Source organism: Denticeps clupeoides, chromosome 19, assembly GCF_900700375.1.
Source record: "Denticeps clupeoides chromosome 19, fDenClu1.1, whole genome shotgun sequence".
NCBI lineage: Eukaryota > Metazoa > Chordata > Actinopteri > Clupeiformes > Denticipitidae > Denticeps > Denticeps clupeoides.
Genome location: NC_041725.1, coordinates 16,818,014 through 16,927,186, shown reverse-complemented (window position 1 = coordinate 16,927,186; position 109,173 = coordinate 16,818,014). Strand labels below are relative to the sequence as shown.

Here is a 109,173-nt window from a genome sequence, read left to right as displayed (position 1 = left end):
ACGAAGGGTCCTTAAACCTGAACCAGTTCTCTGTTCCTGGATACCCACCATAGACACCATGCAGGGGGCAGCTGCTAACTCAGGAGGTAATAATGAGAAGGCATGGCAGACATGAATCATTAATCATGCCTCCCACTGCATCGTCCATCCAGTGAAGTTATGGTGAGAATGGAAAGATGGAGTAGCCATGCAGAATATGGACATCATGTCCGGACACTTTGGCTGTGTTGACGTCTAAAAGACCTGTGTTTAAGATGTTCTGTGCTGTTCCGGCTGATCAGATGTTCTGTGTGCCCCCCCCCCCCTCTCTCTCTCTCTCTCTTTCTCTCTCTCTGTATTCAGGGGCTGTAATGCGAGACCCGGGACCAAATATAGTCCCACACAGTGAACGCGCCGAGTCCTGGACAGATGGAACCGCGGGCCACTCCAGAGGCGCTTCTCAAGTAGACACTGACAAGCTAAGGGTTCTCAGCCTCGCTGTCCGAGCAGGAAAGTTAAAGAAAAAAAAAAAAAACAGCAACCCATCCTTTTCACTCCTCTTGTGAACGCAACATAGGAAAAGCTGGAACCGTTACACAGGCTCAGAACACTTCAGAAAGAAATCGTGAAGGTAAGGGAGATCGTCATTCCAGCACTTTTGCACTTTTGTTTTATAACTTTAATAAATAACGCATTTAAGAATGGTTCATCTTTAAACCGATTTTAATTGCCTGCATACAAAGTGATTTTCAGTAAAAGTCTTAAATTGATGGTCTAAGGAATTAACTCGCATATCTGGCCGTTAAGAGTCTGTTTGTAGAAGCTTTCCTTTTGTACTAATGCTCAGTTATGGTTGCGGAGATTTTGCTTTACTTGGTAAAATATTGTCAGTATAAAGAGGTAAAGAGGTGCAATTACTACTGAGTCTGGGTGGAAGCTAGCTGCTGTGAAATGAAGCCCCTAGGGATTAAAAATAACAACAGCTGGTCTTCAGGACTCCATGACAGTGAATGTCGCTGTCACACACACACACACACACACACACACACACACTTGCATTCAATCATACACTTACACGTACACAAATGCATCCATGCATGTGTACGCAGACACCGGCCTAATTTATGCACTTTTTAATGACTAACAGTGGACCAATTCAGACACAAGCAATGCACCTTCACCTGATCCATGTTTTCAGAGGTGTGACGGAGGGGAAAGGCCACAGCTATGTTTAAGACGCAGAGTGCCATGCTAGTGTTTCACTCATGCATGGTATGTCCAGCCTGTGCTATCGCTTAATGTAGGTGATCGTGTTTTGTTTATTATGTCCCTTTACATAGGATTACTCAGGGACTTAAATTCTGAAAACAGTGTTAAAGAATACAGAATAGCCGCAAACGTATTACTGTATGCAGATTAAAAACAGAATTATTGATAAATCTGGTTATTATTGATAAACAATGTGTTGTTGTTTATCAATAAACTTCTAGACCGAGCTATAGCAACAATGCCAGACATGATGCTTTATTATATGGTGGATTGAAAATGGCTTGAGACAACGACGTGCCAGCTGCTTATGAAGTGTGCTGTTGTTTATTTATTCATTTATTTATTTTATATATATATTTCAATGAAGTTGGTAAATAATAAATTGAATACTCAAAAAAAATATGGGTTATGATTCCTCATGATACACTGCAGAAATGTGAGTGTTTGATCCGGGTCTTTGTTACCCCTGCGTCAGAAAACATCAGAACGTGGTGGAAAAGGTCACTTGTTTTGGAAATTTAATAAAAACACTTCAGCCCAATTGAATAGTATTTCAATGAATGTGTAATGAATATATCATATGAAGGTCTCGCTTTTTGAATGCATTTATGATTTAAAAAAAAAAAACTTTTCCATGACATTCTGTCAACTACACACTTTGTACATTTCTACAGTGTGTGTGTGTGTGTGTCTTGCAGGATGCAGGACGGGAGCTGGAATGAAGCCCTGCCCCTCTCTGCGCTGCTGAAGGACGTTGCAGCTCTGGAGGGTGATGGAGGCGTGTACTCTGAAGCCTCCTCTGATGCTGAGCTCTTCCTGGACTCCCTGGCGGAGATGGGGGGCGGCGACTGCGACTTTCCCGAGCTCTCGGCCTTCCTCAGCCAGGATGAAATCAGCCGCAGTCTGGACCTGGCCCGAGAGGCCATGAGCGATGCTGGTGAGCCCTCCACCCCAGCGTCTCCACCAAGCCTCCAGGAGCAGGCGCTCCACAATACAGAGACCAAAGGGCCCTGTGAGACCGATTCTCCACCCAAACCACCGAGCAGCCAACTCAGCTGGCCCACCCACCCTGCTACAACATCTACAGCCTCACCGGAGAACTTCATCTGCCACAAGTCCATCCCACCTGTGTACAAACAGGACCGACCGCGGCTGGTCCACACCGGACTGGAGCTGAGTGACCGCGCCGCCTCCGCCACTGAGTTCTGCAGCCGAGCCGCCACCTTCATCGAGGAGCTCTCCTCCATCTTCAGGGGATCCAACCGACCGGAACGGCAAGGTGACAACAACTCCTCCTCCTCACCCGACAGCGGCTACCTGTCCCCCAAAAGCCACCGGTCGGCACCGCCCGATGGGTCCTTCCCCCCGGCCCAGCGGGAGGCGCTGCAGACGGCTCAGACCTGCCCGGCAGCTGAACCCATGGAGCCGACTGCCGATGGGCACCAGGACGCCGTGGTTAATGGCAACGGCCCCATGGCCCCGCCCCGCTTCACACAGAAGCTGAAGAGTCAGGAAGTGGCAGAGGGGAGTCCCATTCGCCTGGAGTGCAGGGTGGCAGGGAAACCCCAACCTCTGGTCAGGTGAGAGAACTTCTGACCGCAGCGTTCCAGTCCAACCTGCTTCCACGTCCCAGTCCGCTGAATGAAGTTTGCTTATTGTGTCATGTTATGTTTGATTGTGTGAATTGGGTGGAAAAGTGGGTGCCAGTCTTCTCTCCTTCAAGCTCTCAAACACGCTCTATTTCTAGTGCTGCTGTCGCAAGGCACTGAGACTCTGGCTGGTCCGCTGCCAGTTACGTTCCATGAAGGAAGCAGCCGCCAAGATGGCTCCCGACTGACACCCGGAGAAGTAAACGACATTTCCACATGTCACCTGGCATCAGTCGAAGTCAACAATGTGTGGGTGTGGAATCGGATTAGGGGGTCGGGGTCAGATGCGATCACGTCTGGGACTGGGGCCAGTCAGGTGACACACTCAGACATTGTTGACTTCTTCTGTGAGCCAGGTGACATATGGAAATGTTGTATATATAAAGCAGGAAAAGGGATAAAGTGAAGTTATTCTCATTGTGAATCAGAGCACAGCACACGGTGCGCACAGTGAAATGTGTCCATCACCCTTGGTGAGCAGTGGGCAGCCATGACAGGCGCCCGGGGAGCAGTGTGTGGGGACGGTGCTCAGTGGCACCTCAGTGGCTGTCAACTGTTGAGTACCGTTGAACACCGCGACTGAGTGAGCTGTTGGTTGGGGGTAGGTGGTGATAACAGGGGTGTCCAGCTGATTGCAAAACTAAAAATAAACTGTTCAGGCCTTTGCGGCGCATGCTATAAGGTGTTGTTTTTTCTATGTGAATGTTCGAATTAAGTTTTATTCACATGTGGGTGGTGCACAACAGAGACGCAGGGTTACTGTATGTACATTATAGAGGACATGAGGAGTCCCGTCCCCTACACATTTGAGAATGAGGATGAATTTTTTTTTGATGATAAGGGAACCCAGACAAGTTCACTCTTTAGCCATGAAAGGAGAAGATCCCCGGCCGAGGGATGCCGGACTGCAGGTGATTGCATAAGGCTGTGTGTTGAGAGGCTGCAGGGTGGGCGTCTTGGGAAGGAGGTCCTGTTACTTAGCCTGCTCTTCCTCCTCTGTATAAATAGAGATCCGGCAGGTCGGAGCCAGGCTCAGGAATGCCAAGCGTTCCCATGACTTGGCGTTTTCCACCCCACTGTGGTGCCCTCACACCTTTCCGAAGGAATGTATGGGTCTACCGCCGAAATATAGAGAGACTTTTTTTTTTTTACTCTGGTACGGATGGTCATTGTTCACGAGAAAGGGGCGAGTTGTAAATTCAAATGCCTCCATAATACATAAACGCTTGCCTGATTCTCTTTTATTTTTTCCAATTTCCTTGGCTGTAGCTCATTGACTGTACAGTAGATGGCAGCGTTTACCAAATTGACAGAAACGAAGTGGGGGCCTGTAGAAATTCCGCCGTATCCCTCTCGTACGGCCCCCCGCCTGCTCTAACATTGTCTCAACAAGCCACACTGACATGCACATAGCTTGGAAATGACATCATATGTGTGTTTGAGCCTCTTGTGTATCTTCGGCCATTAGGCCCTATCATCTGCCCGGGCGGGGCGGGATGATGTCCATAAGGGCTGTATAGATTAATGTGTCGTGTGCATGGGTGTGGTCCAGCATGTACAGTGTGTGTACGAATGTGTGTCTGTGTGTTTTCTTCTCAATGCTTAACCCTCAGTCTCTCCAGGGGGGGACTGTCCCTGTAACAACTGATTGTAAGTCGCTCTGGGTAAGGGCGTCTGGTAAATGCCATAAATGTAAATCTAACTGAAGGTCGCAGGTTTGAATCCACCAGCCGCCAAGGTGCCACTAAGTTCCCCTTGATCAAGGTACCGGTCATTGCCACCCGCGTGTCTGTACGGGTGAAGGTTTTATATTCCACGTTGGTTAGAGAAGGTGCTTCTTGCTCATACATCGTCTATGAATGAAACTAGAGGGCTGATAAGAAGCAGTCAGCATTAGTGTGCATTCAGAGCGAAGCATTCTTAAGGTGACTGATATCCCCCATTACATGGCGGCACAGAAATTCCTCTTTTTCAGCTGCGTGTCTAATCTCCTGCTGTGCTCTGTAACTCTGGAATTATGTCCACAAATGGCCCATAATGGTAGAGTGAGAGGCTCGGCCCAGGCGTATTACAAATCTTACTTACGTCTCGCTGGCTGTCAGCAAGTGGAGGATATCTTATCAGCCAAGATACCACCGAAATGTCCCCGTAGTGTGTGTGTGTGTGTGTGTGTGTGTGTGTGTGGGTGTAATGGTGTCTTTCAGCGATAATACTTTTAGCACTTTACCCATTCCGGCTTCTCCCCATAATTTCCAGGTCTCTGTTATGCATTTAGACTTAACGAGCGAGTGTGTGTGTGTATTTCAAGTCACTTTTAAGTGCTTTGTTTGCTTGATATATGAATGTGGTGTGTGTATCGATGCACTGGTATGCGTTTGCATGTCTGACTCCCTCTTTAACGGTTTGTCTCCATCTTAACGCTCATTTCCCTTGGGCAGGCCCTTTGATGAGGCTGCCAGGAAAGGCTCCCCTCCGTCTCACTTCCAAAAATGCCCTTCACAGTTGTTCTCTCTAACACTGCGTGTGTGTGTGTGTGTGTGTGTGTGTGTGTCAACATTTCACACGCTCACAAAGTGAGTTGACAGTATTGCATATGGGTGTGGATCTATGATTCAGATTTCAGCATTGTTTTATTCTCTCCTGTGATATCAAATGACTAAATTCACAACCATACCCATATAATGACCATACGGGTTGGGCAAGAACTAAATATCCATTCCAGAAAGTAAACCGGTTCAGTTCTCTGGACCGTCTGGGCTTGTGAGGCTCTAAAATGAAAATGTGAGTGCATGTAATGTACAAAGTATTTAGACAGTGGAGTGTGTTGGTGGTGTGATGTACAGGGTTTAAATTTAGCACGGCGAGTCACTCCGCCGCAGCTCTGGGTCCATCGCTGTCCGACGCTGATAAGACACGTGCATGTTCTCTGTCTGTCTTCCTGTCTTCCTGTCTCTCTGCTGAATAAAGGTTGACTCTGTTGTTTGAATACCTGAGGAAAGAAACGAGGAGAGTCGCCTCTGAAATGGAAAAAGACGGCGCGCTGCCTCGCATTCCTCCATCCGGTCGACCACAACAGAACCCGTCAAACAAACAAAGCCATGAGACAGAGCGAGAGAGAGAGAGAGAGAGAGATATTAAACAAACTCAGGCAGGCCAGGAAAATGTAGGATGATGAGGCCCGCGTCTCCAGACTGGAATCATCACATTCATGCAAACCTCTCACGGTAGATCTCTGCACAATCACGACTTTCTAAAAGGTAAAAGGATGATTTTATTTGTTCACCGCTGTAATGACTGTGTTTTCAGTCACTGTTGGCGCAATAAGATGGTGTCATAGCTGTAATTATGGCCGTTATGGAGACAAATGTGGGTTGAATGTTGAAATCAGATTATTCTCTTACGATGACCCTTGTGATAAAGATACAGCCACAATAAGATCATTTACATGCACATAGAATAGGTTGGAATGGAATAGAATACAACAAGATGTACAGTTAGATTAAAAGCAATTCCTTTAAAAATAATACAATAAAAATACAAAATACAATAAGACGTCAGAAATGGCATAAATTAGAAAATGACAGGGATATATACATATGGGAAGAATAAATAAATGGTTTTATATATGGTGTAAGTGGGTTGTACATTATTTCACATTGGATTATTGCACATTGTTACAAACATGATCATATTTGCAACAATGTTACGGTTACCAGAGCCGGTGTAGCAGTGTGTGTGCTTGCATGTGAGCCGCAGCCGGCCAGAAAACTCACACCTCAGACAGGAAAACTCACACCCTCTTCCCAGCAGCCCTGGAAGGTGGGTGAGGGACAGGGTGAAGAGGTTTAGACGGAGGGTGGGATCCAGCGGGCGCTTTTCATCACGGTCACACTGACGTGAGCTACACGTGTCTGAATGGGGGTTTTACCGATGAAGATGCTGGTGTGTGTATGTGTGCGTTTTGTCGGTAATATGGTCATGCTGCAGTATACCTCATTTGTGGCATTGGGACCATGTGAAAGCTGGACATCCAGAATTCAGGTGTGTGTGTATGCCACCGGTTTTAGTGACTCCTCCCAGCCAGTTCTTCTTTTTTCTGAACACGAAGGCACAAAACCAGTTTAAAAAAAAATCCATATTACTCCTTCACCATAAACATCCCAGATCATGTATACATCATCACAACACAACACAAACACAGACTACACTGACATAGGCATGATAACTACTGTGTCTCAAACACACACACACACACACACACACACACATACATATATATATATATATATGAATATGTGTGTGTTTATGTGTATATATATATATATATATATATGAGAATATGTGTGTGTGTGTGTATATATATATATTTACACACACATATTTATTGACTCGCAGTGAGTGCGTCAGCAGCAGGGTGGTGTTAAAGTGCCACAGCTGTCAGAGTGTCTCTCTCACGTCTGTTTGACCTGTTTGTCTTACACACACACGCACGCACGCATGCACGCACACACGCAGCGTGAGATCTGTGTATCTCTATGTGAAATATCCCAAAATGCCGTTCGTGGTCGTCGGAGTCACAGTGCAGGTGTCCTGCTGACGGGGTCTGACGGGGCGTGTCCCGAACCTTTTGATGTGCTGCTTTCTCCAAGCACAGTCCGCTCCTCCGACATCACACACGAGGGATTTTTGTGTGTGTACGCATGTATGACATCCCGTGGGGATGTTTTATGAAACCCTCTGTTCAACTCTTCTTCCTGGACCCCACGTGTGAGTGACGGTCTCACTAAACAGAGGATCTTTGTAACTGCAGCCTGCCTTTCGGTAAATGATTTACGGACGGGGCCGTCGAGAGAATTAGGGAACCAGATGATGCTGTTAGAAGACTGGCGGTGTGATGTGGTTGCCCGCATTGTGCGTTCGTGAAGCGCAGGCCTCTGTTGGGACAGCACGGCCTGCAGTGAACATGTGTAGATGAGTGGAAATGATCTAGTTCTGTGTGTGTGACAGCGAGAGAGAGAGAGAGAGAGATAGAGGGGTGAGAGTAGGAGAATGAACGAGGCAGAAGTTAAATATATTCACTAATGTATCCGCAGACTGCGGCGACCGCAGCGGCCCGCTCGCTTCACATGTGAAATATGAAGAACGAGCTGTGACGGGTCATCTGAGTGCAGTTCAGTAAAAATGTGAGCCGTCACGCCTGTTCCAGAAACTCTGTCTTCCTCTGGTCAGGACCGCTGGACGCGGAACACACGCGTTCCCACCCTCCCGCTTCACCCCCTCGCCCTCAAGCGCTTTTAAAAATCCAGCATTCAGTTTACATTCAGGGAAATGAGGGGTTTGTTTTGTTTTTGTTTGGTTTGGTTTCTTTGGGGACGTGGAGAGGTTGTCATAGCAACCAGCATGTGACCCGCTGCTGAACTTTGCTCCGCTACGTACGGTGATTCTCAGCTGAGTGCTCCTGTTGTTTGCGCCACTATCTTGATAACTGTCATGGTTCCTCAGTATGATCGTGTGTGTGTGTGTGTGTGTGTGTGTGTGTGTGTGTGTGTCAGGGTTTCATTGCAAGATTCCACAGAGCTTCTCAGGCCTGGTGTGGTCAGTCAGGATGTAGCTGGGAGGGAGGAAGGATGTGGTCACTCCACTAAGTCCGCCCTGCATTTAGGATGGGATGCCGAACCCCGAAGGCCTGCAGTCGTCTTCTTCTACACGAACCGTTCATCCTTTGTCTGGTGTTGACAATATTCATATTCTGCATTTATCCTCCCGTGGCATGATGAGGCGTCAGGAGAGAGAGAGAGAGAGAGAGAGAGAGAGTTCTGCTGCCCACGCCTGGTGGAATGTTATAGAAAGTTCTGCGGAATGTGACCCCAGCTGGCGCCCTGGCTCTACGTGGCCTGCTCGCGTCCACCGTGCCGTGGAAGATGTTGCAGATGCCGGTCCTGCACCAGCCTGTTTTCGGCGTTGCCGGCAGGGCGCGCGGGTAGATAATCCCCTTCCGTAATCCGTGCTGTTTAAACCCAACAAACCCAAACAACTTGCGCTGGAGAGCCTGCATTAACCAGGTAGCACGTCCTGTTCAGCGGAATAACCACTAATTAGAAAACCGTACGAGGCTTTTTGCACCAAGAATGTGGAAAGCGCCATAAAGGCTGGAAGCGATTAAATATGCAGAACAGTTCTGCTGTCGGCACAGTGGGAGTTTGGACCGTAAAAGAGTTATGGAGTGGAAAAATCAGAAACAATTCTGTTTGTCCAAACCCAAACGAGCAGGAGACGTTTTATCTAGAGAAGCGACTCTACTGCTTTAGAGTCAATAAAGTCATCAGAAGAGCGATTAGGTGCCGAGTACAAAGATCAGGACCTGGATACTCACCTCCAGCCATGGGGCCGCGGAGGGCTGACCTCAGCCCGGCGCAGGTCACCTCAGACGGGTGACGCCCGGATCAGCTGGCCGGTTAATTCTACAGACGGGTCTCTGAGGGGCGGGGCTTATTTACAGACACTGAAAACCCTCGAATGATTTCCGGCATGTATGAAGGTTCTAGAACAGACCGTGATGTAACTAAGGAACAAATATGGAACAGGTGACGTTATGCCAGCAGGTTGGAGTCCAGTAAACCCTGCGCTGTCCCCCCGCACTCGTTCTCTCTGGAGGCCCCGCCCACTCTCGGTCCTCCTCATGTGTCTCAGTGTCTCATGCTGTGCCACAGTTGGAGTGTGTGGGTTTGTGGGTGTTCATACAGAGCACCTAGTGACTGTCAGACAGACTGTGTGTGTGTGTGTGTGTGTGTGTGAGAGAGAGAGCGAGATTCAGAGTGTATTCGTCTACAGAAATTAAACAGAACAACCTTTCCGGTAAGTAGGCCTGAACTCTGACCTGTGCTCCTCCGCTGACAGGTACTTTTGGGGTCTTTGAAAAAATGTTGTATGATTTTACTTTAAAAGACCCCGTTATTTATTTTAATCCCCCCAGATATCTAGACAATCCTATTAGATCCTATTAAAGGGGTTTAGCTGTTGGGCGGTGGTTCTGTTTACGGCTGTGGTGGGTCTCTGTGTGTGTGTAAATCCAGACTTTTGTCCCTGCATTTCAGCATTATTGACTAAGATCATTTTTTTTTCATCTGGTGTATTTAGAGGATTTTGAATAAAGAAGTGAAAACTAATCAGTGATCTTGATTTGGAGAAAATGTGCTTATATGTGATTCTGTATGCCGGAATGTTGAGTGAGAACCCTGCACACACACACACACACACACATACACAGAGTAAGAGTGTCTCTTGATTTGTCACGGTTATTGTACCCGCTGGGTGCCGGCGTGCGGAACCCGCGCTTTTCAGTAAATCTCAGCCTCTCAGGGCCTCCGCCCTTTTAAACACACGCGCTCGTACAGTAAACATCTTCGCCATGAGCTTGAAGCTAACAATAGTCGCCAATTATCTGCAGCCAGTCTGGAGATGCCAGATGAGCCTGGTTTTGTTGTCAGCGCTGAAGACAGCTGGGCTGTGTCCTGTCATCAACACAAGGTCTGTGTGTGTGTCAGTGTGTGTGTGTGTTGTCAAGCGTAATAGCAGGTGTTTGCTATCGTATAAATCATATCATGATCAGAAGCACGTCACTTGGTGGAATGGCCCGTAGGGTCCTCAGTTGATGTTCTTGATGTGTTGAGTCATCTTCTCAGAATGACCATGTCTGTCCTGGACAGAGTAGGAAGTAAGGTGTGTGTGTGGGTGGTAGTGGCCTAGTGGGTAAGAAGAAAGTCATTGTGATACATAGCACAGCACACAGTGACACAATGAAATGTTTTTAACCATCACCCTTGGTGAGCAGTGGGCGGCCATGACAGGCGCCCGGGGAGCAGTGTGTGGGGACGGTGCTTTGCTCAGTGGCACCTTGGAGGATCAGGATTCGAACTGGCAACTGGCTAGGCCACCACTGCCAGTAAGACACGCCTATGAGCCAGAAGACCCAGGTTCAAACCCCGCTTACTACCATCATGTCCCTGAGCAAGACACTGAAACCTGAGTGTCTCCAGGGGGACTGTCCCTGTAACTACTGATTGTAAGGGTCTCTGGATAAGGGCGTCTGGTAAATGCTGTAAATGTGTGTGTGTGAAGTGACCTCCCACTTCTGTGACCTCCCATATTACTGTCTGTCTGTTTTGGACGATGTAGTGATGAGTGAAGAGTGATGTGTGTGTGTGTGTGTGTGTGTGTACCTCCTCCATTCAGCAGCCGTATATCTGCCTGACTGCTTGATGAGTGTGTGTGGAAGTATTTTAGGTTCTGCCCCGCCCTTCTCGGGACTGCGGCGGCTGTGTTTGAGTATGGACGGCACGTGTAATTATAATAAATACAGAACGCTGTTCTTTCATTTCCATTCTATCTGGCAACTCTGCTGCGCAAAGGCCTGCGGTCAGGAGGTCAAATGGCCTAAAGCAGAGGAGATCTGTGTGTGTGTGTGTGTGTGTGTGTGTGTGTGCGTGTTTGCACAGTGTGCGTGAGCTCTGCTTCTCTTCACCTCGCCTGCCTTGTTGTTATTTACTGCTGCTGATGGAAAGTTTGGTCGAGCGAGTCTCCATTTCCCCACAGAGACAGATCTGCTTCATTATGGGCTCCTGACCACAAGAACCGGAGAGGAACCGATCCAAACACACAAACACACACACGACATGCCATGATACACAACAAGACACGCAAACTCCGGCATCCCAAAGCATAGAGTTGACTTTCGCAGATCTTACCTGGTCCTTCCTGCGTGTGGAATGCAGCGTGGCGTCTGAGCCACGTCGGAACAACATCAGCAATATGGGGAGCTTCATCAAGCATCACTGGAATCTGTGGTTAATCCAGCAGGAACTTCCCATGCATGTTCATATCGTCCTATATAGTCAACAGAGCATAACTGGCAGATTCCCTGAGTGGGATTTTAATAAAGCTGCATCGTTATAAAAAGGGCTTGAGTATGAACCCTGCAGCCATGGGTTTTGGTGCAGCGCTTTCTGTATACTTAAATGCTAAAAATGTCCATGGAACATGGACCCGGGTTGTCTGGTTGCGTCTGGTGGAGCTCGGTGTTCCAGTTGGCGGGTAAGACGGGAACATTGCTGCATGTTTTAATTTGCTTAATTATGTCTAATGGTCACTCATTATGGGGTGATTGGAGCAGCGCTGGTTTATGGTGGAACGGCTGTGAGTGACACGCGTTTCCATGGCGATGGTCCAGCATCTGTGGTCCAATAAAGCCTTTTTTTTTTTTTTAAACGTACCGAATTACACTCTTACTTTCAGCCTGTGTGTGTGTTAACATATGGGTCTGATTGTGGGACTCTGGTGTTTATCTGGGATGTGAGTAATGTGCAGCGGACTCACATTTCCCCATCGTTCATGTAAATGAATATAAATGGGCGAAGGAATTCTGACTGGCACCAGAAACGTTCACCGCCTCGACACCATTTATCACACACACACACACACACACACACACACACACACACACACACACACACACACACAACCCATATGTAAGGGGGGCGCTTATCGTGTTGTTATTAATGTGACGAGGCCAGGATCCAGGCTGGAGGACCTGTGAGGTGTCTGGACTCCTGAAGGGCCACTTTATAAAATGGTTTGGGCCCTGCATGTGGTCGGGGATGATGATGAGGATCATTACTTGGTTTCAGGAATGGATGTGGCGTAGCAAATGCAGACCCATTGAAAACACACTCCCTCCACTGTTATTTAACCGCACACACACACACACACACACACACACACACACACACACACACACACACCGAGCACGGTTTGGAGTCAGCTGAATCAGGGTGAGGGATGCGTCTGATACGGTATCCTGCCAGAGATGAAGATAAAGGATGGAGTTCACTTACTGTCCTGAACCTGAACCTCATGAATAACACAGAACAATACTGTGTGTTTTGTCTGGGAATGTTGTATACCTGCCAGACAAGTGTGTGCGCTCTTCGTGTGTAACGTTCTGCAGGTTTTCTGAGCGGAAGGAGATCAGTTGACGATGATGAGACGCTGAACCCTGCAATAAAGCTTCTTTAAGGGTTAAGAACATGTCTGAATTCAATCAGGTCCTTCATTACTCTCACTGTCCGCCATCCGAACCTCACCGCCTGTTTCAATTACACATTAAAGCATGTGAGGATATCAAAACCATACGAGTGTGTGAACGATCAGGGTGTAAATGATGAGCAGTCAGGTCCATAAATATTGGGACAATCTTTTTTTTGTCTGTGATGATGTACAGCTGAAATGAACACGGTGCACTTTAACTGCATACGTTCAGCTTTAGACTGAGCTAAACGGCCTAGGAATTACAAAATGTGCCTCTGACTTTTTAAGGGACCATAAGTCCATAAGACAGTTGTCTGTTCAGCTGTTCCATGGCCTGGTGTGTGCTATTCCCTCATTTACAAGAAGCAGATTAAAGGTCTATAGTTCAAGTCTGATATTTGCATTTGGAATCTGTCGCTGTCAACGTTCAATTTGAGATCCAAAGAGATCAGTGAAGCACTGAAAAATAAAAGGTGTGGCCAAATCAACTGTCTAGAACATTCTTTAAAAGGTCAACACCAAAAGACCTGGAAGACCATGGACAGCAATTGTGGTGGATGACCAGTTGTCCAGATCAAGAACACTCTCCAACAATCAAGAGAAGACATCATCAGAATAAATACAGTTGGGGTCACCACAAGATGGTAGTATCCTAGTGGGTAACACACTCGCCTATGAACCAGAAGACCCGGGTTCAAATCCCACTTACTACCATTGTGTCCCTGAACAAGACACTTAACCCTAAGTTGCTCCAGGGAGACTGTCCCTGTAATACTGATTGTAAGTCGCTCTGGATAAGGGCGTCTGATAAATGCTGTAAATGTAAATGTAAGATGGAAACCAGGAAGGCCAGAAAAGGCCAGAAATATTCCTTACAAGTGGGAAATTTACACAGCACTGCAGAAAGTGGACAGTAAAAAACAACAGTATAATATAAAAAGTCATATTTACGTATGTGTATATACAGTACAGGGCAAACGTTTTGACACACCTTCTCATTCAATGTGTTTTCCTTATTTTCATGACCATTTACGTTGGTAGATTCTCACTGAAGGCATCAAAACTATGAATGAACACATGTGGAGTTATGTACTTAACAAAAAGTGGAGACCTGACCTCCACAGTCACCGGACCTGAACCCAGTCCAGATGGTTTGGGGTGAGCTAGACCAACAAGTGCTAAACACCTCTGGGAACTCCTTCAAGACTGTTGGAGAACCATCTCAGGTGACGACCTCTTGAAGCTCATCGAGAGAATGCCAAGAGTGTGCAAAGCAGGAATCAGAGCAAAGAAACTAGAATATAAAACATGTTTTCACTTATTTTTTGTGAAGTACATAACTCCACATGTGTTCATTCATAGTTGAGTTATGTTCTTAACAAAAAAATGTGTCTCTGTCCCACATCGTGTCCCACTTCTTTTCCCAGAGTGATGTGAAAAGAAGAGTATGGAGAAGGAAAGGAAAGATACCGCCTCATCAGTGAAGCATGTGACTGCTGACAGCAGGATGACTTCTCGAGTGTTTCAGGCAATATCAGAACTTGTTGGACAGTGACAATGACAATGACCAGAAGCATACTGTGAAGGCAACTAAAGAGGCTTTGGAATGTTATGCAATGACCTCTCAACCACCTGACCTGAATTCAGCCGAGCAGCATTTTACTTGCTGGAGACAAAACTGAATGGACAACGTCCCCAGACCAAGCAGGAAGTGAAGTTAGTTGCAGTAAAGGCCTGGCAGAGCTTTAGCAGGGATGTAACCCGGCAGCTGGTGATGTCTAGATGCTCCAGACTTCACGCTGTAATTGACTGCACATGATTTACAAGCCAGTATTTAAAAAGCGAAAGTTTGATTTAGGATTGTACATTAAAAAGTGCGAGGCACATAAACAAATTGTTGTAGGTCCTACACCGCTCAGCTGAAATTAAAGCTGCAAGCCTGCATTTCACGAATGACCATTCTCTCTCTCTCTCTCTCTCTCTCTATCACACATCAACATTGTATACATTTTTACAGTATGCATTACAAGTAGCTGTGTGTTGTTCTGCAAGGCTGGGTGGTGTGAAATAAACCAACAAATTCTGGGATTCTTGATAAAATTTGCCAAATGCTGAAACAGCTGCATGCTCAGACTACTTGCTGAATGCAGTGTGTGTGTGTGTGTGTGTGTGTGTGTGTGTGTGTTTGTTTGTGGGGACCAAATGTGAACCCAGTGCACTTAAAAACCATAAATTATATCGTGCCCCAGGACTCTGTTGCCTCTTCTTACATTTGATGTCTGGATTACATAGATACATTTCGGTGTAAATTATTATGCATGTGACACGTGTTACATAAAAAAATTATATTTTCATATAATAATCAACTATATGGATTGTGTGTGTTTATTGTGATATTATTAGTTATTAGATGAAAATGTGTGTGTCGGTCTGACAGGTCTGGCTTCGTCGTGGCCAGACGTCTGCAGATGTGGGGGGGTTAAAGGGCCCGAGGACTGGGTGGGGGTGGCTTCTGTTTCCCGTAAAATCTACGTTCGCTTTAGCCTGGGGCCTGGTGGAGATCTAACAAGTATGTGTTCACGAAGCAGAAATGCCTGGTGGACACACTAGAAAAAAAAAATCCACACAAATTAAAATATAAGTGAACCTGAAAAATGTTAGAATGTCACGATAGGTTACAGACAGATCTGTGTATGTGCGTGTGTGTGTGTGTGTGTGTGTGTGCATGTACATTTAAAGCCTTACCCTCTGATTCCTTGACTTGTGCGTCTCACACACACATTAGTGCGGTGTCTCCCAGGTGTGTGTGTGTGTCTATGTGTCTGTGTGTGTGAGGCAGGTCTGGCTGAACTCCATGAGGTTTTGTACAGTCATAAATGTGTGAACTGAATTCCGCTGTGTCGTTAGCGTACTGTGCCAGACACTCTGACAAATGACTTTTCAGCTGTCACTCAAAACCGCAGAGAATTACAAACACACACACACACACGCACACACACACACACGTATGTGTATACAAAAGGGCACTAGAACAAACAAGCCAACGTGTGTATGACAGCATACATCGTCCATCATTTCCATCACACCCTCACTTGTCCCTTCGCCGTCAGTGTTTTGTGTCTCGCGTAAAGCTAATTTTTTCCACTTATCCTGCGTCTGTACTAATTTCCATCTTAAACAATTTTTCAGTTTCTACACTGTCCACTTTTGCCTTTAATAGATTTCTTACAGATGAGATTTAAGATTCTTTATTTGTCACATACATATTTAGACAGTGGTGGACTAGCGGTTAATCAGTTTGCGTATCGTCCCAACCGGTCCACAGATGATGCCATATCACATCTCCTCCACACAGCACTCACCCACCTGGACACTCGGAAGGGAAATTATATTAAAATGCTTTTCATTGACTACAGTTCAGCATTTAACACGATAATCCCTTCTATACTCACCACCAAGCTGGAGCACCTGGGACTCAGCTCATCTCTCTGTCAGTGGATCTCCAACATCCTAACCGGGAGACCACAGGCAGTAAGGATGGGTGGACATGTCTCAGCCTCCATCACCCTCAGCACTGGAGCCCCCCAGGGCTGTGTTTTGAGCCCCCTGCTGTACTCCCTGTACACATACGACTGTACAGCCACTACAAACTCCACCACCAACATCAAGTTTGCTGACGACACTGTCGTGGTGGGCCTGATCTCTGACAACGATGAGACGACCTACCTGGAGGAGGTTGGAAATCTGGTGAACTGGTGCCAGAGGAACAATCTCCACCTGAACATCAGCAAGACAAAGGAGTTAATAGTGGACTTCAGTACAAAGCAGGAGAGGACCTGCCAGACCCCTGTCAACAGGAGCCCAGTGGAGAGAGTGGACAGCTTCCGTTACCTCGGTGTTAACATCACGCAGGACCTGTCATGGTCCTGTCACATCAACACCGTGGTGAAAAAGGCCCGGCAGCGTCTCTACCACCTCAGACGCCTGAGAGACTTCAGACTGCCCTCCAAGGTGCTCAGGAACTTCTACTCCTGCTCCATAGAGAGCATCCTGACGGGAAATATCTCAACCTGGTTCGGGAACAGCACCATGAAGGACAGGCGAGCCCTGCAGAGGGTGCTTCGATCAGCCGAACGAATCATCCGTACCAAGCTCCCTGACCTTCAATCTATCTACAACAAATGGTGCTGCACCAGGGCCAGGAAGATAGTGAAGGACCTCACCCACCCCAACAACGGACTCTTCTCCCTGAAGTCCAACACAGAGAGAATGAGGAGGAGCTTCTTCCCGCAGGCTGTCCAAGCTCTCAACAACAGTACATAGAACTCCAGCACTTTCACCTCCAAACACTCCGGACTCTTTTGCACAAAATCACTTTGCACAAAATCCCTTTTTTTTTTATTATTATGGCTCTTTTTCTCTTTTCTTTAAACATTGTCTGTTACTCATTTGCACACCTTCACCCTACCAGTTACACATATTTTATGTTAAAGACATAAAAGTGTAATATTTGGTTATGTTTGCAATATTTGCATATTGGTTCATTGTTTACTTGCAACATTTGCAATACTGTGGTCTGTAGCAGTTGCAAAAAGCATTTCACTGCACATCATATCGTGTATGACTGTGTATGTGACAAATAAAATTTGAATTTGAATTTGAATTTGAAGGTTGCTGGTTCGAATCCCGACCCGCCAAGGTGCCACTGAGGTGCCACTGAGCAAAGCCCCGTCCCCACACACTGCTCCCTGGGCGCCTGTCATGGCTGCCCACTGCTCAACAAGGGTGATGGTTAAATGCAGAGGACACATTTCATTGTGTCACCGTGTGCTGTGCTGCTGTGTTTCACAATGACAATCACGTCACTTTCACAAATACAAGACACAGTGAAATGTATCCTGAACCGCTCTTTCTTTTTAAAGCTTTTTAAGAAAAATTTAATTGTATATTGTACTGTGCTGTACAATACTGTACTGAATACTGATTCAGTACAGTATTGTACAGCACAGTACAATATACAATTATATATTAGATTATATTAGATTATATACTGATATTTAGAAGTGCGTTGTGTAATGGTTGAGCAGAGTTAATATGGTGAAGTGTACTAGTATAAGGGTTTTAATGAAATATCTCTCTCTCGTTTGTGTTGTTCCCTCTGATCAATACAGATAAAGAACCAAGTAGCTCTGACTGAAATCACATTTCAAACAAAATATCGCTACTCGCTCTCTCCGGTGTGGTAACTGTACATTATTCGATTTTAAATATAATGGAAATGTACGGGCGCTTTAACACTTAGAGTTAATTCAGAGTAACATATGAGTAAACGTGCAGCACATGGTGGTTTTTACACAGCATCACCACCACTGTCGTCCCAACAAATGACAGAAGTTCTAGAGGCTCATGGTGGTCTAAGAGACTATAAGACTCTTATTGGCTGCCGTCTGCCATGAGAACACACAGGTTCTTGTTGACATGGTCTGAACCCATAAACACGCGAGCTTCATGGCTGCTTTTATGGCCTAATTACGGTTCAGGGATGATTGAGCTCACAGCTCATTCATGTGGTTGGCTGGTTGGTCTCCTTCAACGTGTTTGTTCTCTGAGAAGCCGCTGAAATGAACCCAGATCATCCGCTCTGTGACAACTCTATCGGTGGCAGACACTTATCCCTGAGTGTCCCCAGGAGGACTGTCCCTGCTTCTGGTTGTAAGGTGCTCTGGATAAGGGCGTCGGGTTAATGTAAATGTAAGCAGAGGAGGTGGAAGCTCCACACAAACCGGCTTTCATGTTTTGTAAATTCTTCTCTTATGCTGGCGATGGCACCGTGCAGTGAAGAATACGAATCTGGCGCTGGTTGCTACAGTCCTTCTCTGCTTGTGGTTGGCCAGGTGGTTCTGCGAGGGACGCGAGCTGCACCACTGTCCCGACATCCAGATCTGTCGCGATGACGACCTGCACACGCTGGTGATCGCCGAGGCGTTCGAGGACGACACCGGCCGCTACACCTGTGTGGCCTCCAACGCACTGGGGGCAGACAACACCTCAGCGGAGGTCTACATCGAGGGTGAGGGCCACAAGCAGAACCTTCAGCTGAGCGGCGTTGGCCGACCTGTCAGTCTCACAGTCAGATGATCTCTCTCTCTCCAGGAGCCTCCTCCTCAGACTCAGAAACAGAGGGATCTGTGTCCAGGTCGAGGTCAGGAGCCATGCCACAGTAAGTTCCCATCACCATGATGCCCTTTGACCTCTGCCATGTCTCACCATGAGCTGAGGTCAGGTGGTCCCCTGAGGCTGTAACTTCTGTTGATGGTCGTATCAATTACTGGCTTTAAGAATGTGGAGCTCTTTTACATTTTTAAAGAAGAGGAGGGTTATAAAGCCATAAAATACTGCATAATTACACAGTATTGCATAGTTTTTCTTAAAACCTGTAATTTAATCAATTATAAAGTATTTGGTAGAACAGCAGCACGATCAGAATGTAGAACTTTCTCACGTTCTGCTGGGAGACCATGGAGTTTATGTCCATTTTAATTTTGTTGAAATAGTTAAAAAAATATTTCATTGGAGGTCTCACAGATTTATACTGTACATAATGTCTGACGAGTGAAGTTTATAGTCATCTCATCATGTAGAAGTACACAGGGAGAAGAAATTGCAAAGCTTCGGGGATTCACAGTGTGTAATTTAGTGCAATTTAGTTTTTTAGTGCAATTTAAAACAACACACAACAGGACAACAACCCATAAGACAAACAAGACAGACAAGTAGCAGCAATATAATATAAAACAGATTAAAATATGATGATAATAATATAATAATAATATGATAATAATAATATACTATCACAGTGTGAGGTGGAAAAGGATGTAACAGATGGTTTTGTACAATGTCCTGAATTTAAAGTGAGAAGCATGAACCAACCAATCCACCCACTGAACATTTTTCATGCGGCAAATACACACGGTGTCCAGGTTCATCAAGTCACTTCTCACAGCCGTGACAGCTCCTCCTCAGGTGTGTCCAGTGACAGTTGGACGCTTTACAGTCATGTGATAATCTGAGAAAAATCTTCAGCAGCGTCTCTGTTGCTCATGTTCTGGTACGTACAGGATACAGACTAGACCAGATGATGTCACAGCAGCGCCGCCATGTTGCTCTGTCAGTGGAGTGACACGCAGCTGCAGTTCCTGGCTTTTGTCAGTTTACTGAAGAAATGACCCTGTGACAGCGTGGTACGTTTCCCTGAAATCGCTCACAGATGAGTGTGTGTGTGTGTGTGTGTGTGTGTGTGTGTGTGTGTGTGTGTGTGTTTGTGTGTGTCCAGAGTCCAGAAGAAAACAACTTCGGTTTCCCTGACAATCCGCACAGCTTCTCCCAGAAGTCCAGAGATGTTGCCTCACCGTTCAACGCTGGTCCAGCCCCTGTCCAGTGCACCACAGCGGGTACACAGTGGATCCACACACACACACTCACACACACACACACACACACACACACACACACACACACACACACACGCAAAGCACCACATCAGCTTTTTCTTATGCTCCACTCTTTCATTTCATGGTTGAATTTAAACCACCAGTTTTTTTTAATCCAAACTTCCCAGTATTTGTTCAGAAAGGGAATGTAAACCTGTACAAAACAATCATATTTATATTTTATTCGTATTTTATTCGTGTTTATTGTGGCTTTTTTCTGTTTTGGTTTATACATAAAACATTTGCCCAGTACAATATATAGGTGTAATGTTGTAATGTTTGAGATTTTTGAATGATCATAGTAGACCATTTGATTCATGCCAAAGCCTTTCCTTGTTTGGTTTTGGTTGTTTATTGGTTATAAATCACACACACACACACACACACACACACACACACACACTCACACAGCAGACAGAAATCGTGAGGAGTCGTCATGAAATGACAACAGCAGATGCCTCCGTGGGCTGGAGAGCTGGAGAGGACACTTTTAACTCCGCCCCCCTCTCTCTCCCTGCCAGGTTCAGAGTCCAGTCTCCTCCCTGTATTCCGGCGAGGGTCTTTTAGCCACGGCACCTGTCTTCACAAAGGTACGTTCAACACAGACACGCACACACTGCCATGCGACAGGCCGAGACATCTCTCTTGTGACTCAGGTGTCACGTCTGTCTCATCGCTGTCGTGTGTCAGTCAGTAAATCATCTCTCACCTTTTGAAAGGGCCCTTTCGTTCCCTCCGACCTCCACACTCAGCCTTTACTCGGCCCAGCGAGGGGATTTACTCCTCAAGAGCAAAGAGCTTTTTTTAAAACGCCGGAATGCACCCGCACACAGATTCACTCTTTCTCGGACCTCCACCCCCAGGCGCTGCAGGACGCTCAGGCATCAGAAGGGCAGGTGGTCGTGTTGGAGTGCCGGGTGCGGGCCAGCCCGCCTGTCCAGGTGCAGTGGTTCCGCCAGGGACAGGAGCTCCAGGACTCTCCTGACTTCCGGATCCTCCAGAAGAGTGAGGATCATCACACACCCAATCCACATCAACAACAACGACATTTCTTGCTTATATGGCCCAAAATCACATACAGTATGTCTGAGTGGGCCCTACAGTTGACACCCCCCACACTTGGCCCTTCTGCACACCAAAAAACTCTAGGAAGGAAGAAACGTTGGGAAGGAGGGATACAGAGAGGGACGTCCTTCCAGGGTAGAGTCAGCCTGCAAGTGGTGTCAGTGCAGGGTTTGTGATGGTTTGTCCAATAAGAGATAAAGGTCTACAGTTGTAGAGTTCTAAAGTGTAGTCCAGTGTCCTGGTGTAAAGACCAGCAGGGTTGTCTCGAGCACAAGAAGTAGAAGAGAAAGGCATGTCACGCTGAAACTGGATGCTCTTTGTCTCCTTTTTCTACAATCTATTCAAACTTCATGTAGGCCGAAATATTTTCAAGGTAAATCAGTCAGAAAACATCAACTGAGCTGAAGACATTAACCAGATGTCCAGTCCCCCTGGAGACACTCAGTGCCATGCTCAGGGACACAATGGTAGTAAGTGGGGTTTGTGGTCCTCTGGTCCGTAGGTGAGTTTGTTTCCTACTCAGAATTGAAATAGGTGTCTTTCTGAATTTCCCCGCAGAGCCGCGGTCCGCAGCTGAACCCGGTGAGTCCCTGCGCTCGTGCTGCAACATGTCAGGTGACGACACCGCACTCAGCCGCACGCCCCTCTGTAAACACCTGCAGCCCTACCGCGGGCGGAGACGATGTCGTCACCGTCCCCCGGGTGACTCCGCACCACGTCTAGTGTGAAAAGGGAATCCCTCTTTCACTGCCTCGCCCACACACACACACACAGAGAGAGGTGTGACACACTGGCGGTCGGTGTCTCCTGTCACAGACAGCCAGGTCCTGACGCTTTTTTCTTACCTGGCAATGACGATCATGTTCAACATGATTCTGGGACCGTCTGGAACGGGGATGAGGACTAAAGTGATTCGGGGCGTGGCAACAACACACCTATACTGTACAATTCATACTTATTATGTAAAAAAAAAAAAAAAAAAAAAAAAGGTCACATGAGCAGGAAAATGGTTGGATTAGAAGCTCCGGTGAAAAGTCACCGTTGTCTCGTTGTCTTCTCGCCACAGAGGAGATCTGCACTCTGGTCATTGCCGAGGCCTTCCCCGAGGACGGAGGCCTGTTCTGCTGCACCGCCACCAATCAGCACGGTTCTGTCAGCAGCGCGGCCGACCTCACCGTCACACCAGGTGACAAACCCGCCCGTTCGCCGAAGACGCGCAGCGATCAGCAAGCGGAAAAAAAAGAGAGGGATGAAAGAACCGGCTGCCGCAGAAGTAACATAATGAACAGGATGCCGGATGAGTGGTTTACTCCGCGTAAAAAAAGGGGGTTTACAGGCCGCACAGCCCATAAACAAACGGCGCGAAACGTCAGGCGTGCTCGGCACCGACCACGCGGACGGTCCACCAACCGTCACAGATGCGCATATCATTTACAGCATTTATCAGACGCCCTTATCCAGAGCGACTTACAGTCAGTAGTTACAGGGACAGTCCCCCTGGAGACACTCAGGGTCTTGCTCAGGGACACGATGGTAGTAAGTGGGATTTGAACCTGGGTCTTCTGGTTCATAGGCGAGTGTGTTACCCGCTAGGCTACTACCACCCCGGAGGAAGTGGTAGTAGCCTAGTCCACAGGAGGAAAACATCTCATCCACATGCAGTTCTACATATAAAACTGAAAGCTCTTGTCCAGCTCTGACGGAAAAACAAAAACGAAGTACTTTACACCAAACACACAGAAACAGTAAAATTAAATGTAAAATTTTGAATTTTTTTTTTTAATAAAATATGTAAAATATTGTTCGCCTGTTTGTTTTTAAGAAATGAAATAAGCCCACAGTTTAAATCAAACGATGCTCCTGTAAAATAGTTTTCGCTCTCACCCCTCGATATAGTGTGCATGCGGCATATAATAAAAATATGGCAGGTCATGGACAGCTTCTCTTTTTATTGTCCGTATCTTCTCTCAGTTGTTGAGGAGCCACCCACCAACGGCGTTGCCGACAGCGACGCCGCGTTCGACGACCAGCCATTCCCTCCTCCGCCCCCTCCAACCGAGATCAGCCTGCTGGAGGTCCCGCCCAAGACTCCGCCCAGCGCTGGGGGATTCCAGGTCAACGAGCTGGAGATTTGGCCCAGCTTGAGCGCGCTGCCACCTGTGCAAATGACCTCTGATGCCAGCCCTCAAACCAGAGCCAACGGAAGCTTCCAGAGCAGTTCAGCACCCACCTCACCCAAAGCCACAGCACCTGTGACTGAAGCCCCACTCCCACCACCCCCGTCTCCAGCCAAACAGGGGCCACTGCCTATCAAACCCAAACCCAAACTGTGAGTAGCCCAAACCGCAGCATCTCCTCCACACTGGCCAGTAATCACCAGGTGCACCAACGTCCATCGTCCATCGCGAAGCTCCTGCAGAAATTCTTCTTATCATCACCCAGCCGTTAGATTGTTCCACTCACAGTGCTGCAGTTCATTTTTAAACCAAGGAACGAGTTACGTGGAGTTAAGATCACTTTATCAATATTGTAAAAGCAACGCTGTGGAATAATGGTTCACACATGGAAAAAAACACCTTCTTAATCCTTATTAGCGACGATCTGCTGATCACTAGACCTTTGAAGAGAAACGGAACACCAGAATGCGTGTGTGTGTGTGTGTGTGTCTTGTAATGCAGTTTTCTGTTCTCATTATTTACCGGTCCTCTGAGATAACTGGGTCTTCTCTTCAGTCAGACGGATATCTCATGACCACGTCTCTGTATGAGAATGCCGTATGAGAATGCTCTGTATGAGAAGTCGTGTCGGAATGTTGCAATGGATGGCAATGTGTGCACTCTGAGTGTGTGTGAGTGTGTGAGTGTGTGTGGTCTTGTGCTTCTGCACCACTTTGGCTGTGTGTAAGATCGAGGCCGTAGATATGATGATGGCTTGTGTTTGGTTTGGGATCTGCGAGGTGATGGAGATCTTAGTTTATGTTGCCACTCGTGTGTGTGTGTGTGTGTGTGTGTGTGTCTGTGCTTCTTTGCTCGCCCTGATTCCTCACTGGTGGCTCCTCAAAGGAAAAGGTCTGACGTTCTCTGTGTGACTTCTGTGATTTCAGATCAGATGATATAGCAGAAGACACAGCAAATGAAAGGTAAAGCAGAAGAGAGAGAGAGAGAGAGAGAGAGAGAGAGTGTGTGTGTGTGTGTGTGTTGTCTTGTTTTTCCATTCAGAACTGCTGCCAGGAACCACCTGGGGATGGGGGTCCCTCACCAGACCCCTTCTCCACTAATTACACTGTAAAATTAGAGCAGCCGCTGTTACTCTGAGCGGCTGACCCTTCACCCTTGACCCCACCACCCGTGACTGGCCATCGCGTGCTTCGCTTTGTGCCTGCTGTGAGTCGTAAGTCTTGTCGGCGGCATCTCGTAGCTCGTGAAAGACGAACCTCATTGTGTGGCGGGTTTTTTTCATGTTGTTAAAAGCCCCCCTGGATTTGATGTGGGGGTCTCAGCGCAGCTCTAATTGAATTGGTGATGAAGCGGTAGGTCAGGGCGCCGGGGATGGGGCCTGAGGTGCCTCATTAAATGGGAGCCCTGGCGGCTCTTGACAGCGGAATAATGATGGTTTTTATGGCAGATTTCCAGGCGCTGTAAAGTTTGACAACGTTCCCGGCAGGACGCGGAAGAGAACCGCGGTCTGGCGAGGAACGTGCTGATTTAAACACCACTCCGTCTCCGCGTGTAAAGCATTGAGCGCTCGCTGTGCCCTGACCTCCGACCCAGAGGAATAAACCCTGAGTAATGTGCCTCATTCTTCGGTAAAGGCCAGAGGTCTGATGCTATCGGCCCGGCACGCTGTAACAATACCCAGCAGCGGGCTGTGCAGGATGTGACCGTGTGTGATTTGGCCGCGCCATCTGGTTCTGTGTCAATTCTGGGCCCTGAACGGAACAGGCTGGGACCCGGTGACCTTCTTACTGATGTAGGGTGGTATCAGCCTAGTGGGGTAACACGCTCGCCTATGAACCAGAAGACCCAGGTTCAAACCCCACTTACTACCATCGTGTCCCTGAGCAGGTCACTTAACCCTGAGTGTCTCCAGGGGGGGGACTGTCCCTGTAACTACTGATTTGTAAGTCGCTCTGGATAAGGCCGTCTGGTAAATGCTGTAAATGTAAATGTAAATGTAGAACCCTCACCCCTGTTCTGCCCCTTACGTGCGAGTGTGTGCGAGAGAGAGAGAGAGAGAGAGACGTATACAGAGCTGCACTGTAACTTATACTTCCAGTGAGTTATGGGGCCTTTTGCCCTTTCATTGTGTGTGTGTGTGTGTGTGTGTACCGTCCTCCAGATTTACAACACTGCCTCTTAGAACACACCAGAGTTTTACAGGAACACGTTCTACACCGCATGAGACCTTGTCACAGCGGACGGAGAACACCTGGTGTTTAGTACCACGACAAGAGCGCCGTGTGTTTAAATATATGAATATAAAGTTTCCGTCGCATCCAAATGATAAATATTTGCGAGTGAAGTCGAGAGTTTCGCGTCTGAAACCTCCGAAATGCAGCCTTTTCACATTTCCTGCGCTCTCAGCAGGTTCTCGGCACGGGTGATTATTGTGGCGCAACTTTTGATTGCAGGTTCTGGCCATCAAGTCTGTTTCTTTAGGCCGAGCGGCTTTTCCTAATTGAATCGACCTTTCGAAAGAGTCGTTTTGGGCTGGTGAAATGTGCTCTTCTCACACCACCGCGGCCCGGACTCTCCTGGGTGGGAAGACACCCACTTCAAACCCTAAAGAAAGTGAGTGTGTGGTTTTTATAAATAGAGTTGAAGCAACCTTGAGCAATGATGAGCGTGGGAGAACGGAGCAGGACGGGGAGAAGGTCGGTCACGTGAGGGTTCTGCAGAGTTTTTAATGTCTAACGTGGCATCGGGGTGGTGACATCCAGGGTGGTGACGCAGACTGGAACGGTGGAGGCCGCGTTCTGGAATGTTCCGCGCCCCGACGGGAAGTAGAAGGTGTTGGCCCCGCCAGAGCCACGCCACAGACGGGCGGGCGGGCAATTGACTTCCTGGGGTCAGAGGTGTGGGCAGAAATGCGGGGTGGTGACCTTGCCATGTTGCGCCGTCCACTCCACATGGAACATTTCCCTCTTGCACGAGCAAAACGTGCATTACGAAGATAAATCACTTATCATTCGTACGATGAGGGCATTGATTAGGGGTGGGACTCACTCGCGATAAGATAGAATATTGATTTGTTGTCCACGACAACGGTCATATCACAGTACTGTCGACTTTTTACGATTATTTATCAGCTTAGATTGTCATATCATTGCCGGTATCACCGTGATAGAGGGCGACGAATAACATATGCACAAATCAGCCACAAGATTAAAAGCACTTTCCACACTCTTCTCGCCAGATCTCAGTCCAATCAAGCGTCAGTAGAATGCGCCGGAAAAATAAGTCTGATCTACGGAGCTGCTACCGACTTCAGAGGACTAGTGGAGACCATCAGAGCAACGCTGGTGGCACAAGGGGGACCAACTCACTGCTCTTCAGTCAAATACTAAAGCATTGTTGTTTTAAAATGTGACCCTCAGGTCCAGGGCCTGTCGGTCAGCTGGTCCTTAGTCCGCGTGTTCTGATTGGCTAGCCAGCCTGTTCATGCATGAATGCGTTTTTGAACAGCCCCAAGTTCCGCGTCGCTCCGCGATCTTGTTGGCATTAGCCCGTGTGTGTGTGTGTGTGTGTGTGTGTGTGTGTGTGTGCCACTCTCGAGCTTTTTTCGCCCCGGCCGCATATCTGCGCCGTGACTCAGAGCCTGTGTGCCGCGGTGCGCCTGCGTTTATGAGGTGTAGCTTGTAAAGTCTCTAATGGCGGATTAACAGTCACTTTCTTGTTGAGGTGTTGCGTGTTTTTGTGAGGAGAGGCACATGCGGCGGTGCGGTAAACGGAGTTCACCGGGTCACCGCGAGCGCCAGCATTCACCAAGCCAAGAGGAACACTGAAATGCGTGGAAGCGTGAGGTGACCACGGAGGGCCGCTCTGACATTAAGGGCAGTCCTTAAAAGGAGATTTGGGGACGCAGGATTGGCCGTGCGATCGGTGCCGGGGCGCCGATTGGCTACATGGGCCTGGAGTGACCTGCGAGGAATGGAGCAAGATTCCAAATAAGGAAGAGTGAGCAGAACGCAGGCCCTCGGAGAACGAGTGTTCCTTCGGTTCCGAAGAGAGGAGGGCTTATGGGTTGACAGCATGGAAACTTACTGGTTTGACTGATCCTCTGTTTGAATGTTTGGGACCACATCTTCCCAGGAGAGACGCTCACGGTATTAGAAACAGAGAGGAATCCCCACTCCAAACACACACACACACACACACACACACACACACACACTCCTCGCTCTGGGAATGACATTGTTTCCTTATGAAGTCAAGCAGAGACCATCTGTCACGGAGGCGTCTGCCGTGATCTTACGAACAGCGAGTGACAAAGGGCCCCGAACCGAGCACCCGGGAGATCTGATCAAGGAGAGCGAGGACCTGGAGGCTCCACTAAAAATAACCACGAGACCCCCCGACGGAGACGGAGCTGCACACGTCAGCCCACAAAAACGAGAGACGAACACACGCACTCTTTTATTTACACAAGGCCGGCGCTCAGGGAGGCCGCGCGAATACGTGGGATTCTAGAGAGTTTCGGGGTTACTGGTATTCTATACAACATGGTGGTCTAGTTGAAGACGCAGCAACTCGATTCAACTTGATTTCACCTCATTGAAAATAGTATTGCAAGCACTATTTGGAAAAATCCACAAAATGGACCCTAGCCTTCAAACAACAGCTTTCCACTGTTAGGTTGTTTTCCATTGTCTGTGCTTAACTAGACCATTGACTACATTTTTACATTTTTAAACTTTTGTGTTTTCCCTGTCACTTCACTCTCCTTCCCATTGGTCTGATCCTTTCCATTTTTCACCCCGCTGACACTTTTTCAGTGGCGTCAGTTCAAGCTACTAGGGTGGTAGTAGCCTAGTGGGTAACACACTCGCCTATGAACCAGAAGACCCGGGTTCGAATCCCACTTACTACCATTGTGTCCCTGAGCAGGACACTTAACCCTAAGTTGCTCCAGGGGGACTGTCCCTGTAACTGCTGATTGTAAGTCGCTCTGGATAAGGGCGTCTGATAAGTGCTGTAAATATAAATGTAAATATAAGCACTTCATCAAGTTAGGCTACCGTCACATGCGTCGATTGCCTAACCGTAACCGTAGACCAGCGTACGTAATCCAAGGGAAGCTTGGTTATAGGTTTAGGTTATAGGTTCCAGCCCCGTGGAACTGCACATCTCGACAGGCGGCGCGATTCCACGGTGCCGTACGGACTTTTATTTTGAAGCGGAGCTCTCTGGACTTTTACTTTGAAAGGCGGCCCCTCAGACAGACTCCGTCTGACTCACGGAGAGAGAGAGACTCAGTCTGTCATCGTCTGGCGGTGCAGACTCATATATATGAGGGGCTACCGGCAAACTTCTGATCGCTCACACACTCACACACACACACACACACACACACACACACACACAGTCCGCGAGGGAAATACCCCGGCGCTGCAGGACTCACCAGGTGAGTTTACACAAACAAGAAAGAGATTGTTTTAATTAGCAGTTTATTACCATTTATTAATTGTCTGTATAGAAATAAGCAACAATACGTCCGCTGGTCGGATGGTGTAGGCTGTTTACTGTTCTCCTTTGTGTGTGTGTGTGTGTGTGTGTGTGTGTGTGTGTGCACATGCTGTTTAATCTCTAAAGCATATGTGCATTAAACAGGAAAGCAGAAGGGAGCTGCAGTTGAGTTACTGTGTGTGTGTGTGTGTGTGTTTATATGAGTGTATGGCTTTAGCAGGTTCATATGTTTCCCCAAATCTTTGAAATGCACAGATATTCAAGATGAATCGTCGCAACTGGTATTGTGTGTTTTTTGTTCTTTGATCTTGTGTAACGTCCTTCTTTATCGGGCCGAGTTGTGCGGTGGTCTAAAGAAGACCGTTCCCCGGCCCCCGGCTCCACTTGCCCCGTTCATCCCGGCCGATTTCGCCAGTTACCATTCCTCTCTCCCTGACAGCGGGCTCCTGGTGGAATGTGGCGGGGCGAGTGGACGGGGGGGGGGGGGGGGGGGGGGGGGGGGGTCTGTGTTGCATTTACAGCGGGAGAAAAGAAAACAGTCTGCTTCGGTTTTACGTGCCGTGTGTGCGGGTGCAGTGAAATGGAGAGGGGTTGCGGGGTCCGGCACGGAATAAAGAGTGAAAAGCGACCCCGGGGGCTTTAGAACAGTCGCCGCTCAGATGCAGGTCGGACGAGAAAGGCAACAGGGGAGGGCCGAGAGGGCCGAGCGTGAGATTTCTACTGGCATCTTCGTGGAAACTTGGCGGCCAGAACTCGGCTTGGGTGTCGGCCCGCCGCCTCGGAGCAGATCTGGGACGAGTCCGCTCTTCCGAGGGCCGGAGCAGGGGGCCGTTTTCGGCCTGAGGCGCACCTGAGGTACCTGCGGCACTCGCACACGGATTGTTTCGGGTGGCACTATGCGGCACTACATTACGGAAAAAACAGGTGGACCGGCAGCGCAGTTCCTTTCACGGCTCTAAAGTTACATCGCCAGCAGACGCCGGCAGCCATTGGCTGGTACGAGACCGCGTTTGTGGCGGTGTGTGCTGGGGTTTGACTCCTGTTTCAGTTCAGCTATACGGGACCACCCTTCTGCCGTCTCCATTTGGTAAAGTGCATGTGATCCTGGCACTCGATCGATCAGCGGAACCCTGATTCATAACCTGGAAACGGCGCGCTTTCCCGCTCGCCGCGCTGTTCGCTGTGGAACAAACGTTTACCCGAGACGTCCGGCGCGTTTGTTCGTCACCCCGAGTGTTTACCTCCGAGTCAGGTGGGTCGGCCATGGTGCAATGATGATGTCACCTGGGCGTGGTGGTCTTTGCTGCACCAGGTGCACTCGCCCTCCAGGTCATTAAGTGTGTGTGTGTGTGTGTGTGCTGTGGGTTTACTAGCTACTCACACACACACACACACACACAAGGAAGCTGTTTTGTTGATACTGTTTACTGAAGGTCACAGTAATTACGGCCTATTTACGCTCAACCATTTCCTGTCCTTCTGCACTCGCTTCCTGTCCTCGGTCGGAGGAGTCACTTTAAACGGCGGCAGGAAGTGGTGAGATGAAAACGGCGAGGCCGCCACCGTCCCGGCAGGCGCGCGGTTAATAATTAGCGTCCTGGTGGTTAACGACGCGGCTGATTAGAGGCCGCTGTGGCGCGGATGGGAACCTCCATGGGACACTTCTGGTTTATTCCGTACTGGAAGACCGTGCATGAGGTTTTGTAGGGTACGGTGGAGGGGACGGGGTTTTTCTGTTTTCCGGAATTGTGCCGTCGCGATCCAGCTGGCTCAGCACACGACGGAACAACACTGGGTCGTTGGCATGGCGACGGCGGGCCCGCAGTCCCCCAACGCGGCCCCAGCGCGCCGCAGGCCCAGGACGTATGAAGGGGAGAATGAGAGTCTTTGTGACCGAAGCGCTTTGGTTGGACGGTGACCCGTAAACTCGCCGCATCGGCCGTTAACGTCCGTCAGAACGACACGTGGCATTTGATGAACTTTGCCGTGATATGTAACAGCGCGGCGCTGGACGGGACGGTCGGGCGATGATGTCACGGCCTGAGGGGAAGCGGGGAGCGTTTCGGGGTATTTTTAGGGAACGGGGAACCGTGTGATGTTATAATGGGATTTTCGCGGAGGCCTGGAAATCGTTAGAGCGGTTATTAGGAAAGGTCGGGTTTTTTTGGACGGGCCCTAGCTGTAAACGCATAGCTGAGAGGCGCAGGGTGCATGGCCAGAAAAGGAAAGGAAATGCTGCGGCAGGCCGAGTAGCTTTCTGCGGGAAAGCGAGGGCGCTTATCGGAGAGATTTCCCATCAGCCGGAGCGTTCGGGCCTTATCAGGGGGAGAGCCTGCCTTCGTCCTTTCAAAAACCGCTCAGCATCTGGGAACAATTATAGCTGGACCGAGCGAGAGTGGAGTCCCCAGGTTCTTTCCTTCAGGGTTCTTCAGGGTTCCTGATGAGGAACCTGGAGCTTCGTACATGTGGCCCATCAGACTGGCTCCATCTGCTGTAAAATGACAAAGCTCTTGGATTTGATTGAACCAAGCTTGCGAGCAGGATTGTGAACTTTAGAACATTTGCAGCTTCATTCTGTTCTTTGAAAAGACAACCCTGGAATTTTATTGGCCCCGCCTTAAAAGCCTGAAGTTCCTCAGTGGTATTTATGGGCACCGTGTTCCTAACCTTTCTGCAGACCAGACGGAGGGGGAGGGAGGACGGAGGATATAATTTTGTGTTCCAGAAGATTGGAACGCTCGCTTGATAGGTCCAACTGTAGCTTCCTCGGCTCCTCCCCTTCTCCCACACGCCCGTCTTCTACATGCGACGCGGTGCAGTTTCTGACCCCTAGGGCTCTGTGGACCCAGTTTCCTGACGGGGGAACCCGGCCTTCGGTTAAAGGTCAAGGTGGTCAGAGGGAGGCTCGGGGCTCGTGTCATTTTTACCGTCCCCTGTGGATCCTGGGTCTCTCGTCCCCTTCCTCGAGGGATCTGCTGAGGTGTTTTTCTTACGCGCCATGTTGACACATCCTAATGTCGCACCTGATAGGACATCCATCCATCCTCCGCCAACTCTGCCCCTGGGCTGGACAGGCCATCCATCATGCCGAGTGGCAGGAGCGAAGGTCACTAATGTCCGCGCCACGCCCTCTCGTCTTCCCACATCGACACGCTGTGACCCCGTTATCTCGGGGTAGAGAGGACGGCGGGGTATGTTCGCTCTGTGCTGATTGTAGACTTGAGGCGACGGCTGTTTGTGGTTTCGGCTCCCATCGTGACTCGGCAACTTTCTGATGTCTGTCCGTAATTAGAAAGAGACGGACAGTTTGGAGACGTTCTTGAAGGTAGTAAAACCCGCAGACATAATTCATGGTGTTCTGTCTTCTCGTCTCTCGCACAGAAACGCAGAGCAACTGAAGCAGCTCCAGGATCACATTCTGCTGGAGCAGCTAGAAGCGGCCAATTGGCAGCAGACGCATCAGGAAGCGCCGTCCCCGTCCCCTCCTCTTCCTCCTCCTCCCTCCTTCCAGGAGCTGGAGGTCAGCACCATGCAGACCAGCACGTTCAACTACGCCCGTCCCAAGCAGTTCATCGCTGCCCAGAGCCCGTCAAGTAGCGGCCCGGTGGGCGGGTACGTCACCCAGTCGTCCAACTCGTCAGGGTCCAGCCTCCCTTCGCCACTGTCCCCGCCCACCGGGCACAAGCCCTTCAGCCGCATTAACCTGCCCCCCTTCCCACAGCCGCCCCTGACTAAGGGCGGCAGCGTGGAGTCGCCCAGCTCTCCATCCTTCCCTCCACCTCCGCCACCCTTCCTCAGCAGCAGCAGCAATGTCTCCTCCCCCTCCACACCGCAGGACTTCCCGCCGCCGCCCCCTCCGCCACCTCCGCCCATCTCCTCCTGCTCCGACACCTCCTCCCCGTTCTCCTCCACCCCCCAGTCACCTGCCAACTACCTGGCGTCGGTGCTGCCAACCACGCCCTCGACCCCGCCCGTGAACGCCCTGGGCCTGCCTAAAGGCAACGGGACTGTGTGAGTACCCAGAATCCTCTCTGCTTCCGTGCCAGTCATGAACGTAGTCAAATGGACAAAATACAGAGCCAGAACGGCCAATTTTCGGCTAAATTATTTAACACGGTTTCAAAAACGCTGACTGTATTTTAGTTAAAATAAGGTCTGATTGTGGTTCGAAGGGAGTCGTTATTGGAAATTACTGAAAGATTACCGGTCGCCATGGAAACGCAGCATTCTAAAATTCCAGAGCGATAAGTGCGGAATGTCAGTGGTCCAGCTTCAGATAAGCGAGGAGAGAACTCCTGTGTACCCGCCGTGTGTAAGTGTGTGTTGCGCCGCCCTGTCTCCCGTCTCCAGCGGCTTCTCGCGGAAGTCGGGCCGGACTCCGCGCATCGCGTCCGACTCCGAGATCCAGGGCTCCAAGGACGCCGTCATCCAGGATCTGGAGAGGAAGCTCCGCTTCAAAGACGAGCGCCTCAGCAATGGACAGCAGGTGTGTGTGTGTGTGTGTGTGTGTGTGTGTGTTTGCAGCCCACACGAGAGATGTTCATTAACGTCATTTAACACTGATTAACAATGACCTACACCCAGCTCACTTCCCCTGTAAACACACATTCAAGCATTTAAGAAGGCGAGTGTGTGTGAGTGTGTGTGTGTGTGTGTGTGTGTGTGTGTGTACTAAAGTCCAGCACTAACCTGCACTGACCAGTAAACCTGCTTTCAGAGGTTAACGTATGAGGAGAAGATGGCCCGCAGGCTGCTGGGGGCCGACAACGCGGCCACTGTGTTTAATGTACAGGAGCAGCAGGAGGAGAACGTCACACAGGTACACACACACACACACGCACACACACACACACACATGCAGGAACAGCTCTGATTGGCTGCCTGTGTAGCCCTGCATGGCTGCGCCTGCCCAGCCTCTGTTGACGATGAGTTGAGGCAGTTGTGCCGTGTTGTCATGGTTACGCACGTTTCCTTGGAAGAGCGCGATGTGTCACGTGAGCATGGGATGTGACGTCATCACCACGTCCCTGTTGTCTTGTCTCCTCGCAGGAAAGCGTCTCGGCTGAGTCAGAGTCTGTCCCTCAAAAGGTTATTCTGTTTCTTTTCCTCTCCACTTCTCTGTGTGGCCCCTCCTCACACCCGGGTAACGCCCCCCTTGACCCCACCCCCCTCGCGAGGGCGAATGGACAGCCGCCGCCATCGCCGGAGACCCGCATGCAGGCGATTAACACAGAAATCACATGACCGTCACTCGCTGGATACAGCTGCTGACGGGTGGACTCAGGCCACTCCCGGCCACTCCCGGCCACTCCCTGAATCCTGACGCCACCTGTCAATCATCTGTGTCCGTGCGCTGATTGGTGGTTTGCTCACGTGTTAACCGGTTGCTTTATGGTGTCTGTGGTTACGCGGATCTGTCCTGAACAGTGGGACGATCAGCTGCATCGTAAACCTGATTACAGATCAGTGGCCACGTGTGGAGTGTGTGTGTGTGTGTGTGTGTGTGTGTCTGTGCTCGAGCTGTGCTTGCAGATGTTGCAAACCTTGTAATTACGCGTGTGATGTGTCATCTGCACACTCGCTGGTGTCCAGATGTTCCTCCTGTCTGTGTGGAGGAGATTGAGGAAGCCGAAGTCTGACGTCTCCATTTATTTGGCAATCAAATTTGGTTCGGTTTAAGCAAATATTTCGTCTCAGATGTCCATGTCCCAGATGTCCATGTCCCAGAAGCCCCCGCTGACACCCCTTCCCCACTGCCGTCCTGCAGGAGTACAAGGTGTCGAGCTTCGAGCAGCGGCTGATCAGCGAGATCGAGTTCCGCCTGGAGCGCTCGCCGGTGGAGGAGTCGGACGACGACGTCCAGCACGACGAGGACGGGCCCGGCGAGGGCGTCACCCCCTTCTTTGACCACAAGCTCAAACACTACAAAGTGTTCGAGGGCATGCCGGTCACCTTCACCTGCAAGGTCATCGGTGACCCCCAGCCGAAGGTGAGGCTCGTCTCGTGATGAACATTAAAGTCAATCGCTCAGGTTCTTCATCAAGAGGTCGTGTATGTGTGTGTGTGCAGTGTGTGTGTGTGTGTGTGTGTGTGTGTGTGGAGTGTGTACACCACGGGGAGCGCTCAGCCTTACATGGAAATTGTTTCTTGCACCAAACACAGCTGTGATTTATGAGCAAGTGTAACCAGTGTTGGTTGGTGTATTACACAACTTTTACACACTGTCACTGGTTCTGTGTGTGTGTGTGTGTGTGTGTGTGTGTGTATTTAGATCTACTGGTTTAAAGATGGGAAACAGATCTCCAAGCGCAGTGAACACTACCGCATCGGCCGTGAGTCGGACGGCACCTGCACACTGCACACCGCCTCCGCCTCCCTGGATGACGATGGGAACTACACCATCATGGCCGGCAACCCAGCAGTAAGACACACACACACACACACACACACACACACACAGAACGACAGAATTGCAAAGTCCATCCAGATCTTTAGGAATCTGCCCGTTGATTGGCTCGTTGGTTCACTCCCTCTCTCCCAGGGAAGAGTGAGCTGCACCGGCCGGATGATGATCCAGGCGGTGAATCAGAGGGGGCGGAGCCAGAGGGCGATGCCCGGGCACATCCGGAGGTGAGAGTTCTGCTCAGTTCTATTCCACCTTCGGGCTCCTGTTGCTCTGTGCGTGGAGTCCCCTGTGACCTGAAGTGACCGCAGTGTGAGCGAGCGGACGGGTGGGTGTGGTCTTTTGGCCATCATCCCCGTCACAGGTCACAGCGGGAGTGGGTGTGACTTAATGATTTTCTGAGGGTTTTTCACAGCCTGTTCCAGCAGCAGCTCGTGCAAACACACACACTCATACCTTATATCTTCAGACCCAGGTCTCGGTCCAGAGACAGCGGCGATGAGAACGAGAACATCCAGGAGCGCCACTTCCGACCTCATTTCCTCCAGGCACCTGGTGACCTGATCGTGCAGGAGGGCAAACTCTGCCGCATGGACTGCAAGGTGAAGCATTAGTGTGTGTTTTGTGCATTCCTGTTGATGTGAGGCACATCAGCGAGGAACTGCAGATCCGAGAGTCTTCATTTCCTTCTGCTCGTTTGGTTCATTTTCCCATGTACCCTCAAACCCAACTTTCTGCAGGCCCTCCTCATGCCTGCAGGAGTGGGATATTAAAAACCTCCGATCAAAAATGAATCTGGAGTCTCCATCGACAAGACAGGCCCTAATGCCAGATATTTATAGAGCTTCCAGAATCTTCCTTAACTCACCCTGACAAAAAATACAACACCCACACAGACCTGCTCACCTGAGCGAGGGCACGGCGTCGGGTTTCTCAGGAATGTGATGGCCAATGTAAACGGAGTCCGTCCCTTTCACAGCCCGCTGCTGTTCCCATGAAAAACGCACACACAGTGTACATCATGCAGTATTCATGCTGGTCATGGCTGCCCACTGCTCACTCAGGGTGATGGGTTAAATGCAGAGGACAAATTTCACTGTGTGCACCGTGTGCTGTGCTGCTGTGTATCACATGTGACAATCACTTCACTTTTTTTTTTTTTCATCTCGCCCTCTGCAGGTGAGCGGCCTGCCCACACCCGACCTCATCTGGCAGTTGAACGGTCAGACCATCCGCCCTGACTCCGCCCACAAGATGCTGGTCCGGGAGAACGGCGTTCACTCGCTGGTCATCGAGCCCGTCACCAACCGGGACGCCGGAATATACACCTGCATCGCCAGCAACCGCGCCGGGCAGAACTCCTTCAACCTGGAGCTCATTGTAGCAGGTGGCCAAACCCGCCGCGCATTTACTAACCCTTTGCGCGCCGTAGGACGGTGCACAACATCAGAGTGATAAAATGCTCCTCTGTCCACAGCTAAGGAGATGCACAAGGCCCCGGTTTTCATCGAGAAGCTGCAGAACACGCGGGTGGGCGAGGGCAGCCCCGTGCGGCTGGAGTGCCGGGTGTCTGGGGTCCCCAGCCCTCAGATCTTCTGGAAGAGAGAGAATGAATCGCTCACCCACAACACGGACAGAATTAGGTACCGCAGGGCGCATTATACACCCACCGCCATTCCATCATTCAGGCTGATGTTGATACACTTTACTCCACTCTGATTGGCTGCTCGGCGTAAGTTTAATTACCGTCATAACAACACTCATTAATTTAACCATATCACCCTGGCAGAAGTTTGGGGGTCTGCAGCCCCTTATATGGAGTCATCAGGCGGGTGACTCCACCCCCTTATCTAAACTGCTGCCACAGATTAATGAAGTTCCCTCAGTAAAGAAAGTGTACATAACACCAAACCATACCACACCACACCAATCCCACACACACACACACACACACACACGACCGAGTCCCCGCCGCAACACGCAAACCAGCATGACCCGCCCAACATCTTCCCATTCTCATGTTCCCAGCATGCATCAGGACAATTTTGGGTACCTGTGCATGATCATCCAGCCCGCACTGAAGGAGGACGCCGGCTGGTACACCGTCTCTGCCAAGAACGAAGCGGGCATCGTGTCCAGCACCGCGCGACTCGACGTGCACAGTGAGTGTCTTGTCACATTCGTCTTCACACAGTCACACTGTCCATCAGCATTTAAATATCACAAATGTTTATTGTAATATAGATGCTTTTATTGTAATATATTTAAGTGCTATACAAGATTTAGCGTGGGGGTCCACAGCACTTTCACCGCTTCCCCGATCAGAACGCTGGAATTAAAGCGCCTGATAACCTGCATGTGGGCGTCGGTAGTGGGCGTGGTCACATTTGTGTACAAGGGGTATTAGGAGTGTGGCGAACAGAGGGAAACGGAGGGCAAAGGGAGGGCATGCCACGTGCCGACGGGAGGGGGTTTAAATGAACGAGGAAGTAGGGCGCGTGGCAGCCGTAAATCCCCATTTTAAACTTTAAAACATCATTAAAGTTCATATTCAGAAATAGTTACACACCAACAAAAAGGGTGGGGTGGGTGGTTGGTTCCTTCTAGCAGACACTTCCTGGTGCTGAAGATGTAAATAACATGTGGTTCCTATTGTTTTCTCATCTTTATTAACTGCCAAATAACAGTGTAGTAATGAATAAGCATGAAACAATGTGTAGAATGTAGCTGGATAAGCTCCTTGTACATCTGAAGTCCGTTTTCGGAACAGGGGTCGGTGTGTTGACGCCTCTAATCTGTCCTCCGTCCAGGCCAGTGGCAGCAGACGCACACCCCCAAGCCCAAGAAGGTGCGGCCCTCCACCAGCCGCTACGCCGCGCTCACAGAGAAGGGTCTGGACGTCAAGGCGGCCTTCTTCCCCGACTCCAGCCCCCTGCAGCCGGGCAGCCTGGTGGAGAGCGAGGACCTGTAGAGACCCGTGGGCAGATTGACTTACGTGACCTTTGACCCCTCCCCCAGAAAAACCAAGTACTTGCGCTTTATTTTTCTTCTGGCGATCACCCTGGCTTACAGGCTACGCCCCCCCCCTCCCCGATGCAGGAGTCCCGTGACCCCCGCGGGGCCGGCGTGGCCTGGGTCACAAGTTCCAGGACGAACGGTCCACTGGACGGCCTTCGACCGGCCACTCTGCCTTGGAGCACCCTTCAAAACAGACTGCAGGATCTTTACACGGGAGACGAAATGAAATGTGAGGTCATATCCTGCCTCCGCAGTGACACACACACACACTCACACACACACTGGTGACGTCCTGATTTGCAGGGTTTGCCAAGGAGAATAAGAAGCCCCCCCTTTTGTTTTTTTGAACGATGGAAAAAGTGTACGTAGTTCCGCATGCTGCCATATTTACTCGCTGCCATAGTTTTTATGCATTTATGAAAATGTTGGGATGTTGGGGGTGTAGCAGGCGGGACAGACAACGTGTGAGGGACGTGTAACACCACCACTGGGTTTCGGGACGTTCACTCTTCTTGTCTGGTTCTGTATTTTTAGCACCGTAGGTTTTGCACGAGGCCGGCCCTTACAGAGGTTCTCTCTGTTTTTTTGTTTTTTTTGTGTTTTCTTATTTGAAATGGGTCAGGTGACCCGGAAACAGAGGCGTACGGGAAGTTTGGTCAAACTTAGTGGACTTTGAAGTGGAATCGGGTGGTTTGAGTGTGAAAGGTGGATGAATGTAGTCCAGCCTGGTGCAAGTAGTGATGATGCTGGTGACTGAACGTGGGCGTAGAGGAGGGGAAACGATGAAACATTCGTTATTAATTCAGTTATTAAAAAAAAAAGAAAAAAAAAGAAACTGAACCACCTGCAGACTGCGTATCCTGTGCTCTTATTTATCACGCGTATTCAGTTCAGAGGTACTTACATTTCAGGCATAATTATATTATTAATAATAATTCAGATCATGACTATAGACCTACACACAAATGTTTCATTGCTCATGTACGGATGCTGGAATGATGCACATCATGTATTTACCCGAGTAGAACCCGAACAGAACTCTCTCTCTCTCTCTCTCTCTCACTCACTGCCTGTATATGGATTGTTCTCCTGATGCTATTTTTGGTGTATGAGCGATAATATAAATAAAAGCCTCTGGAAATACAACCACGCCTCCAAGTGATTCTCAGCATTTACTTCATTACCCACAACTCACGCTGCAGTAGCTCCATATTCTCCCAGCAGGACGTGAGAACGTTCCAAAGGGAGGAGACGTGGCCTTCTCCCACATCACATGTACAGCGTCACTAATTTATTCTTTACCACCAAATTGAAAAATGTTTCATTTCCTGGGTAAACTGTGGGTCTCTGTTCTGTAAACGGCTGTGTGTGTGTGTGTGTGTGTCTGCTCTGAATCAGGCTCAGAAAAGAATAACAGATGAGGTCACAGCGCTTCAGATGCGCCGCGACCCTTGACCTCATCCATCCTCAGCACCAGACACTCGCTGGGTTAAAAATAACCTGCACCCCCCAATCCAGTCCAGATGGAGCCGGACCCCCCTCTGAAATATCAGAACCCAGGTCTAGACTCCCATCCAGAGTGAGGAAGAAGCACCACGATAATTGTAATAACAATGATGATGTAGTCAGTAGGACCAGATAACCGGCGAAAGGGGGAGGAGAGCAGCCTGGAGCTGGAAGGCTGATGAAGTTCTAATCAGAACCCACCATGATGGAGATGCATCTAGAACAAAAGAATGGAATTTTAACTGGAAGAAATTATTTTAATTGATAAATCCCTGAATGGGTTTAAAAAAATGAAAAGTGTTGCAGAACAACTGAACATCATCCATGAGCCGCATCATCCGTACCGCTGACATCATCATCATCTGTGCTGAAAGTTAGAGAAGATGATGGTTGAGTTGTGCAGATCATCATATGTCTGTACGTTCACATAAACACAACTGGAACGAATTCAGCAAATGAAAGGAAATGTCGGTCGAAGTGATTTGGCTCGACGCCGGAGATTCATGCGGCGCAGCAAACAAAACCCAGAGATGCAAATCCCCTTCAGTGGAGGCTTTAAAAGCCACATGTGCTGCTTCCTCCTGATAATGAGAAGCACCCCTACATCCCCAGCCGCAGGCCTCCATCCACCAGCAGCACCTGGCCGGTGACGTACGGAGACTCCAGGAGGAACATCGCGGCCCGGGCCACCTCCTCCGGCTCCCCGAACCTCCCCATCGGGATCCTCCGCGTCCACTCCATCTCGTCCAGCCCGGCGGTCATGCGTGTGCGGATGAGGCCTGCAGGGGAGTTCATGTTACGGGCCTTTAGACGAAGCGAGAGGACGGAGGAGGAGGCGGAGCAGGGGTACCTGGGGCGACCAGATTGACGCGGACGTTCCTGCCGGCGACCTCTTTAGCCAGAGAACGCGTGAAGCCCTCCAGGCCCGCCTTGCTGGCGCTGTACGCGCACTGTCCAGCGTTCCCCTTCACGCCCACCACGGAACCTGAACAGCAGCACACTTCCACTGAAGACCTCCATCGCCACCTAGAGGCCGTTTCCTACCGACACGCGTTGCTCAAAACGACACTCCTCAGTCAGAGCAGACCATGTCCGGCATGTTCTTTTAAATATGAATAATACATGTAATAATTCTTCCTTCAACCACATAGTTATATAAAAGCCTCCACTTCCACTCTGATGAGGATTTATTGATTGATTACCGATATTGACGATGGCCCCGCCCTGACTGAGCATGCTCCTTAGCGCTGCCCTGCAGGTGAGGATGGAGCCCAGCAGGTTCGTCTGGAGCGTCATGGCAATGTCGTCTGGCGGAGTCCTCAGCAGCAACGCGTCCCTTCGTCCACCAGCAGGGAACACAGACGCTCTTATACTTTCATACACTCGTAATTCAATTAAAAAAAAGACAGTTAATAACGCAGAATCTCTTCTGACATTTTCACAACCATGAACATTAAAAAAATAAACCTGCTGAAATTATTCATCTGTGCACCATTAAACAGAGTAAAGCAGTAAACGGTTTTTAAAAGTCCCACCTGTTGAGCCCGGCTGCGTTGACCAGGTATCCCACGCTGCCGCAGCTTTTCTGGATCGTCTCAAAAGCGCTTTTCACTTCCTGCTCCTTGGAGACGTCACAGCTGAGCGCCACGTGGCCCTCTGGACAGAACACACGCGGAAGCTGAAGTCCCCCTACTGTTTCATTAATAAAAACTGGAATCCTAAACCAGTAGAATGGGCACAAAAACCAGTCCGGCAGACGGATGGAGTTTGGTGGAGGGCGGGTGAGGAGCTTGGGGAGTTTGGATATGTAGATGAGCACTTTTGGGAATAAATGGGGGTGTTGGGGGTGTATATGAGGAATTGAGGGGTAGGTGGAGTTCGGAGACTAAAAGAAGAGTTGGGGATGGGTAGGTTTGAGGTTCGGAGAATAGATCAGGGGTTTAAAAATGAGATGCCAGTTTGGGGGAGCAGATGAGGATTTGGGTGGGGGGAGTAGGTGGAGTTTGGGAAAGAGTTTGGGGGAATAGATAATGAGGTTTGAAAAGGATGAGTCTGGATATATAAAGTGAAGTGATTGTCACATGTGATATACAGCAGAACAGCAAACGGTACACACAGTGAAATTTGTCCTCTGCATTTAACCCATCACCCTGAGTGAACAGTGGGCAGCCATGAAAGGCTGTGTGTGAGCAGTGTGTGGGGACGGTGCTTTGCTCAGTGGCACCTTGGCAGATCGGGATTCAAACCGGCAACCTTCTGATTACAGGGCCACGTCCTTAACTGCTAGGCCACCACTGCCCCATTAAAGGAACCGTGGAGAATGCGGGCGGAGATGAGTTGGGAGACTACATGAGGAATTAGGGGTAGGTGGAGATGAGGAGTTTAGGGCAGATATGGAATTTGGGCACATGACGAATGGAAAGTTTGGAAGCTCGGGACACGTGATGCTCTTGGTGGGTCTAACTTGCCTCCATACAGGGATGCTGCAGAGTCCTGGGCTGCTTCCATATTTCTGGACACCACAACGACCTTGTGGCCTCTGATTGCCAGCCGCCTGGCGACCGCGCGGCCGATGCCCTGTGACCCTCCGAACACCACAGCCAGCCTAGACATTGTCCCCTATGATGACAAAAAAAACATTTCTGACCTCATGTTTTGAACACACCTGGTTAGTTCTGATGATTACGGACACGTAATCTAGACCATGACACTGAATACATCCTGGACTTCTCCAACCCTACAACCTAACCCTGCACTGACACCATTTGCAGGCTCACTCTACCCTGGAAGGGGGTCCCTCTCTGTATCACTCCTTCCCAAGGTTTCTTCCTTTCTTTTTTTTTTGTGGAGTTTTTCCTTGTGTGCAGAAGGGTCAAGTGTGGGGGGTGTCAATTGTAGGGCCTGTCAAAGCCCATTGAGACATACTGTATGTGATTTTGGGCTATATAAGAAATAAATGTTGTTGTTGAATATGAAAATTCATATCTAGGGTGGTAGTAGCCTAGTGGGTAACACTTGCCTATGAACCAGAAGACCCAGGTTCAAATCCCACTTACTACCATCGTGTCCCTGAGCAAGACACTTAACCCTGAGTGTCTCCTTGTCCCTGTAACTACTGACTGTAAGTCGCTCTGGATAAGATCGTCTGGTAAATGCTGTAAACGTAAAATTTAAATGTAAAATTCTCCTTCAAAGATCGAGTGCAAAAAAAACCCCAAGTAAGTATGAAGATCTACTCACGCTGTGACCGCTCTCTACCTGCACAACTTCATTTGAATTCGTCCTCTCGGGCTGAAGTCACCGCCTGGGACATGAACTCCCGGGCGCCGCCATGTTGGTCCGCGGCGCTGCAACGTTGACCAGCAGGTGGCGCCAAACCCGCTTTATGCAGGTGACCTCGCTTTATATAAGCGATTTTCCCCAACTAATGCGAGATAATTATTAATGTTTCACTGGTTTATTTCCTTTCCCCTGCTATGTAATCTATCAAAAAGTAGTTCAACTTTCTGTTTGGCTCGTTGATTTTTCATGCAGTGTCATTGTGACACTGCAGCACAGCACACGGTGACAACAAAATGGGTCCTCTGCGTTTAACAACCACCTTCAATCACCTTCGGTGAGCAGTGGGCAGTGTGTGGGGACGGTGTCTTCATCAAGGTGACCTCAGTGGCAGCTTGCCGGTTCGGAGTATTAGTTCATTGGAGTGGCGCAGATGTTCTACTTTTAGAAGGCCATTCTGAGTAAAATCTGCATGAAGATTTCAAATCAAGGTTCTAACCTTTAACCCCAGGAGGCACAAGGTAGCCTCTAACAGGAATAAACAGAAACCAACTGAGCACACATTATGAAAACACCAAACATAACATTAAGACCTGTTCCCCACCAAAACTGCCCTGAGCCTGCAAGAACAGAAGTAAACAAAGATGAGAATTTCAATTTCTATCTCAGCGGTTTGTTAAAACTGTCTGTTTCAGAAAAGCATATTAATTTCTTGTTTAATTAATCAGATGTAATGAAGAATCAGAACAGAGGAAGGATTCGTTCATTCGTTTTGTTTATTATTTTTGGTATGAGGAGACAAACCTGGACAAAATATATATTTAGCAAATGTATTAAATATGAAATTAATGACAGCAACAATAATCAAATATAAAATCTTGGTAACCATTAGCCTTTATTAACGTTATGGTCATAAATCACTATAAAATGTGCTTTCCTTACAAGTGTTACAGAACGTTCTTGCACCATAAAAAGCCAGAAATCACAACAATAAAACAAACACAATCTACTTTCGTCTAGTAGAATAATTATAAATTGGGGCAGAAAAAAAAAAAAAAAAAAAAAAAAAAGATAAGAGAAGAGAAGCAGCACAGGGGTGAAATGCAGTGTGTGTGTGTGTGTGTGTGTGTGTGTGTGTGTGTGTGTTTAGTGCACTGTTGCCGGTGGGTGATGAGATTATCAGAGGAAATTGTGCAAAATTGTCCGTTTGGCACAGAACTGGCAACAGACAGACAGGAAATGAAGCCCCTGCAGGGAACCATGCTGAGGGGCCAACGAGTTGTAAAAATGATGAAAATAGGCGGAACATCCGAAGAACCTCACTCTCTCAACAGTGTTTCATATCAAACTACAGCCTCATGTTCAGCAGCCCATCACACACACATACAATTCATTCAAAACCATGCAGCCCCACATCAACTCCACAGGTACAGGACTGTTCCACGTTGCGCAGGGTTCTAGGCTCTAGATTAGTAGTCTCCGGAGGAAAGGGGAGGTTCTGGGTTAGACCGGGTTCTATACAGCAGTAGTTCACCACACCAGCAATTCAGTACACGAACACCAGAACTGGAGCAACGATCGAGTACTGTGCAACCAAAAGGCAGTTTGGAGGAGGCGCGTCTCTTCTCTTCGGCCATGAAATGATGTCATCGTGGGAAGCTGCATGTCGAGTTCCCTGCTTTTGTGCTTTACAAAAATAGAACTAACAGAAAAAATTTAACGCCTACAAAAATGCCTATGTCATATTCAAGTCTATGGGACATTATACACACACACACACACACACACACACACACACGGTTCTAAGAGAAAACTGCCCGTCACACCACAGGGCCCAGATCAGACCTTGAATAAAATTGTTCTGGCCGTCGTTGGGGTCAAACTGCAAACAGACCCAGAGGGTTTTCATCCCGATCAGTTCGAAGGTCCGGTCTGGGTATCAAAATCTCCATCTCACGCACACACACAAAATATAAATATAATGGATAAAAAAGTGAACGACTGCCTTGCATCACCGCGTGTGCCACTCAGCTGTGCTGTTGAGTGACGTCATGTGACCAGGAAAGGGAGGAGCAGCCTTTAAAAATAAACATTTTTAGATAATATGCATGGAATATTAGTACCGATTTGATCTATGGAGTGTACTACCAAAAAATTGTTAAAAAAAAAAAAAAATAGACAGAAAAAGAATCATCTACAGCAGACAGCTGCGTTCTGAACAGTGATCCTCAGATCAGCCGCTTCTCACCCTCATGGTTCTGACACGGGACAAGAACCAGGCATGGCGCTGCTCGGCACCGCAGACGCTTACAAACCGAACCGCGTGACAAAAACGACGCGAACGCCACAGTCCAGGACACGACAAAATAAGTTAATATTCATCTGTGGCTTTTCTGTACAATAAAGTGAGGGAACAGTACAAGGCACGTGACCCCGGCGACGTGTTACAGAGAATTAAATTAAGGGCGAGGTGCCGCTGGCCCCTCCTGGTCCCCAACGTCCCCAGTGTCAGATGCTGTCCACGAAGCTGCCGGGGAACAGCCCCGTCCGCCCGTTCCTCTGCAGGGTTCCTTTAAACCAGCCGTCCTCGCGCTTCTTGTGGACGAAGACTATGTCGCCCTCCTTCAGCTCCAGCTCGGCCTCGCTCTGCGGCGGGTAGGACACCACCACCCGGTACCTAAGGACGTCATCGCAGCACACCGCATTAAATACAGACACCACTGAAATGGAATTCTGGTCCCGGTGGAACGCGGAACTCACCTCTCACACACGATGGGCCGGGCGTCGCTCAGCACCGAGTGCAGGGAGGAGCACGGCTGGCGGGGCGGGGGCGCGATGGGGGCGGGGCAGTCCTGGGAGCCGTTCTTACGGTGCATGGGCTCAGCAGCTGAAGAGGAGGAGGACGACGACAATGATGAAGGTTCCAGCTCGATCAGACCACAACCAGAGCCACTCTGGCCTCCTCCAGCCGCACAAGCGTTCATACTGGACCCAGCAGCTCCCTGGGTCATCTCCATGGCAACCATCTGCTCCGACTCCAGTGTAGGGGATGAAGGGGGAGAGGGGCGGAGCTTCTTCTTATTGGACAGCAGCTTCAGCAGACCTTTCTTCTCTCTCTGCTGCAGTAAGAGGAGTAGATGATAAACCGCACAGTCCAGACTAAGCCCCGCCCCCTGATATCAAACTCAGCTCATTTTCACTAACTGGGGGTCAGTGGTATTTTTATCCCTAAAAAAAACACCACCTGTTTAATTACCATGGTAACCAGCCCCATTGTGTAAGTAGAGTGGGAATTCTGGGTAGAATGTTGTTGGTGTACAGTGTGTGTGTGGAGGTGCCCACCTTCCCGTCCTTGTCCAGCCTGCAGACCACAGTTTGGTGCGCAGCATTGGCCACACAGAGGGGGGCGGAGTTACCAGAGCCGACCGGCACCGCCAAGACCGCCACCGGCCTGAGCGCGTCAGCCTCCAGAGAGGCAGCGCTGACGTTGGGCGGGGTTAGAGAGGCAGCGGCACAGCCCAGGGACACGGTGGAGCGGGTGGAGCCAGGCAAGGCAATGGAGGCTGGCATGGGCTGGGCACACAGGTTCAGGTGAGGCAGGTATGGCATGGCCTGCTGGGACTGAATGGGCATCACCGCTGCGGTCGGCCGATCCTGACTGTGACAGGCGGCTGGACAAACCCAGAAAAATTACTTTACATTATATATAGTTCACAAAAACACCACAAAATCAATCCATAAAAAGAACATTTGTGCGCATCTCACCAGTTCTGACAACACCGCGGGCCTGATTCACAGTCATCTGCGGCGTCACGTGCATCAGAACCTTGGCGTGCTGTCCCGATGGAATGTGAGTGGCCGTCACCACGGCAGCCGGCAGAGGGCTGGGTGGGCCGACACAGGTAGGCAGGGGCTTTGTGAGGTCGACACCCCCTATTACAGCCCCCACTGTGGAGGGGGTGACTATAGTGACCCCGCGGCCCGCCTGTGAGCACAGGCTCAGAGGGACTTTGGGTTGGCTGCTGCCCGACGCAGTTCTACAGGAGAGCACCAGATGGGGTTAGAGGTCAAAGTTGAGAAATCACGTCCTACGTGTGTATATAACATGCACCATAGAGCCTGTGTGTGTGGCAGAGAGAGAGAGCGAGAGAGAGAGAGAGAGAGAGAGACCTGCTGATGGGACTCATGTAGTTCCCGGGAAAAACTCCCATTTTGCCGGTGTGCATGGAGGTGCCTTTAAACCAGCCGTCCTGACATCTCTCAAACACCAGGAACATCTCGCCCTTCCTCAGCTCCAACTCATCCTCCTTACGGGGGACGTAGGGGAACATAGCAACATACCTACACACACACCATAGTAAATTGTACCAGCACATTAGGATTTTATAATATATAAACATTTCATGAGATTGTTATTTTTAAAAATCTGTATTTTATCAGTGATCCCATTGGCCTCTACTGAATTCTAGAACAATGGCCTTCACCTACCACAAGGGGGCAACATTTGTCAGGATTAAAAGGTACATGAACGTTTAAGACCTGAAACGTATTAGTGTGAAATGCTCCAGTTAACAATGAATTTCTGGCTCCTTTCACTTTTCACTTCTTTCTCCAACGTCCTAAATTCTACCAGGTTCACAGACTGACACACACATACATAAGTAAAACTTTTAGAAGGTTCTCACACACAGGAAGCTGAAACCATATCTAACACAAATCTGCTGCTCTGGACTGTAAGGTCAAGGTGGAGAGGTCAGGGGTGAGTGGGTGGCCTTTCAGAAATGGGCCCCTAGAGGGTGAACAGTTTTGTTGGAAGTTTGACTTAACCCTTGACCCCTACCCACACCTGTGCCCTCAGCTGAAGGGTCATGATGAAACACACTTGATCATTACAGTGTGTGAGAGAGATTATCTCCATCTACAGGTGATTTAAATTTGTTAGGTTTCTGTCACTCACACTGTAGGTCTCTGTCTGCTGCACTGCTCACTCGTGACGGGGGAGGGTCTCGGTCCAACAGCCAATGAGGATGCAGCTCCAACAGTGGAGCACTGTGGAGGAGGGGGAGGAGGAGGCGGCAAGATGTCCTGCAAAAAAACGAAGCAATTAGTTGATTTATTTTTAAGCAATTTGACCATCTGGTTGCTGGCTTTAAGTTAATTTGCTCAGACAGAACAGACCCCGCCCACAGACTGGAAATGGGCTGCAGCTGAGGGCGTTCTGGTGGGCTTAAATGCTTCCATACGACACCAGGCACAGGAAGTATAACGCAGTACTGTAAACATGATGACTGCTTGTTTCCATGTTGTACACATGCATGTCATTATGTAACGTTGTTTAAACGCTGTTTCGTTTCACTATTTACTGTATGTTGCTGAAATGACAATAAAGCTCAGTTGAACATAATCAAATCATCGCAACACACACACAAAATCCTCAACTACAGTTCACTACATTTGAATTCTGAAAGTTAAAGCCATTGCTTCCCCATGCTGGTCCAGGCAGGTTGGCCGGACTCCGCCGCCACAACAATGTTGTGTTGCAAAGGAGTTGAGTTTTCCACCTCTGCCCATCAGGCTGGGCTTGGTGAACGCCAGATCACTGTCGAATAAAACCTACATCCTCAAGGACAGAAACCAGGATGTCTCCTGGTGAGTCCAGCGCTCTACGCCGAGCTGCTGCCATATTTTAATTCCCTGCGGTGTTCGGGTCACAGAGGAGGCTTGGCGATGGTACTTAAATCCAAGTTTAAGTGCAAACAAATCTTCTTTGTACTGGGTCTGCGATCAGCCTGCGATCTTCTGCACGGTGGTTTATCAGCCGCCTAAATACAATAAGGACTTTAAAAGTGAATTTTCTGACTTCCTGGCAGATTTCATGCCCAGATGAAGTGATCATTGTGGGAGATTTTATTTATGTGTGCTGCCATGCTGTAAATGGGGCCCACTCAGAAGTGGGGCCATACACTGGACCTTGAATTAACACGCGTGATATCAGTAGGTAAACCTGGAAATTGGAGACGCGGGGTCCTGCCAAGATGCTCTGGACCAGGTAGCAAGCACCACTTAAACCTCAAGGCGAAAATCTGAACCATGGTGAAATGCCACCACTCGCGCCATCAGACGAGAGTGTAGAAATGCTGAGTGAAAATGGAAAAAGATCACTTGCAATGGTCTGACAGCACTGGCAGCGTTAAGGGGCAGTGGTGGTCTAGCGGTTAAGGAAGCGGCCCCGTAATCAGAAGGTTGCCGGTTCGAATCCCGATCCGCCAAGGTGCCACTGAGCAAAGGACCGTCCCCACACACTGCTTCCCCGGGTGCCTGTCATGGCTGCCCACTGCTCACTCAGGGTGGTGGTTAAATACAGAGGACACATTTCACCGTGTGCTGTGCATCACAAGTGACAATCACTTCACTTTGTTGTTATTAGAGGGCCGGTGAAAGTGGCTAGAAATAAATTCCATTCTTTCGCGGAATTCCATTCCATTCTGACCAAACTCAAGCCAGTCCTTTCCAAACGAAATCTGGAAACAGTGATTCACGTTTTCATTACGTCCCGCCTTGACTTCTGTAATTCATTGCTTTTTGGGATCAGCCAGACATCAAAGTTTTTTTGTCAGACCTACTCCGATCTTACACTCCACCCCGTTCTCTCAGGTCTTCAAACCAGAGACTATTGTCTGTTCCTCGGTCACATTTCAAGCTCAGAGGTGATAGGGCCTTTGCAGTGGCCGCCCCACATCTATGGACCGACCTGCCAATCGGTGTCAGACAGGCGCAGTCATTCACTGCTTTTAAATCTCATTTAAAAACTCACTTTTACACCCTGGCATTTAACCCAGTGTGACGTGGTTCTTATACAGTGTTCTTATGCAGTGTTTTATGTGGTTTGTTAGGCAGTCCTTTCTTAACTCTTTTAGTATGTTGTCTTAAATATTCTGTTTTATTCAACCCCTTGTTTAATTCAAATTGCTGGATGTTTTGTTTTATTCTGTTTTTCTTTTGTTCTTAACTTTTAATGAACTTTTTGTCCATGTCTGTCTTGTTCCTGGTAATTTAACTTATTTTTTATTTTAATGTACAGCACTTTGGTCAGCACCGTTGTTGTGTTTAAGTGCTTTATAAATAAATATGGTACGATATGGTATGATAAAGGGATTCGGCTTTTAAAAAGCTGTATAACTCAAATTTAAACCTCCTCCTGTCAACACATCACACGCCCAGGCGTAGCGCAGCGTCCATCACCTGCATTTCTCCACCCGGGTATGCCAGCCAATGTCACAAACTGGACCATTGCCACTACCAACACTAACATGCAGGTTACTGGCGCTTTAATTCAAGCGTTCTGGTTGGGGAACTGGTGAACGGTCACAGTTCCTAGCGTGGATGGAGTCGTGTTCAATAAATCCTTGCAGCTGCAGAATAAGTCATTTGAAGCAGGAAGTGTTGGCGTCTCTCTGTGCCATTTTCCCGGTTCACTGTTGATGTGTAACATGAGATAATTAGACTTGCCCCAGGAGGCAAGAATCATCCCAGTGAAACACACACACACACACACACACACTGCAGTGCTTGCACATCACACCCAAGTGAGTCGGGAGAATGTCCTCTACAAACACAGTCTGTGTGACTCAGGCGGGGAAAATGTATTTGAAGAGGAATGAACCGCAGGAATCCTGGCTTCACACACCACTAATATCGGCATAAATCAAACACAGAAAGACCGGGAGACGGAAAAATCATAAAAACACGAGCCACACAAACATATTCTAATTGTCATAATCTTACCAGTGGAATGGAGGCATAACTGGTCTCTGGTGGAAACGTGAAGACTGTCGCCGTGGTGACTGGGCTGCTTGGAGGAGGGGTCACAATCAGGCCAGTCGTACAGATGTGGACCTGCAGGAGGTTAAATACCATAAATCCATATAAATCATGTTTGTGGAAGGAAGATAATTTGAAGAGACAAAAACTCAGAAATTAAGATGGAAGGACGCCGTGATGGAAGACCAGGGAAGGTTCAGCATGTCTGCGCGTGTAAGAGCGAAGCAAAGATACAGACAAACATCTCTGCCTCTACAGATACCAGAAATGCGCTTAATGAAGAAAAGATCCCCGGTTTCATGGAACTGATGACCGCGACGCCGCAGCTGAACCCGCTGGTTAAGAAGTTATCGATTGCTAGTGAAGCAGTAACCGTGCTGCTAACCTGCCTGGGTGGGTGGATTGTATGTAGAAAGAGAGAACAAGGGCCGGCGAGTGGGAATCGCGAACACGCCCAACGTTCCTCAGCTCACCAACATGTAAACAAAAGTACAACCGGCGGGTTTAACCCCTTCCCCAGCTCATCAGGGCTTCAGGAAGCAGGGCTACAAAAATACTAGTAAATCCTAGAAAGAACATTTATGTTTGGGCCACGCCCATTTCCAGCTAAAAAGTCATGCCATTCATTCAAATCCCAATGACTGATGCCGATTTTGGATTAGTCAGGCCATTTTGAAGCTGCATTAATTTTTTGGGATTTGTTGAGTCTGGTATTGAAGTCATGTGACCTTGCTTCGCCTCTCTCTGTTCAAAAAGTAAAAGTGAGGCAACAGGGACCGGTAGTGGTGGCCCGTCCCAGAATTCCCAGCCTTCACCTCCTGCCATAAACCGCGCAGAAAAAGAAACTTTGCCCCGGAGTGGTTCTCACCCTCCTTCCATAAATCTGCAGCTCACACCCAGGTCAGAGGCGCGGATCAGCTTACAGTCCCACTGTCAATAGCAGAAACACGGGTCACCTGACAAGAGCACACGCCGGCGAGCGCCGATTTCCGCCGGGGACGATCGCATCCGCAGCAAGATCATAAAACACGAGCTGCGCCGCGTCAGCAGGAGTTTAAAAGGCTTTTATGTGAAACTGGCACCCAAGAGCAGTCCAAACTGAAACATGGGCAGAATACCACGCCACGTAAAAGTGAGGGGCGGAGCAAACAGTCTAGTATATAATAAAATTAAATTATATGATATATATATATATATATATATATATATTTGACCACCACAATAATTTGCACAGAAATAACGTACTTCATACATGATTTCATGTAAGTGATTGTGTTTTTTTTTTTTTGTTTCTCCCGGCGGTCCCTCCACCCCCTGTTGCCCGACATCCAGCCCGCGTGACTGCGGTTCCTGGGAACGAGGAAGCGGAGCGCCTGTCATGATGAGGTTGCCGTGGAGACGGCGGGGAGTGCACGGTGGGGGTTTTTGTGTGTCTGTGTGTAGTCATGCATCCTGATTTTCAGGGTTGGGGCAGAGAGAGAGTCGGCCGGTTACAGGCTCTGCAGAAAAACGCGGCAGGGAAAGCGCGGAATGAAAAAAAAATATATTATACACATTTATTAATTACATATATAATTTTATATATATATATAAGAAAACTTTCATTTTGATTTATGTCTTTGATTCACATCACTCTGCCCTCACCGGTCACCTGCTCTCGCTGGCACCAGTTCCCGCTCGGCATTCCAAGGTGAAACTACGACACACACACGCAGATAAGTGGAGGTCATGGTGCATCTGTGTCCAGTCCCTTCTGATCTTATGCAACCGTAACTACGGCAACATCTGCACAGGGTAAAGAAGGTCTGCAGGACGGGCAGCGTGCGGGGTCGCGAGTACCTGTGAAGGTGCGCTGGACGACAGGCCGCCGCTCAGCTCCCCGATCCGGGCCGCCGCAGTGGGGTTGCTGGAGCTGATCAGCACCGGACCACTGATCTCCATGGAATGCCTCTGGGGCGGCGGCGCCAGGGAGGGCTTGTGGGACATGGTGAGGGAGGTGAAGGAGTGGCGCTTCTTGCTGTTCTTCTTCTCCCCTCCAGGTTTCTGCAGACCGTTGGCCTGGTAGGACGAGGACGAGCCTTCAGCAGGGTCGCCGGAACCTTCCGAAAGCTTTTCCAGCTCAATCAGCTGCCGCGCCGCAGAATTAAACTGAGGGAGACAGGAAAGGAGCGGAGGTTCAAACTTCTCACGCCCGAACTGAAGGAGATGCACGTCCGGCCCTGATGCACAGAAGCAGGGCAGATAAATAAAAAACTGCCAATCATGCAATTCTCACTAATGATTCTGCAAAAGAACCAACAACCTAAGCATGGTGTCATTTAATTATGCCATCAACCATCCTAAACCAGAAAGGGTGGTAGTAGCCTATTGGGTAACACACTCATATATGAACCAGAAGACCCAGGTTCAAATCCCACTTACTACCATTGTGTCCCTGAGCAGGGGGGGACTGTCCATGTAACTACTGATTGTAAGTCGCTCTGGACAAGGGGGTCTGGTAAACGCTGTAAATGTAAACTGACGTTCCTCAGAGTGGACGACCATTGAAAACAGAGAACACAGAACCCTGCTGTCCTAATTCAGACAGAATTGAAATGAGTCAGAACCTGGCGTGACCAACCTGAGGACCAGTCACACCCTAAAAGCCTGGATAAGTGAGCAAGCAGAACAGAAACGACTTGAGGTTTTTTTTTTTGGTCCATTTTTTGATGTCAGGATGTTTAAGAAAATTGCAGCGTTGCCTGAAAGGTCCCCTGCTCGCGATGTGACAAACATGCCATTCAGGAACACCTATTATATGTGGACGGCTGCTGTTTCCACAGATATTTCTGGCGTGGTGACGCACTTCACGAGTATCAGGGCTCATCTGGAGCCTGTGGAACCAGAGGAGTCGATGAAGTCGGGGTTTTATTGCCACGGCTGCGAATTCACAGCCCACCTACGGCGACATCTCTGCTCTTGGGACACTTGGAACTCGGATAAAGTACATTTCTGGATGTTTGCATATGGCGCTTTTTTTAGAGAGGGTTTTTTTCCCCCCCCGCATCTCAGGGAAAGTTTCAATGAATTATTGAACTAAGTGAAAGTGTGTGGTCACTGCCTCACCTCCACGTAAGATATGGGAAAGATTCCAATCTTATCTCCCAACATTCCTTCAGCCCAATTCTCATCCACCCGCCGAATCACGGTCAAAATATCATCCTGAGGGAAAGGAGAGAAATAGAAAAAAAAAGTCAAAATGCTGCCATGAAGGGAAATGTTTTAGTACATCTGATAAAAGTCACTGAATGTGTGTATAGTGTACACACACACACACACACACACACACACGTGTGACTATTTCTTGCATACACGTGAGTGGAGTTAAAAGAAACGTTGTGATGTGCAGGAAAGACGCAGAAGATACCTGTTGTATCCCTGAAAGAAACGGCTCCTATGGAAGACTGTTCAGGTGTGCATGTGTGTGTTCCCACCACCTCTAACTGCCATGTGTCACAAACCTCAGTGTGTGGATGGTGTGTAGAGGATGGGGGTTATACTCAGTTCTCACACACACACACCCCGGCTGATCCAGGGCGTAAATCTGCAGTAAAAAGTGTGTTTCTGCGCTGACCGACAGAATCTCCCTCTATAGTCCCCAGATGGTTTGGTGGCTTTTGAAGTGACGTTATGAGGTTCTGGCATGAAGGTTGCTGGTGGTCAGGGGTCGAGTGACCCCACTCACCTTAGAGAAGGGGAGACAGTCCTTGTCGGCCTCTTTGTCTTTCAGCTCAAAGTCGTATAGTGCCTTGCACTGAGGCAAGGGCTGTGGGAGGGGCTTGATGACCTGGACAAAGTTGGTGGGGAAGAAGCCGTGCGCCCCGCCCATCTCCCCGTGGAACCAGTTCTCGTCCACCTGTCGGCGCAGGATGATGATGTCACCCTTGCCGAACTTGAGGTCCCCGGGCTCCTTGCCGTCGTAGTTGTAGAGGGCCTTGGCACACGGCAGCTGTGGAACGCCCTGCGGAGAAGACGAGAACCGTGAGGCGCATGGATAATGCAGCGGCACTCAGACTCCCATTCATTTTTCACGACCGGAAGAGGGAGATGGCAAGCGGAGAACCGTTACACAAGAACCCGTAGACACGTCTCAGAGAGGCGAGTCACTTATTCCGTGTGTGTGTGTGTGTGTGTGTGTGTGTGTATGTATATATATATATATAATTCAGTTTTTCCACAGAATGGTCCAGTCAGCAATTCACCCACAATGCCTTGGGGTTCATGATGGACCGAAACAGCTAGAGGGCAGGCCCATTTATCTCGCTATACTGTGCTTCATGGTCCCGGCCCAGTCGTCTGGAACCCCTGAAAGGCCCATTCAGCACCAACAATCAAAGATCGGAGGTCTTTCATTCAAAGACCCTTTTATTTTTTTATTTTTTATAGAAAGAGCATCCAAGAGAAGGGACGTCCCTTCAGCAAAACATCCTGACCGGTGCCCAGAATCACAAACAGCAGGAATTCAACAAAGAAGAAGAAGAAAAAAAAAAAAAAAGTCATTAAAAAGCAAAACACAAGACCCTTTTACCCAGAATCCACCCAAATATCCTGCATTCAGGTCTCTGAAACAAAACCAAATCGAAGCTGGTGCCCAGCTGGACCAGGATTCTGGTGTTACGCCTAAAACCGGGGATGTCTGTAGAGAGATGAGGAGGAGAAGAGGAAACCAACTGTGTGTGGAGAGAAGTGAGAGGTGCCCGGATCTACAGGTGGAGTTCCAGCAGACCTGCTCCATCAGCACATTCAGACGTGGCCATGCCTGCGTGTGGCCTCCTGCTCTGCTTCCGGAGTGGAAAGTGTGTTAGAGGGAGAGAACGTTTGCACTGGACCTACATGAAAGCACCAAGTCCAGGCCTTAATCCAGTCCAAACAGCAGACATAAACCCAAGCCTGTATGAAGTTTGAAGTATGAAGTTCCTGTATCAAAATGTGTATTATAATAAATCAGAACCATATTTCAGCCATATTTCAGGGGGGAGCTGGGAGCCTCGGCTCTGAAGAACCAAACACTCAAAACTCAAAGGTTTTTCCAGCATTTCACCAACACCACCCAAAATCCACAAGCTCAGATGCCCTGAGAGCCACGGACCACACCTCAAACATCACACTTCACTCTGTGGGTGTGGGTAAGAAAGATCATTTAGGAAACAAGGATTAAAATCAGTTCTGAACAGGAGATCATGGTACATTCCTCTCTTTTCATGTAGTCCAAAGCAGACGAGAACTCAAATGACATCAAAAGATTTTTCAAATCAAACCAGTGTGTGAATGTGACTAAAACCCACCATATGTGACTCCAGCATTGATCTGTACGCTTATAAGTTCAAAGGTCAAACGAGTCCCTCCTTCTCCAATTGCCAGGCTGATGGGGCAAATGTTGAGGTTCGTTGAGGGATCGCTGGGTGACTGTCGGGTCCATCAGTCTGTTTAATAAGTGATCATGAGGCTGGGTCATGGGAATTCACAAAACTCATGAAACATAAACGAGGCCATCTCGCGTTCATTAGCACTGATGATCCTGATTATGTGACCCAAAAGAGTCATGGGAAATGGTGACAAATAGCAACGAGAGCAATGGCACAGTGTGTGGTTGGAAATTTAACCTATGTAGAGTCAGCCATACACCCTGGACCCAACTAACCAGGTGTAGCTGGTGAGAGAACCTCAGACTGGATGATGAAGACGAGCAAGATCTGCTGCAGGTCTCTCCACATCTCCCACAGGTTTGTGTAGGTTGTGGAACTGCAGTCCTGATTGTGTAGCTGCTGGGTGTCATGTGACCCTCCCATGAGAACCAGAGGGAGAAAATCAAGAGCAACACATCTGTGGGCCACATGATGGGGTGTGTGTGTGTTCATATCCCCCCGATGACCCTCAACATTAACACTCTTCAGCCCCAACATGCGTTCGTTCCACCCACTGCTTCCTCTCCCACAAATGTAGCTGCAGCTCTGTAGTAAAAGGGGAATCCAGAGAGTAGAAGACACGAGTTACAACACACACCTGCCCCACGCTGACCAGCCGTTGACCCCTGTAAACGCCCAGATGGACTGTCCTGATGGCGCTGGACTACAGCTTGTGGGAATCAAGAGCCATGTAGTCTGAGGCAAGCTGCCTCTACACCACATGGGAAGTGTGGACACGAGACCCATGAAGAGTCCATGTGTTCACCTGACAGGACATCCAGGATATGCTGGACATATGGCAACATGGATCAGAAAAGGACAAAAAAGGATCAGAGCAGCAGATTGGACATCAAAAAGAGCAAAGGGGTCTGGATTTATGTTATTTAGGTTATGGAGGAAGAACAGTGAGCCATATGGTCTTAATAAAGCAGACGTGGGTGTGCATGCACGCTCGTTCCTCCGCTAGAACAGGTTGTGGGTGGCCGACGGATCAGTTGAACATGACATTCAGGTGGCCAACAGCGAGCACCAGGATCCAAGGGCCGTTTGGGTTCTAACTATGGTTCTGTTGCCGCCTGTCACTGAGGACAGCTGGAAAGGAGCAGGGACTGCAGATGAACCTGGGTTTCTGGTTCTAGGTTCTTCGATCCCGTACATCAGGTGCTGAGTTTTGTGCAGTGGAACTGTGAAGGTATCTGCCTCTGGGCCCACAGGCTTTTCACTGTGTGTGTGTATAAAGTGCGACTCCTGTTTACTTTAGTCTTCCACACACACACACACACACACACACACACACACACCTAGTGGGCGGGTCTCACACCAGACTGATAGGGTCTCAATTCCCAGCATTTAATCAGACGCCCTTATCCAGGGCGCCATACAATCAGTAGTTACAGGGACAGTCACCCGGGAGACATTCAGGGTTAAATGTCTTGCTCAGGGACACAACAGTAGTAAGTGGGGTTTGAACCTGGGACACTGTGGTTATCTGGTTTAAAGGCAGGTGTCTTTGTACCATCCACACTTTCTTTTAGGTTGGAAGTCATCTTAAAATGAGTTATGGGATCATTTCGACATGGATTGCATGTAAACAACCCTGTTTTATTTGAATTATTTATTGAATTAGTTTATTGAATATGATTATAATGACGTAGACCAAAGATTGATCAGATTTGTAGTTTGATTGAAATTGATTGAGCTTTTGTTCTGTCCCACAGTCCCAGCTGAAATGTATTTAGTGACGCGGGATGAGTGACACCTCTCTGGAGCAGCACCATGCCATGCAAAGTGACTTTACGTAACCGGGGGCCGTTCCTGCACGCTCCTCACTCTTCCGCAGTTTGATTTATTTATATTTCATAAACCTTACCGACTCCCGGTTAACGTCAAGCACCCCCAAATGCAGCATAAAGATGGGAAAACGCATGGATGTGACGCATTTAGAACGTTCGTGTAGATTTTGTGGAGAGTGTGCGTTATACTGTACACACACACACACACACACACACACACACAGTGCAAAGTACAGCGGGCTTTTTCTGCCTACCTCAGCACAGTTTCCCACACATCAGCAACCCTGGTCGAGCTACAGAAGGACCAGGATGACACACAGCTGCAGATCCAAAAGGGGACCAAAAAATAAATAAATAAATAAATTCTGCTCGTATGGATGAGACAAGGTCAGAGGTCACAGGCATGAAAAATAAAACTTGGTCTCTAATAATGAGTCGGCCCGAGGGAGTCACTTAACATACAGCCAATTAAAGGGGCGTGTAGAACAAATCACAGCCACCAATCACAACACAGGCCAAGGGTCAAACCTCTCAGAGACAAGGATGGAAAGCAGGAGCAAGAAAGTTAATGCGGTTCATGCGGGAGACATCATATGAACTTAACTTCATACAGGACACACACAGCTGGACCAGAACCCAGGTGGAGATGCCAGCACCTCAGTGAACGGTCATGTGAATGAAGTTCAGGTTCTGGCAGAACAGTGGACCACACACAGACTAGATTTAAGTGAACGGGTGAGGGGTGTCAAACAGCTGACTATGCACAGGTGGGACAAATGGAACACACACACTCCACAAGTGAAGCGAATCGGCCGATGTCAGTGACGTCGACCCAGTGGATCGGATGGGTCCCACGGACAGATCTGCAGGGACCCGTCTGCTTGGAGGCAGAGCGACTGGATCTGTAATTCATAGTTGTCCTTCTGGACACCTTGGTTTTATGCTTTACAGCATTTACCTGACGCCCTTATCCAGAGCGGCTTACAATCAGTAGTTACAGGGACAGTCCCCCCTGGAGACACTCAGGGTTAAGGGTCTTGGACACAATGGTAGTAAGTGGGATTTGAACCTGGGTCTTCTGGTTCATAGGCGAGTGTGTTACCCACTAGGCTACTACCACCCCAGACTGTTCAGAGAGTTAAAAATAAAACACAGCTGTAGCATGTGTGTGTGTGTGTTGCATGAAAGATCCACGTTAATATTTGACGGGAATGTGAATTAACACAAAAAACACATACTGTACGAGTGGAAATGCACGCACGCACACACCATCCTGTGGATAGTCATGACTGAGGAGGAAAATTTACAACGGTCATAAAATATCAGGTCATATTCCCCCGCTGAGAATAAAAATAAATAAATAAATAAAAATAATTAAAATCTGTGTACACACACACCCTGTACCAAACATCTGATTATTTTTTTTTTTTTTTAGTCCTCCTGCATCCAATTCTCACCCAGAAACTAAAGCCATGATACAATCACTCATTAGGCTTAATGTGTCTCACACACAAACATTATAGTAGCAGCTAATAAAACACCAGCAGGGTGACCAGGATGACCACCTCGTGGATTTTAAACTCTAAACATAGTTCACAAAGCATCTCCACACATACAGTATAAATAACTGGAGACAGGTGGAGACAGGTGGAGCCACACAGAAGGGTCCGGAAAGACAGGCACACTTATTATTAGACTGCTTCCTCAAAATAAATTCTATTTTGCACATCGAAGCGATTTCTTCCTGAGGCTCCCATGTATCCTGCACAGCGTGTCTAAAATATTCGCCGGAAGATTCCACAGCTGTTTTCACTCGCTCACCTCCGGCGGATCAGATGGAGAATAGGGGAATACTGTGAAGCGCGGCGCACACACACACACACACACACACACACACCCCCCGCCTGCTGGGGCTCGGAGTTAATGAAGGGGTTCCGTGACACGGGCCGGGTCAGCCAGAGGTTCCCACACAAGCCGTGATGTCATCAAAAAGGGCCGGCATGACTCACCAGAACCCACAGAGGAGAGGCTGCAGGCCCGGGCCAGGAAGGGCCAGGAATTTTCACAAGAGCCTTTTATACGCAGGAGGACACAGTAAACAACATTCCGACCCGGGGGGGGGAAGAGGAGAAAAGCAGCAGTTTACACAACACAAAGCAAAAACAGAACAATCGACAAACGGCGTCAGCGCCAGAATCATTTGGGTTCTTTAAGAGTCTAGCAGAGAACGTCGCAAGAATAAGATTTTAATATTTATGGGAATTATGGGATGGGTCCGTGCAGGGAGGACCTGTGGGGAGCATCGATTCCACGCACCGTTGAGGTTCTCGCCGGAGGGACCCAGTTAATCCAGAGGCGGACCAGCAGGGACGTGCCGAAATGGGGGCTTCAGGGAACAATAGGCCACCCCTAAACACACAGGAAAGTGACCCGTGAGAGGCCACAGTCGCTGTGGACACTCATCAGCTGCCGGGGTCTTTTGTGTTCTTCCAGTCGGTCAGACTCGATCACAGATGAGATTATCTGGGCCTCCATTCAACACACGCCTCGTTAAAAACGCACCCAAAATTTGCATTGGCCGAGGGTTTCGGGAATATCAAGAGGAAAAATGGGCCGCCGGGTCCGTGCAAGGAAGAAAGACAAACGAAGGAACCAGCGACCTCTGACCTTTCACCTCCCCCCTTCCTGTTCTTTGTCCATTTAAGATCTGACAGTTTGACGGGTACGACATAGCGGAAATATGGAGGAAAATGGTGCACACGCGGGACTGACCCTTTAACTCCGACCGAGTCCCGCTGACTCCGCGGTGAAGAGTTTAAAAGAGTTTGTAGGAACCAGCGAAAGTAACAGGACACAGGAGGTCAGTGTGCGGTTGACATTTGACCCTTTGGTGGTTTCACTCCTGCTCAGATGTTTCCATCTTTCATTTGGCCCGTTCCGCCCATCATACCAGAGATCCCGAGATGCTCTTTCCTGATTAAACTTAATCCTAATCCCAGCAGCTCTCCCTCCAAAACTGAATAACCAATCTAGAACACACACACACACACCCTGTCCAGTCCAGCCCAAACACCAAAAGCAGGACTCAGCCCACTTCTTCAAAGCTCGGATAAAAATCAAAATGAAGGGAAAAATGGAAACAGTTCAAACGGAACCACACACACACACACACACACACACACACACACACACAGGACAAAGAAAGGTAAGGGGATGAAGGAATCTGTGTGTAGTGTGTTTGGAGGGGGGGGGGGGGATTTTGGGATCATGAGCGGTGACTTGCACTTTGATCTCGGCTTTTCATCCGATGACATCCACCTGCAATCAGGCCCCGCCCCCCCAAACCCCCACCCGCACCGGCCGGTGCGCAGCGGAGCGCCGTAGCGGCCGGTTGTCCTTTTCACAGCACCTGCTCAAGGTTAACAAGCAGAACTCATTAACACACTTCCACCCGTTACCCCACACCACGCGAGAGTGTGTGTGTGTGTGTGTGTGGCAAGTACAGATCGCGTATCAGAATGTGAATGAAACCCTTGAAAAGAGCTCAAATAATAGTGCTGGAGCCAACATGAGTCCTTATCTCAATTACACCTTCGCATTCCTGCAGCCAGACCCCGCCCCGCCCAGCCAAGCCCCGCCCCCGTGGGAGGAGGTCGCCAGCGCTGGCCGGCTCCGCCGTACAGGGGACCGCGGCGGCGTACGGCAAAGCCCCGCGCACCTCTTCCACACACTGGGCAGGACACTTGCGCATTAAATATCACACACCGTCTAAACGGGTTTTAACCTCGTTCATCGCCCCGGTCGCGTGAAATAACCACGCCTGAGCGCTCCTCCAAATTTACCTTTTAGCACCGGCACACTCTTTCTAGCATTATTATTAAAAAAAAAAAAAAAAAAAAAAAAAAGAAGGGCTCATTAATAAACGATATTACTGGCAAAGTCTGAAGTATCCCACGGCATGCCTACAGTCGGCGGTAATAACAGGCTCGGCTGTGCAAACAGAGGAGGAGCCCGGAGCCCGTTCACACCGAAACGCCACCAGACGACGTGGGCGGGGCTACAAAGGCGTTTACACCTGAATGGACGTAAATAAAGAGACTCAGTTTCAACACAAGGACACATGCGAACAAAAGGTACGAAGAATACAAAAAAAAAAAAAAAGCAAAAAACAGTTCACATCTTCTCATGTGGGTCCCGGGTGAGAAAACCATAACAAAACCGGTAGTCATGACAACGGTCTTCCCAGAATTCTCGGCATAACCCTCCCGATGAAATCCCCGTATTTACGGCCACACTCACCCGGACCGCGGTGCTCTTGGCCTGCGCCCTTTGGGGCTGTGCTCCAGGGGGCCCCTGGCCCCGCACCACGGCCCCCGCAGAGCCGTTGGCCACGCCCGCCGGCGCCGGGCCCGCCCTGCGGGGCCTCTGCTTGATGCCGTCCAGCAGCCTCACCAGGAGGATGTTGCTGGGCAGCTCGTCCACGCCGCTCTCCACCAGCGTGCGGCACTCCGGGCAGCGCAGCTCCCCCCGGGAGCCCACAATGCCCAGCAGGCAGCGGCGGCAGAAGGTGTGCTGGCACGGCAGGACCTTGGCAGAGGCGTCCAGGCGCTCCAGACATACGGGGCACTCCAGAAGGTCCAGGAGCGCGGATTCGTCCATCTCTCTCTCTCTCGCTCGGGCAGGTTCTCGGTTCTTCTCTCGTCCTGATCACGAGCTTCAGCTCAGGAGCAGCGGCAGCATGGCGGTTCACGTCGGCCCTGTAATCACGTCACTCCCATGCCGCACGCGTGGCTATGACGTCAGATCCCGCTGTGAAAAGAGACACACAAAAAAAAAAACCCTTTTAAACGATTGCACAGTAAAATTAGGGGCAACGGTGGCCTAGCAGTTAAGGAATCAGAAGGTTGCCGGTTCGAATCCCAATCCGCCAAGGTGCTTCTGAGCAAATCACCGTCCCCACACGCTGCTCCCCGGGCGCCTGTCATGGCCGCCCACTGCTCACTCAGGGGGATGGGTTAAATGCAGAGGACAAATTTCCCTGTGTGCACCGTGTGCTGTGCATCACAAGTGACAATCACTTCACTTTACTTACTTAAATTCACACTTGAAAATACCTGGTCATCATGAGCGAAGACTAAATTAAATTCTTCTCAACCTCAACCTGTGGCCGCAAAATGTCCTAATTTTTTTATTCAGTCAGTTCCAACAATAATTCAAGACGATCCACTTTTTTTAAAAAGCATTTTTTTTTTGTTCTGTTCCTGTACTACAGATAGAACAGAAGTAATAAAGTGTGAAGTAGAACCGACACTGATAATCAAACCGGATTTAAAAGGTCGAAACCAAAGCCACGAGTTCCGAGTTCTGCCATTACGGGACTGTTCAACACACACACACACACACACACACACACACACACACACACACACACACCGGGTTTAAAGCTGCCGATCGGCCCGATGACCAGGAGACACCGGCTCTCCCCGCTCTATTGTCCCGGAAAACCGACGGAGACGAACTTCCCGGGATACGAGTCCCCTGGTCCCGCGAGTCCTGGCGTTACAGTCCGGTGAAAACGGAACTTAACACCGGCGCTCGGCGCCGAGATAAAGGAGGAAAAGGCGAGATTTAAACCGCGTAAAGCAGTAACGCGGAACAAAGCGGCAACAAGGCGGCGGCGGCGGAACCACGAATCCGGAAAAGTTTACACGAGTGCGGGCTCGGCTCTCCACCGCCGACGCGGCCCTCCTCACCTCCGCAACTCCTCCGTCCAGCAGCGGGGGCCGCAGCCCCGACCCGTCCCCGGCTCCGCCGCTCCCTCACGCCGGGCTCCGCCGCATTTCCCGCCTCCCGGTGGGGCCCGGGGCCCGGAGCGAGGTTCACGGCGACGGGAGGGGACGCGGGAAGACCGAGCTCCGGAGCTCGCGCCCCAACGCCATGACGGACTGGTGGTGGTCGCGCGCTGCGCGCCGCCGCCGCCGCCTCCGCTTTATACGGGAGCGCGCAGCGAGGGCGGGCTTTTGGGGTGCGCGCTTTGCCGAACGCCGCGCGCCGGCCACTTCGGCCACCCGACACGTAGGACCACGTCCGTTTAACTCGCGGTTAAATATGATGTTTTTTTTGGTTTTTTTTTTGGTGTCACTCCGCAGCTTTGTTTCTGTGGTCCAGCAGACTGACCACTAAACTTCTACCTCTTCTGTACAGGAGAACATCTCTCTACTTCTGGGCTGAGAAATGGTAGGGTGGTAGTAGCCTAGTGGGGTAACACACTCGCCTATGAACCAGAAGACCCGGGTTCAAATCCCACTTGCTACCATCATGTCCCCTGAGCAGGACACTTAACCCTGAACGTCTCCAGGGGGGTGGCTGTCCCTGTAACTACTGATTGTAAGTCGCTCTGGATAAGGGCGTCTGATAAATGCTGTAAATGTAAAAATTATGCTTTAGATGGCCGGGATTCGACAACAACAAAAATGCGGCCCTTTAACTTGATCGAACTGCGCAGTGTCTGTCTTATAGCCGGAAAATCTGTGCACACGCTCAACTAGGTATGGCCTCACCTTCAAACCAAAGGTCAGACCTGTGGTACACACCCCGCAGGTAGACGTGTAGGTGGCCATGATGACCTCTACTTCGGCCGACATCGGGGATTAAGAAAGAAGAAGAAAGTGAAGTGATTGTCACTTGTGATACACAGCAGCACAACACACGGTGCACACAGTGAAATTTGTCCTCTGCATTTAACCCATCACCCTGAGTGAGCAGTGGGCGGCCATGACAGGCGCCCGGGGAGCAGTGTGTGGGGACGGTGCTTTGCTCAGTGACACCTCAGTGGCACCTTGGCGGATCGGGATTCGATCCGGCAACCTTCTGATTACGGGGCTGCTTCCTTAACCACTTGGCCACCACTGCCCCAATTATGAAGACCATATACAGATATAAAGTTTATAAAGAACATGTATTTAAGTAAAAGTCTCAGTAGAAGCTCTGTTTCATTTATTAAGATGCCAGAAACAGTCCGGAGGAAGGCAGTGAAGTAATAATGAAAAAAAACGCTATAACGTGTGATTTACGGCCCGTTGTCCCTGCGCCATGCCCAGCGACTGCTGTGGGCCCTGCAGCCGGCCCTCGGGTCATATTTCAGCACGGCCCTCAGACTCTGGCCACACCCCTGGAGACCGGACAGGGACAGTAAAGCTGCGCCTCGACTTCCCGGGTGACCCGCCCCTGCAGAGATGTCATCCTCCAATGCGGAGTCTGCTTCCAGGTACAGAGTAAATTTAGCTCTGCACAACCACAAATTATTTAACAGTGCCCACCAGGACGTCACTAAAGCCACGCAGATGTTGCTCCCGTTCTCCAGGCTGGGATTCTGCGAGGAATCTAACCTCAATTTACTCTGATGTCATGGTAAACGTGAAATGAGGGATCTAAAAGTATAAAAACAGAATGAGGTTAACGCTGTAACGCTGGACAAAGGCGGACAGACGCATCATAATGACGAGACGCGGAGACACACAAGGCCGCCGCCCGCGTGATTGAGGTGACAGCTGTGAAATGGGGAACGGGGGGGGGGGGGGTTGAGAAGATGACACGATGACACACGTTCTCCCGCAGGAGGAACGATGACACGGACCCGCTCAGGAATCCGCCCGGTGCCGGGTGGAGGTGGAACCTGCGCTGCTTCTGCGCCCTGCTGTTTGTTTTTTTTGGGTTCTGGGTCACGCAGTCAAGAAATGGGTGGAGCAGCCGAACGTGGAACCACAAAGAAAAGCGACAACAACCGAGGCGAGGGGGGGGGGGTGGCACAGAGAGCGGGAATAAACGTGAATTACGAGATAAACAAAAAGCAGCCGCAGCAGCACGACACAAAAACAATATTTCACCCAGGAATGGGCGTGTAGGTGGATGCGTGCAGTAAGCGCCATTATGGAATAATAAGTCGTGTCAGACGGTCGTTTTATTTGTGAAGGCGGGAATGTCAATAGAAAAAAATGATTAAAAGACCTGGATGCTACCTCCTTTTTAACTTCTGAGGTCCTGACATTTGAGAAATCGAAATGCAATTCTGCATCAGCATGCTGTAAAATCTCCCAAATTCATAATTAAAAAGCATCTGGAACCCACGTCCTTCTAAACAGCCATGACGATTCGAATCAAAGGAACGTGCTGGTTCCTCAGCATTGCTTCCACGTACATTCTGTTCTATTTTTAAACAGAGATTTTATTGAAGTATCACACCAGGCAAAGTCATTCTCCGCAACACCCTCAGAGGAACAGGAACAGACTTTGAAGATGGTGCACGGTGCGATGATGATGATTCCCTTCCCGGGGCTGCGCGCTTTTCCCTCCCGATGCTCCCAAGAAGAATGGAGCCCCAGAGGAGAACCAGTCGCTCTGGACGGGACGCAGAGGTCAGAGGTTAATTAAGCCGGAGCAGTAAAACACCTACAGTAGCAGCAGGAAGATTAGGGCTTTATTGGTCCCCGGACCGGCACAGACGGAGGTGAACCGTCTGGCTGGGTTAATTAAATATGCAAGTAGGTTCATTCACTGCCGTTTCAGAAACTATAAAGGGAACAGAAGAGGAAGAGGAGCCAGGAGAGGAAGGACGGATCTCCAGGGAAATTACAACAGGGAAAGCCAATTAAATCCCTGCTTTGGGAACACAGGAATTAGGACATCTGACAAAAGTGGATTTAATTGGAAGGGCCTTCCTTGGATAATCGGCCTTCAGGTTATATTAGTAGTATAAAAAATGTGTATAAAAATAGATCTCATTGCTTTCAGTGTCTTTGTTTTCGCTATTATAGATTCTCTCTGAAGGTGGTTTGAAGTATATGAGAGGATGTGTGTAGGTGATGGTGACTGCTCAGTAATTATATTAATTACTAAATGCATTAAATATATTAAGGCACCATCAGCAGCTTCTATGTTGATTTTGCTGATGTGTTGCTAGGCAACCGTAACCCCTAATTCATCTACATTACTTGTGGACAGAATCCTTCCTTTATTGTGTTTATTAAATGGAAAGTATTGGAAGATGGGAATAACGAAGAAGTGGCAGCTGGTCCTACGTATGAGGCAACTGTAAATCGGACATTAATATTTCATGTGTTTATAGACCTCGAAATCTGCAGAAAAATGCAGAGCAGGTGTCTAAACGTCTGGATTATGTTGAGATTCGTGGCCATGAAGTATTTATCCCTGGTGCTCTGCAGATTCACCCCATTCACCACCTCAAGTTCAAGTTAGACAGTACGTAGTGAAGCGAAACGGAACCTGGGGCTACGTGTGACATTTAAGCAAAGTTACATACTGTGAGACATCAAGTGCAAACATGGGACACGGGCAGCGCAAGAATTACATTTAAGGCAAACAAAACCTGTAGACAACAAAGATGACAGACAGACAGACAGCACTAAACCAATGAAAAGGACAATGAAGGTGCAGAGTAAAAATAGTGCAAATAGCGCTGAGCAAAATGGAACAGTGCGATAATAGATCATAAAAACATAAAAGAGGTAGTGTGTGTTTCGCCCTGTTTCACAAAGCCCATTCATCACAAAAAATTCTCACCATCCATCCAAAACAGAAGGCGGAAAATTGTACCTGAGAAATATGAATAGAACAGAAAGGTTTTTTTTCAGTACAGGTGACACATCAAAGAACGGAAAACAAACAGGATGAATAAATATGAAAACTTCATGGCAAATATGACTCATTCCATCAAGAAGGATTTTATTGTCTTTTCAACCATCCACATAGTACAAGGGAACTCTTGTTTGTAGGTGGACTCGTTTTCACCACGGTGGAGTTGCTGAGAAGAGTGAAGTTGTGCAGCCTTGTGGAGATCTTGTGCTGTACATGAAGGAGGAAGAGAAGGATCTCGTATCTTCATCTTTGATCTTCGTGGCTCAGTGCAACGGGTTGAACAGTGTGGTGGCGTCTTCGGCTGAATGTTTGATCTGTGTGTAAAAGGGGTGGATGGAAGGCTGGACTTCATTACTACTGGTGTGTGAGAGTATGTGTGTGTGGGGGAGTGAGATGGGTCTGTAGTCACTGAGGCTCACAGGGTGAAATGGAGGCTGGTGTCAGGGAGAGAAAGCGTATGGTGTCAATATCTTCAAGACTTTTATTGTCATTGTACAGTTACCTGGACACACAAAGATGCAAGGAAACAAGATTTTAAAAACAGTATGAAGACACTACATATACAGAATATAGGTACAATAGACATGGAGGGGGGGTTATGCAAGAGCATCATAAATATGATAAATAAGGGGTGAAGGGCTTGGGTCAGTAGAGATAAGTGAAACTATTGGGTAAATTGGTAATTGCACATTGCCAGGATATTGCACAGGCCCAAAGTCAATAGCAGCAGTGAGATGACTGTACGGAACAAACCTGCACACCAGTGCATCTATCCTCCACCCTGAACCTACGTTCAGATGCCCTTATCCAGAGCTAGGATCTCAACCATGAATACAATCCTTTTATTCACTCTGTTGTAGTTTTTCTTACGTTAAAAGAAGAGAAGAAACAAAGAAGATCAAGAGTCTACAAGTTAGTCTAAGTATTCTTTAAAGAGAAGTCTTTAAAAAGCTACCGTCTGACCACCTAGGGCCCAAGACAGAGAAGAGTAGTGTTTGCGAATCCTCTTCATGGCAGTAACATTATAACATTCACAGTTGTTGATGCAGAGTATCTTCTTGTCATTTGAAACGAATCATCCAGGTCATTCCTGTACCTGAGAGAGGGTTCCCTACAAGATAATTGTTGATTGTCTTGGTTCTGCTCCCGAGGCATATATACACATGGTCGGACAGAGGCAGGGGAGGGTTGTAGTTGCACATCTCCATTAATCACGACTGACTGTTTCCCCTTAAAATGACTGAACTGTAGTACAGCACACATCAGTAAACCTGCTGCTGAATAGATATGGTCATAAGCAGTCCAGACCACCTCTGAATGTGGTCTGAGTGATCTGAGCTTATTGCGGAACAGACACTGTGGAAGGTACTATCCAGATTTAACCTTGATTTATGTTCAACCACATACATAACGAATTATGATATTCAGCAAAATGAAACCATTTCATTAAATCATTAAAAACAAAGTCCATTATCAAAGACAAAGGGGATGTTCATTACACAGCAGCAATCTCCATCCATCCTGACAGAAGCCATAATAACGGTTTTCACTGTAGTGTGATGTAGTTGTTACCATAGCAACATTGTAAACGGCAACATGACAGTTTTTAACAAAAACAAAAAACCTTCATGAACTGCTTCTGAACAGCCAATATAAAAGTTAGAGTTAAAAAAACTGAGAAAAGGAGGTCAAACTGGTTTGTAAAAAGTTGAGACTGGTGTGGTCTGGCAGATGTGGGATCTGGAAAGAAAATGAGCACCTGACCCTTAATGTTTATGAACCTTGGCAAGGTCCCTGTCTAATGTTGAACACATGGCATGAATATCAGACTTTGGTCAAGTAAAAGATTGCTCTACTCTCCCCTTACAAAAGTGCTTCATCAGTACATAAGGAAGAGAGAAAAGAGAGAGAGAGAGAGAGAGAGAGAGAGAGAAACACCCATGCATGTATGCCTGACACCGCTTTTCTACAGACCACCGCCCTCCATAATGGGGCTCAAATCAGCCTCAGGTGCATTCTGGGAAGACTTCAGTGTGCCAACAGATTGTCTGACCCTGCTAGGGTGGTAGTAGCCTAGTGGGTAACACACTCGCCTGTGAACCAGAAGACCGAGGTTCAAATCCCACTTACTACCATTGTGTGCCTGAGCAAGACACTTAACCCTGAGTGTCTCCAGGGGGGGACTGTCCCTGTAACTACGGATTGTAAGTCGCTCTGGATAAGGCCGTAAATTGCTGTAAATTGCTGTAAATGTAAATGATAGCAGAACAGATGAAGTGTGCGCTTACTCATCATTATCTGTTGGAAAAGGAGACAGAGCAGAACGAGAAGCATTATTTAGTTGCACCCACCTTCTTGGTAAACCTCATCAGCCATGACCAGGTGAAGGATCTTGGGATACAGGTGCTGGTGTTCAGCACCCAGGATGTTCTGCACCATGTTGGAACCCATCTCAATATATATGTATATATATATATATATATAAACGTAAAAGAGATCAAATTAAAGATTGCAATATGAGGTTTTTAAGATACCCGTTCCCATTATGTTATACTGTCTGCAGGCCTAAAACACATTTCATTTTAACTTTTTATCGCCACAGACCACCTGAGATTTTAATATTCACATATTCAGTGCTTGCAAAAGAGATTTTACACAAAACCTAAATTAAATGGCTGTGAATCAGTCCCAGAACCATAGAAAAGCTTTATCCATCAGCTCTCTAACCACTCATTCATGTGTAGAACGAAATGAAAAGTTGACACCTTGATCTTGTTGTAGGCCTCAATAAAGGCCTCAAAGCCCATCTCCTGCTCCAGGTGAAACCGCAGCTCCTCCAGGCGGCTGAAGATGCTGTCGTGCTGCTCAGCATCGCTCTCCTCCTCTTCCTCACTGGAATCTGGTAAAGAAGCAAAAAAAAAAAAAAAAAAAAAAACAATACTGACACTAATATATGGAGAAGCAGGTTAAATTTGCAAATGAACAATTTTTAATTTTTTTTTTTTTACCTGAATGCCACTCTTCATTGAGCTGCCGTTCAGTGTTTGGATGCTCTTCCTCGTCTTCCTCACTCAGGCCATTAGTTACTGGCTCTTCTTCAGGACTCCCATTTGAGGTCTCTGCTCCTTCACCCCCTAAACCATTAAGGCCCCCTTCGTCCTCCCCAGGGCTCTCATTAAGCCCAGGCTTGGGACCATCGGCAGGACTGTCATTAGATGCTCCGTCGTCCTCCTCGTCACTGCACTCATCATGCAGGAGTCTTTCCATCGAGGCACGAAGCTCACGCAGGTCATCATCCTCATACACACTGACACACACAAAGGCAGGATGATGAGAGATGCAGGGACATGATAAGTGTGTGTGTATTTAATGAGTGTGTGACCATTAGTGAAGTTAATGTGTGACAGAATCTCACTCCTCGATCTCTGAAGGCTCCTCTCCTTTGCCGTCGTCCTCCAGGTCCTCTATCTCCAGGTTGTTCTCAGGGACAGCAGCTCCATTTGACTGGACAGGGTCACCCTGTGTGCTCCTGAAGAGCTTGCTGAGATCAGAGAGTGAGCACGTCCGCAGCATCTGAAGCCCCCAGAACATTAAAACACCAAATAATTATTCAGAATGTTCATTTTCATAATTTAATGGACATGAGTTCAAAACATCTTTATAAGACTAGAAAAACAGACATACAAATTGATATTGATATGACATCCACCCAGGCCCTCAGACTTTTCCCCTCATACGAGTCTATGATCCACTGATCTTCACATCATGGCAGTAATTTTACAAATTTTCATAATAATGGTAAAATAGATTTTATTTCCAGTTCACCGGTGACTGCAAATGGCTTCTCAAAGCTGTGTCCGAGTGACTAACCTAGATCTGCTCTGTGTGTGTACGTAACAGAAGAATGTGATGTGACATGCGTGTGTACAAGTCAGTGGTGTGTGTGTGTGTGTGTGTGTGTGTTTAAGAAGCCAGCAGAGTGGCCTCTGGTATATGCTGACACATCAAGGATGTGGAAGAATTGCATTAGTAACGCTCCAGTCAGGACAGTTTAGAGCCTAGACGACCTTACTGACCGTTCTCGCTCATAACTCCTCCTCGTATCATTCTTTCCCGACTATACTGACCGGGCCTATTAAAGATGCACGAAGGAGAGTGTCCTCTATGCATGGTCATACTCGCGATCCCTTCATTAATAAAGACTGGAGAAAACTCTATAAAAACAGAAGAACTCCCCCTTCAAAAGAGATCCATCGACTGCAAAACTGCATATTCACTCACACTGAGAACCCACTTTTGGTATTTTGCAACAATCAAAACTATTAAAGTAGTAGTAGAGAGAACATTCTGAAAAGTGCCTGAAGAAGTGTGCCACTCCGCTCAGAGCCTTATTCGGGTCACTCTGGCAGTAAGTGGCAATAAGTGTCTCTGCTGCAGAGCCTCTTCAGTGTTTTCTAGCCCAGCAGGCACTGAGAACATGCAGGGCCACACCAAAAGGAATGCCGAGGTTGTCATTTCCCTGTAGGGGTTGCCCAGGGGGGATGTGGGGCGGGAACGCGAGGCCGCGGAGGAGGTGGAGTCTTCCACAGAGGACTAAGCCAAGAACCGAGAGAGAGAGAGGACTGGGCAGCTTTATGAATATAGGATCTTTACCGGGAAACATGGCTGCAGACAGAAAAAACAAAGGAATGCCAAAGAACCAAAAAACTAGAGTAGGATGTGTGTCCTGTTGCTCACCTGAGGGTCCTGGTTGTTTCTCCTCTTCCTCTGGCTCCTCCCTGCTGGTTTCTGGGGTAACCTCGCCCTCTAGTGGCCTATAACAAATTCAAACTCACGCTGCTGCTTTTTTTTACTAAATTAAGACATAATTGATATATATTCAAACATTTTAAACATTTGTCCAGAGTATCATTTGTAGCTCCATACACACTTTCTGTTTTTATAGATCATACACTCGTGGCCAAAAGTTTCACAAATGGCAGCGCCATCCAAAAAAGACCTCGAATAAGACCTCTGAGCCCTCTTTGTTTTTCCCGGTTATATGTACACATCGCAGCAGGGGTACAAAATAGTCACCACCACCTGATGTTCTATTATATCTGTAAAGGAAATATTCAATCTTCATACAGGTTGGCAGGGTATGTGGCATATGATCGCTCCAAAGGCCCAAGTGTGATGGACGTGTCAAAATGTTCGCTATTCTTGAATAGTTCCCTGTAAAGCACAATCTTAAGAGGTTCAACAGGATCAACATAAACCTTATTTATAATATCACCATAACCAACCCTAACACTGTGATCCAAAATATGATTGTTGATCTTTTTGACTATATCCGTAATAACTCATGTGTAATAACTCATACGTACTGCGATATTTTTGGTCAAAAAGACGGTTTTATCATCCTCTCCAAAAGTCACCCATGTTCTCAGATACTGGAATTTGATTAATGCCACTTCCCAAGCACCCTTTAATATCAGAGGTCTTGCAAGTTTAGTTCTGTACTTGGAAATAGCATTATCAGGGTGCACAGTCTCAACAGTGTTTCATTAAACCCCTCGTCGCCCATGGTGTTGTTTAACGTGAACGCATTTGAAAATTATTTAAACATCTACGACATCTTTTTCAGGGATTTTAATGGCCAACCCAACCACCTCACCAAGACCACATGTTTTTTCCCCACATTCTTTAAAAAATGTTCTCAACTTTTTATAATTTCGCCATCATAATGTGTAGACTGGAGGTATACAATCTGAAATAGGGAAAAATTCCTGTGTATTGTTTTGTTCATATCCTTTAAGGTTAGGGTAACCTCACTTTAGAAACTCTAACAGCATCACCGGTTTTGTATTAAAACACTAAATGTTTTCTGCTCCGCATCGTTCGTGCCAAACAGTGATTTCTGTCTTTCTTTAATATGAATATAGGCTCGATACAGTGCCTTTTACAGACTACTTGTATGTTTCACATGACTAAGTATGTGTAAAATAAGTGGACCTGGGCAATCTCTGAAATAAAGCACCCTGGACCAGGAGCCTTGTTATTTGATAACTGTGAAATTGCTTTCTCCATCTCTGCTCATGTAAAATCTGCATTTAATTCCTGTATTGAAATGCTGTCTAGTTGTGGGAGATCACACTGATCCAAAAGTTCGATGGACTGACTCGGGTCACAATGTGATCTAGGAAGCGTACCTTAAAATTTAGAAAAGCAATTTTTTATTTCAGCCGGGTCAGTTATTATGTCTCCTTGCTTATTCTTTGTTTCATGTATAGCACCAGTGGCTTGTGCATGTCGTAGTTGTCTTGCAAGCAGCTTATGGGGATTTTCTCCAATTTCATACAGTTGTTGTCTCCTTGTAAATGCTGAACATACTTGTTTTGACAAAATTTTATTGTATTTATATTCAATATTTATATTCAATATTTCCATATCTGGAGTAACCTGATACAATATTTCCACAAATAAATTGTTCTCCACCATTTTAAGCTCAGATGCCTGCTCCTTTTTCTTTAGAAATATGCACCGTAGAGAGGATTTCTCTACGTGTTATCCGCCATTGTCGTATGTATGATGCGTTCGAGGTTATAGGTCAAGTTGGGCTAATACGCCAGGGATGCCCTGCTTTGCAGAGGCTGCATGGAAGCCACTTTCAGACCGAATGTGGCATTTACTTTGTTTTGCTCTGAAACTCATTATTTTCTATGGCCTGCGCAGCACAAGGGCGGTCTCCCGCTTGCCAGCGGTCTTGTGCACGCACCACAGTCAATGTAGAACTGTCAAAGTTCCTGCAACTGTTGAGTGCAAACCTCACAACGCTGCCCCTATGAAATTATGCAGGTATTGCATCCTTATCCGTATACGTTACATACATTTTTCCGTATGTGCACAAAAACCGATGAAAAGAGCGCAGGATACGGACCACCGCTGTACGTACGTACATACAGTACGTATTTAGTTCACAGCAAGTAAATTTATGCCTTAACTCTTTCACAAAATAGTGCATATCTTAACGCAAATGCACATTACTTCTAATATTTCCTCATGAATTCACAAACCAAAACAAAACATTTTCTCTGACTTGTCAAAACATGGGACCACCTTTTGACAAGCTCTTACAAGTAAAATTTTTATCGTAATCACACTTGTTAGATGGGACGTCGTGGAGCCATGACATTTCTGTGCCTTTGTTGTGCATGGAGATTCAACACCTCCGTTTTTGCATGTCTTTGTCGAACGGCATTGCAACATTTGGCGGCCCTCCCCCGAGCCAAACGTGTGAGGTGCCGGCCGTCGGGACCGCCTGCTCTCTTTGGATTTTCCGGTCTTTCATTTTAGTTTTCTCTGTAACATTGGTACCTTTTTACAAACAATATTCACATGTAACTGCAATAATAATTTACTGGTGTTAATAAATTAGAAACTTAAAATCCTTTTAACCTCTATTGTGCCATGCCTCTTTCTGCCAGGTAACATCAAGTTGGAGTGGTTTGAATACAGTGCTTTTTGTGTGCTTCTGTTTTTTAACTCTACTCTCCCCGGTTTTTACACACTCAATACAACACCAGACGTCCCAGGTTCAAATCCCACTTACTACCATTGTGTCCCTGAGCAAGACACTTAACCATGAGTGTCTTCAGGGGGACTGTCCCTGTCACTACTGACTGTAAGGTGCTCTGGATAAGGGCGTCTGGTGAACCCCATAAATGTAAACATGAAATTATCGCCTGGTCCTACAGACGTCATCCCACCCCGACTCATTAAAGGTCCCTGCATTCAGATGTTGCTTAATAGTTGTCTCATCTTCATTCCATTTTTATGCCAATGATATGCAAATCTACCTGCCCCTAAAAAGGACACATACCATCTTGATCTTGAATCTTGAATTACTTGACTGCGTGGATGACATCACTGAATGGATGGCTTTGAACTTCTTACATTTTAACAAAAGTAAAACAGAGGTTTTAATTTTTAATCCCACGACCACAAAAAATAGCCCTAATTTGGACCTTGGTTTTCCTCTGTACAGAATCATGGATGGTAATCTTAAAATGGACAAGCAGAAAAGCACTGTAGTCAAAGTTCTATCATCTGAGACTTTCAGATAAAGTTAAGCCCTTTTTACATTGTAATGATTTTGAGAATACCATTCATGCTTTTATTACATCAAGGCTTGACTACTACTATGCTCTTCATTTTGGTCTCCTACAGTCACAATTATCACTGCTGGTCCAGAATGCTGCAGTGCACTTGCTGACGGTTACTGAACACATTTCACCAGCTCTTGCTTCGCCGCACTGGTTGCCGGTTTGTTTTAGAATTCAGTTTAAAATTGTATTAATGGTTTTAAGGCCCTAAATGGACAGGCCCCACCCTACATAACAGATCTTGTTCATCTTCAGCCGACCCCTAGATCCTTGAGCTGAAACGGCAACGCCCTCCTCTACATCCCCCGGTCTTGCCTTGAGCAGAAGGGAACCTTATGGAACCAGCCACAGCCTCACATTAAATTAGCTCTTTCAACCTCGGCTTTTAAATCTCTGCTTAGAGCTCTCTTTAGCTTTCCCAGAATTCTAAAGTTTTCTTTTAATTGTATTTTATTTTGTACTGTATTCTAGTTTGTATTTTTACTTCTTGTGTATATATTTGTGTCCTTTTATGCCTGTACAGCACTGTTAAAGTGCTCTAGAATGTTTGACTTGACTACTGTATAGTCCGATTATATTCCTAAAAAAAAACAACAACTATAATTTGTGTGTCTATGAGAGTTGCCTGTGTAAATGGACCAATTCTGATCCCTGATAGCAAACCAGACACAGACAGTATGACAGTTAATGTCAATGTCTGTGTGATTTTGATAACTGAAATTATGCATGAGTGGTTGGTGTTGTATGGTGACTTTTCCGTCCTGAATATTTAGATAGTCATAATTTCCCTGAAATCAGTCACATATTCATTCTATTTATTAAATTTTACAGTCCACTTAGATATTCAATTACTAGAATTTGCACCAATTTTGATAGAACGTTAATAACAGTTGACATATTTGCCTCAAGTTTATTTCCGTCACGGTTCCTGCGTAGCCTGGAGAGTTGCTATGGGACGTTAAACAGACCACTGTGTTACATGGACGCGCTCCGCTGTGATTGACAGCATGTCTGACTAATCAGAACACAGCTTCTGCCTGCTTGGCCAATGATATTGAAGAACATTGGGTGTTTAACCCGCCCCTTCTCCCGGGTGGACGGCTACTGTCAGAGCCCGTCGGATGTTTGACGGTTTTTCACAGTTCTCAGGCGAAACGAAGACGCGTTTTAAAAGTAAGTGCGCTGCGTGGACGCGGACATCTTTTTCCTCATGTCAAATGTGCGTTTTAATTCCGCGTGTGAGTGACTTTTGTGCGTTGCGCCCGTGTTTGTGGTAAGTCGCTAGCCGGCTAGCTCTTCTGCGTCTGCAATTAAGAGCATCGCTCGAGTGAAACGAGTTTCCCGTCCACCTTAATTAAAGCTGTCGGCACCGCAGAGGCCTCGCTTTGTTTAATGCTAGAACTGTTTTCATGCATGTAAAGTCCATTCCAGTCATGTGTTGCAGCTTGCTAGCTTTTAATGGATGTCCTGTGGACGGACTTGCGTGCAAACTTGATATTTATACACGGCGTGTTTACAGTTTCATAATGCTATAATACCGAATTTAGTGAAATTCAGACAATAGATGATTAACTGGTGCCCATTATTGCGATTTGCAAAAAGGACCCTGCATCATGATTTTATTTTTATTTTTTGTGTGTGAACAGCAGTATGAGGATTCAGCTTTCCTGGAATCATGGAGAAATATGAGAAGGTGAAAAAGATTGGGGAAGGATCATTTGGGAAGGCAGTGCTGGTGAAGTCCAGGGAAGATGGACGACAGTATGTCATCAAGGAGATTGGCATCTCTCGGGTGAGGAAAAGGCACTTTGTGGTCATTGCTGCATGGTGCCAAATAACGAATAGTAGCATCCTAGCCAGGTTTCCTCACATGTGTTTAAAACTGGTCTTTAATCTTGTATTTTAATAGATGTCAAGTAAAGAGAGACAAGAGTCCCGAAAAGAGGTGGCAGTTCTGGCCAACATGAGTCACCCCAACATCGTCCAATACAAGGAGTCATTTGAAGGTGACTGAGCAGAATCTATCATGAATAATATTGCTCATATGATATTGTCATACGCTGTGGGTGCAGCCAAGGTGCCAACCTTGAGCAAGATAGCGTCCCCAGAGGGCGTATCTGCACAAGAGCAACAGTGTGCAACTTGCAGACCTCCATGAGTGAAGGAAATCTAATAAACCTAATTAATGATTTCATGTCTGGTTTGAGAGTCAGTCTCCAGAACATGTGTCTGAAGGAGAGAGAGAGAGAGACATAAAAAGCTTGAGATTGATGGTCTGCCACTACTGCCAAATGTAAATTGATTGTACATTTGTCTTCTCTCCGCTTTATTCGCGTGTGGGGTCCACAGAGCTATTTTGTGATTACTTCTCCCCTGCATACGCTCTCCTTCTGCTTCCTCCACTGTCCAGAAAGTGGCTGTTTGTACATAGTCATGGACTACTGCGAGGGAGGGGACCTGTTCAAGAAGATTAACTCTCAGAAAGGAGTGCTCTTCCAAGAAGAGCAGGTAAGGAAACGGGTGTTGATGGAATAGAGGGCCATTGAGTAAATGAAGCCAGTGTCCGTATCTGTGTTCGATCGTGCTGCTCTTTCCATAGATTCTGGACTGGTTTGTGCAGATCTGCTTGGCTCTGAAACATGTGCACGATCGCAAGATTCTTCACAGAGACATAAAATCTCAGGTAAACGTCTTTTACACAGCTCGAAACTGCATGTGTGTGTGTGTGTGTGTGTGTATGTAAAATAATGTAATTGTTTTTGTCTGCATTGACAGAATATATTTCTGACCAAAGATGGAACTGTACAGTTGGGGGATTTTGGAATTGCCAGAGTTCTGAACAGGTGTTTGTGGTGTTTTTTTTTTGTTTTTTTTTATTTTTTGTATTCTGTATGTCAGAAAATGAAACGAACAATCACACGTTTGTTGTTGCAGCACTGTGGAGCTGGCCAGGACTTGTATAGGAACACCGTATTACCTTTCGCCAGAGATCTGTGAAAACAAGCCGTACAATAATAAAAGGTACTGGCGTCTCTGACTGTGTACAGGAGTTTGTGCTGCTGTGTGTGAGAATAGCAGTTTACCAACAGACAATGCGACATGATTCAAGTTTGCTGCCCATCAGTAACTTTTTGCACTGGTTGTAGTTAGGTGCACCAAATTTACGTGAGCATCGCACTTAACAACGCAGTTTCACTTTTTCATCTTTTTAAATTGCTGTGCGCATAGGCAATATTCACTTCAGGGTTTGAACTTTATTATCATCTCGGTCTGATGATTTGTTTTCTGCTTTAATTCGTGGCTACATCTGCTCTGTCTATGTGACTGGTCCAGGCTACTCACCTCTTTGTCTGACTGCAGCACACATACTTTCAAACGTACAGGAAAATCTATACCACGGCCAATCAGAGGCGGGCCCCGCCCTTCATGATCTCTGATAGGTTCATGTCATATTCTAAACCAAATATGCATTTGTTGCATTTTACATTTACATTTAAGGCATTTATCAGGTGCTCTTATACAGAGCACCTTACAATCAGTAGTTACAGGAATAGTCCCCATGGAGCAACTTTATGTGCCTTATATGTCTTGCTCAGGAACACGGTGGAAGTGGGATTTAGGTGTGTTACCTACTAGGCTACTATTTTATGTTTGAGGGCTATTTTTATGTTTAAAGCATAATTTATCAATATACGGCTCACTCATCATAAGACCAGTTTTATGTAAGACATGCAGATGGGGGAGTGACCACTGTTTTTCAGCACCAGAAATGAGTGGAATTTACACTTGTGTGTGTGAGTTGCATGACAACACCTGCCAAGGAACACTTACCCATTCCACCTTGTGTGTTTTGGATGATATCTCTCCCTTTGTCCTCTCTCTACCCTCCCCTCTGCCCTCCTGTAGTGATATTTGGGCCCTGGGATGTGTCCTGTATGAAATGTGCACCCTAAGGCATGCTGTAAGTATGGTGACTGAGGACCCATGTGCTTAATTTCCCGTATGGTAGGCTTACCTTGGTTCTAGTTTCAAATTTAACTCTGTATATCGTCTATTTTACTTGTTTCCATTAAGTTTGAAGCAGGAAACATGAAGAACTTGGTTCTGAAGATCATTCGCGGCTCCTACCCACCCGTGTCTGTTCACTACTCCCAAGATCTGCGCTCCCTTCTTGCTCAGCTGTTCAGACGTAACCCCCGAGAGAGACCCTCCATCAACAGCGTCCTGGACAAGCTGTTCCTGTCCCGGCGGATACACAAGTATCTCACTCCACAGGTCAGATAAGGCTCCACAGCCACACTGTGCATCGTACACACACTCATATCTGAGCAGTACACAGGTTAAACATTCTGTTTGGGATCATACTGTTCATTCTACTTCACTGTTCAGAGAGCGGCAGCTCAGACGGTCTGATCTGGAAAGGTTACCTCCCGTTTCTCATGTTTGCCCACCCACAGAACTTCCCACCCCTCCCCTAAAAATGTAGCTCCGCAGACAGTCATGGCTTCTAAACTTGCCAAGCATTCCAATTGCTCGGTGATCGAAAATTAGCTCAAATGTAGAAATGTGGTGACGCTGTACCAGTGGGTTAATTTTTTTTTTTTTTTCTGTAAAAACGCATACACAACTTCCTGTCTGCACCAAACATTGTGGTTGGTGAATGGTGTTGATGTCATTTCCATGAATGCCTCCCTTCCTTCTATAGGCTGTTCTCCTCCTCATTAGCTTTTAAAGCTACAGACACCGAAACAGAACATCTTGGGGGAATCTCCTCGCCTTCACCAAGGCTGAATTTCAGAAAGAAACTTCAGATACAGTATTAGGGGACAACTATGGGGGGGAAAAAAAAAATAATAGTGGACCTTTCTTTTTTTTTTTTATGTCTTTCAGCTCATTGCTCAGGAATTCAGCCACACTGTTCTTCACAATCAGCCTAAAGCCAGTGTTGCACAGGGGGTACCAGGTGAGTGATAGTCACACTTCATCACTAATATTTTAGTGCTATGTAAACACACTTTGCCATGTCCTTACAGCAAAACGCCCTGCCCCTGGACCCGTCCCCATCTCCCCTGCTCAGAAAATCACAAAACCAGCTGCCAAATACGGAGTGCCTTTAACCATAAGAAAGCCCTCAGATGTAGTCAGGAAGGCCTCTGATGCAAGGAAACCACCTTTTGCTGAGAGGAAACCAGTCACCAAACACAAACAGGTCAGAAGGAGCACTTGCCATAACAGCCGGGCAGTCAGTCCCACTGTTTTGTTGGAAGAGCCACATCATACGCTACCTTCCGTTTGCATGTGTATGTGTGCTGAGACTGAACGCCATTGTCATGTCATCCAGGCTCCCTTCCCTGCAGCACCCCAGAGGAGAGTGAGTCGTGTTGAGGAAGAAAGGAGAAAGTTTGAGGTACAGAAGTCCAGAGCCCAGTATTAACCTCTTCCTATCTCCTAACACCGTAACCCCTCTCCTGCTGCTGTACTGCAGGCTCCCTCTAGTTTTCTTTTCCTGCAAATTCCTCACTTTTTTTCAGCCAACCTGTCATAAGGCAGATTTGTTTCTAGCCCCTCCTCGATTTAAGTCATCAGAACATCCATTTACTGTGGTGCATCCTAGAAGTGTGCCTGAATACATGCTGTATTCCGTGCTTATTGCAATTATCATCCCCATGTCGTCTCACCCCCTTTCACACAGTACTTAAGATGAACTACTGTGTTTGATAACTGCTGTAGACTTCTGTTCAAATGACAGGAAGGAGTGAGGAAAAAGCGAATGGAGCTGATGGAGAAAGAGAGGAAGCAGAGAGAGCAGGTTAGTCCGACCTCTGACACTTCAATTCTCTGTTCATAGGCCTTCATTCATTGATTCATTCAGACTCTGCTTTGTCATATTTAGATGATATTGCTAAAGGCTGCCCAGATGAAGAGGTTTGAGAAGGAGAAGGTATTTTTCCTGCCCAATAAGTTTTTCAGCTATTAGGTCAATGAAGTGAAATATATTAATTTCCTCTTTTTAACGCGTAGTTAAACCGAATCAATCGTGCACGGGAACAGGGATGGAGACACGTCCTCAGCTCTAGTGGCGGCAGCAGCCCAGAGAGAAAGGTATAATCTTTGTAATCATGGTCATCCTTATTATATATATTGGGGCAGTGGTGGCCTAGCGGTTAAGGAAGCGGCCCCGTAATCAGAAGGTTGCCGGTTCGAATCCCGATCCGCCAAGGTGCCACTGAGGTGCCACTGAGCAAAGCACCGTCCCCCCACACTGCTCCCCGGGCGCCTGTCATGGCTGCCCACTGCTCACTCAGGGTGATGGGTTAAATGCAGAGGACAAATTTCACTGTGTGCACTGTGTGCTGTGCTGCTGTGTATGTGACAATCACTTCACTTAAAAAAAAAAACTTATTAAAACAAATGTCCAGACATTTAAAATGATAGAAAATGTAGCACGTGTCATCTCATAAAACTATTTTTTTTTTTCTTGTTTGTGGCAGTTTTATGGAGGTGCTGCCTTAAAGGCACCCTCTCCCACCCCCAGTCCTGTCCCCGAACCTGGCCCTGTCCAAAGACAGCCCCCCAGCGTGGGTCAGTATGACCACTTCTATTTTGTTCTGGACACGCTTGGCAAACCTGATGCTAAGGAAGGGGTGCCCGCCAGGTGAACCAAGCCCGAATGAATTAGCGGATATTTGCAATTTTCTGGCTTTTATTAGTTTGTTTTTATATGCGTGTACCTATGTGATAAGGGCCGTACTGGGTGCTGCAGCTCGAGTCATGTCAAATGGCCCTGCCGAATCAGATCCTGTGAAAGTGGAGCTGAAGAGGATCGAGCAAGTGACCAAAAACGCCCAGGTCAACCGGTGAGTCTGTGAGCGGATGATGAAGATTGCCAACTGAGATCTGCGCTCATTAGCCTGACTGCCACTGTTTCCGGCTCCAGGCTCCGCGGTCGGGCAGCAGCAGAGCGGGCCTGTCAGGTTGAGGAGTTCCTGCAGCGCAAGAGAGAAGCCATGCAGAATAAGGTTCGCGCAGAAGGACAGCTGGTACGTCTTATTGTGCTGTTAAGCATGGTCTACTTATCTGGCCTGCAGAGGTCTGATTCACAGGATGAAGCGCGCCTTTTCTGTCAGGTGGTGAACATTTTACGCAAAGGGAGACTACAGATGCCGGGCTTCGTTTCCACTTGCATAGACACACAGTACTGGGCTAATCACCTCTAATTTAATATGCACCAGTGTCGTAGAATGGTGGGTTAGAACATGCGTGGTTCCTCTGAAATGTTTGAATTGAACGGTGAACAGGGAGCTCGGCAAAACCTGGCCGCTGTCTTTGGGAGGCGTCTGAATACCGGGCGGTGCCGAAGAGCCAACAGTGCCAACAAAGAAGAGGAGGTAGGAGCCTGGCTGTGGATGTCCTACCTGCTCCTCACCTCCATTACTCATCACCTGAGCTATGCCCTGCCTGAGTGGTTTCAGTTGATGGTTTTTCTTTGTTCTGCATGGCACAACCCTCCACACAGTCCCCTGTAACTCATAACCACACTGCTGTCCGACAGTACCCTACATAGAGATGGGGTGCATCTCTGGATGGGGTGTTCCTGTGTGTGTACCACTGTTTTATGTGTGTGTCCATAATAATTGGTTGTTCCCAGATGTTCAGTACATTTGATGTTCATTTCTTTTGTTTCTTCTCAGGTCTAATTGACTAAAAGGAATTTGGTCCTGCTCATTGTATTTTCACTTTTTTGTTTGATATTTTGGTTCTGCTGGTAAAATTTCATTTGTTCTTTACATGCTCTTTGTGTCCTGTCTAAATCCCACCATTTTCTCCCCCCCTGCACTACATTGTCATCTTCATAGTCTTCCTGTATGTGTATTAGCTTTTCTGCTAATCTCCCACCTGCATTTCAGGAGTATTTGTCAAGACTGAGGCAGATTAGACTGCAGAACTTCAATGAGCGTCAGCAGATTAAAGCTCGGCTCAGAGGAGAGAAGGTATTTACCATTATGACTCCATTTTTTAATTCATTATTCAGAGTTTGGCCTAGAACACTTGTTGAATGTTATTGTCAGTATGATAGTGATGGTTCGGACAGCCAGGAGTCCAGTGAGGAGGCAGAGCTTAGGAGGAAGAAGATTGAAGCACTGAAGGTAAGGTTCTCAAAATTGCACTGGTGAATTTAAGACTTTAACCCTCCTGGCATCCTCGTAAACATTTGGTGGGAATTATGTGTGGGTTTCAGGCCCAAGCAAACGCCCGTGCTGCGGTGCTGAGGGAGCAGCTGGAAAAGAGGAGAAGGGAGGCCTATGAAAGAGAGAAGAAGGCCTGGGAAGATCAAGTAAGTTTTTTTTTTTTTTTTTTCCCTATTGCTAACTCCCCTCCCTTCTTCTCTTCCTAAATGGATAGTCTTTTTCTCAGATTGGGGTGAGAGGTGTGAAGATGGCAGGAGAGCCTCCTGACTCTGTCCCAGAGTCAGAGCCCATACAAGCAGCCCTGCCTCCTCCCAAGTTTACAGTCCCGGCCATTTCCATGACTGCGGCGCTGAAGGACGTTGGAGCAGTGAGTCCATTCAGGGTTATTTGTGCAGGAGCATCTAGAAGAACTGGAATCAGGATCGACTTTAAAAAAGGTTCTTTGCTCACTTCTGACAGCTGGCGTCTGGCCAGAATCCACCGGTGAAAGATGAATCCCCTCAGGCAGAGGCATCTCTAATTCAGGTGAGAGTGGCACATCCTTAAAAGACTGAATCACTTTAGAACATGACTGCCCACTTTTATGTATGATGATTATTTTTATGGTTCTAGAATGAGAAGAAAGAGATTCTCAAACGCTTGAATGAGAACCTCAAGGTTCAGAGCCACGAACCGGAGAAGCCGGTGGAAAGCCCCACCCCCCAAGAGGACCGGAAGCAGTGGGTGGCTGGAGGTCCACCCAATATTTCTGTTGCTCAGCAGACATTAGAGGAAACCTGCCTCAGTTCTCTTGTTGAGACCAATAATGAAGGTCAGATCTCAAAGTGGCACTAGTTGAAGTTGACTTTATTGTCATTTCAGCATGTTAGACGGTACATAGTGAAACGAAATAACATTTCTCCGGAACCTGGTGCTACATGTTACATATTGAACAAAGTTACATACTGACATGAAGTGCACAGACAAACTGGGCCTGATAAAGTGCAAACGGGACATAGGCAGTGCAAGAGTAACATTTATTTACTGGTAACCTCTAAATAATTTGCCGAATTTGTTATGTGCAGTATTTTTGTGTGTTTGTGGAATTAGCCGTCTAGCGCCATAGGCAGTTCGTCTAAATTCTTCACTCTGGAGTGGACGTGTTCTTTATATTTATTATTTTATAATTATTTTTTTCTCAATCAAAAGAGTCAAGCATTCAATCTGTCAGAAATTCATTGGTCACAATGCACTTATGCAGCGCAGCACAATCACAATGTCAGATCGTGCAATTACATTCAAGCAAAATGATGTTTATTTATATAACGAGTACTGAATATATTATGGAATGAAGCGACAACATATTATGTCAGTGTCTGGAAGTTTTTGAACTCACTAAACTGAGACTGGCTGCTTGGACTCACTTCAGTCTGTTAACCGTTCCTGCCGTGTTCAGGACTGGAGTCAGGGAACGCAGGGAAAAATTCATTTCGATCATTTAAATCTGGTTAATGATCAGTCAGCAAACATGATTTTCCGGTCTATAGTACCGATTTATATCTTTTCACATGTTAAATAAATGTATTAAATGTTTTTTTTGATAATTGATTTTCAAATCTCAGCCAATGTTGTCAGGTGATGGGGCTGTTCTTTCGTGGCAGGTGGTATTTATTATTACAGGGGGCTTATTACTTTTCACAGGGTTTTATCCAAATGCCACATCACAGTTCAAATTCCGTTTTCGTTTGCCGTTCAAAGCCAAACCCAGCCCCAAGACACTTAACCCTGAGTGTCTCCAGGGGGGGACTCCCTGTCCCTGTAACTACTGATTTGTAAGTGGCTCTGGAAAAGGATGTCTGGTAAATGATGTAAATGACAAAGATTGGGAAAAAAATCAAATCAAATATATAATTAATATATCAAATAATAAAACATTACTTGAGATAAAATGCAATTAATATTGTATTTTAAAAGAGTTTCTGGCCCTCACAGTGTCTGCAGAGAAAAAAAATTCTCCCTTGGAGAAATGTAATTGACGACCCAGATGAAGGGTCTTAAATTTGATGAAAATGACCTTAAAAAGTCTTATAAAATTCTTACATTTGTCTTCCTTAAACCTGCAGAAACCTGGGTACGCTCTTAAGTGTGTTTTCCTAAGCACAAATCTAATTTGAATCACAAACACTCTGCACGTAACAGTTGTGTGGCCTGATTATGCAATAGTCCGTTTTACCTTTTACGTGTTTTCTTCAGCTGCTCAGTCCATGTCTCCAGATGAGCGGCCGTGCTCCGGTGGTGACCGGCGAAAGTGGGATGTTGCTGAACCCCCCGTCCTCTCTGTGGCCCAGCAAACGTTAGAGGAGACGGTCTTCACTACAGCTGGTGTGGCCTGCCTTCCGACTTCTCGCTACACATGATCTGCATGTATCTGTAGCTGCATGCATATGTTTTTTTTTTTTTTTTTATGTTTTTCATTTCAGAGCAAACTTCTGGTGAGGTTATTTGTATGGAGCCCTTGCATGAGCAGGGCCCCAGAAAGTCATGGGAGCAGAGACCTGACTCTCAGGTGCTGAAAGTTTTAGAGCAGGCAACGCTTCAGCCAGTCACACAGCTGCTAAATAATTCCAGCACACTTGAGAAAACAGTCACTGGTAAGTTGCTCTTAAATATGATTCATTTTGGTATTTGTTGTCACAAATTGGTGAAAAACTGATTTTGACACCCTAAGATACCGTAAATCACCTTTTCTGTTGACTTAGTTTTGCCCTAAGTCCAGTCCAGTCCTGTCCTGTCCTAGTAACCCTAGCCAGCCACTAGAGACCTGACAAGCTTTAAAACATGAAATTTTACCAAAAGAATTTTATCAAAATGTACCTTGTGAGGACAGTCTTTTTTTTTTTTTTCCTTTTATTGCTGTTACTTCTCTCCATGTACCTAAAATGCTCCAGAATACTCTTTTTGTCAAACTTTTGTTCTTTTGGGATTAAAACCATTGCAATGTTATATTTTGTGCAGACAGATGCATGAAACAATAAATATATTATAATAAATAAACTGTGTATAATGTAGCCATTGTAAATATGGCTACATTAAAAATTGTTTTTGAATACAAGTACTCAGATGTTCCCTGATATTTTTATTGTATTAAGTACCTTCGGTGCAAACTTTTTGTGACTGTTTTTGCAGACAGCCTTAAATCATCACCAGGACCTTCCAGTGAAGTGGATGGACTCGAATTGCCACACCAGTCACAGCCAAACCCACCTGCTGATGTACCACTGGAAGAACTAGATATGGATGAGGCACTAGTCTCAGAGCTTGACGAACCAGCACTTTTATCAGAGGAGACTGCGATGAGCTCAAAAGAGACAGAGACAGAGGGTAGGAGACTGTTTACGTGTGGAAATGGATGAAGACTGACATCGTTCAACAGCCATGCCACTGTAGGCCAGATACCTGGTACAATAACCAGACTCTCACTACTTTAACATGCTGTCTGCAGTGCCAGATGACTTGGAGTCAGTAGTCTTGGAAGAGTCCTGTCCACTCTCTGAAAATCCCCCAGCAGGAGTGGTACAGGCATGGTGCTCAGATGCCAACCAGCCAAGGTCTGTATGATCTATAAGTGCAGAAAGTGTGTATGGAGCTACTAATACTATGATACTCTGGACTATTTTGGAATCTATAACAATTATGTCTTAATTTAGTAAAAAAAAATACAAAAGTAGAACCTGGAAGCAGCAGGGTGAGTTTGATGTTGAATTTGTTATAGGCCACCAGAGGGCGACGTTGCCCCAGAAACCAGCAGGGAGGAGCCAGAGGAAGAAGAGAAACAACCAGAATCCTCAGGTGAGCAACAGGACACACATCCTACTCTAGTTTTTTGTTCTTTGTCATGCCTTTGTTTTTTCTGTCTGCAGCCATGTTTCCTGGTGAAGATCCTATGTTCATAAAGCTGCCCAGTCCTGCTCACCGGCGCACGGCAGTTCTCTCTCGGTTCTTGGCTCAGTCCTCTGTGGAAGACTCCTCCTCCTCCGTGGCCTCGCGTTCTCGCTCCACATCCCCCTTGCGCTCCAAGCAGCAGGACTCTCTGCTGATTGGTCTGTCAACTGGCTTGTTTGATGCCAACAACCCCCAGGTGGGCAAACCCTACAGAGAAATGTGAACCTCGGCGTTCCTTTTGCCATGGCCCTGCATGTTCTCAGTGCCTGCTGGGCTAGAAAACACCGAAAAGGGTCTGCAGCAGAGACCCTGCTGGCTTCTTACACACACACACACACACACACACACACACCACTGACTTGTACGTACGCATGTCACATCACATTCTTCTGTTACGTACACACACATAGCAGATCTAGGTTAGTCACTCGGACACAGCTTTGAGAAGCCGTTTGCAGTCACTGGTGAACTGGAAATAAAATCTATTTGACCATTATTAGTAAAATTTGTAAAATTACTGCCATGATATGAAGATTAGTGAGGTCAGAGACTCGTATGAGGGCCTGGGTGGATGTCATATCAATATCAATTTGTATGTCTGTCTGTTTTTCTAGTCTTATAAAGATGCTTTGAACTCATGTCCATTAAATCATGTAAATGAATATTCTGAATAATTAATTGGTGTTTTAATGTTCATGTTCTGGGGGCTTCAGATGCTGCGGACGTGCTCACTCCCTGATCTCAGTAAGCTCTTCAGAAGGGCACAGGGTGACCCTGTCCAGTCAAATGAAGCTGCTGTCCCTGAGAACAACCTGGAGATAGAGGACCTGGAGGACGACGGCAAAGGAGAGGAGCCTTCAGAGATCGAGGAGTGAGATTCTGTCACACATTAACTTCACTAATGGTCACACACTCATTAAATACACACACACTTATCATGTCCCTGCATCTCTCATCATCCTGCCTTTGTGTGTGTCAGTGTGTATGAGGATGATGACCTGCGTGAGCTTCGTGCCTCGATGGAAAGACTCCTGCATGATGAGTGCAGTGACGAGGAGGACGACGGAGCATCTAATGACAGTCCTGCCGATGGTCCCAAGCCTGGGCTTAATGAGAGCCCTGGGGAGGACGAAGGGGGCCTTAATGGTTTAGGGGGTGAAGGAGCAGAGACCTCAAATGGGAGTCCTGAAGAAGAGCCGGTAACTAATGGCCTGAGTGAGGAAGACGAGGAAGAGCATCCAAACACTGAACGGCAGCTCAATGAAGAGTGGCATTCAGGTAAAAAAAAAATAAAATAAAAAATTGTTCATTTGCAAATGTAACCTGCTTCTCCATATACTAGTGTCAGTATTGTTTTTTTTTGTTTTGTTTTTTTTTTTTTTGCTTCTTTACCAGATTCCAGTGAGGAAGAGGAGGAGAGCGATGCTGAGCAGCACGACAGCATCTTCAGCCGCCTGGAGGAGCTGCGGTTTCACCTGGAGCAGGAGATGGGCTTTGAGGCCTTTATTGAGGCCTACAACAAGATCAAGGTGTCAACTTTTCATTTTGTTCTACACATGAATGAGTGGTTAGAGAGCTGATGGATAAAGCTTTTCTATGGTTCTGGGACTGATTCACAGCCATTTAATTTATTCTTTCTGTAAAATCTCTTTTGCAAGCCCTGAATAAGTGAATATTAAAATCCCAGTTGGTATGTGGCGATAAAAAGATAAAATGAAAGATTAAATTTTTTTTGTGTTATATAATCATCATATCTGCACTCTTCTATTTAACTCTCTCTTGTAGGCCATTCATGAGGATGAGGACGAGAACATTGAGATGGGTTCCAACATGGTGCAGAACATCCTGGGTGCTGAACACCAGCACCTGTATCCCAAGATCCTTCACCTGGTCATGGCTGATGGGGCTTACCAAGAAGGTGGGTGCATGGGAGACCGTAAGAGAATCTGTTTGATTTTCTGATGCTCACAGCAGCTTTTTTTTGTAGAGGGACCTCATCTGTGCATTTTATCCTTTACAGGTTAAAGCACCCAAATAATGTTTCTTCTTCTGCTTTTTCTCCTTTTCCAACAGATAATGATGAGTAAGCGCATACTTCATCTGTTCTGCTAGCAGAGTCAGACAATCTGTTGGCACACTGAAGTCTTCCCAGAATGCACCTGAGGCTGATTTGAGCCCCATTATGGAGGGCAGTGGTTGGGTCGAAAAGCGATGTCAGGCATACATGCATGGGTCTCTCTCTCTCTCTCTCTCTCTCTCTCTCTTTCTCTCTTCCTTATGTACTGATGAAGCACTTTTGTAAGGGGAGAGTAGAGCAATCTTGTACTTGACCAAAGTCTGATATTCATGCCATGTGTTCAACATTAGACAGGGGAGGTCTTCTCCTCGGTTGTGACCTTGCCAAGGTTCATAAACATTAAGGGTCAGGTGCTCATTTTCTTTCCAGATCCCACATCTGCCAGACCACACCAGTCTCAACTTTTTACAAACCAGTTTGACCTCCTTTTCTCAGTTTTTTTAACTCTAACTTTTATATTGGCTGTTCAGAAGCAGTTCATGAAGGTTTTTTGTTTGTTTGTTTTTTTTAAACGCTAACTGTCATGTTGCCGTTTACAATGTATAATGGACTTTGTTTTTAATTATTTAAATAAATGGTTTCATTTTGTTGAATATCATTATTCGTTGTGTTTGTGGTTGAACATAAATCAAGGATAAAACTGAATAGTACCTTCCACTGCCAACTGAGCTGTGTGCTGTGCACTTTCACTTTGACATTGTCTGTGTCTGGTCTTCTATTCTCAAATACACATATTATAGTTAATTTGTTTAAAGAAGATTAATAATAGAGCAGACTACCATATAATACTCCGGTTTTAACACTGATTTTACTTGTATAGTACAGGTTTTAGACTTTTAAACCTTTGACTGTCTAAACCTCACATAGGTCAAATATGATTATGATCAATGTTATGATGTTTTTGATACCTTGGGTTTTCTGCATTTGATTCAGTCTAAACCAATTACACATACTTCAAAGAACAGCAGTACATAGGTGACTCCAAACCAGCCAAGAAGGTGAAATAACACCTTCAGAAATGTACAGAATTGTCTGCCGACCTCTGAATCCTGTGCTTAAGTTAGCATGAAAATGGAAGCTTGCAGTGAATAGGGACGGATCTGCGACCAACTTATCTGACCAGCAGAGACTGACTTTGCATATTGTGACAGAAGTATTTTCTGACCCAGTTGCTTTAGAAGTTACGGACCTACCATCTATGCAACATGCTCATTGCAGTCATTTTGTAATAAAATGTAGAAAAGTGCGTCAGTAAATTATTCCATGTTCTGCAATGCCGCTATCCAGCTTTCGTCTTTTTCTTAACACGTAATAAACACAAGAGCCACGAAGAAGGGGGATACCACCACCACCTTCCAGCACCTTTTTCCAATTATCTACAAGCAAATGCCTGTAGATATTGCTGGTGGGGTGAGTGTAGTTTTGTGTGTTCTTGTTTGGTCATGTTGATGGTAATATTATAGCTGAGTGATGGTTCGAACCAGGAGGAGGGGCTACAGATGCGGCTGGACTGTATAAGGCTGGAAGGATCTCAGTCCACTAAAAAGGCAGGCTTTATGGGAAGTGGACCCATAAAGCACCGTCCCCCCACACACTGCCCCGATAACAAACAACAAAGTGAAGTGATTGTCACATGTGATACACAGCAGCACAGCACACGGTGCACACAGTGAAATTTGTCCTCTGCATTTAACCCATCACCCTGAGTGAGCAGTGGGCAAGAATGTACTGCTAGAGGTTGCTTAGGTTCAAAGTAAATAATTGTTAATTATGAGTTGCTAAAGGTTGCTCATTTATTTGAACAATTTCCAAAATTCCAAGAGAAATTTTGATGGGCCTGTCTGGGCGATTTTCGTAGGAGTGCGGGCATAACCTCCTGAGCTGGTCTCAGCTGTGAAATCAAGTGTTATTAAAATATCTGATAGAGCAGGCAGTGATGTGAAATTTGTTGACATTTAGAACATGTTGAAAAGATAGCATGTTAATGTTAGCATGCTAACATTTAAAAAATGCTAAAAGGGCATGGCCAAGGTGTGTCACATTAAATTTGGTGTTGTTTGGAGCACATTTAAAAAGTAGCATGTTAGCATGCTAATGTTAGCATGCTAATCTCAAAAACGCAAACAGGGCGTGTCCAAGACGCGTCACTGTAAATTTGGTGATGTTTAGAGCATGTTTAAAAATTAGCATGCTAATGCTAGCATACTAACATCAAAAACACTAAAAGGGCATGTCTAAGATGCGTCACGTTAAATTTGGTGACGTTTAGAGCATGTTTAAAAATTAGCATGTTAGCATGCTAACATCAAAAATGCAAACAGGGCGTGGCCAAGATGCGTCATGTTAAATTTGGTGACGTTTGGACCATGTCAAAAAAATGAGCATGTTAGATCAAGGCATAGCATTCTAGTGGCCGAAGGACAGGGCGTCCCTAATAAAGTGGGCGAAGGACAGGGCGTCCCTAATAAAGTGGGCGAAGGACAAAGCGTCCCTAATAAAGTGGCCGAAGGACAGGGCATCCCAATTAATGTGGCAGAAGGACCGAGCATCCCTAATAAAGTTCCTGAAGGACAGGGCGTCCCTAATAAAGTGGCGAAAGACAGGGTGTCCCTAATAAAGTTACCGAAGGACAGGGCTCCCTTTGCTGGCAATGACACAGTAGCAGTACCACTTAAAAGGGACCCTTTTTACAAATGCTACCAGTGCTAAAATTAGCATTCAATATATTGCAATGGGAAATGACACATTGACACTTTTTTGTTTTTCCAAAATTGTGCATGATCCGTAAATCAGACAGAGACAAACAATATATCAAAACATTGGTCTTGACGAGATCTACGAGACAACATTAAATACTTCTTTGTATGTCAAACTGTCTGGACACAAAGTCCAAATAAGTTAAATTTTGGACTAGGATAATAAACGCATTCCGAAAACGCTTTTTGGGGAATTGCGCGCACACCGTAAATCCGACCGAGCCAAGCCATATGTCAAACTGTGCAGAACGAAAAGCCACACGATCTGACATGAAAGTCGTGTGTGCTGTGAACCGTGCCATCGCAAATTCTAAGAAACCGAAGTTTTTCACACTGTTAATGGTTTGCGTTTAAAGGTGCCTAAAACTGGTAACTTCCCTGAAGACTAGCTAGATCTTAGGTAGCTGGCTGGTTAGGTAGATTAGGAGCTGGAGTTCCTAGAATCCCACAGGAGCAGACTGACTCTGGTATACATCCCAGTGAGCCGTAGTTGGGTCTGTGTAGTTTCTCTTTGTTTTGGTGGGTTTTTACCTGCATATTGTTCACTGACAGAGAAAGAACTCAGTTCTCTTGTCTATAAGCTGCTGAAGAGCACCTACTCCAACACAACAAGGAGCGAGGAAGACATTAAGATTAGATTAGATTCAACTTTATTGTCATTACACATGTACAAGTACAGGGCAACGAAATGTAGTTTAGGTCTAACCAGAAGTGCAATAAGCAGCAAGTGCAGGATACAGTTCAAATAAGTTAAGTTATATATATATATATATATATATATACATAAAGTGATATGTGCAGTACAAAGTGATATGTGCAGTACAAAGTGATATGTGCAGTACAAAGTGATATGTGCAGTGCAGTGATTATCAAGAGTGAATGGGGGGGGCAGAGGAGTTCAGCAAGGAAACAGCTCTGGGAAAAAAGCTGTTCCTAAGTCTGCTGGTTCTTGTCCGTGGTAGCCTGAACCGTCTGCCTGAAGGCAGGAGAGAGAACAGTTCGTGGGCCGGGTGGGAGGAGTCCTTAAGAATACTGCGAGCGCGACGCAGGCAGTGCTTCCTCTGGATGTCCTCAATGGATGGAAGTGGAGTCCCTGTGATGCGCTGGGCAGTTTTCACCACCCGCTGCATCGCCTTACGCTCAGCAACAGTGCAGCTTCCATACCACACTGTGAGACAGCTGGTAAGGATGCTCTCTATTGTAGAGCGGTAAAAGTTCAACAGGATGGTAGTGGGTAGCTGGTTCTTTTTTAATGTTCTCAAGAAGAAGAGGCGCTGGTGAGCCTTCTTGACCAGGCTGGAGGTGTTAATGCTCCAGGACAGGTCCTCTGAGATGTGGGTCCCCAGGAACTTGAAGGATGTAACAGGCTGCACAGTCATCCCATTGATGTGGATGGGATCATGCGAGCCTCTTCTCTCCCTCCTGAAGTCCACAATGAGCTCCTTGGTCTTGGTGGTGTTTAGGAGAAGGTTATTTTCTGTGCACCAAGTGGCCAGATGCTGGACCTCCTCCCTGTAGGCAGTCTCATCGTTGTTGTCGATGAGACCTATCACCGTGGTGTCATCTGCAAACTTAATAACGGAGTTTGATCCATACATAGGTCGGCAGTCATGGGTGAAGAGGGAGTAGAGGAAGGGGCTCAGCACACAGCCCTGTGGTACACCAGTGTTGAGCGTGACAGTAGTGGAGCGGATGTGGCCTGACCTTACATGCTGTGGTCTGCTGGTCAGAAAGTCCATAATCCAGTTGCAAAGTGAGGTGTTGATGTCCAGGGCTCTAAGTTTAGAGATTAGCTTAGAGGGGATGACAGTGTTAAATGCTGAGCTGAAATCAACAAACAGCATCCGTGCATATGTGTTTTGCTTGTCCAGGTGTGTGAGTACAGAGTGCAGCGCTATGGAGACTGCATCCTCTGTGCTCCTATTGCTACGGTACGCAAACTGGTGTGGGTCCAGAGTTGGTGGGAGGAAGTCCCTCAGATGTGCCAGGACTAACCGCTCGAAGCACTTCATGATTATGGGTGTGAGTGCTACAGGGCGGTAGTCATTCAGGCATGTTGGACTAGAATGTTTCGGCACTGGTACAATGGAGGTAGATTTGAGGCATGTTGGAACAGCTGCTTGGGCGAGGGACATGTTAAAAATGTCCGTGAATACGCCAGCGAGCTGCTCTGCACATGCTCTAAGTACGCGCCCCGGGATGCCGTCTGGTCCAGCAGCCCTGCGCGCGTTTATCCGACTCAGTGCAGTGCAAACATCTGAGGAGGTGAGTATGATGGGCGAGTGGTCGGTAGATGAGGGGATCTTGACAGCAGGTTGCTTGTTGTCTCTTTCAAAGCGAGCATAAAAGTCGTTGAGCTCATTCAGAAAGAGGACATCTGTGGTTGTGGGGGCTGAGTTGCTGGGCTTATAGTCTGTAATGGCCTGAATGCCCTGCCACAAGCGTCGAGGATCAGCATTGGAGAAGTATTCCTCTAGCTTTAGTTTGTAGCAGTGCTTGGCCTTTTTGATGCCCCTCTTCAGGTTCGCCCTGGAAATGCCGTAGGCCTGTGCATCACCCGATCTGAAGGCATTGTTGCGTGCCTTCAGCAGGAGACGCACCTCCTTGTTCATCCAAGGCTTCTGATTAGGGTATGTGGTGATCTGTTTCTGAGTAGTAACCGTGTCTATGGTGGTGTTAATGTAGTTCAGAACAGAGGAGGTGTAGATGTCGATGTCCGTGTGAGAGCCACAGGTGGCCTGTGAAGCAAACATACTCCAGTCTGTGTGTTGGAACCTGTCCTGGAGTGTGATGTCAGCCCCCGCTGGCCACACTTTGATGGTCCTCACTGATGGCTTCACACGGTTGATGAGGGGGGAGTACTTGGGGGTGAGAAACAAAGAAAGGTGATCTGATTGTCCGAAGTGGGGGAGGGGGGTCACAGCATAGGCTTCAGCCATGTTTGTATAAACTTGATCCAGAGTTTTGTTTCCTCTGGTGTGACAGAGAATGTTTTTATGAAATTTAGGAAATACCGTCTTCAAATTGGAATGATTAAAATCGCCCGCCACAATGTATGCAGCCTCTGGGTGATCAGTCTGTTGTTTACTGATGGCCGCATGAAGTTCGTTCATAGCAAGCTTGGCATCAGCATCAGGAGGAATGTAAGTGGCAGTTATAATGGTGGATGTGAACTCCCGCGGCAGATAGAACGGTCTGCACTTAACCATGAGAAACTCTAGGTTAGCTGAGCAGTGTCTCCCAATGATAGTAGAGTTCGTGCACCAGGCTTTGTTAACATAGATTAAGAAAGTCCACATAAAAAAGTCCACGACTCCTGTGTCTCTAGCTTTTACAGCTGGTCACAGGGAGCTGAAAACCTCTTCCTCTGCACAATAGTAAACGGCACTTTTTACACTTTGAACACGATTTGTGGGCGGGCCGCATGACCTACCAAAACAAACAATATGTCATCTTGTGTGGAGAGGTCAGGCGTTTGGCCTTTCACGGTGTGACGTCCCGTGGCAGACCATGGGTGGTTTCTGTTGTGTTTTTGTGTGTCTCTCTCTCTTTCTGTCTCTGTAATGTTGCAGGGTGGCTCCTCATCAGCCCATGATTGGACTCCTCCCACTTCCTGACATGATTGGTGGGCTGTAATCAGGAAGAGGATTCAAAATGGCGGCTGCTTTGGTGAAGAAGAGAGAGTTGGTGAAAAGAGGAGGAGAGTGTTTGGTGAAGATAGACTGTTGGTGTGAGAGAAGAATGTTGTTGGTGAAGTGAAGGATTAGGACGAGAAGATAAGACTTAGATTGCCCAGACCTGTTTTGTGTTTCTGTTGTTGTTTAAATGTCTTTGTTTGTAATAAAAGATTAGCATTAAGTGTTGCGTCGTTTTTGGAGTTTATACTCATATGTCCCATTTGTAATGTCCCTGACCCTAGACCGGGGACGTAACACACGGTCTTTGCGTGGCAGCCTTGAATGTAAGACATGTCCTTTTTTGCCATTTTCCCAGTTTTCCATTTTTTTCCGGGTTTTCCAAACCCCCGTTGGTGGCACCAACTCGTACCATATCTCAGATCGTAGGACTCGGCGAGGCTTTTGGCCTTGCCTCGATTTTCGGGTCGCTATCTTCAGCGGTTAGCCTCAGGGAGCCAAAAACGTGTTCCCCAGCACAATAGTAAATGGCCTGTCGTTATGACAGGCCCAAATTAATTTGGTTATTCACAAATATATCAAACAAGTATTTGCATATGTTTAAATATATGGCTCCTCATTGGCTTCTGAAACACTTTTAGTGTCTTAGTGCTAATTTGTGTTACTATTTAGACTTGATAAATCAGTTTAATTTAGTTTATATCTTTTGGTTGAGAGATTACCTGCATATTGTACACTGACAGAGAAAGAACTCAGTTCTCTCGTCTATAAGCTGCTGAAGAGCACCTACTCCAACACACCAAGGAGCGAGGAAGACATTAAGAAAGTCCACATAATACTGTCCACATAATACTTCTCTTTATGATTCCGCTGGCTTCCTCATAAGTCTAATTTCCAAAAGTTTTCAATATCAATGAAGAAACAAATTGCAGCGCATTTTACCTTTCACACTTCAGCAGTACATAACTCCACTTTTTAATTTGATTCATTTTCCACCTCCTTTTTCTTATTTTTGTTGCTTGATGTTCCCATTTTTGATTTCTTGTCGGTGGGAAACGGTTCTCTTTTGTGTTGTTACCTTTGTTTATGAATATTATGTTATAATCCGTTGTTTCTTTACGTTTGACGGTCTTCGCATGGCGGTCTTTAACGTTCTTTAATGTTCATTTTTGCCATTCTCAGCACAATAATAAATGGTCTGTCTTCCTGACAGACCCAATTATGTTATAATATATGTTTTGGAAATTTCATAAATATTTTTTTTTAAAGAACTCAGGGGAGGCGTTAGGAGGGAGATTGCAACGAACTAAAAAAATAATTATAAAGAACTACATTCTGATCTTGATTTATCGCTTTTTCTTTCAAACAGAATGCAGGACATCAAGCAAAAATTATTTAAGTTGTAATTTCATCTATTAAATACCAGATACAATGTTAGTGTTAATTTATGGAATCTACTAAGGCTTTTTATGGTTCAGGGTCCAAACGAAGAAGGTAATGGGTTGTGAGGACCCGAGGTGCCGAACCACAGAGACAGAAACTGTGTTTGTTCTTTCGCCAGATGAGACTCAGGACATTATGGTAGAGGGCGATGAACTGATGAGGAGGATGGACAGGCTACAGCGAAAAGAGGAGACCTACCAAGAGTTAGAACGTAGCTTCTGCGAAAGGGAGGCCACCTTGAGGACGAGGAAGGTCATGTTACAGCTATGCAAAATGGACAAAGAAAAGTTGGACAGTGAATTGTACAACAGTGAGGCAGACTTGATACAGCAAAGAGACGAGCTCAACCAAAAGCTCCAACGTGACTATTACAAGAGGGAGGCGGACTTTAAAAAGAGGGAGGACATGCTACAGAAAAGAGAGGTGGCCAACCAAGAGTTAGAACGAGACTTATACAAAAGACAGAAGGACATGCTACAGAAAAAAGAGGAGGCCAACCAAGAGTTAGAACGAGACTTATAGAAAAGACAGGAAGACTTTAAAAAGATTGAGGACATGCTACAGAAAAGAGAGGAGGCCTACAAAGAGTTAGAACGAGACTTATACAAAAGACAGAAGGACATGCTACAGAAAAAAGAGGAGGCCAACCAAGAGTTAGAACAAGACTTATGCAAAAGACAGGAAGATTTGAAAAAGAGTGAGGACATGCTACAGAAAAAAGAGGAGGCCAACCAAGAGTTAGAACGAGATTTATAAAAAAGACAGGAAGACTTTAAAAAGAGTGAGGACATGCTACAGAAAAGAGAGGAGGCCTACCAAGAGTTAGAACGAGACTTATACAGAAGACAGGAAGACTTTAAAAAGAGTGAGGACATGCTACAGAAAAAAGAGGAGGCCAACCAAGAGTTAGAACGAGACTTATACAAAAGACAGAAGGACATGCAACAGAAAAGAAAGGAGGCCTACCAAGAGTTAGAACAAGACTTATAGAAAAGACAGGAAGACTTTAAAAAGAGTGAGGACATGCTACAGAAAAGTAAGGAGGCCTACCAAGAGTTAGAACGAGACTTATACAAAAGACTGGAAGACTTTAAAAAAGGTGAGGACATGCTGCAGAAAAGAAAGGAGTCCTACCAAGGCATTCCTTTGTTTTTTTTTCTGTCTGCAAGCATTTTTCCTATATTCATAAAACTTTTATCCTCTTATTCACCTCATTCACCTTCACGTCATATTCGTGACCTTCTTCTTTTTATTTCTCACCCCCTTTTTCCTTACCAGATTCCATTGAGGAAGAGGAGGAGAGCGATGCTGAGCAGCACGACAGCATCTTCAGGCGCATGGAGGAGCTGCAGGTTCACGTGGAGCAGGAGATGGGCTTTGAGGCCTTTACTGAGGCCTACAACAAGATCAAGGTGTCAACTTCGCTCTACACAAAATTTATTTTGCAGGCACTGAATATGTGAATATTCACTATAAAATAATGGGAACGGGTATCTTAAAAACCTCAGATTACAATTTTTAATTTGATCTCTTTTGTGTTATTTAATCATCATATCTGCACTCTTCTGTTTAACTCTATCTTGTAGGCCATTCATGAGGATGAGAACATTGAGATTGGCTCCAACATGGTGCAGAACATCCTGGGTGCTGAACACCAGCACCTGTATTTCAAGATCCTTCACCTGGTCATGGCTGATGGGGTTTTCCCCAAAGGTGGGTGCATGAGAGACCGGAAGAGAATCTTTTTAATACGTAATGGATTTCCTGATGCTCACAGCAGCTGTTGCTTTTTTTTGTAGATGACATTATCTATGCTTTTTTTAAGGAAGGTTTTATATTTTATCCTTTACAGGTTAAAGCAACTAAATAATGTTTCTTGTTCTGCTTTTTCTCCTATTCCAACAGATAATGATGAGTAAGCGCATACTTCATCTGTTCTGCTAGCAGGGTCAGACAATCTGTTGGCACACTGAAGTCTTCCCAGAATGCACCTGAGGCTGATTTGAGCCCCATTATGGAGGGCGGTGGTCTGTAGAAAAGCGGTGTCAGGCATACATTTACATTTACAGCATTTATCAGACGCTCTTATCCATGCATGGGTGTTTCTCTCTCTCTCTCTCTCTTTTCTCTCTTCCTTATGTAGGTATGAAGAGGTTTTGTAAGTAGATCTTGTACTTGACCAAAGTCTGATATTCATGCCATATGTTCAACATTAGACAGGGGAGGTCTTCTCCTCAGTTGTGACCTTGCCAAGGTTCCTAAAAATTAAGGGTCAGGTGCTCATTTTCTTTCCAGATCCCACATCTGCCAGACCACACCAGTCTCAACTTTTTACAAACCAGTTTGACCTCCTTTTCTCTATACTTTTATATTGGCTGTTCAGAAGCAGTTCATGAAGGTTTTTTTTGTTAACGCTAACTGTCATGTTGTCGTTTACAATGTTGCTATGGTAACAACTACATCACACTACGGTGAAAACTGTTATTATGGCTTCTGTCAGGATGGATGGAGATTGCTGCAGTGTAATGAACATCCCCTTTGTCTTTGATAATGGACTTTGTTTTTAATTATTTAAATAAATGGTTTCATTTACTGAGTATCATTAATCGTTATGTTTGTGGTTGAACATAAATCAAGGTTAAAACTGAATAGTACCTTCCACTGCCAACTGAGCTGTGTGCTGTGCACTTTCACTTTGACATTTTGTGTGTCTGGTCTTCTATTCTCAAATACACATAATTTGTTTAAAGAATATTAATAATAGAGCAGACTACCATATACTACTCCGATTTTAACACTGATTTTACTTGTATTGTACAGGTTTAGATTTACCGTTTTAAACCTTTGACTGTCTATAATCATATATGACCTATGTTATGATTTTGATAGCTTTGGGTGTTGTGCATTTGATTCAGTCTTACACATACTTCAAAGTAGGGCTGCAACAACGAATCGATTAAATCGATAAAAATCGATTACTAAAAGAGTTGGCAACGAATTTCCTAATCGATTCGTTATGTTGCTGTGACGCGGAGACGTTTGATTAATAACTTTATTTGAGCGCGAAGCGGAGTGAACACACTCTGTCTCTCTTGCGCACAGATGCTAGCAGAGTTTGGCGCCTCATAGACTGCGCAGCAGCAGGGTAAGTCACTACAGAATCCTACTTTTGTTCCGTTTTGAAGTGAGGAACGTAATGTCCCTGGTGCTGGTGTTTAACTCGCCGCGGAGGAGAACTAGACGGGGACTTACAGCGCCACCTACAGGTGTGGAGGGGGGATGAAACAGCGTTCGGACTGTTCTCTGCGTCTCCGCGTGGACGACTCGCCTATTGTGTCCCTTAGCAAGACACTTAACCCTAAGTTGCTCCAGGGGGGACTGTCCCTGTAACTACTGATTGTAAGTCGCTCTGGATAAGGGAGTCTGATAAATGCTGTAAATATAAATGTTTACCCGTCATCCAGCTTGACAAGCATGACAAGTTAGCGTTAGCTCGTTAATAACAGTAGTAAAGCAGAGGTGCTATAGTTACTTTGCATTAAAAGACTAAAGATATGTTTTTATTCACTAGCCTTTTTTGGACCATTCATTTTTTGTAATGTATAGCTACACAGCAAAAAAAGCTTTTCTTACCTAGTAATTTTGTTTAGTTTCCAGTCCAAATATCTAAAAAATCTTAAATCAAGATTACTAGACAAGAAAAAATGGCATGAGAAAATTAAGTGATGCTTAAAATGTCTGTTTGAGATAGTTTTCTTTCCCCATTGGCAGATAATTTTGCTTCATTTTGAGATGTTTTATCAGAAAACAAGACATCATTTCTTATGCTATTTCATCTGTCTAGTAAATGTATCTTGTTTTAAGATTTTTTAGAGATTTGGACTGAAATCAGGACAAAACTACTAAGTTAGAAAAGCATTTTTTGCAGTGTGTGTGTGTGTGTGTCAGTGTGAGAGTTTGTGAGTGTGTGCGCCTGCGAGTGTGTGCATCTGCAGTGTAGTCTAGAGAACAAGTTCTGACATTCAAACAAATCCAGTTAAATTTTCTGATTTGTATTGTTCTTTATTTTTTTTATAAATTATTTATCGTTCTGGCAGCTCAGGTGGCACTTTATTTAAAAAAAAAAAAGTCTAGAAAAAGAATCGACAGATTATATTATTAAATAACCGTTAGTTGCAGCCCTACTTCAAAGAACAGAAGTACATAGGTGACACCGAACCAGCCGAGAAGGTGAAATAACACCTTCAGAAATGTACAGAATTGTCTGCCGACCTCTGAATCCTGTGCTTAAGTTAGCATGAAAATGGAAGCTTGCAGTGAATAGGGACGGATCTGCGACCAACTTATCTGACCAGCAGAGACTTTGCATATTGTGACAGAAGTATTTTCTGACCCAGTTGCTTTAGAAGTTACGGACCTCCTACGGACCTGCAGTCTCCTTTTTCCAACACTTGTGATGAAGTCTATCTGGGATCAAGGCCTGTTCAGGACCGGTAGTGGCTGCTGAGGTTGATTTGAGCCCTTCGGGGTGGCACACATAGTGCATTCCACTCCCTTGCCAGCTTGGGCCACCTGGACAATAGGAGATGTTGACTTCGCAACAGGGCCCACCTGACTTGCCTTGGGTTGACTGTCTTCATAGTTCTCAGGCTCTCCAGGTTCCTATGGTCTGTGTAGATAAGGAATGGGTGATATAGGAAATTCATGAACTTTTTGAGGAGGTCAATTAATTTCTGGGAGAGAACATCTCAGGCATCCACTTCCACAACAAAGCTGGTTGGACCCATCATCTTCAGCATGGGGGCGGTGGTCTCTTCAGTCTAGAGTACAGTCTAGAGCTGTAATTCTTGGCCACGTGTTTGGTCGGGTTCGGGCTCAATTTCTATCACACAATTTAAAGGTCATCAAAATCACAGTGACACAGAATACCTAGCAAGCCTGAAAATTAGCTCTTAACTGTTGCTGTTAATCTGTTTTACTGTCAGGGATCATTACATTATAACCAGAATGCATTTCATGGCCAGTTCACACAGGCACTTCCCAAAGACACACATATTATAGTCATTTATTTATTTGAGAAATAGCAGCAATAGAGCAGAGTACTTTATAAAGGGGCAGTGGTGGCCTAGCGGTTAAGGAAGCGGCCTCGTAATCAGAAGGTTGCCGGTTCGAATCCCGATCCGCCAAGGTGCCACTGAGGTGCCACTGAGCAAAGCACCGTCCCCACACACTGCTCCCCGGGCGCTGGTCATGGCTGCCCACTGCTCACTCAGGGTGATGGGTTAAATGCAGAGGACAAATTTCACTGTGTGCACCATGTGCTGTGTTGCTGTGTATCACATGTGACAATCACTTCACTTTAGGTCAGGTTTTAACAAAATAATTAATTCCTATATTGTACAGGTTTTCGTGTGAAACCTTTGACTGTCTAAACCTCACACAGGTCAGATATGATTATGATGATGTGATCAATAAATTGAAACAACACATACAGTTTTGTTATCGCGATATGGAATGAAATGTGTTCTCTGCATTGATCCCATCACCCTAGGCACCTTTTCTGAGTCTGGTCCCTCACCCACTAGGCCTCCATGTATTTGCTAAGCCTGCTTGTTCAGCTCACGTTTATGTGACGCTGGTGGAAGAACGCCTAACGTGGGATGGCACACAGCTCGTACGGCTTAGGGCAGTGTGTAAACCCAACAGTGTACTCCAGGGTGGGTTTCACTCCTTCTGGAGGAGCGAAGGAGAAACGCTGGAGCAGAGCGGTGAAGAACAGGAAGAGCTCCATCTTGGCCAGCTGCTCACCCAAACAAACTCTCTTTCCTTCAAAAAAAACAAAAAAACAGACAGTTCATATCATTCATTAATCAAAAGAGACGCCTTGCGTCAGCCACGGGACCGCCATACCAGCAGAAAACGGCAGGAAGGCGTCTCTCTTCCTGAAGCTGCCCTGTCCGTCCAGGAAGTGAGCCGGGTTAAAGGAGTGCGGCGTCTCCCACACAGACTCATCGAAGAGAACCGAGGTGAGGCTGCCAATCACCATTGTGCCCTGCAGAAACAGTGTTTCATGAGCCCAACCCCACCTGTTACACGTCTCTCCACGGCATCCGGCCCACCTTGGGGATCGTGTAGTCACGTAGCTTGGTGTCTTTTGTGGTTACTCGGCCCAAATTTAGCGGGAGGATGTTTCCACACCTCTGAGTCTCGTGGATGACTGCGTTAGTGTAGGGCATGCTCTCCCGATCTTGAAGGGCGGGCGGCCTCGAGGACCCAATCACCCGGTCAATCTCTTCCTGCACCTTTCCTACACAGCACACGCAAGACGTGTCACCAAAGCAGACAGACAGCCCTACGCAGGACGAATGAGCGCCGAGACTCACTCTGTATCTTCGGATAGTTGATCATGTAGAGTAAACCCCAGTACAAAGTGGTGGACGTTGTTTCGGTGCCGGCTATAAACAGATCCGAAGTGCAGATGGCCAGGTTTTCCAGGTCGAATCCCGCCGCTTCATCATGCTTCCACTGAAGAGGCAGGACGGTTCGTAACTGCACACACCAATAAATTATTTACCCACATTACCCATGACCAACCTCGGCTATTCACCTTCTCCATCTCATCAAGGAAGCAGTCGATGTAATCCCTGGGGGAGGAGGGTTGGTAGTCCTCGCGATGCTCTTCAACTTTATTCCTCACAAAGCCGGTGACCTTTCTCCACCTCGAAATCATCTTCAAATGTGGGCCGGGCACATGCCTCATTATCCCCGGGACGAGGTTGTATAGCTGGCAGAAAAAAAAAAGACATAAATGTCTGAATGATGCCAGTTAAAACGTGTCTCCTCTGCACTGACGTTCCCCCGCAGGAGAAGGGGCCTGAAAGTGGGGCTGAGCCGGGAAACGTCCAGTGAAGCCCTCACACTTAACCCCGAGTGTCTCCAGGGGGACGGTCCCTGTCACATTACTTCGCGTTATGTTAAGGCCTCGCCCACACGGACGTCTGAACCAGCCGCTTTCCTGCCGTTCTTGGCATCAGGTGAGCGCAGACTGAACAACACCAGCGTTCAAATAAATACCAAATCCCAACGAACATTATACAGCAACTTATACAAACAACCTCAGTCAGTTTTAAACCGGGACTTTCTTTTCAGCAGAACATATTTACTCCTCGGCACGTTGAGATTTTCTTATGAAAATGTATCATCATCGGAGGATTCAAAAACTGCAGCAAAAACAACGTATGACGTAAAACTCCTGTAAAACTCCTGAAGTTTGCAGACGACACCACCGTCATCGGGCTCATTCAGGATGGTGATGAGTCTGCGTACCGACCGGGGAAGTACAGTCTTCCACAGGAGCTGCTGATCCAGTTCTACACTGCGGTCACCGAGTCTGTCCGGTGCTCCTCCATCACCGCCTGGTACGGAGCGGCCACTAAACGGGACAGGATCAGTACTGCTGCGGACTGTACGGACAGCAGAGAGGACCTGTACCTCTCAAGATCCAGGAAAGGGGCAGGGGGGGCAGATCCCTCACACCCTGGACACAGACTGTTTGACCTGCTGCCCTCTGGCAGACGTTATAGAAGCCTGCAGACCAGGACCAGCTTCATCTCCCTCGCCATCTCCCTCCTAAAGAGCTGAAACTGTCTCACTGCGAATCACCTTAACATTGCACTGCACTTTATGTACACTCTGTTTATAGGATTTAGTTGTTTGCCTATTATATTGTACTCCATTGTCTATTATATTGTACTGCACATTGTTCAAACATATTCTGCAACTTGTACAAATAACACTTACACACGTCCGTACACATTGTCGTAGTTTTGTTTTTGTTGTTTTCTTCTACTTGAGAGACACCATCTACCGGAATCAATGTGCTTGCATTAACACGATTCTGATTCTGAACGTAAGATGATTACCTGAACCCAGATACCATTCTCCATTTTAATCGTGTCACTGATCAGCTTCAGCATAGCCTGGAACTCGCCGTTGTTGTACTCGAATCGGTCGCCGAACACCAGAACGCAGATGATGTTGGAGACGGCGTTGTGGATGAGCCTCTGGGGGTTGAACGGCTTCCCTGCAACCCGGAAAGAACACTTTTCCGTTCAGCGGCGGACCCAGGCGGGGGACCGGCGGTCCACAACGCCACGATGGCCGCGGGTTCCGCTGACCTACCCTTCTGATCGCAGATTTCCTCGTTTAGGCACCTGCATTCCTGCTGGATGGACGGCTCCAGGCTCTTCCTGCCCAGGCCAAAGTTCTTCAGCGTGAAAAGAGCGAAGCGCCTCTGCTGCTTCCACACGTACCCGTTGGATTCCACCAGACCGAGGCCTGTGCACGTTTCAAAAGGGGAACACTGAGCGGAAACGAACACGATGGGCAACGAGCGACACGGATTCGGGGGACAATTCCTCACTTTTGCCCTCAACGATATCAGCAGAGATGGGGAAGGTTGGCCGATCGGCGAAATTCTCCCCCTGGTCAACAAAAGCCTCTTTCACAGCCTTGTAGCCATTCAGAACAACCACCTGCGGCCCAATGAGTCGAATGCTGAAGATATTTCCATATTTTTCTGCAAACTGGAGAAACATCGTGGCGTTATCGGGACTTTCCATGATGCATAGTCGCGCCTCCGTTGATCCACCCCCCATCCCGAACGTTTGAAGAGTTTATGAGAATTCGGATTAAAAATAACGTGACACGTGCTTGCAGTTTAAGATGAAGCTCACTAGTCTTCTTCTACACCGACGTCCTACCTTGAGCAACTGCAGATGTAATCGGCAGAATTCGACGCGATGGCCGTCGCCAATTAAAGGCAGAGACCACGGTGGTCCAGGAGGAAAGCCCCTGGGCTTTCTGTACTTGATCCAGTCGAAACAGATCACGAACACAACGAAGAACAGCAGCACGTAGGTGACGCCGGACCCGTCGAGAATGTGAAATAACTCCCTCATTGTTACCGAGTTGTCGCCCGACTCGCAGCGAACAGGGACCTGCGACAAAGTTTATCTGACCTGCAGAGACCGACACACCTCGGACAAAAAAAATGCAGCGATAAAACGCGGTGTTCTGTCGGATTGTCCTACCTTGTCAGAATTTCCTACCGCAGCTTGTTTTCAGAGAGGCTGTTCCTGCTTGCTGTACAAAGGCGACGTGCAACTTGTTTATAATAATTATACTACGATACTGTCCACAAACCACAAGTAATATGTTGTGATAGCTCAGAAACGCCCATCAGATTGTCCTACCACCAGTGTTTTACCTGTTTAAATATTAATCATGACACTTTATTGTCCAAAAACCACAGGTATGTTCTGACAGCTCAGAAACACAAGTATTTGGTGCTGTGTTCACCGTCTTGTCCTTTAACTATTCCAAATAAACTTTGAAAACGCAGCATGCGTTTATGGGCGTGCGCATGCGCAGTTGCCTTGGTAGGACGTTTCGACAAGTAGGAGGAAACGGTAGAACACCTGTTTTGGACTACTGACCTTGCACTTTAAGCCACGTTGCGAAAGAAGTACACTAAAAACCGGTCGTTCTGGAAGCTGGTTTGCTAGTGGCCTGAAGTCACAGGTTCGAGCCCAGCTTACCGTCTCTCTATGGAAAGCTTCGTGGAGATGCAGTGTGTCTTACGATAACTTATACAGCATTAACCATCGTATTTCTCTCTAATGACGCAGATTTAACGTTATCGCTTTTTTTTTTTAGTTTTATTGCAGCTGTATTCAGGTTGTTTTTAGATTAGAATGATATTGCGGAGATAAAGCACAGAAGTGGATTTATATTCATTTACAAGATTTGTGACGGTCCTCGATGTAATAAAATGAGAGCGATTGAAGTTACAGGATGACATTCTAAACGAGAATTTATACATCCTTCTCTCTCCTAAAGATGATGATTTGGGGGGATGTTTTCATATATTTATAGCTTCACAAGCAGCTGAACCAGAACGACTTGTGAATAAATTATTAATACAGCAATAAAGCATAAATGTGGGTGGACTGGAATGTGATTATGTGCAATAAAATGTTTTTTAGTGTGGAACGCTGAGTGAATTTACCTTGCACTTTAAACCCTATTGTGGCAGACATACAACAGAATCACTGTTCACATCATAATTATATTAAATCACATGTTGTGGCAATCGTGGTGTCATTTCATGAAGTTGGCAGAACAACAGCAGGCGTGTCCCTGTCATAATGCGTTACAAAATATACCAGTATTTTACAGTACATGCTGTACGGTAGAACACATATTTAAATACAATTTTCAACAAAATGACCATTTAATTAAAAAGTAAAAGAAGCATGTAAACACCACACAAAGTCATGTGAATTATTAACATAAAAATGTGTAAATAATGAAACAGTACTAACTAATATAGAAATTACATATTACTTACATATTACATTTAAACAAAGATTTTGTTAAGTCCTTAATTGCAACCCAAATCATCAATAAAAATGTGAAAAGCTTCTGCACTAAATTTGGAATTAAGAATGTTGGAGATGAACGGCATGGCGTACGAAAAGTCTTCACCAAGATGTCATAGTTTAAAAGCAGGCCTGGCGTACTGAACCCAGCTGGGACTGCAGCTCGTCTAAAGATCATTTCAGCCGTTAACGTGGCACGGCGCACAGTTTGTACGGTTTCGGGCAGAGTGTGGCTCCAAGCCGGAACTCCAGGCTGGGTTCCTCTCCCTCGGGAGGAGAGAAGGAGAAGCGCTGCAGCAGAGAGGTGAAGAAGAGGAACAGCTCCATCCTGGCCAGCTGCTCTCCCAGGCAAACTCTTTTACCTTCAGGGGAGGAGAAATCCTGGTCAGTGAAGAACACGCTGAAAAGACCCTCATTCAGACCTTCCC

General features: G+C 47.0%; 7 protein-coding genes across 19 annotated transcripts in view; 2 read left to right on the top strand and 5 right to left on the bottom strand.

Moving 5' to 3' along the window:
- The first annotated feature begins 389 nt into the window (after positions 1-389).
- palld (palladin, cytoskeletal associated protein) lies at positions 390-39,787 on the top strand. Of its 8 annotated transcripts, XM_028962451.1 has the most exons (23): positions 390-610; positions 1,947-2,828; positions 18,875-19,050; positions 19,134-19,200; positions 20,314-20,431; positions 20,992-21,060; positions 21,334-21,475; positions 22,094-22,117; positions 22,602-22,721; positions 23,507-23,864; positions 24,639-24,674; positions 32,602-33,231; positions 33,571-33,706; positions 33,938-34,039; positions 34,270-34,308; positions 34,988-35,209; positions 35,492-35,641; positions 35,762-35,850; positions 36,093-36,225; positions 36,803-37,010; positions 37,101-37,266; positions 37,652-37,785; positions 38,434-39,787. In XM_028962451.1, exons 2-23 carry the CDS (start codon positions 1,948-1,950, stop codon positions 38,592-38,594), a joined length of 4,161 nt encoding a protein of 1,386 aa, XP_028818284.1. In that variant the 5' UTR covers positions 390-610; position 1,947; the 3' UTR covers positions 38,595-39,787. The 8 variants fall into 8 exon arrangements, with proteins under 8 accessions (XP_028818284.1, XP_028818281.1, XP_028818276.1 ...); XM_028962448.1 differs by lacking the exon at positions 33,938-34,039; XM_028962443.1 differs by lacking the exon at positions 34,270-34,308.
- On the bottom strand, positions 37,917-43,501 carry cbr4 (carbonyl reductase 4). Of its 2 annotated transcripts, XR_003743213.1 has the most exons (7): positions 43,388-43,501; positions 42,616-42,766; positions 41,683-41,803; positions 41,350-41,483; positions 40,998-41,132; positions 40,492-40,926; positions 37,917-40,364 (listed from the first exon to the last, which is right to left on the bottom strand). XR_003743213.1 is itself a non-coding variant. In XM_028962463.1 (6 exons), the coding sequence occupies exons 2-6, from the start codon at positions 42,758-42,760 to the stop codon at positions 40,748-40,750; spliced, it is 714 nt and encodes a 237-aa protein (XP_028818296.1). In that variant the 5' UTR covers positions 42,761-42,766; positions 43,388-43,501; the 3' UTR covers positions 40,384-40,747. The 2 variants fall into 2 exon arrangements, 1 of the variants encoding a protein (XP_028818296.1); XM_028962463.1 differs by lacking the exon at positions 37,917-40,364 and having other exon boundaries at positions 40,384-40,926.
- Positions 43,502-44,282: 781 nt separating this feature from the next.
- On the bottom strand, positions 44,283-64,476 carry sh3rf1 (SH3 domain containing ring finger 1). The gene is made up of 12 exons (XM_028963062.1): positions 64,238-64,476; positions 62,784-63,293; positions 54,972-55,247; positions 54,353-54,448; positions 53,087-53,395; positions 51,212-51,322; positions 48,384-48,511; positions 47,597-47,767; positions 47,192-47,463; positions 46,769-47,097; positions 46,187-46,545; positions 44,283-46,103 (listed from the first exon to the last, which is right to left on the bottom strand). Exons 2-12 carry the CDS (start codon positions 63,141-63,143, stop codon positions 45,935-45,937), a joined length of 2,580 nt encoding a protein of 859 aa, XP_028818895.1. The 5' UTR covers positions 63,144-63,293; positions 64,238-64,476; the 3' UTR covers positions 44,283-45,934.
- Positions 64,477-70,829: 6,353 nt separating this feature from the next.
- Positions 70,830-71,711, bottom strand: LOC114769642 (serine/threonine-protein kinase Nek1-like). The gene is made up of 3 exons (XM_028962834.1): positions 71,554-71,711; positions 71,147-71,445; positions 70,830-71,037 (listed from the first exon to the last, which is right to left on the bottom strand). The coding sequence occupies exons 1-3, from the start codon at positions 71,709-71,711 to the stop codon at positions 70,853-70,855; spliced, it is 642 nt and encodes a 213-aa protein (XP_028818667.1). The 3' UTR covers positions 70,830-70,852.
- A 5,645-nt stretch (positions 71,712-77,356) lies between these two features.
- On the top strand, positions 77,357-91,067 carry nek1 (NIMA-related kinase 1). Of its 5 annotated transcripts, none has more exons than XM_028962161.1 (36): positions 77,357-77,455; positions 77,929-78,074; positions 78,192-78,288; positions 78,693-78,790; positions 78,882-78,965; positions 79,058-79,125; positions 79,217-79,303; positions 80,189-80,243; positions 80,357-80,557; positions 81,173-81,245; positions 81,316-81,491; positions 81,624-81,689; positions 82,032-82,091; positions 82,176-82,223; positions 82,304-82,384; positions 82,774-82,937; positions 83,026-83,139; positions 83,220-83,322; positions 83,581-83,670; positions 84,190-84,273; positions 84,352-84,429; positions 84,522-84,617; positions 84,698-84,838; positions 84,931-84,996; positions 85,084-85,282; positions 86,704-86,832; positions 86,931-87,101; positions 87,637-87,831; positions 87,953-88,058; positions 88,223-88,299; positions 88,371-88,588; positions 89,106-89,263; positions 89,372-89,670; positions 89,788-89,921; positions 90,178-90,310; positions 90,466-91,067. In XM_028962161.1, the coding sequence occupies exons 2-36, from the start codon at positions 77,958-77,960 to the stop codon at positions 90,477-90,479; spliced, it is 4,080 nt and encodes a 1,359-aa protein (XP_028817994.1). In that variant the 5' UTR covers positions 77,357-77,455; positions 77,929-77,957; the 3' UTR covers positions 90,480-91,067. The 5 variants fall into 5 exon arrangements, with proteins under 5 accessions (XP_028817994.1, XP_028817996.1, XP_028817997.1 ...); XM_028962162.1 differs by having other exon boundaries at positions 77,359-77,455; positions 77,932-78,074; XM_028962163.1 differs by lacking the exon at positions 81,624-81,689.
- Positions 91,068-103,584: 12,517 nt separating this feature from the next.
- On the bottom strand, positions 103,585-107,380 carry LOC114768834 (cytochrome P450 2J2-like). Its single transcript, XM_028961168.1, has 9 exons — positions 107,066-107,380; positions 106,726-106,888; positions 106,485-106,640; positions 106,226-106,386; positions 104,911-105,087; positions 104,687-104,828; positions 104,423-104,610; positions 104,214-104,355; positions 103,585-104,129 (listed from the first exon to the last, which is right to left on the bottom strand). The coding sequence occupies exons 1-9, from the start codon at positions 107,261-107,263 to the stop codon at positions 103,954-103,956; spliced, it is 1,503 nt and encodes a 500-aa protein (XP_028817001.1). The 5' UTR covers positions 107,264-107,380; the 3' UTR covers positions 103,585-103,953.
- Positions 107,381-108,582: 1,202 nt separating this feature from the next.
- The window catches only part of LOC114769448 (cytochrome P450 2J2-like), a 3,247-nt gene continuing 2,656 nt past the window's right edge, over positions 108,583-109,173 (bottom strand). Inside the window, exon 9 of the mRNA XM_028962473.1 lies at positions 108,583-109,107. Within this exon, the coding sequence (XP_028818306.1) occupies positions 108,932-109,107 (176 nt within the window). The 3' untranslated portion in view covers positions 108,583-108,931. The remainder of the gene's footprint in view (positions 109,108-109,173) is intronic.

Excerpts from the sequence above, each read along its gene's own strand:
- cbr4 (XM_028962463.1), bottom strand. The coding sequence starts at position 42,760 with ATGTCTAGGCTGGCTGTGGTGTTCGGAGGGTCACAGGGCATCGGCCGC. Across the intron at positions 41,484-41,682 it reads AACGCAGCCGGGCTCAACAG|GGACGCGTTGCTGCTGAGGA; the intron begins GTGGGACTTTTA and ends TGGTGGACGAAG. Across the intron at positions 41,133-41,349 it reads CGGGGCCATCGTCAATATCG|GTTCCGTGGTGGGCGTGAAG; the intron begins GTAATCAATCAA and ends GCTGCTGTTCAG.
- LOC114769642 (XM_028962834.1), bottom strand. The coding sequence starts at position 71,711 with ATGCTGCGGACGTGCTCACTCTCTGATCTCAGCAAGCTCTTCAGGAGC. Across the intron at positions 71,446-71,553 it reads GAGCCTTCAGAGATCGAGGA|TGTGTATGAGGATGATGACC; the intron begins GTGAGATTCTGT and ends TGTGTGTGTCAG. Across the intron at positions 71,038-71,146 it reads CAATGAAGAGTGGCATTCAG|ATTCCAGTGAGGAAGAGGAG; the intron begins GTAAAAAAAAAA and ends CTTCTTTACCAG.
- palld (XM_028962451.1), top strand. The coding sequence starts at position 1,948 with ATGCAGGACGGGAGCTGGAATGAAGCCCTGCCCCTCTCTGCGCTGCTG. Across the intron at positions 22,118-22,601 it reads GCGGTCCGCAGCTGAACCCG|AGGAGATCTGCACTCTGGTC; the intron begins GTGAGTCCCTGC and ends TTCTCGCCACAG. Across the intron at positions 36,226-36,802 it reads TCTGCCGCATGGACTGCAAG|GTGAGCGGCCTGCCCACACC; the intron begins GTGAAGCATTAG and ends CGCCCTCTGCAG.
- LOC114768834 (XM_028961168.1), bottom strand. The coding sequence starts at position 107,263 with ATGAGGGAGTTATTTCACATTCTCGACGGGTCCGGCGTCACCTACGTG. Across the intron at positions 106,387-106,484 it reads GGAAATCTGCGATCAGAAGG|GGAAGCCGTTCAACCCCCAG; the intron begins GTAGGTCAGCGG and ends TCCGGGTTGCAG. Across the intron at positions 104,829-104,910 it reads TCCTTGATGAGATGGAGAAG|TGGAAGCATGATGAAGCGGC; the intron begins GTGAATAGCCGA and ends CTGCCTCTTCAG.
- sh3rf1 (XM_028963062.1), bottom strand. The coding sequence starts at position 63,143 with ATGGACGAATCCGCGCTCCTGGACCTTCTGGAGTGCCCCGTATGTCTG. Across the intron at positions 54,449-54,971 it reads ACTGTCTCCCCTTCTCTAAG|GATGATATTTTGACCGTGAT; the intron begins GTGAGTGGGGTC and ends CCTTTCCCTCAG. Across the intron at positions 46,104-46,186 it reads CGGCCCATCGTGTGTGAGAG|GTACCGGGTGGTGGTGTCCT; the intron begins GTGAGTTCCGCG and ends TGACGTCCTTAG.
- nek1 (XM_028962161.1), top strand. The coding sequence starts at position 77,958 with ATGGAGAAATATGAGAAGGTGAAAAAGATTGGGGAAGGATCATTTGGG. Across the intron at positions 82,224-82,303 it reads AGAGGTTTGAGAAGGAGAAG|TTAAACCGAATCAATCGTGC; the intron begins GTATTTTTCCTG and ends TTTAACGCGTAG. Across the intron at positions 84,274-84,351 it reads CTCGGCTCAGAGGAGAGAAG|TATGATAGTGATGGTTCGGA; the intron begins GTATTTACCATT and ends TGTTATTGTCAG.